The sequence below is a fragment of the Halichoerus grypus genome, chromosome 5 (genome assembly GCF_964656455.1).
Source record: "Halichoerus grypus chromosome 5, mHalGry1.hap1.1, whole genome shotgun sequence".
NCBI classification, from domain to species: Eukaryota; Metazoa; Chordata; class Mammalia; order Carnivora; family Phocidae; genus Halichoerus; species Halichoerus grypus.
Window position 1 is genome coordinate 116,548,645 of NC_135716.1, and position 144,179 is coordinate 116,692,823.

The following is a 144,179-nucleotide window of genomic DNA, read 5'->3' on the forward strand; positions in this document are numbered from 1 at the left end:
ATGGAGGGAAAAGGAGATAAAGGCCAGGTTATAAAGTGCTATGGGAGTCAGACCTGGGGGGGCGGGGAGGGCTGCTTGCCAGGAGGAGAAAGAGAAAGCAGTGAGAGGTCTGCATGGGGGGCCTCCAGAGCCACAGGAAGTGAAGGCAAGTCGGCAGGTCACGAAGTAGATACAAGTTATCTACTCCTGGGGGGTGTGCATCCCTCAGTGTGGACCCAGTCCAATGGAGCCTCTCCCAGGTGTGAGAAGGCACTCTGATGGGCTGGCTCACCCTCTTCAGTTGGACCAGCACTTTTGTGTTCCTTAAATTCCAAAGATGCCCCTCTTGGCCCTACCTACCCCACTCTCTATGTGTGCTTCCAGGACAGGTAGGACATATCACCTTGGCATCCCACTCACTTTATTTCTATAAATAAACATTTACAAGGCCTCCACCTTGAGCAAATGCTCAGGTGTTAGAGATGAATGAAATGCAGTCTAATTTCATGAGCTACGAGTTCCAACATCCGTCTGGAAGACCTTTGGATCCTCCCTGTCTCCTTCCCTTTTGGCTGTGAGTAAATTTAGGTTCATCAGGTGTTGGAAGAGTATGCGTCTCTTGACCAGCTCTGTTGCACATACTTTCTTTGCATTTTGCCAATTAATTTCCAGATTCCATAAGAAGAAACTGAGAGAGAACTACCAAATTCCAAAGGCTCTAAAATGACAAATCCAACATGCACCCAATATTTGTGTATTTCTAAGAAAGAAAAAAGTGCTCCTAATTATAGTTGTAAGATTTCATTGATTTTAAGATATATCTTGTCTTTAGAAATGCTAAATATTAAAGAGAAGGTATGTCTTAGAATAGATAAAATTTAGGAGGAAGCATCTACCATGGTTAGGGACTCAGAGAGACACTATTTATATTTTATCTCACTTAATCCCTACCTTCTGCAGGTAGAGATTAAATGACCAATCTCTGAATAACTAAGGCATATTCAGTTTTTTTTTCTATATTACTAATAGCTTGATCTCTTAATTTAAGTTTCTCCAAAAGAAGAGCCCAAGTCAAGCATTCAGATAGGGATCTAATTGTTTGGGAAGTGATTCCAAATAATTCCCTGAGAGAATATGGAAAGTGCACAGGGAGAAGGAAAGTCAATCTAGTGTGCATTATCAAAGTCACTGAGTTTGGCTACAGGGGCTGAACTCTGCAGGGACCATTGAGGCCTACAGAATGGCTTCCAGAATTGTCTATCCATCAAACAGGAGGTTGGGGCATCTGTCCAATGGCTCCCATTTCCCTTTGGCTGAAAGTTGCTTCCAGGGGCTTTAACCACTTTCTCTTCCTACAGAACCTGTGTGAGGGCTGAGTGGGCTCCTGGGTTTTTAGAGAAACTCTTGAAAGGGAAGAACAGAGGAAGGCAGGGGTACACTTGAGGTGAAACTGTCCTATGACAGCTGCAGCTGTGGCTTAGAGGATATGATGCTATGGAGGTACATTTCTATCACCTGCAACCTTAGAATAATCTTATAGTTTAGCATGAGACAATGGGCTGGGCTCCAGACTTTTAATCTTGGCACTATGTGGTTTTGGGCAGGACCCTTCACATCTCTGGGCCTCAGCTTTTTCCGCTGCTAGATGTGGGAGGTTGACCACACAAGTTTTGAGGGGTCCCTTAATCAATATTCTATCACTTGACCCCAACCTTCTATTTACTATGATTATACTTATTATGAATTTCAATATTGGCCACCTTAGTATCCATCTCTCTTTCTTAAATAGCTCATTGAAGGCCACCCAGATGGTGTGGAATGAGATAGGAATTTATATGCAGACTATATGTCTATACCAGACAACGCTGAATCAACATTAAAATACAGAACTCAAGTTACATTTTCCTCTTTCTTTAATCCATTAATTCATTCAATAAAATTGTATCGAGTACTTGCCATGCATCAGTCACCATGCTAGACCCTGGTGTACAGCAGCAAACGAAAAGACAAAGTCCCTGGCCTTTTGAAATTTACATTTTAATGGAGAAGGACCTATAACAAACAATTATACAATTAAGTACTGAGGGGAAGAGAAGTGCTATGAAGAAGAAAAAAATAGGCTAAGGAGATAGAAGTTGTTGAGGTACTATTTTCTATAGGATGAAGGCTAGCTGCCAGCATGGTCTTTATTGATGACCTTAATTGGTGTGGTAGATGTCTGCATGCCAACCCTTACAGCCTTTCTCTTTCCACAGTTGAAGACCCCTCCCCAGTCCTTCCTACCCCTATCCTCTATTTCTAGCTGGAGCCTCGTATGGCAGGTTATATTTTCCAAAGATGGCTGTAACAAGATCTCCTGCTCTATGTGCTCTTCTTATAATGTGACTTTTAAGCTCTCCCATCAAGTAGTGGATACTGTGCTCTTCCCTTTGAATCTGGGTGGGTTTATGACATTGGAATAAGTGATGTTATTAAAATTCTGAGGCTAAGTCATTGAAGGTAATGCAGCAAGCAGAGACTCAAACAGATATTTGCACACTCACGTTCATAACAGCATTATCTACAATATCCAAGAGGTGGTAGCATCCAAAGTTGTCTGTCAGTTAATAAACAGATCAACAGAATGCGGCATATACATACAATGGAATATTATTCAGCCTTAAAAAGAAAGGAAATTCTGACACATGCTACAACACGAATGCATCTTAAAGACATTATGCTAAGTGAAATAAGCCAATCACAAAGGACAACTCTTTATAATTCCACTTACATGGGGTTCCTAGAGTAGTCAAATTCATAGAAACAGAAAGTAGAATAGTGGTTGCCAGAGGCTAGGGAATGGGGAAAATAAGGAGTTGTTTAATGAGTGTGGAATTTCAGTTTTGCAAGATGATAATGTTCCAGAGACTGGTTACACAGCAACATGAATATATACTACTAAACTGTACACTCAAAAATGTTAAGAAGGAAAATTTTACGTTTTTTTTTTTTTTTAAGATTTTATTTGTTTATTTGACAGAGAGAGAAACAGCGAGAGAAGGAACACAAGCAGGGGGCGTGGGAGAGGGAGAAGCAGGCTTCCTGTGGAGCAGGGAGCACGATGTGGGGCTCGATCTCATGACCTGAGCCAAAGGCAGACGCTTAACCAACTGAGCCACCCAGGTGCCCCTACATGTTTTTTTAAACCACAACTAAAAATTATGTGATGTAGCCTCTGCCTTGCTTACTGGAAAACTTGCACTAGATTATTGAGCCACCATGGAAATGGTCTAACTTCTCTGAAGCCACCATACTGTGAGGAAGTCCAGACGTACCACATGAAGTGGCCCTTAGACATGAATAAAGAAAGATACCTGGCCAGTTCTGGCTTCTCTAGCCACCATCTGACTGCAACCTCATGAGAGGCCCTGAACCAGAACTGCCCAGCTAGGATCTTCCCAAATTGCTGACCTATAGGAACCTTGAAGGATAATAAATAATTGTTCTTTTATTTTGTTTTATTTTTTTAAAAAAGATTTTATTTACTTGAGAGAGAGAGAGAAAGCATGAGCAGGGGGGAGAGGCAGAGGGAGAAGCAGACTCCCCACTGAGCAGGGAGCCCAATGCAGGACTTGATCCTAGGACCCTGAGATCATGACCTGAGCTGGAGGCAGATGCCTAACCAACTGAGCCACCCAGGTGCCCCTAAATAATTGTTCTTTTAAGACACTAAATTTTGACATAATTTGTTACACAGCAATAACTAACTAGACATTTTGCTTCAATCTCTCAGGTCAATACTGACCATAGGCAGAAAGGAATTAAGTGGTTCTAGTCCACTGCTGTGCAATGTCTGATGGTTTGGCCATGTAGATTCAGAGCTCTTTGAAAGAAGGGCTCTATGTCCATCACTGTAGTAGTTATAGCTCTGTGCCCCAGCAAAGTGCTTGGTATACCTCATTCTATAAATATTTACTAAGTACTTACTACATGCTAGGGACTGTGCTAGAACTAAATGATGTGTAAGATATGCTCCTTGTTCTCATGTTAGTGTAATCTAGTGGAAAGACAAGCATTAAACAAACAAATTGTGGTAAGTTCAATGAAGGAAAAGAACCAGGTGTATTTAGAAAGAATTAACGGAGGGACATGGTTTAGATGGAGGAGAGTATCAGGGCAGGGTCTCTGAGAAAATAACATTTAAGTTGAGACTGGGAGGATGAGAAGGCAATAACCCTCTATTGAAAGAAACAGTGAAGAGTAATCCGGGCATAGGAGACAGCATTTGTGAAGGTTTTGAAGCCCAAAGAACTTGCTATATAGAATATGCCCAATACATGTGTGTTTGCCTGGGCCTGCTTAGAGCTGTAGGTGTGGTCCAGGTCTGCTCCACAAGTCTCTCATCCTGTTTGAACTAGTGCTAGCAGGGTAGGGTCTTCTCCTGGTGCTGGCAGAAGCCCAAGAAGGCAAGCCCAACCATGTAAACACATTACAAACTGCTGTTTATGTGCCTTCTGCATCCCATTGGACAAAGCAGGTCACATGACCAAGCCCAGCATCAGTGGGGTATCCAAGGAAGAGAGGGAAAGGGGTATACCCACTTTTTGGGACAATCCTCTACATCTGTCAAATACCCTGTATCCTCACTTATTATGACTATTGCCAGGGCCCCCTCTTTCCATCGACGCTAATAACTTTGTAGATTGTACAGACACCTACTAGACTGTTCTTCGTGCCACTTCCAGGTGGGTCATGCCCCCTCTCCTGGCCCCTCTAGCCATTTATGGTGCTTCATGCTAATGCCTTGTTTGATTTTCCATCCTCATCAGTCTGCCCCATTCTGCAGCATTTAACTGTCTGTACCAGCTGTATCCGGCTATGACAAGAAAATCTGATGAAAATGTAGGGTGCTGGCAAAAATCATTTCAAGTAGATAAATTAAAATAAAATCGCCTAGGCTGATTAAAACCCTGAAGAAGAATTGAATTGGAACAGGATAATAAAACTCACTTATCTTATAGAGATGCCATGAAAATTAGCTAGTCAGTATTCATGATTCGAACACACAAAAAAAATTGTTATTGATTTACATATAATGTCTTTGTTGTGTTTTCCAAAAGCCTCTTCAACTAATATATAATGAGATGGCAACACCAAATGTTAAGCTTAGGACGCATTCATCATGTCATCATGGCTTTTCTTTTTTCTTTTCTCTTTCCTTTTTTTTTTTTTGCCAATCAAAGAATACCATTAGCAGTGGCAAAGATAACAGCCCTCTCAGCAGTGGATGGAAAAAGCACAGAGAGCTGGCCCTGGACCTGGACATTTGAAAGAACTGCAGAGTAGATCGTAAAACACCATTGCATTCATAAAGTATGGTTCATTAGATTTTTGATGAAAAACTTCAAGAGGCATCTGTTTTCCCTTCTCTGTTCTCGCCCCACCCCCCATCACCATTAGAGACCATTTTGGAGTAAATTATGGCCTGTTCTCAGATTATTCCGGGCCCGCCTGGCTTGGCTGCTTTCTTTCTCCTGCCAACCAGCCTTCCTCCATCTCACAGCTTCTTAGCCCTAACCTCTGAGAGCACAGAAGCAGAAATAAAGGGACTCATGCCAATTCATTATGCTTCTTGTTGGTGGTGCTGGTCAGAGGTTTGCTGGGAAAGGAGACTGGAATTACGGCCCTCATTAACTGAAGCCAGGGAGGGTGGGCCGGGCGCTGCCAGTCAGCACAGTTTCGAGCGAAAACCTCCTTCCCTTCAAGCTTGTCTTAGCAATGTCTGTTGAGAAGGACCTTCCAGTGGGTACTGGCTTTTATCAGAGTGAAATGGTATCGTGCTGTGGTGATAATGGTTATAATTAGACGAAGACTTGTTCAGTAAGTGGGTGCCAGGCACTGTGCAGTTATTTCTGGTAAATTATCTCATTTAATCCCCACGAAGACCCCAGAGGTGAGAACTGCTTATTTTCCCGAGCAGTAGCCAACTTGCCCAAGACCATGACTCACAGCAGCAGGAGAAAGTGTGAAGAAAGGACAAACCTGTGCTCCAGTACATGCCTCTCCGTCATCTCTTACGGCTGTCCCACTGACGCCCTCCTGTTCCCGAGGCACGGAAGCTCGTGTGGACGGCACACTCTTCCCACCTTTGTGGAGGGATTCCTCAGGGCTCCCTTCCCGCCGCTCTCCACCTGCTTGCTTGTGTGATATCCCTGCGCACGTCATCGCAGCTGCCTGCGTGGTAGGGCCTCCGTGGGCTTTCTCCTCAACGCTCAGACAGCAAATAAAGCCCGCTGAGGTAATACAGCCCACTTGTTAGTCACACCGGTTTGGAATCCAGACTCCTGGGCTCCATTCCTGCTTCTATTGCTTATCCCCTCGGTGACTTTGGGAAGTCACTTAGTTTCTCTGTGCCTCAGTTTCTTGAGGCTAATAATCATACTTACTGTCTAGAACTGCCGTGAAGGTCAAATGCATGTAGGGTCAAGCACCTGGCAAATGCTCAATAAATACTAGCTATTATTATTTCCTACTACATACTTGTCACTGTCCTAGGACTAAAGAGGCATGAAAATCCCTGGGCTCAGTTGGATTTAGAGGTCCTCAGCAACCCCACATTGTTCTGGGCTGCTCTAACTATTAATACTATTTTAGGCACATTATAGGTTAATTGGATTTTGGTGCAGTGACTTGGGAGCCTTGTCACCATATATTACATATAAATGTGCTGAGTTTTGAGCAACCAACTTTCAAAAAACCCTGGAAAGCTCACTTACTGAGATGAGCTGATAGACTGGAGAAGAGGCACTCGCTTCCTACACTAACGAGGAGGCTAGGAAGGGTCCCTGATTGCTTTAAGAGAGGACCTTTCCCAACCTGCTGGAGGTACCAAAATGTTGAGCACCACAATGGGTTAAGAGACAAGAGGAAAGCAAAACCATTTCCTGGAATAGCACCCACTGGGCAGGACCCATCAAACCGTGGTTGAGTAGTATGTTTAGCTGCATTTGAGAAGCTGCACTCTATCTTGGCCAGAGAATAAGTGTCTTCTCCTATTCATTTTAAACATTGCTTAGGCTTAATGGCGTAATAGTTCATTGGGGGAACCCTTAGTGTAGAAATGAGAGCGAGGCTTTTGGAATTAGGGAGCCTTGGGTCAGATCCCAGGCTCTGCCACTCTATCACCTGGGTGATTTAAAAGCCTTTATTTCCCTTTTTGTAAAACAGAGATAAAAGTGGTACCCACCTCACAGATTGTTAGAATGAGATAATGGGTGTAAATCACTTTTAGCACAGTGCCTGGCATGCAGGAAGCACTTAAATCATTGTAGCTATTTTTTTTTTTTTTTTTTTATTTGAGAGAGAGAGTGAGAGAGAGAGAGAGCACAAGAGGGGGGAGCGGGAGAGGGAGAAGCAGACTCCCTGCTGAGCAGGGAGCCCGATGTGGGACTCGATCCCGGGACTCCAGGATCATGACCTGAGCCGAAGGCAGTCGCTTAACCAACTGAGCCACCCAGGTGCCCTCACTGTAGCTATTATTATTTCACTTTTTTCTTAAGTTGCAAGGTCTCTGTTGAGAGGACTTTGGGGAGAGAGGAAGCTGGGAAGCGGGTAGGGAAGACCAGCAAAGGAATCCTTGCCCACGAGCTGCTGGTCACTACGGTTCCTGTATCAGTGATGGGAAGCTAACACAAATGGAGCGAGTGATCACAGAGGGAGGGAGCTCTCCACCCCAGCCAGCGGGATTTCTGAGGTAGACACATGGCTGCTAAGGGCTTAGCAAGCTTCTGAGTCAGTACCAATATTTGTCCATTACTAATCTGAGGGGAATTTTTTGCATTATTGCATTAGAATGTATACACTATTGGTGGATATATGTTCTCTAATCTAGGAAAATATGGAGATGACCAGTGGCCTCCTCTAACAAGCGGTGAGCAGACAACTGTGCCATGCGCTCAGCAAGCCCCGAAGTGTGGCATTATCGGAGTAGAAGAGAAGTCGCTTTTCCAGCAAAGCAACACACAAAGTTGATACCACCCACTTAATAGTTGGCATACTAGTTGTTTTGCTATATTATAGTGAAGCAGATATGGGAAGCTATTTATAAAAATGACCATCTTCTGTTAAAACCAAAACCAAAGAATAAAATGAAAAACAGCCTTGAAAATTCCCTGAGAAGACAAAACCATTTTAGTTCTACAAGCAAAGCTTATTTTAGCTTACTTTGCAAGACAGACTTGACCTGGGTTATTTCTTGCTTATGCCTCTGAAAATCACAAACAAAATTTAAACTGCGTCCAAGCTTAATGAGAGGAAACCACTGGCCAATTCCCTATGATTTAAGGAAATTCTGATAGTATAACCAATCACTGTTAAGAAAGAAGTCCTTCTTTCTCACTGTATATGCTGCTTTATAATAATCTACGTCTCAGCCTCATCCCATTTTTTGGTTTGTGTGCTCCTGGTTTGCAAACTGCCTTTTTGTTGTGAGGGCACAATAAACTTTCACTAATTGCTACCTCAGTGATTTGTTGGTTTTACTCCTGTTATTTCTGAACTTTTGACACTTTCCACGATTTCCATATTGACCAATCATATTTTTAGTTGTTCCCTTTGCTACTTGCTTAGTATCTCTCTATTCGGGATCACTGCTGACAGTTTTCCACTTTCTTTTCGGTCATGCCTCCTCCACCTCCTCCTCCTCTCTCCTCCTATGAGGCATTCCTCTCCCCTGAGCTCCCTAGAGCTCCTGAGTCTCAGCAGCCCTCCTAGGCCAGCTGTCTGGGAGCTGGAGGGCTAGAGTTTGCAGAAACTGGGCTAGAAATTAGCCACAATGGGCATCATGTTGCGAGTGAGGGGAAAAGTGGAAATGGGCCAAGAAGGAAGACCTAGAGCACTGACTCCAGTGCCTGACGTGTGGGGAGGGGGCGGGGGGAAGGAATGGGGGCGGCGAGCCTCAGAGAGGGAGAGAGGAAGGAGGAGATACAGCTTACGGAATGTAGCGTCTGTAGACTCCAGGACCTTGAAGCCAGTGTAGCGGGTTCACGCTTACTGTCTCTATCGAAGCTTCAGTTTTCTCGTCTGCAGAGTGAGGACAGCAATCTCTATCTCACAGTGTTGTTTCGAGAATGAAATTAGAGGATGTGTGTAAAGGCACCTGTTTTTTTTCGTTTTTGTTTTTGTTTTTAATGGTGTGCTCTTGTCCTGCCAAATTGGGCATATAACCCTTTAGTGGAAACTAAGACTCTGGCTAGAAAGAATAATAAGGATTATATAAATTTGTTACCACACACCCTACCTTGATAGATTTGTTACAATTCATGTACATGTTGTGGGGGGGAGGGACAGAGGGAGAGGGAGAGAGAGGATCTCAAGCAGGCTCCACACCGAGCGCAGAGCCCCACATGGGGCTTGCTCTCAAGACCCTGAGATCATAACCTGAGCCGAAATCAAGAGTCAGATGCTTAACCAATTGAGCTACTACCCAGGCACCCCTGGAATAAACTCTTTTAACCCGTGGGCTCTTTCCCCTGTTCCTGGCAAGATAATATTCTGAGCGTTTTCACTTGCTCACCAAATTACACATTAGTAATGGCCTATTTAATTGATAGACTCAGTAAGATGGTATTACACACCAGCTTGATTTAATAGCTTAGAGTAATATTTTGGGGACTGTCATTACTCCTTTTTACTGTTTCTGCAGGACAGTCAGCTTTAAAGTGAAAGACCGAAAAGTAGTTTTAGTCCTTTTGCTTTATTTAAATAAGTGGTTCTCAAACATGTGCATCAGAATCACCTGGAGAGCTTGTTAAAACACAAGATGGCTAGATTTCACCCCCCAGAGATTCTTTGGACTGCACTTTGAGAACCCTTGATTTAAACCAAGGCTGATTTCTTTGCGCGTTCAGGTGTGGTGTTTAACGAACAATCCCCACTTGGCTTGATGAACTTTGTAGGTATTTATTTTATTTTATTTTATTTATTTATTTATTTATTTATTTATTTATTTTTGTAGGTATTTTTTTAGTTGGTTAAGCAGTAATTTATAGCTACTTCCTGTCAAGAACATTTTTTTTTCTGCCCCAAGAAGTTACTAGCCCAGGAGTAGTGCAGGAAATAAGGCATTGACCATTTTTGGAGACACGTCTTAAAAAAAAATTGTGTCTATGTTATACACTGATTAAGAACTTGGGCTTTGGGGTGGGAAGACAAGGAATGAGGCCCAGCTCTGCCACTATCTGGCTCTGTGCCTCTCTAAACTTTGTTTCCTTGTCTGTAAAATGGGGTCAAGAATACCTTCTTGCCAGGTTTAAAGAAGGCAATGTGTATAAACTCCTCAGTAAATGTTAGCAATATTTTTCAAAGCAATGTAAAAGCTCAATAATGCCCAACCAAGACTGTTAGTGCCACTGTTCACATTTGCTCATTAGAACCCTTTAGAAAGCCTGAGCATAAAGTGAGTCCTTTCCTTCTGAGGTGAAGGTTAGGCTCTGTCAGTCTGGGTGGAGAGGGATTTCCAAAGGAATCGCTCACAAGTTGTCATTCAGTCTTTTCTAGAAAATTCACACTAGTTTTGTTCTCTAAAATTAAATATAAATAAACCAGTCCCATTGATTACCTACCAATAGAACAATCTATTGTTTAATTGCTGTTTAAGGTAATTAATAATTTGGAGTTTAGCATCGGTTACTACTAAAACATGAACAAGTTTGCCTTGTTTAGAGTATCTTAGGACGCAAGAGCTAGAAGGATGATAGAGATCACCAGGCTCAATTCTTTCATCTTACAGATGAGAAACCTGTGGGTCTGCCAGGTTAAGTGAATAATTTGCCTGAAGGGTAAATAACCACAAATTTAATTTTTACTGGACTTGCTATCTAAATGCTCTCAGAAGGAATGGCTTATGATGAACTCTTCTAAAACCACAAGTATTTTAGTCTCTTGCAATATGTAATTGGTTTATATCCACATACCCTAAGTGGAAGGTAAATTCATTTAGTTTCTCAGGGCTGCATTATGAAACATTTATCTAGAGACATTCATCAGGAAGTTACATGGAATAAAGTTAGCCATTTTATGATCGCATCATTGAAATTGTTTCATATCCACAACATGCAATTGGCAACATATGCTTTCAAAAATTTCAGGTCAAAATACATGGGTGTATTCTACGATACAGAACATTGGAGCTTCAATGTCTCACTTTTCCATTCATATAAGTACACAGGACCGTTTTCCAAGAAAAATCTTGACTCTTCCTCCAGTTGCTCCTTTTTGCAGAGATAGACTGACTTTCTGTACTTTCAGTTGGTTAATTTTTGGTAGAAATAACTTCAACTCGCTTTCTACATGATTGGTTAACATATAGGGATTTGTACTCCATATTTTCATGAGAGAACTCCAAACGTTTAGCTGCCAAATTCTTATGAAAAGCTTGGTAATGAAAAATATATATGGAACTTTGCTTGAAGCGAGTGTAGTTCATTCATTACTTTAGAAATTCTGATAGTGATAACAATAATAGCGATAAGAAGAATAGAAATTGTTATTTACCATGTACCAATCACTGAGTCAAGTCTTCTCGTGCACTGTTTTATTTAATCCTCATTATCAGTGGTTCTCCAACTTTAGCATGCACCAAATCACCTGAGGGCTTGTTAAAACACAAATTGTTTCTGATTCAGTTGGAGTCTGAGAATTTGCATTTCTAATAAATTCCTAAGTGATACCGATGCTCCTGGTTTGGGGACCATGTTTTGCTTGCTACATACCTAGGACATAGGTATTTCAAACTTTACAGATGGAGAAACAGGAATTGAGGTTATGTAACCTGCTCTATTCACAGCTAACAATTGGTGGAGTTGGGACTTGAAAATTTGCTTCTTTAACCCCAAAGTCTACATATAGTCTTAATTTCTGTGCTAGGTGGTTTTGCAAGAAGACATACTGTCTGGGAAGAATAGTAATAGTAACATTTTATCACTTAGCAATAGGATAGGGATAGGACTCTATTGCTCCCAATACTGAGGTTCAAATCCAGGCACACTTCGGACATATTGCAGGTTTGGTTCCAGACCACTGTAATAAAGCAAATATTGCAATAAAGCAAGTTAAATGAATTTTTTGGTTTCCCAGTGCATATAAAAGTTATGTTTCCAGTATTACTGTAGTCTATTAAATGTGCAATAGCTTTATGTCTTAAAAAATGTACTTACCTTAATTAAAAAGTACTTTATTGCTAAAAAATTCAATAAGTCATAATCTTGTTGCTGGTAGAAGGTCTTGCCTTGATGTTGATGGCTGCTGACTGATCAGGGGGTGGTTGCTGAATATTGGGGTGATTGTGGTAATTTCTTAAAATTAGGCAACAATGAGTTTGCCACGTTGATTGACCCCCTCCTTTCAAGAACAACTTTTCTGTGGCATGCTGTGCTGCTTGATAGCATTTTACCACAGTAGAACTTGTTTCAAAATTAGAGTCAGTCCTCTTAAACCCTGCTGCTGCTTTATCATCTAAGTGTATGAAACGTTCAAAATCCTTTGTTGTCAACAATCTTCCCAGCACCTACACCAGGAATAGATTCCATGTTAGGAAACCACGGAGATGGTTCACTGCTCATCCCTATGAAGCAACTCCTCATTCATGAAGGTTTTTTTTTTAAGATTGTATTAATTTATTTATTTGAGAGAGAGAGAGAGAGAGAGAGAACAGGTAGGGGGAGCTGCAGGCAGAGGGAGAGGGAGAATCTTTTTTTTTTTTTTTTTTTAAGATTTTACTCATTTATTTGACACAGAGAGAGAGCACAAGTAGGGGGAGTGGGAGAGGTAGAAGCAGGCTCTCCGCTGAGCAGGGAGCCCTATGTGGGGCTCGATCCTAGGACCCTGGGATCATGACCTGAGCTGAAGGCAGACGCTAAACTGACGGACCCACCCAGGCACCGTCTTCCATGAAAGTTTGATCATAAAATTGCAGCCATTCAGTCACATCTTCAGGCTCCACTTCTAGTTCTAGTTCTCTTGCTGTTTCCACTGCATCTGTAGTTCCTGCCTCCACTAAAGTCCTGAACCTTTCCAAGTCATCCATGAGGATGGGAATCAACTTCTTCCAAACTGCTGTTCATGTTGATATAATGACCTCTTCCCATGAATCACGAATGTTCTTAATGGCATCTAGAATAGCGAATCCTTTCCAGAAGTTTTCCCAGATCCATCAGAGGGATCACTACCTGTGCCAGGGATAGCCTTATGAAATATATTTCTTAAGTGATAAGACTTGAAAGTCAAAATCACTCCTTGACCCATGGGCTGCAGAATGGATGTGTTAGCAGGCATCAAACAACATTCATCTCATTGTACATCGGCATCAGAGCTCTTGAATGACCAGGTGCATTGTCAGTGAGCAGAAATATTTTGAAAGGTATCTTTTTTTCTGAGCAGTAGGTCTCAACAGTGAGCTTAAAATATCCAGTAGACTCTGTTGTAAACAGATGTGCTGTCATCCAGGCTGTTGTTCCATTTCTAGAACATAGAGTAGATTTAGCATAATTCTTATGGGTCCTAGGATTTTTAGAATGATAAGTGAGCCTTGGCTTCAACTTAAAGTCACCAGCTGCAATAGCTCCTAACAACAGAGACAGCCAGTTCTTTGAACTCCAAAGCCAGGCATTGACCTCTCTCTCTTCTCTAGCTAAGAAAGTCCTAGATGGTGTCTTCTTCCAGTAGAAAGCTGTTGCACCTACATTGAAAGTCTGTTGTTGAGTGTAGCCACTGTCATGAATTCTCATAGCTAGATCTTCTGGAGAACTTGCTGCAACTTCTCCGTCAGCACTTGCTGTTTCACCTTGTGCTTTATGTTACAGAGAGAGCTTCTTCAACCTCAGGAACCAGCCTCAGGAACCAACCTCAGGAACCAACCTCTGCTACCTTCCAACTTTACTTTTTTAAAGCTTTTATTTATTTATTTGAGAGAGAGAGAGCGTGTGAGCACAAGCAGAGGGAGGGGCAGAGGGCGAGGGAGAAGCAGACACCCATTGAGTGTGGAGCCCCGACATGGGGCTCCATGTGGGGCTGCATCCCAGGACCCTGGGATCATGACCTGAGTCGAAGGCAGACGCTTAACTTCCTGAGCCACCCAGGCGCCCCAGCTTCCAACTTTTCTCCTGCAGCTTCCCTGCCTCTCTCAGCCTTCATAGAATTGAAGAGGGTTAGAGGGTTAGGGCCTTGCTCTGGATTAGGCTTTGACTTAAGGGAATGTTGTGGCTGGTTTGATCTTCCATCTAGACCACTACAATTTTCTCCATATTAGCAAGAAGGTTATTTTATTTTTTAACATTTATGTGTCCTCTGGGGTAGCACTTTTAATTTCCTTCAAGAACTTTTTCTTTGCATTCAAAACCTTGGCTAACTGCTTGGCACAAGAGGCCTAGCTTTAAGCCTACCTTGGATTTCAACATGCCTTCCTCGCTAAGCTTAATCATTTCTAGCTTTTGATTTAAAGTGAGGCTCTGCCTTTCACTTGAACACTTAGAGGCCCTTGTAGGGTTATTAAATGGTCTAATTTCAATCTGGGCTGTGTCTCAAGGAAATAGGGAGGCCTGAGGAGAGGGATAAGGACAGGGGAATGGCTTGTTTGTAGAGAAGTCAGAACAAACACAACATTTACTAATTAAGTTCCACATTTTATGTGAGTGCACTTTGTGGTGCTCCAAAACAATTATAACAGTAACATCAAAAGTCACTGATCACAAATTGACAGTTGCCAGAGGGGAGGGTGATAGTGGGACAAGCAAAATGGGTGAAGGGGAGTGAGAGATACAGGCTTCCAGTTATGGAATGAAGAAGTCACGGGAATAAAAGGCACAGCATAGAGAATAGAGTCCATGTTACTGGAATAGTGCTGTCTGGGGACAGACGGGAGCTACTCTTGCGGTGAGCACAGCATAACGTACAGACTTGTCACATCACTATGTTGGACACCTGAAATGAACAACATTGTGTGTCAACTATACTCAAATAAAAACATTTTATAAAAAGTAAAAAAAAGAACCACTGATTACATATCACCAAAACAAATATAATAATGATGAAAAGGTTTGAAATATTGCAAGACTTACCAAAATATGACACGGAGACAAGATGGGAGTAAATGCTGTTGGCACGGACAGACTTATTCAATGCAGGGTTGCCACAAAACTGTACTTTCTACAAAATGCAATACCTGCGAAGCATAATAAAGCAAAGTACAGCCAAAGAAGGTATGCCCGTAGACTGGTGAGCAGCCTCCCATCCCCAACCCCCTGGGGCCAAAGACTATGGGACGAAGAGGAGCCTTGGTTCTAGGTGGACACTGCAAAGTGTATAGTAGTGGAATTTGTCTTCACCAGCCATCCTCATCGGGCTTGTTCCTGAAAGAATTGTCTGTGTGTACAAACTGAAAGAACGCTTGAACTCGGGGAGCTTGCTTTGAGAGGCCCTCAGTTGAGGCTTATCATGCCCCTAGAGCTCTGATTTCCATCTCTGTCTGAGGGAGCAGTGAACCTGGCACGGGGGACTGTAGATAGCATTGAAGAAGGGGGTGGATTAGGGGTTAATGAGAAGCACAAGTGTTCCTGTCACCATGTGTTGCCGAGGTAGCGGGCCCCCATGAGTTGTAGAGGTGAGGGAAAAAGCTCTATCATGTAACAGCTAAGACTTTGCGTCATGAACAACTTTATTGCCTCCAATTAAATTAAATTAATTAAAACAGCATTCCCTACTCAGTTCTGTAGAATGTTACATCAGAGGCCAATGGTGACCTTCCAGTTTCACCAATTTATGGCCTGCTAGACCCCTGCAACACTGGCTGTGGCCACAGAGTTTTTGAGGCTGGAATAGGGGTGTGAGGTGGGTGGAGGGCCAAAGCTGTCCTGGAATGAGGCAGGAGGGAGGTCCCTGAATCCCTTCTGCCCCAGCACGTAGAAAGAACATTGATCTGTGGATATTCAGTGTCCCTAGAGATGGCTAGAACTAGGTAGGGATGGGGAATCCTTGACAAGGGAAGGCTCAGAGTCATTATATTTCAGGGTGTTAAATGAATCATTTTGTGCTCATTTATACTCCCAGGTTGATGAAAACTGTAATATAGCAGTCATGTTACATTTAATTCCTGAATCAGGGCTTTGGTGCTTGATGTTGTCTTTGGTGCCACGTCTTTGAGTGGCTTTCTGAGCACTAGTATATTTCTATCAGTGAATGGTCGATTTGAAGTTTTATCATGTTTCCTTTTTTTCTTTGGCTGCTAAAATCTGAGTCAGATTTGCCACTCAGGAATAGCTATTGAGCATAATCTATCACACACTTTTTTTTACTATTTAATCATTTTTCCTTCTTTTTTTTAATTTAAGGATTTATTTTATTTATTCTAGAGAGAGAGAAAAAGAGAAAGCATGAGTGGTGGGGGGAGGGGCAGAGGGAGAGAGAGCGAAATCTCAAGCAGACTCCATGCTGAGCAGGAGCCAGTCGCAGGGTTTGATCCCAGGACCCTGAGATCATGACCTGAGCTGAAATGAAGAGTCAGATGCTTGACCGACTGACTGAGCCACCCAGGCGCCCCTACTTAATCATTTTTCTTTTGTATGTTACTTTTCCCTATTATGTGGTATACATTCTCCTAGCCATCTAATCTTTCTGAAAGAAGGAAGAAGGAGCATGCACAGAAATAGAAAGAAAGGTAGGATGAAAAAGAGGTAGAGGAGAAGAGACAGGAAGGAAAGTTAACCCATTTTACAGAGAACATTTACGTGGAGAAGTTAATGACATCAATAGCCCAATCTTGACTTGAGATGACTAATCCTAAATTTAACTTCAAGTATAGATCTAACCAGCAAAAAAAAAGCCATTCTCTAACAAATTATGGTTTTGTAAAATACAAATTAGTGATGAGCATTGTTTAAAATGAACTAGAGGGGCACCTGGGTGGCTCAATCGGTTAAGTGCCTGCCTTCAGCTCAGGTCATGATCCCAGGATCCTGGGCTGGAGCCCCTCATCGGGCTCCCTGCTCAGCAGAGAGTCTGCTTCTCCCTCTTCCTCTGCCTTTCCCCGCTGCTTGTGCTCTCTCCCTCTCTCAAATAAATAAAAATAAAATAATAAAATAAAATAAAAATGAACTAGAGTCAACTGGAAATAATAATAATGATCGATTCTGGAATTTATTCTCAAAGAAAAGTAGACATGCATTTTCTAGGATATTGATGTGCAAAAGGAGCAATGCTTCTTAGGGCAAACACACATATAATAGCACTAAGTCTGAATCATTAGTACATCTTTTGTAGAAATTAGAATACTGGAAGCAGCTATAGGGATTGCTGAAACTCAGCTTCAGGTGTCTAGGAGTTAGGGGACACAGAATCCCTGTCCTTGAGCTCAGCTAGGTTAGCAAGTAATTGCAATTCAAAGCAATAAATGCCATAGTTGAGTTACACACACACACACACACACACACACACACACATATATATATATATATATATATATGGATAATTAATTCTGCCTGAGGGAGTCCAGAATATCTTTGTAGAGGAGGGAGCTTTTGAGCTTGCTCTTAACAAATGAGGGTCTTCAGGCAGGCTGAACAGAGGAAACCACACAGAAGGCAAGCAGCCATCGGAGTACGTGGTTGCCAGGGACTACCTACTGCTGCTCGAGTTTCAAACAATGTTACTAGAACATGGGACTAGGCAGAAACATCTGCACTGAACCCTGGTGCGTCAGGCTTCCAAAAAGTTGCTTACAATAATAGCCCATTTTCTTTGGCCTCATAATTATTTAATATCTGCTTTGTTCTCATAAACCTGAAGCCTCCTCTATAGGCTTCCTTCTTTACATCCCTCTTCAGTTCTCTTACTCCTCACTTTTTATTGGTTGAGTAGCTCCCAGTTATAATCAACAAACCAGAGGCTAATTTAAACTTCCTGGGGTTCATCCAAATGTGACGAGTTGGTTTCTGGGGCTTTGTCTGCTATGATTACTGTAGCTGTTAACCCTGAGACATCTATCTTTTGGAAATACTGCTGAGCAACTTTTATTTTTATTTTTTAAAGATTTTATTTATTTATTTGACAGAGAGAGAGAGACAGCGAGAGAGGGAACACAAGCAGGGGGAGTGGGAGAGGGAGAAGCAGGCTTCCCGCCGAGCAGGGAACCCGATGTGGGACTTGATCCCAGGACCCTGAGATCATGACCTGAGCCAAAGGCAGACGCTTCACGACTGAGCCACCCAGGCGCCCCACTGCTAAGCAACTTTTAGAGTTCAGATACACGTCTAAATAAATCTCTTTCATTAGAGATCAATTCTGATCTCCAGTTCTGGAGATGCTATTGGGATTTTGCTAATTGCCATTACCTTTACTGAGCTGAGCCTTCTGTGCCAGCTTCTCGCAGCCAAGTGTGGGCTAGTTTCAATTAGAAGGGGAGGTTTGGCATGGTTGGCATGTCCAGCTCAGTATTTTAGAATAATATGATTACCACTTTGATACATGGCCATAAAAGCACAGTAGTTGAAATCTATTATACACCTTGTCTGGGAGTCTTACCTTGTTAGATACTTGAATACCTGAGTGTGTGGAAAAATCAGGCAGCTTTTTAAAGAACCAGATTTTGTAGGTATAACAGGCTATACCAGGCAATATCCATTTATTTTTTTTATTTTTTACTTTTTTAAAAGATTTTATTTATTTGACAGAGAGAGACACAGCGAGAGAGGGAACACAAGCAGGGGGAGTGGGAGAGGGAGAAGAAGGCTTCCCGCCGAGCAGGGAGCCCGATGTGGGGCTCGATACCAGGACCCGGGGATCATGACCTGCGCAGAAGGCAGATAAGCTTAACAACTGAGCCACCCAGGCGCCCCAGGCAATATCCATTTATTATGACAGCTTCCAGGAAGATTTGGCAATGGCAGTGATATTTACTCCATAGAGGCTGATAACAGCAACTGCTCTAACACACTCAGCCAGAAATCCTAATAAATTATCTACTAGGTGCCAGCCACTTTGTCCATAACATGGTAATCCTTTCAATCCTACAAGGGAGGTTTGTATTATTCTCATTCTAGAGTTGAGCAAACAGGCTCAAAGAGGTTGACCGACAAAACCAGGAAACCAAGTGGGAGAGCCATGTTCTGCTTACCTTCCAAAGTTTCTATTTCCCCTCTGATGGCTATGCTCTCTAAAACCAAGAAGAAGTCTGCATCAGACTTACCACAAGATTCCAGTCTACTTAAGATTGTTCTCCTACCGTTCCAGCAAAAGTCAGAAATGTGATTGTGCTTCTGGGAGACTGAATTAAAGCAAGGAGCAAGCTAGTACTACAAACATTCCCAAAGGATAACAAAACACCTAAGAGAAGGTAAAACAGTAAATGTCATGTTGGAATAACTTAAGACTGATCTTGTTTTAATTTTGTAAGGTCTTTTTATCTTCCTCTTGCACTTTATTTTTAAACTGAAGGCCCTAAGAATGTATAGTTGGAAGTCCTTCAAAAGAAACATTTTTTTTTTTTTTAAATATACTACTGATAAAAGTGTAAATTGGTAAGTTTTCTAGGGGGCAAAGGGGCAGTAACAAAAGCTTTTAAAAACTGGCATATCCTCTCCACTAGCAATTCCATTTCCAAGTATTCATCTTAAGGAAGTATTAAGAACACACAAAAGATTTAGCAACATGATGTTCTTTAAAGCAGTTTATTAGTGAAAAATTGGAAACCTAAAAATCAACAATAGTTTAATAAAATGTGGCACATATGATGGAATACCATGCAGCCATTAAAAAGATGTAGAAATATATTTGACACGGCAGGATAGTTATGGTACTGTCAAGTGAAAAAAAGTTACAAAACAGTATGTACAGCTTGATTCCATTTAAAAAAATGTATAAATGCACAGAAGAGTTTGGAAGGCTATACACCTAAATAACAGTTCTCCCAGATGGTGGGATTATAGGTGATTTTTCTTTTAAACTAAATTTTCATTTTTTTCCTTTTTACCAACACATCAATGATTTGTATTATTAAAAAAGCATTAACAATTCTTAAAAAGTCCCCTGTGAAGTAGGAATGGAAGAGCTTAGCAACCTGAGGCACAGGGATGTAAACGTTAGTCTGAAACCTCTTTCATGGTTTGTCAGGGTGCTTTGATGTCAAATTGTCACTGTGTTAAGTGGAAATGTGCATGGTTGTAGTGCTTACCCTTCTTCAGACTACGGGTCCCAAGAAACCTTCCACAGCAACCGAGTCCTGGCATTCCAAGTACTATTTCCCTTGCTTATGCTAAGCATACCCTTATTCCATCACACGCACTTGTAATACAGCCCAGCAAGGCACCTCTACACTTGAGAGAGCAGTGCTGGGTGACAGTGAGGAAGGCAGGGAGAATTTCTCAAGTGATGTCAGATAGTCCCTGAAGGTGGAAGGCAAGTTTTTGTTGTTCTACTGAAGTGTTTCTCAAACTTGTAAAAACAGATGGCTGGGCGCTCCCCTCCCCCCTGAGTTTAATTCAGTAGATCTTGGATAAGCCTTAGGAATTGCATTTTCCCCCCTTTCATTTGACAAATATTTATTGAGTACATACAATGTGCTAGGTCTTGTACTAAGAGTTGGAAATTTCATTGTGATAAAAGAATTATAGCCTCTACCTCAGCGAGCCTACATTCTAGACTGACAGATACATACTAATCAAATAAATTATAAAACTATCTAATTATGACAGTGCTAGAATACAGTGAAGATCAGAAAACAGTTTTTGTCTTACTACATGGAAGAACTAAGACTAGTTCTACAGCCTCTTCAGGACAAAAAATTCAGCACATGTAAAGGTAGAAAGTACTTGGAAATATGAATTAGCATTTGAAACAAGTCCCTGGGTGATGCTGATTAATTGCCTGTCCTGGGGTCTCACAGAGAACCACTGCCCTACTGAATAGACTTTTTTTGTTTTAAAGATTTTATTTATTCATTTGAAACAGAGAGATAGAGCGAGAGCATGAGCAGGGGAGAGGCAGAGGGCAAGGGAGAAGCAGGCTCCCCGCCGAGTCAGGAGCCAGACGTGGGGCTCGATCCCGGGACCCCGGGATCATGACCTGAGCCGAAGGCAGATCCTTAACCATCTGAGCCACCCAGGCGCCCCCTGAATAGACTTTCTAATTAGGATAATGTAGGAGAAAGGGCACAACTCTCTCCTGCCCTTTTGAGGAGCCACTGCGTCATCCGGAGGAGTTGAGGCAAAGCTAGCTAGCTATTACGTGGCTCCTTACTCAGGCTTTAAGTGCTACATACTCAGCAACAGATTTCAAAATTTCAAGCATTTGGGGGGTAGGGAAGAGATTTTTTGAGGAATCCAGTCAACGCATGGAGGTAAGCTGGGCCTCTCTGGGTAAACAAAACTGTTACTCCCTGTCCTGTGCTCTGTCATCTTTCCCAGTGTATCTCCGAAATGCCCTCCCACACCAGCCCCTCCATTCACATTCTGTCCCTTTGCTCTGGTGGAGAACGGCAGACTATGAGGATGGACTCTCACCCACTGGCGACCCTAGACTCAGGTTTCTTAGTTCTCCTGTTACTCAGAATGAGGCACATTCCCACTTCTGGAACCTAACGTCTGACAATACGCATTTTTCTGACTAGCACCATAAAAAACAATTTAACACCATGACCTCTTAGGTTAGATTATTTTGAGAACAAATGTAGAGATAATCCAATCATTTTTGTCTGTAAAAGAGCCTACAATTATTTCCAAGTTTATTATTTCATTCATATGTGCATCCTTCACATGTTACTATACTTTTAGGTATAGTAACAGGGGCACAGAGCTTATTTAAATAATTTTAAATTGCACCATGAATTATTAGCCTTCCCAAGCTTTTCTTCCATGCCTAAGAACCTTTATGGGCTTTTACCTGAGTAAAAATTAAAACCATGACTTCATAAGTCAAAACCAAAATAAAAAACCCACAAAAACCAAAACCAAATCCCCCTCCCCCACAACAAAACCCCTTTAAAATAAAAAAGCAACAAACATAAGAACAAGTCCACATATTATGGTGGATATGTGGTAGACAAAGGCACAAGAAGCATTTGAACCTTAACATTATTGAAGGCTACTGCACATTACTGGGTTATTATAATCAACATTCATTTGATGGAAAACAGGAGGTTCTGATAAAAACTCATGCTGGCTGCAGTGAGGTTAAACCTAGTGGAGGACAGGGTTGATGAGTAGAATGGAGCGTGGATATAAAAGGTATCTCTGGTACACAGTCATAAACAAGGGCTACACTCTGGATTGGTCAGGAAGTTTACAGGGGCTAACAAAGGGAAACTGGTATTTATAGAATGTTTCTACTACGTGTCAAACCTTTCCCTAAAAATGACTTACCATACAAGTTAACATTTGCTATAGAATCCTCACAGTAACCTTAAGGTGGCATAATTATTATCCCTATTTTACTAATAATGAAACAACAGTTTATACAATGGAGTCCAAGCTCAAAGAGCACAGGATGTGAGGAAGACTGGATTTGAACCCGGGGCCATTTCACTCCAGTACCTGTACTTTTTCCCCCTTTACTACTCTACTTCCCATAAACCTAATTTATAGCTGCTGTTTGAGTTGACCTGGATTTTTTGTATGATCTTTTAAAATCTAAACCTGGACTCATGTCACACAAAAGATGGTACTCCAGGCTGCCTGTAGAACTTCCTTTCTGGGGAAATAAAAAGCTCACTCACTCACTTGGTGATATAGCTAACTAACCAGCTTGAACAGCTTTTGGGGTTAAGAGTATGGTGATTCACAGTGTGAATCAAAGTATCTTTGTACAATTATAAAACTGCCGAGGAATGTGTCTCAGCACAGAAATAAGAGGGTAACAACTACTGTTAAAGTTTGACTGTGAACTGAATTATTATCAACACGTTTACAAAGCTCTTAATTAGGAGCTCTTAAACACATTTTAAAATACCTTTTGTGTTAAGTGTTCATCATTTTTTAAAGTACCAAAAAATATTTCAATACATTAACATTCTTAGAAGAAATGAACTACACTTTTGCACTTCCTGTATAAGCCAGACTGAACTACTTTTATTGTCAGAATATGCTACATTCTCTTGGCTCCAGGCCTGGCACATAATTTTTCCCTCCGCCTGGAACACTTCCTCTCCAAACCATCTCCTACTCCCCAAATCCGAATTAGGTGACTCCCAAAGTTCCCAAACACAGTACCCTGTATTTCTTCTATCATGACATGGACTCTGTTATATGGCAACTGCTTATTTTTCTGTATTCTCCACTGGTCTTTAAGGTCTGCAGGGGGAAGGACTGTGCCATCTTGGGGATACAGATAATATCCCCAGTTATCAGCATAGTGCCTGGCCCTCAACAATGAATGAATAATGAATGAATGAATGAGAATGAATGCAGCAGTCCTAATATGGAAACAATCTGACTCACAGCAATGGTCCAAATAGCAATTTTCTGACTGCAAGTGTGGCACTAATAATTTCATGAGTGTGTTTCATAACCAGGGATCCTGATCAAGATAACCTAAGTTCATTAATAAATATTCAAAATTAGTAGGCTTAGAGTAACCAAAGATGTATTCTGTTTGTATACAATATTCCTCTTTGATGGGTGTAGTTGCACTAATCCATATTTTTGATAAGGATTTGTTGTTCTGTAAGAAGAAATTTTCTCTACTGAAGTATGTTCTTAACAGATCCGATTCTGATTATGCATTAAATTGTTCCAACTGAACAATCTTAAAAAAACACTGTTTAGCAAATTGAACTTGTTCCAGATGTTTTAGAACCTTAACTGAAAATATACCAGAGTAACATGGTAATGCTTTTCAAGGACTAGTTTTTCTTAAATTTAGAAGAAATCATTCAGTAGTGTTTAATAAAAACCCCAAAAGCCCCCAAAATAAACCACTGAGATATAGTATTGAAATAATTCAATTTCTGTTGGAAAACAAGGTAAACATGGTATAACTGCATTTCTGTTTATGGAAACATTCAGAAATATTATATCTTCCACAAGAGAGGCTTATATCTTAGAGCTCTTTTTAAACCAAAAGCTTAAAACAATTTTAATTTTATTCTTTGGCTATTAATTATACCTAATAAATGAGTCACTGATATCAATTCACAATAAATTTATTTTACATAAAAGAAAAAGCTTGCCAATAATGAAAAATTCAGTAGAAAACAGTTCTTCTGCTTTAAGTTGGAGCTCAAAAGTAGAAGCTGCTTATTAGTGAAACCTCAGTAGAAAGAGAATTTTGTAAGAAAACATTCTTGGCATGAAAGCACTAACATAAATTCTGTAATGAAACATTCACCATGCAATTTTATTGGCAGAAAGGCTGGTTTCTGATGGCTGGTATTTTCTTTTCAGTCTCCTAAGAACATTAACATGGAAGATACTTAAACCTGCTTTATTTAGAGTTAATTGTATATAAATACTGGTGTCATGATGGGTAATCTTTCCATAGTCCACCTATTTAATTGAGCAGTTCTAAGTAAGTAATTGGCACCCTGCCCTTCTGATTTCCCCTTTCCCCCATTAGCCAGTCTGAATCCATTCCAACGACACTGAACACAGTGATCACCTACAAAATAAAATATTTCCAGTTATTAACTATGTTACAAAATAAGCACATAGAAGAATAATCAGATTTATAATCTGTTTATTCATTACTAAAGTTCTTTAAACATTATCATCAACTTTGCTAAAAGATAAAGGATTTTATTAGAGGCAGTTTTAGAAATCTTCTAGTTACTTAGCAGTTAAAAGCTTTAAATATTTCTGTGATATTCTATTTTGTTAAAGAATAGTAATTTTTTAAATAAAATGTTAATATAACCATATTAAATATATGAAAGTATTCGTGATAAACTATTTCCAAATAAGTAATGAGGAATTTACAATTTATTATAATACTAGAAGGTATGTCAATCTATGATACAGGTTTTCTTATACCCATATCTTACTCACCTCATCTGCTAGAAGTGATAATTCACTACTGTTTGCAGCATCATAATCATACAGAACCCTGGCCTTCCTACTGCCACTGCACTCCTTAAGGTCAATGAGGTTGGTAGGAGAGGCGATTACTAGGCCACTTGTTGAAGTCAAGGCAGAAGAACCAATCACATTTGATGAAGCAGATGGTACGGGTGCCACAGAAGTTTGATTGTTGTTACAATAATTGGATGGAAAACTGTTGAAAAGAAAATGGCCAATTATCTATTTCCAAGTGACTAGAGCTTCTGAATACCACCACTTGGTGGCAGTGTTTACTTTCTACCAACTTCCACTTTGGCTAAAGATTTACAGCCGTCAGTAATATTTTAATGACAAAGGTTGCTATCTAACTTATGCCTCTTGGGCCAGTTATACTATAGAAAATTCAGGTGTTAAAAAAAAGAAATTCAGGTGTTTTTATAAGTCCTTGAAAGTTCTTTTCAAAGTTGTCTTCACAATTATAAAGTTAAGAAAAAGTTTTCCCTGAAAAAATGAGTTTATCCTTAAAACACTTCCAAAAAACCTTTACTAGTATGTTTTATTCATCTTTTCCTGCCTTTAAGAGTTGTTAAATAAAATATCAATGAAAAACTACTTCTACATTAGATACTATCACAAGAGTGAGGTTTTCTCAAGTTAATTCTTTGAGAAATATTTGAATAGCTAGCCAAACTTTCTTTTTTATAAAACTGATCCAATCACATTTTTCTATTTATTCAAATGACAAATATTTATGGGGTATCCACATGTCCAGAATCACTACCACAAGCTAAAGATACTAAGATGAAACAGTATCATTCCTTTATGGACATACAAACAGGTGAGGACATAGGCATTCAAAAAATATGTTTTGACTAGTAATTATCATAATGAAGCCTCAATGGGAGAATAGGGCAAATTTCACAAGTTCATTCTGTCTTGTATTTTTTAGGGGTAAAAATAAAAGTTTTATTAGAAATTAGTAAAATCTCTTTGGTGTGCTTATAAATATTTTAAAGATAATTAAAAATTTCAACTTATTTTAAAGCTACTGTTTCTCCAATACTAAGTGGAAAACAGCACAAACTGGCTGGCCTATATTCATTCTCACCAACCATTTCTAAGGCTGAAAATTTCCTATGAAAATTCATATTTAAATCTTAATAAATATAAAAGGCCTCATCTGGTAAGCTGAGTGAAATTCATCCCTCCATAAAATACAATTTCCTTCTTCTCCATATGACCACTGTGCCATCTGGAAATCACAGTCAGCCAGCAGCATAAACAAGAGTAGTTAAATTCTAGCAGTTCTCCCCTAACCTTTATACTCAGCTGATGAGTTGTTTCCTTCTGAACTGAGAAGAACAAGAACAATCAGGAAACATCTATGCTTTTATGATCATCTCTCCGCTTACTACAGATGAGCTGTCCACGCTTCTATGGCTAATTTCTTCACCTCTGCACAAGAATCTCACCTTCTTTTTCCTCTCAAGGATATCACACTAGCAAATCTTCCTTTTCTTTCCCATGCTATCGTATTTCTCCATGTACTGTATCATTCTCATCAGCTTATAAATTTCTCCTATCTTAAAAAACAAAAATCTGCTAGACACACTTTCTCCTCTGGCTGCTGCTTCATTCTTCTGTTCCTCTTTACACTAGAACCTTTGAAAGACTTATCTAAACTCACCATCACAGTCCCTCTCCTTTTGTTCTTTTACATTATAAACAAGCTTTTGCCTCCACTGTTCCACTAAAACTACTCTCGTCAAGGTCAGCAATGACTTCAGTGTTCTAAATCCAATGGTCTATTAACATTCCTCATTTCACCTGACCTATCTAGTGATCAGAGTGGATCCTCTCCCTCCACTTTCCTCTATCTTCTTCACCTGACTTCCAGGCCACACTCTTGGTTTACATCTTACCTCACTGTTCATTCCGTACCACTGCTTCCTTAAGCTCTCTATGTTGGGAGTGCTTCAGGGCTCAACCCTTAGCCCTCTTCTTTTCTCTACCTATACTTACAGTCTTTCATCTGGTATCAGATTTAAGTATCCTTGATAAGCTGACCACTCTCTAATTTCTACCTCTAATTTACCCCCCAAACTCCAGACCTGCATGTCCTACAACTGGGTATTCTCCACTTAGATGTCTGATAGACATTTCAAACTTCAAATGTCTACAACTGGGCTTCTGGCATAAAACTGGGGTGATATACTATCCCAACCTGCCCCTCTTGTGGCATTCCCTATTTTAATTAACTACAGCTCCATTCTTTCAGTTGTTCAGTCCAAACACCTGCAGTAAATCTGGACTCCTCTAAGCCCCATATAAATGATGTCTGTCAGCAAATCCTGTTGGTTCTACCTTTAAAATACACCCAGGGTTTGACCGCTTCTACCACAATCACCCTGATCCAAGCCACCATCATCTCCTGACTGGATTATTGGCTAAATTATTGCAATCAGTTCTGAACAGGTCTGTTAGCCTCCACCCATGCCCCCTCACATTTACCTTTAACAGAGGAGCAAGAATGATCCTGTCAAAGGCTAATCGAATTGTATCACTCCTCAGGGCAAAACCCTCCAAAGACTCCTTATCTCTGAGTAAAGGCCAAAGCCCTCTGTGTCCCAGCTTCCTGTTTCCTCAATTCATCTCCAGCCAAGCCCTCCTTACTGCCGCCTGAACATCACAGCTATGTTCCTGCTGCAGGGCTTTTCTACTTACGGTACACTCCCCTGGAGCATTGTCTCTCAGTTGCCGGCCTACCTGCTTTGCTTCCTCTCATCTTTCAAGTCTGTCTTCCCTAACTAGTGTAAACCTCTACTCCTAACCAAGGTACTTCCCTGCTTATTTTTCTCCATAGCATTTATCACCTTCTAATATACTATGTAATTTACATATTGATTTTCTACTTCGCTCTGCCCCCAAATAAAATGTAGGTTCAGTGAAGACATGGATTTGGTCTGTTTTGTTTACACTGTATCCTTCATGCCTGGAATAGTGCATTTTTAAAAATTAAAGCAAATATTTCTCTGGTGGATAACAGGGTTCTAAGGACAAAAAACCCTAATTTCTAATTGAGGTTTTACTCTAAAGTTAGGAACACCTTTCCTAGCATCTTTTCCTCAGTGAACTCACTTTCCCCAATATATACATTTCTGAAGATTAAAAAAAAAAAAAAGCTCTTGTTCCCCACATATGTGTGGTTTTTAAAGTCTCTAATCATGGAATGTTACTTTCAAATTTACTAGTATAATTAGCCCTTGTTTACCAATGAGGTCTACCTATGTCAATTTTGGGGAATTAATGGTAAAAAGAAAAACAAACAAAAAAACCCCAACCAAACAACAACAAAACCCTGAAAGACCATTTTCACCTTCTAAGAACTTTTATTGATACATTTTAAAAACTACAGACTTCCTGCCACTGTAGCTTGATATATTAAAACCTTCTAATTATTTAAAAATGAAATACACTTACTAATCTTGTGACTAGTGCTTCTGTTTCCTCATCTGTAAAATGTGGGTCCTATTAGGACCCTCACCGGTGTGAGGGCTATCACATTATATATGAGGTGTCTAGAGGAGTGCCTGGGGACAACTGGAGCCCTTCCTAAGGGACTGCTCTTATTCAGTTACTATTACTACTACCATCACTCTATTATAACCATTAACATTACAACCTGGTTCTACTCTTCAGAAATAGCTTCTGAATTAGTCTGGAATTGGATGATTTATCCAGTTCTGCATTTGAATATTTCTATATACTCTCTTAAAAAGCATAGCTTGTAACATTAAAGACCTAAAATTCCTCCCACTCTCTATCATTGGTCCTTACCAGTAATCTAATTCTTTGAGGGCAGAGAGATAAGCTAGACTTTCTTCCCTAGAACAATAGTACCCATTTCACTCTGTAATGTTTGAGCTTATCCAAAAGTGCAATAACTAGCATTTTGTTTGAATGGCAGAGTTCCAAGCATTTGTGTGGCTTTAAGCAGAATGCAAGTATGAATGGTAACAACAGCAATCCCTTTACTGCACTCCCAGAGTATCAGGACAAAGTGAAAAGGAAGTACTAAGGCTTCCTGGGCTTAAAATAGTTGTAATGATGTGGGGATAAAGTGGCATTCTGCTTTCAGATATGAATACCATTAACAAAACTTCAAATATACAGAAGTATAAATCTTCTATAAATCTTATTGGAATAACCAGTGGTATCAGGCTACAATTCATCTTTAAGATCTAAAATTCGTTTTGTGGATGTGCCTAATTTTGTTCTAGGTCTAGTTTTAAAGGATTAAATGCAGAAAAGAACACCAAAGTGATTTTTAAGAAAACTTATTCCTTGAAAATAACTTCTCTTAATATTTCTCCTTCAACTCTTACATATCACTCCCTTGGCTTTAATGGCTCTTCGCTATATAAATCTCCAACTCCTTATCACTACTTACTTTACAAGGCATTGGTGACATGACCCTGTTTACTCTTGTAGCCGTATCTACAATTCCATTCTTAAACACTATGTATGCTCCAACCAGAACAAACTACTGTCAGTTCCCTGAATTGCCACTCTCTCTTTTCTCTGGCCTTTTCATATACATGTTCTTCCTTTGTCTGGAATATTCATCCCTGCTCCTTTCTTCATCTAGATTATTCCCCCTAAAATAATTTCATCTGTGAAACTTTGCCAGACCCACCTGAGTCACAGTTAGAGGTCCTTCACAGAAATCTGCACTTCTACCTTTCCACTTACCACCTGGCCTATCTGCCAATGGCCTTTAATTCTACCTAGACTTTAAATATCTAGGTATTTCTACCTAGACCTAGCAGAGACCATGTTTGTCCTATACATCATTTTATTTCTAGTGTCACCTTAGAATGTGAGCTCTGTAAGGGTAAGCAATTTGCCTTTCTGTTTGCTGATATAATTCCAGAGTACGGAACAGTGCCTGGTATATGACAGGTATTCAATAAACATTTGATGAATGAATGACAGCTATGCACATTTTGTGCTACCAATATTTTAACGTATATTAAAATATGATTTTTAATAATTACATTATGGGCCTGAGGTCTTATAGAATATTCTAAAACTTTTTTTTTTTTAAAACAGTGAACAAGTAATGAGTAAGTATAAATGAGCTTATCTCTAAGGGCAAATAAGTGTCAATGTAATCCTTCTCAACTAACTGGAAGGTATTTTAAGAGAGAAGCGAACTTCAAACACTTTTAAGTTTTCTTTATATAGCACTAAAAAAGTATTCACTTAAATTATGTTCTCATCCCTGTTAAGTTCTTGGGTGCTAGGAGAGCTCACAATGTTTTTGCTACCTCACGAGTCTGACACTTTCCTAAAAAAAAAAAAAAAAAAAAAAAAAATCTGATTTTAAGCAAGCTAATAAAAGTCTTTAATCCTTCTAATCTTCATCTCTATTATTAGTTCATATGCAAAAATGTGAATTTCCTCTCTTATCAAGAGTTTCAGGTGTGAAAAGGAAATTACAACCTTCCCAGTTGTTTCTGGAGGTCTAACATGTACTGGTAACATTGTGCATAGTAAGTCATCTGGGCTTCCACAAAGTCATTCAGGCAACGGAGATGATGGGCCTGTAAAGGAAAGTTACAGTTACTTCTTAGCTCTATAATCTACTTAAAAGTGCTAAATTCCAAGGGGCAACAGACCACAACATGTACTCAGGGAGAATCACCAGTATCTAGCATTCTACTACAAGGCTTACCAAGGCTGACCTCGGTTAATAGTGTAAGAACAAACTATGTAGCCAACAAAAACCAACAGATGGCTTTGATGATGGTGGGAGATCTAGGTGATGAGGTGTAAACAAAAATTTAAAATATTTCTTCATATATCTTGGCAAGGGCCATAATTTAAATTTCCTTGATAAATGACTGAAAAAGTTTTGAAGTTCAGTTTTCCCCCTCAAAGTCCCTTAGGACCATCAAAGTCTTCTGTTTCAAATGAATTTCCAGTGAATGAACACTCACATGTGTACTGCTGATTCCCTCTAGCAGAAGTCTTGTAATCTCTGCTTGACGATCAAATTCACTTTGAGTTATTCTCAATTCCTGTTCAGACTTAAATTGGAACATAGTTTTAGAATTTTATTAGAGGACTTAGCCCATTTTATGTACATTTGTTAAGATAGTTTAAAAATCCCCCAAGTAAACCCCAAATGAGAAGCTGCCAAGTCCCTGATTCTGCTTTGTGTTTAAACTGTTCCCTGTTTTCTACACCTTAGCTTTTCTACATTACCCAATTCCTTACCAGTACTTCACTCAGAAGAATCTATTAATGTCAAAGCTTAATGGCATACACATAAAAGCCTACAAACAGTACTATGGGACAATCAATATACTGTCATAACATTTTAAGAATATTGGTTTATATGTATAAAATAATATTTCAAAAAATTCTCCCGCGTGGCTCAGATGGTAAGCGTCTGCCTTCAGCTCAGGTCACGATCCCAGCATAACCCCACATTGGGCTCCTGGCACAGCAGGGCGCCTGCTTCTCCCCGTGCTCATGCTCTCTCTCTCTCTGTATCTCTCTGTCTCAAATAAATAAAATCCTTAAAAAAAATTGTTAAAAAAATTCTCAATTATTACTATAGCTACTTTACTTTGAAGTTAAAGACAGTCTTTAATCTCAAATGAACAAACTTCAGAGTGAAGCCATAGGATTTTAACCTCTTCTGTTTAGTTACCAAACATATTATTTGTTTCTAGGTACATAGTTCTTAGCTTCTTTCAAAGAACTTTATTGCATAAATGACTTTTTTTTTTTTCAGTTTTCTTTCCAAACTTTGCATTTCCAAACTTAAGCATCACTACTATATACAAGATATGCTAGGGTTTTTCTGCAAGTTATGGGGGACCTTTAATCAGTAGTGTGCTGGTAAACTGGCTGGGAGTGGGGTGAATGAGTTTTAATGTGCTGATTTTCATGGTACAAATACTCCAACCACAGCTCATTTCAAGCTACCAAGGTGAAGTCATTGACCTCAGAGCCGGAAAAAGGTGTATATAATAGCACACCACTACTACTAGCTTCAGCCCTCTGATATAGGTTCAGTGCTGGGACAAAATAGTTCACTAAAAAATTAACAGGACCTAAAAATAGTAAATACTGGCAAAAAACATCTTAAACCTTTAGCCAGAGTTGGTTGGTAGTAAGTGAGGAAGAGAAAAATAAAATCTCACAGCTCATGCAAAACAGTTAGCTTATCCCACACTAGGAATCATCATTGGTGATAATACCATTAATAATGCTATCTTCTACTACCTCTCCAGAATAAATAGCCCCCCCATCCAAGTAATTCGAATATTTCCAAGACTGTAGTAAGTATAAAAATTAGGTCTAAACTTTTTCCTTGCACACCCCATCTCCCTCTCCTTCACTTTTTGGTGGCAACAGTTAACCTAGTGAACCAGTCAAAAAGGAAGTAGCAGCAAAATACATCATCAGTTGCTTTAGTCATTCTCATCCCACTGGCAATAGAGGTGATTAGAAGTGACCACTAGATTGGATTTATGGAAATAAGTTTGAATTACTCAATAATTCAAGAGTTAAAATTAAATTTTACTTGACTGAAATCAGAATGCATGGTGCTTTGATAATAGGGCTGAAGTAAGCTTCATCCAGAAGCTAGTATTAAGTAGGAAATCAAGTCCCAGGAGAAGAAAAGAATCAATGATCCTAAGTGTTAAGGAAAACCAATTACTTCAGTGTTATATTTGCATTATTTACTCTTCTGCTTGGTTGACTACAGAAAAGTTTTGATTAGAAGTATCCATAGTAAATCAAAAATAAATAAACTTTAAAAGTAAACAAGACTAGTTCCACGTGGGTCTCTATGAAAGTACAATTTGATTTAATGGCCTGTAGGAGAAATGGCAGAAAAGCCTTCTATTTGGCAATATTTCTGTATAAGGTATAAGCAAGTGAACTAGGTAACATATTAAGTAACTGGGAAGTTTGAGCATGAAGTGGAAAAAGTTATAAAATGATCTCAGAAAGTATAAGGGGTCAGTCTTCCATGTTTGGGCAAAATATAAATTATGAAGAAAGGCACCATATTACAAAGCCTAGGAAGTCATTCTTTGCACAATTAGGCTTTGTGTTTAGAAAAGGTAAATGACAGAAGTAAATGAATCTCACTTCCTGAACAAGTTTCAGTGTATGCCTGGGGTGGCTGTAGTCAAATCTCCCAAACCATCTCTACTTCTGACACACGTAACGATCATAATTAATCTGAGAGGCAGAGGTAACTGAAATAGGTTTGGCATAGTCAATTTACTAGGAAGAGAATGATCCATATTAGAAAGATAGATAAAAAGGGTGAATTTAAAGGGTTTTTATTCTGTCCTCCAGAAGACCTCATTCCCTGACTTAATTTTACAGTTAAGACATAAAGTTCTAGGGAAGAGACTTTCTCCTGCCAGAGTATATGACAGCATAACTTGGGTTAGGGAAGCAAGAATTGTTTTAAGATGTAACTTGGAAAAAGGGCAAGAATTTGTTGATCTGTGATATCAGGTCTGGGTACCTGTAAGCTAGAAATTTTGGTCAGGCTTTTGAGGCATTTGCTGTGACAATCTTGTTCTGTCACTTATTTTTTCTATAGGCTTAAATCTTAAAATATTTGAGGAATATGAAGTTTTAAAATTATACATATTTTAAATTATAAAAATGGCAGAAGTGAGAAGTACAGAAGAAAAAAAATCTTCCCAAATCCATTTTGATATATTAAGTTTTACTTACACACCCCGCCCCACACACACAATGTAAATATTTGTTTTATGAGTTTCTTTCCATCATATCACATATTTCCCTAACTTACAGAGACTGCAGAATCAGAAATTTTTTGGTGTATCTGTATGCTAACCAGAGTGGAAGAGACCCTGGTTTTATTGTTCAACCTATATTCTCTTCCACGTTACTCTATCCTCTTCAAGCTAGAGGTTCAGGAAAAAAATCAGAGGCGAAGGGAGACCTGTAACTAAGTTGATAAATGGATTCCACAAAGGGGGATGAAGAGTGGGTGTCAACAATTTCACACTGGATTTCCAATTCAAAGAATCAAAACCCTCATAACCTATACATGGAACAGACCTTATAGGCAACAATCCCACAAAGTCAGAAAATAAAAAGTTAACGTTTGAAAAAAAAAAAAAAAGAAGAAAAAGTCAGGGGCCACAATTACCACCTGCCCTCAATCTTCAGCCTGTCCTCATCTGCAGGTCAAATTTTGGTAGGCCTGAACATGAGGAGTAAATAAAAAATGCTTCTGAAGACCTCAAATACTGAAACAAATCTAAAGTCATAATTTATTCCTTAAATTCTTGCTTGACTATTTTATTTCCCATCCTAGAAAAGATTAGGAATGGTAACATGGAAAGAGGGACTACTAGTAGCAGTCATATGGACAGCTTTTAAAAGTGACAGTCTGACACTGAGGGAGGAGACAACATACTTCAAAAACAAACAACGGATCTAATTGTTACACGGTACAATAATGTACATTCATACCCTAACTGTAAGTAAAATTAAACATATGTTATCCTGTATTTAATGGAGCAGTAAAATACTATTTTACAAATATTTTCAACTAAAGTGACAGAAGACTTAGCTCTGGTTACTGGAGAGAACAAGCTTCAGCTATCTACAAAATTCATTTGTGTGACATATGATATATTCAGTTACTGAATATACAAGACATGGTGTAAACGGTAGTTTATATAACTGTCATGTAAGTAAACCAAGTATTTAAACTGTCTTCTGGCAAGATTACTACTTAACATAACATTGTATCAGAATGTGTGCAAAGCACATCTCTGTAACATTGTTGCACTGCCTTATGGAGCTACTTCTAGCCAAACAGATCTGAGCTTTCTATAATAATTTTCAGATTTTGTAAGATATAGTAACAAAGACTATGACTGGCCCCATGGCTGCTGTCCAATAAATATTTACTGAATGAATAACAATTAAATTGTTTCATAATTCTATAGTTTAATAATTTACTTACTTTTGTCACTTCCTCTGCCCAAATCTAGCCAGCATTAAAAATTAGAGAAAAATATAGAGCATGAAAGAAAGTTGGAATTTAACATTTTCTACAACTTAGTATAGAAAAATGTAATTATAGTAACTAAATCAGTACAGCTTAATATACTGTGAAAGTATGCCTTCATATGGATCAATAGTATTAATTTTTGAATCTTATACTAATTTTATAAGTTACTAAGTAATAGTTTTCTAAAACTGGGAGTAAGTTGTAGTTCTCTCATCTGTAAAATGAAAGGTTTGGACTAAACATTTCCTAATTTCTCATTTAGGTCTAAAATTCTAGAATTTTAGGAAACTAAAATAAAGCAAGGATAAATAGACATTGATATAGCCACTGGTGGGGCACAATAAACTTGAGATGTAATGAATTTAAAATGACCAGAGTTAAACACATCTTATTTTAAGTAGATGACATCAGTAGCAAAACAGATGCCTAATAAGTGAAATAAAGTCTTGCTAATTGTTTAGGATATCCTTACCTAAAATAAAACCTATGATTTATATGCGAAGTTACCAATGACTGAAATAGTCTCACACATTTTCATTCACCTACAGATAGGACAATGGAAATAAATGAATGCATTCTCTTGCTATCTAAGGAAAGCCCTAATTTAGCCAGGGCTTCAAAAATTACAGTAGTTTAGAACAACAAAAATGCATTTTAAATACTCCGTACATAAACTTTCCCATTACATGAATTTTTTTGCCCCTTTTAGCTCAATGCTAATGGAATAAAGGCAGTCAGTTACCTGTGAATTTATTATTAACTGTACTGCAGATTCCATACTACTTCTATGGAAATAATGTATCTAGGAATATGATGCCAAACACCACATCTATAAATTTTTATTGGCTAATGTTTATGAGTTTTTGGGCTATATTCAGATTTTACAAATTTCTATTTTGTTAAAAATTAAAAATTGCTAACATCTCAAAACTCAAATCCTCAAATCAAGCTCAACATATATATTGGGTACTACAGAACAATTTTCACTCCTGATTCTTGCCCAAAGCTATCACTATTCTGTAACTTTCTTAAGTAAATTAGTACTGGATAGGGAATGGGCCTGGCTACTACAGAAATATGGGGGGGTGAGTGTGTCTTGGCATGAAACTGCGTAAGAAATTAATTCTATGTTGAGTTTGGGTGAAAATTAAGGTAAATATCAAAAATACTGAAAAACAAAGTAAGTTTGTAAACTACACTTTTCTCTAAGTTAAGTAAATTTTGTTAATTTTCTTTGCCAAAAGTGAAAATACAAAGTGCCAGTTAAATTAATGTCTTTTACTAGGTATAAAAGGCACTATATATTTATATATAAATTCATATTCTAAAATATGAATTTGGCATAGCTAATATATTTGGCAATTAGAACACAAAATTTCTATTCTTCAAGTTCCAGTATTACTTCAGCTAGTATTCCCTGTATTTTTTGTTGGACTAATGAATTCATGGCTTTGACTACTTTAGACTTTTACAGCAGATAATAGCAAGAGAAGGCACTTTACTCAAGATGTAGAAAACACAGTAGGCCAACAAACCTTCAGCCATTTTACATGCAGGAAGTTGAGCATGTAAGAGAAATTTACCATATTGTTATCTCCTTCAAGGCGAGCTGAGTTTAGTTGCTTAAGTGCATAGGTAAGAGACAAAGAACACATTATACCAATGAACACAGTGAAACAATTACTTCTTCACAATAAAGGACACACAAACAAGTATTAAGAGAGCTGATAAAATGGTTTTCTACTTGAAAAGACATCTATGTTGTTCTACAGAATTTCACATAGTGGTGCCTATTCAACTTTTCCAAAAGATTCAGATTTTTAAAGACAAAAAACATGGTTGATGCTTGATTTTAAATTAGAATCATTTAGGAAAAACACATCACTTTAAAAACTGCCAGTTACCTACAATTTTTATTAAATTTTCACCTATGAAAGCCCTTCTGCCTACCCACAAGTTTCCTATTCAAAGATCATTTCTAATTTATGAATGTATGATGCCTTCAACCATGTTCTCTTTCAGTCATCCTCAGCCAGGTCTTGGCATACCCTGAAGAAATATGAAAGGTATGTCAATCCTTATATTTTTAATAAGCTTTAAATTCTCATATGTGTACATTAAGGTTAAGTTACATGATGGTGCTCAGTTTACAGATTAAAGATTTAGACATATGTGGAAATGCTTAAGTGGGCAGAGGGACATTCACAATACTGTGTTATTGAAGTTGTATTTTCCACATTTGTTATACCCAAAACTGAGGTTTAAACCTCTAAATATTAGAGAGCTTTGAAACTAGATGATTTTTTTCTTCCCATTAACAGAAGTCCGGAATAATTTAAAAAAAATTATGTAAGACCAAAGCTGGGTTAATTTAAATGCAGAAATTTTACTTGTCTTTGCTTCTTTGACAAGTTTTATACTATTTTCAAAATTGTGTTTTTGTTCATTGTGAAACATTCAAGTAGGTTTTCTTTCTGTTCAATTGGTGTATTTTTGAGAAATGCCTTTGATGTTGCTTTACCATTTTTCAACATGCTAACTAATAAAATACAAGTTAATAAAGTAGCAATATTGGATACAGGCATAAATATTTTACTGACTTGGCTAAGTCATCAAAAAGTTCAATCTAGTATACTAGATTGTGAACTGAGGGCAGTAGAGATTTTGCATTATTTATCTCTGAATTCCTCAGCAAAGCGCCTTGTACAAAATAAGCATTCAATAAATATAGACTTTAAAAAGAGGTAACAAGAAACGAGTAAATGAATTATTAAAAAAAAAAAAAAAAGTGCTGATATGCACAGGTCCCAAACCTTACTTGCAGAGAAATAACTACTCACAAAACAATCCATGGAAATTTATAAAGTGAATTCAAAGAAATTCTGGGATTAGAGTCAACTAGGAACGAGGAAATGTGTCAAAGAAAAAAAAAGCAAACACAAACTCCTAGTGGTTTCTATTTTTCTGTATTCTTCAAGTAAACAGAAAAGAAATACAGAAAAAAAAAAAACCCCACCAAAGATCACAGAATAATAGGCATGCCTTAAGGCTTTATGTAATAATAAACTAAGAGGACTTCTCCCTTCTAAAGTATTTCAGACTTACTACTATAAAGTTTGAAGAAAAACGAGTTGGTTATCTAGGGGAAAAGAACACAACTATAATCAGGAAATGTGAATTTCTACCTAAACTAATATTTTAAATATTTGGCTATAGTTAACTTCGTTTTATGCAATATATAAATTCTAGAAAAGCTGTGTATAAATGAAATTGTTCAATCAAGTCATTTGTGTAATTTTTCATTTTTATTTTAAATGTAAATTCTCATGGAAAAAATCTGTCCTCAACAATACTCAGCACAGAAAAACTGTCAAGATCTTTTCCGGATATATCAAAAGGAAACATCTTTCAAAATTTGTCTACTATTATATTTAGTTCTTACACATTTTAATAGCAATGGTAAAATAATTTAGAATAACCAAAGGACCTTATACAGTGTTAAATCTCTAAGTTTTCTGGAACTTTTCCAGATAAAAAAGATTATCATTATTCTGTAATAATGCTTATGAAAGAAAGTTTTGTACTGACATTTGATGACAGTATTCTCATTCCACAATCATTATTGGGCACATACAGGCATTTTGAATGAAGAGATTTTGACTCATTTCCAAATGATCCTTATTTATCTTAACATTTTTTTCCTGATTATGAAATTAGTATCTTAAAAATCAATTCAGGGGCGCCTGGGCGGCTCAGTTAAGCGTCTGCCTTCGGCTCAGGTCATGATCCCGGGGTCCTGGGATCGAGCCCCGCATCGGGCTCCCTGCTCAGCAGGGAGTCTGCTTCTCCCTCTCCCACTCCCCCTGCTTGTGTTCCCTCTCTCACTGTGTCTCTCTCTGTCAAATAAATAAATAAAATCTTTAAAAAAAAAATCAATTTATATTTTACCACATAAATCTATTATTAGCAACTAGAAACTAATCCTAATTTAGAATCTCTTGTCACCTATAGTGTTCATTTTGAAGTTCTGATTCTGTGAAAAGCCTGTTTTGGGAAGTTAGTGTGTTCTTGATGATGACATCATGATAAATCCTGAGGTGAAATAGCCAGAGAATTTGGATTTAATGTCTTGTCAAAGCAAGCTCTTCTTCAGCAGTAACTAATACAGACTCTCCAAAAGGGGAACTGTTTAGAAGAAAATATTTCTAGAAGAAATTTATTCTGCTCATATAAAGTGTTGGGGTACTTTCACAAGACATCACTGTTTAATCCCAATTTTACCAGTTTTAAATTTCACTATAAAACAAGTCTCAACCTCTTCTTTCCCCAAACAAGGGAGCCACAGTTGTCTTCCACCAGCACTGTGGCCTATGTTCCTTAAGGCAATGATTCTTCATAATGACAGTGGTAGTGAGTTGGGAACAGAAGGCAGGGGGAATGTCATGCTTCTTGACAAAACATATCCCTTAGTATAAATTAAGAATTAACCTGTTAGCCTCCTCTAATAAATTCAGACTTGTTTATATTATACTATCTGATTAATGTCTTCCAACTTTGGAATGGAAATATAAGCAGTATAAATAATAGATTAAATAAGCTTATAAATAAAACCTTTTAAGAAACTTATAAATACATGTGTATGAATCATTAAATTACTATATTTAATATTTAACCAACTCCATTTAAAATGAAGACTATTCTGAGGTTGATTTTATGAAAAATATACCAGAACTTATGTATCCAAATGGGTTTCCTCCCCTTCAAAATAGTCACCTGGGCATCCATGCTGCAACTGTTTGAATGGTTTTGGAATTATTCTTGGTGACGCCTTTAGTCAGTTTGACTCACATGTGGAAAGGATGTCAAGTTTAATTTTTAGGTCACACATCAGCAATCTCAAACTTGACTTATTCTCATCTTAATTACTATCTGTTTTTCTATTTCAAATATAATAAACCTATCTCCAAAAGGATATTTGCCATCATCACTGAGGATATTTAAAGAACATGACAGAACTTTAGGAGCTCTTATAATTTTTATTTTTTAGCAACAGCTGTATCACTGAAATAATACTGCCTGTTGATATGACTACTGTGCACTGATTTGGATGCATTAAGTTCTGATAAGTTTGTTTAAACACAAAAACAATACCCTAAAGTCATATTCTACTCTTAGTAATAGACTGTAGCTTGCATGGTATAGGAGTAAAATATTTTACAAATTTTAGATTTATCAACCTAAGATTTTTTCTATGCAAAAAAACACTACTTACTGACGCTCTAGTTTCTGCAGCTTTTGCCTTTTTTAGTCTGGTTTTTGCAGCATCCAAATCCAGCCTTTTATTTTGTAATAGTTTCCTTTCTTTCTATAAAAATAGAAAAGAAAAAAAATAAAGGCTAAAGATGCTAAAATCCAGTAAGAGCATACACATTTAAAGTACCAGTCTCCATTAAATACATGAATCATCTGATAAACAAAGATCAATGATTACAAAATTGGCTATGAAGTAACACTTGACTCCTTTTTCTTATGGTTTTCAATTTTAAAATAATGGAGACATTCTAGATGCTGGGGAAATCTGGGAAAGATGGCAGGTGATGGCGGAAACAAAGAAATGCATATTTTAATATTTTGCGGTTTTGCCATCTAGGGAATGTTTTGCTCTATCATCTTGGCTGTCACAACTGGGGGGTGGGGAGATGTTACTAGGTAGAAACCAGGATGCTGCTAAATATCCTACAATGCAGTACAGCTTCTACAACAAAGAACTATTCTACCGAAAATGTCAGTAATGCCCAGGTTGATAAACTGTTTCAAACAGATTATCTAGGAAGTGCCAAGGTAAAGGAGGTATGGGCCTAGGTCAAAGTTCCTTGACACCCTAAGTGATCTACCTCAACGACTGGGCAGGCTCACTTAATGTGCCAGAGCACTGAAAGCAACTCTATTACTACAAAAGGAAATTTCAAATTTATAGAATAATGAATAAACATTAGTATGGTATCTTAGAATTCCTCATGGGAACTTCACCATAACAGGTAAGTTTATAAAAATTCACTGCTTGCTTTATTAATTCGCAGACAGATTTCATATATCACATTTCATCCTACTGACAATCTAATATTTTTTAAATTGTATTTTAAATTGTGGTTTTTCCTTTGTCTCAGGCAAAATACTTTTTACCCAGAGACAAATTCATTGTACACATACTGAGTTTCTAGAATATTTTATAGTAAGAAATCTGCAAATTAAAGTTTAAAGTAGTATTTACAATAAAGAACAATCTTGCAAAAATCTTAGGCAAAAAAAATCCACCTAGATCTTCACTCTCCATTGCTTAAAAAAAAACCTAAAAAATAATACTAGGCTTGGGAAAGTTACATTTATTTCTTCAGCAATAAAACACAGCTGAATGTCAGAAAATAAAATCAGCAATAACAAGACTTCTAGGGATGCAAACAACAGAAAGTTGAACAGCCAGAAATACAGTAATTAGGTTTTTGGCTCCCAGTTTAAATGAATAGCTAACATGGCTATACTCTGGAGGTATTTTGTGCTATATTTTTATAATCATTCCAGGAATTTCTCTACAAATTTTAGTGCTGGTAATGAACAACAATTGATGTAATCTCAATAACACTGCAGGGACACAAAAATGGAAGTTCTTTATTTTGGTTAGCTTTGTGTTCTGCTGAATATGTACCTAGCTAGATTATTTAAATTTTCTAATCTGCTACATCTACACAGTCCGTAAGAGGGCAAATTATTCATTAAAAAGTGTAATTATATATATAAATTATTTTACTAAAAAAAAGGGAACATTTTCCAACTCACAGCAATTGTTTTGTAATCTCCTTCTATAAAGTTTCTTAAAGGAGTGAGAAAATTTAAAGCTGATGTTTGAATCAGCTCTCTGTCTGCTGTTCCAATTCGTTTTTGTGTTTCTCCACATTTAATAAGGGCATTACCTGCAAAGGAAAAAAGTGTTTTTTTTTTTTTACCATCTTCTGGTAATGTCAGAAAATAAAATCAGCAATCTGATCTGCTTTAAAGTTAGTTGTCACTTGTTTACTTAAAAAATCAAAGAGAATTAGCTGTCATTAGTTTTATTTTAAAAGTAAATTTAAGATTATAAATATCTAATGAAAATGACAGGTTCAAGAAGTCCTTATCATATCACAGTTAACTGTACCAATTCAACCAATGGAACAAAAGAGGATAAATACACTAAAAAGTATTTATGATCACAGCTCAAACAGTGGAGATATGTTTAGAAAAACATAATGCTTAAAATATTTTCATAAGTAGATCAAGACAAAATTTGTCTACTATTTCTATATTATGCATGGGCCTCAAGTATCTTTAAATAATAATTGTATATTTGTATCTTAAGTCAAAGAAAAATCCATGTTTTGCAACACATATACCTTAATGTTTAAATAGGACAAGCTCAGTGGAAAACAGAGCAAAAAGAAAGGGAACCACAAGACCAAGGTTCTACTTCGAGTTCTACCTCTAATCTTCAATTCTGTGGATCTTAAATCCTCCATGTTAGGATGAGACTAGATTTGCTTGGCAAGGAAGATAATATAACATAGTCGTTAAGAGCTCCATGTCTGGATACAGACCTCTCTTTGAGTTACTAGCTATATGATCATAGATGAATTATGTAATCTCTCTAAGACTCAGTTTCCTTGTCTTCAAAATGGAGATAATAGAATTTATAAGTAGGCTGTAAGTGAAGACTTATGGAAATAATACATTTATTGTGTATGTTTAGCCCAATGCCTGAAATACTCAATTGTTAGTTATTATCAATTATAATTAAATAGATTCACAAAGCCCAATTCCAATAATCAAGGTACAGTCAATAGAACTACTACAGGTGAAAACAGATTAAGCATATTAAAAAAGGAAAAAATTTAGAAGGCTTTTGAATGTTTGTGCCCCACTAGGCCTTCAGCTTGGTGAAGGAAAGGGCGAGGTGTCCTTCATGTACCTTTATGACCTCCAGCATCTAACTGCTTCTGGCACAAGCAGGCACAAAAAATCTGTTTAATGTGTAAAATTTTTCTAAAATTAATAGTTAAAATTTAGAAATAAAACTATAGAAATTTTAATCATTTTCAGACTTCTCAAAGAAGTACCTTTTGAAGACCACAATGTAAGTTTCAGTTGTACATCTAACAGTCAATGGATTAACGCCATTCATTATACAGTATTTAGGTTATTTCCTTCTGACATAAAGGTAACTATTAAAACTTTAAGTTCAGGGGTGTCTGGGTGGCTCAGGCATTAAGCGTCTGCCTTCGGCTCAGGTCATGATCCCAGGGTCCTGGGATCGAGCCCCGCATCGGGCTCCCTGCTCGGTGGGAAGCCTGCTTCTCCCTCTCCCACTCCCCCTCCTTGTGTTCCCTCTCTTGCTGTGTCTCTGTAAAATAAATTAATAAAATCTTTAAAACAAAAAAACAAAAAAACAAAAAACTTTAAGTTCATTTTGTTCCAGAGTTTACGAACTATTTTATAAATCAGTACTATACATAGAAAATCATTTAATTTACCTACATTTCACACTCACATAAGGACCAATTTCCTGCAGAAGTCTTAATAAAGAGAATTATTTGCCATGAACAATAGGAAAAGAAGCTATAGAAATCTGAAATAGTCTTATATTCGGAGAAAATTAGATTTGGGGGATAATGAGCTTCAGAGTTATACACTGAAAAAGTCAGTACAGCAACTAAAAAAGCTGGCATAACTATAAAACATGATTATAGAAAATCTGAACTAGCTGAGGAAAATAGAATGAAATGTAATCCAAACATCCAAAGATAACCACTGTTAACATTTTTGTGGTAGTGACATTATTGTGTAATGAAAGCATTAGTGGTGTGTTCAAACACTATGTGCCAGGCATTTTATTACAAAAATAAATAAGCCCTCAAGAAAGCTTAAAAAAAATCATCTAGGGGAGACATATAAACAAAAATTACAATATATCAAAAGAAGTACTATAACGGAGGTTGCAAGATTCAATGGGAGCACAACTGAAGAATTCATTTAACTTTTAGATCTAAAATGATAAATGTGAATTCTCAAAATATATACTTAAATATATTAAGTTGAACCATTCATATTTACTGGTCATCTCTATTTCTTACTTTATCCAAAACTTAAACATAAAAAATTTGAAGTTAAAATTGATTCTACTAATATTAGGTAGATGTTAATGATGTCTCTAAGTAGTAAAAATCTAAAAGTAAAGCTAGTTTTTAGCAGATCTTTTTGCCTTTTGCTTACCATAAGCTGTTCCTGGGCCAAACTCAGTCCCTGCATCAATCATATATTGTCCCAAAAGTTCTGGGTTGTTTATACGACTTGGAGCTTTTCTATCCAGTTTCTCATAAACAAATTCTTCTATCCTGGCATCTAGGAGAAAGGTTTAAAATTATCAATGATTTCAAAAAAGCACAACTATTTAAAAAATTGTTTTTTTTCCCTACTACCCGTTTATCATCCTGTAAAATAAGATGAAGTTGGCATGCTTTTAAGTACATATCTTAATACATAATTATTAATTTTTATGTTAGAATATTATATAGCTCTATGAAACTTATACTTTAGAAATCTGTTAAAATATTTTGGCACAAAAATATTTACTTAAAGTGAAACTATCATATGATGAGATTCTAAAAGCACTGGTATTCACTTAATATCTAATGACGTTGCCTTTGCCCCATTCATAAATCTGATTTTTAACCTTAAATATATGTTCAATTTCAAAACCAGGGATTTCCAGCTATGAAAAACTGGATATAAAGTACCAATTAGAACCAAAGAGTCACATACTTTTAATACCTTTATCATACTTTTTTTTTTTTTAAGATTTTATTTGACAGAGAGAGACACAGCGAGAGAGGGAACACAAGCAGGGGGAGTGGGAGAGGGAGAAGCAGGCTTCCCGCAGATCAGGGAGCCAGACGTTGGGCTGGATCCCAGGACCCTGGGATCATGACCTGAGAGAAGGCAGACGCTTAACGACTGAGCCACTCAGGCGCCCCCCTTTATCGTACTTTTGTGTGCTCACATGGTCTCTCTCTTTCCTAGAGTCTAAATATAGGCATGGAAATTAAGGAATAGAACCACCTAGGTTTGGACCAGTCACAGCAGAGATCAGCAATATGATGTCTTGGCTTAATTTTATTGAATTTTGTTTAAAATACAAGATATACAGATACCTCTCAGCATGTATTCACTCAAAAGATTTCGTTAAAATATGAGACAGGTTAAAAGAAACAGTAGAATGCTAGTATACATGGAAAGGAAAAAAAATAATCAGTAAAATCTGAATAAATGCCTGGTTAGTGCAATATACAAAATATTCACACTTACACGGCTGCCTAATAGGTATGTGAGAGACAAATGAGAAAAAGATCAGTTTCCAGAAACAATGATTAACTATAAATCAAATTTATAGTCTAAAGAGAAGCTAAAAAAAAAAAAAAGGTTCCTTCTAAGCATCTCAGATAATTACTCTACAAGTGGAAGTTTCACACAGTGCACTGGAAACTTAAAAAGTGAACTGAACCAGTAACAGAAACACTTGAGGAGTCAGCATAAGCATTGATTATAATACATAAAATAGGCTATTGGAATAATACTCATTTATGTGGTAGACTCTGGAGCAGCATCAGAAGTTTTTAAGCAGGACTTTTAAAACCTTTAAATTAGTTCAAACCAAAAAGAGTCAGTTCAAAACACAACCATTTAAAAGATGTTAACTACATTTCAGAATTTCATTATCTGACTATGAGAGTGATTCTTAGCTTTGGTGCATTTCCATCTATTTGGTCAAAAGTTTAAAGTTGAATCCTATGTTGACTTCGTTCAGTTAATAAACATTTGGCATACTTTAAGTAAATGTTCATTTCAATAGGGCAGCAATAGACCATAATAAAATCTTAAAAGAATATGTGGGCAATACTGCTATAATGCAATATATATTTTTGAAAAACCCTAGGTTCCAGAAAATCATACTGTAAAAATTACAGGGCTTACAGGAAAAAGAGGTTTGGGTCTGACCACTCATAATCTGTGTAACTTTATAATCAGAGCACAAACAAAAAAATCCAATTTTGTTTACTACTTTAGACTTAAAACACTAACTAAAATTGTATTATATGAGCCATTGTAACTTTATACTAACGAAATTCCCGTTTATCAGTTGTGTATGAGTTTGCCATTCAGAAAAACATGTAGAACAGACTACTTACATGAAGAACTCTGGATAGAGCAAGGAACATAAGGAAAAATGTCTACTACTTTTTTAAGGTGCCCTGGTATATAATTTAAGTAGTCTTAAATGAGTAAGAAATACCACATAGTGCCCAAAGACAACAGGCCTCACTCAAAGTGTAAAAGGCCTATTTCAAAAGGTTACCATGATGGTACAGAATTACTAATGTTTTGTATAGTGCTTCAGGTTCATGGAATAGCAACAAAGTTTAAAGCCTGGAACTTAAGTTAGTATCTAAAAGTGAGCTTATGGCATTTCACAACATGGTCACAACACTGGGGAAAATGGGAAGGAAAGCATTTGCTGCTGCCTTTGTTCTTCAGTTTTGACGTGTAAAGCTCAGGGTGAAAAGACTGGGTGTTGATGCACCAGATTCTAGTTCAATTTCCACTTCTAATTAGCTATTCTACACTGTATAAAATGCTAACTTGTGATTTGCAATTAATAATTGTGCACCTTATTTGATAAATTACTGAGATGGGTGATCTGAAAAACCTTATAGTTGTCTAAAAATCAAATGGAATAATTTATGTAAAAATATCAAACAACATAAACATAAATAATTGGTAACTATGTAAGTTTCCATATAATTTTCCCTTAATTATTTGGGGACAATTTTCCTATTTTCACAGCCCTTCCTAACTCTTAAAATTAAAAGCTACTCCTGGGGCGCCAGGCTGGCTCAGTCCATTAAGTGCTGACTCTTGACTTTGGCTCAGGTCATGATCTCAGTTTTGTGAGATCGAGCTCCACGTTGGGTTCCACACTGAGCTTAGGATTCTCTCTCTCCCTCACCTTCAAGGAGTCGGGGGGAGGGGGCACTTGTATGTTCTCTTTCTCTCTCTCAAAAACAAAATTTACTCCCTGAAATTATCAAAAGGATTCTACAAAGGCATGGAAAACACAATTAATCAATTTGTTAGAGGGTACACAAAGAAGTGTTTATCATCCTCTTCTTCACCAAAAGCGCGCACGCGCACACACACACAAAACCCATACACCTGAAAGCCACAAACCAAAAACTGTTTTCCAATAGCCATCAAAACCTTTTTTTTTTTTTTACATCAAAAAAACCTACTAATGGTATCTTTTAATCAGATTAGTCAATAAGGTAGACAAAGGTAAAAAGTTTCTTACTTGGATTTGGCTGCAATAACACTTCAGTTTGTTTCATTATTTTTTCTGTCCATATTTTGGTACATTCAGCTTTGCTAAGAAGGTTCTCTAAGTGAGCATCCAGTTCTGTCTTCTCCGCCTGGCCAAGCTTTTCTTCTGTGAACTGTTATTAATTATAAAAAAAATTAAACATACCTCAAATACATTTTAGGAACCTATATCAATAATTAAAAACTCAAACCCAGACAATCCCGAACATACAAATAATTGTAAACCATTGCCTTGAATGTTTTTGCTCCTATGGCAATTTATCCATACCTCTTTTGTGGCACTTATGCTGACCTTCTCTCTCTTTTTTTTTTTTTTAAAGATTTTATTTATTTATTTGAGAGAGCGAGAATGAGAGAGAGAGAGAGAGAGCACATGAGGGGGGAAGGGTCAGAGGGAGAAGCAGACTCCCTGCTGAGCAGGGAGCCCGACGTGAGACTCGATCCCGGGACTCCAGGATCATGACCTGAGTTGAAGGCAGTCGCTTAACCAACTGAGCCCCCCAGGCGCCCCTATGCTGACCTTCTCTTAAGGTTATATCCTTAGTTCTGCTAAAATGGAGTGAACTCTACAGAGAATCTATATACTGCCTGGTATATAAAGTATATAAATATTTCTTACATCTAAAGGTAAGATAGTATAGTGATAAGGAGTAAGAACTTTGAGTAGGTTGGTGCTGAATTCAAATCCTGACAGCACTGCTTAATTTTGTGACCTGAACAGGCTTTTGAATATTTTCTTCTTAGGTATCTTCTATTATTAAAGGGAGATGATACATAACATACAGTACTTGGAGAATTAATTAAGAGTACGTATGCAAATCACTTTGTTCAGTGCCTGGTAATTATTATTTTGAATTTAAAAAAGGGCTGCTTATGTTTAATGTGGCTTTGTATTAATGGCACTTTAATCACACCTAGTTAGATAGGCTCTTATGGGATGTTCTGGGAAACCATCATTTGTTTCTTCAGGGTATGTTCCAACAATTGATTTATAGACTAACTTTTGGAACATATACTATTCCTACTATGGAGGAGCATTTTTTAAAGATCATAATATGTAGTTAAATATACTCAGCATATCAATTTTTATGACCTTGAGTGTGTTGGTTTTTGAGGAAAGGCAGCAATGCCCATACAAGAACAAAGAGGTAAAAAGTTTTCCATGTAGATTTTATGGAAACTTTTGAAGACTTTTAAATACTAGAAGTGATGACTCAGGCTGTTTATCATGTATATTTTTCCTCTAGAATATGTGGCTTTCTCCCATCATAACAGAGGCGTATCACTAGCACTAATTCTTTTTTTTTTTTTTTAAAGATTTTATTTATTTATTTGAGAGAGAGAGAATGAGAGACAGAGAGCATGAGAGGGAGGAGGGTCAGAGGGAGAAGCAGACTCCCTGCTGAGCACGGAGCCCGATGCGGGACTCGATCCTGGGACTCCAGGATCATGACCTGAGCCGAAGGCAGTCGCTTAACCAACTGAGCCACCCAGGCGCCCTCACTAGCACTAATTCTATACTCATTAGTTATGACTCATTTCTGGCTAACAGAATATAATGTTTACCTTGCTTTTTTCTTCCCTTTCATTTCTTAAAATATCTTCTGCTGCTCCATTTTTCTGAGTTTTATTATCTGTTTCTTTTAGCATCCTTCTTATTGGTCTAATACTTTCTGTTGATTATCAGTTAACAATTTTAGCTAAAAAGTCCTCTAGAATGTTAGTCTTAAGAGTCTGGTTACAACCCCCCATTGAAGGTCTTGTTCAGGGGCTAGAAATAAATGCTTCAATAGCTTTTGTAAAGCCTTAGGTCTTTTTGAGGGAGACTGGCCTGTAGCCAAGCCCTCACCCAGTGGGTGGAATGGGGAATAGCACTTCCAAAGCTACTGCCTAAGACCACAGTCTTGCAGTGTACTGTAACTGAGGATGGGAATAGGAGATGCATTAGGCAAAAGATCAAAACCCTGATGCCAAGGTCAGTTGGGTAACTACTGCAATTTCAGTTTTGAGAGAGAACTGTGGTATTCTCTATAGATCCCTGAAAATTTGAGGCTATCGACCTCTAAAGAGGGATAGATTAGAATTTCACATGTTCAAAGTCTACCTCTAATGGTTAAATAGATTCTCTCTCAGGTAAAGCAACCAATAAAAGGGAAAGAAAATGGGGAATATACCCATGTGAACATCACCTATAAAGGATGATCTACCAGTAGAGAAAAATTCTTAACTTAGCACCTTAATAAGAAAGTATATTTGTTTGTTTATTTGAGCTCTACTTATGTGAAGAGTATTTGTTTATTTGATTCACTCCTTGAACACATATTTATTAAGCACCTTCATATGTGCCAGGCACTATTCTAAGCACAAGGGTTTCAGCAGCCAGAAAAAACAGGTTTCTGCTCTTAGGAAGCTCCCATTTTAATGGGGCAGACAACAAACAATAATTTGATAATAAGAATGTAAAGATAAAAAGACAGTGGACAGAGGACTGAGTAGGTGGTCCTATTATTTCTTGAGTGAGTGACTGAACATTTAACTGAATGAATTAATGAATTTGAGTACAGAGGAAGGAAGAATTCAATCTGCAGGGAGAGGGGAAAACAGGAGAATCAGGGAAGGCTTCAAGGGGAGAGGGATATGCAACCTGGGCCTGGAAGGGGGGAAGAGGAGTTTTCAGTGTGAGATGTGGGTGGTTAGAAAAACAGCTTCTCTGAGCAGGTAACAATTGACCTGAGAGCAAACGATAAGAAATGAGGGATTTCTAAGGGAAGGGTAGAGAGTCCTCTGATGATTTATCTTCCAGTTGCATTTCTAGAAGATTCATTAGCACCACCTTTATACATGTTAATTTTTTATAGAACTCCTTATATTTAACAACCAAGAACAGATTAAAACAATAATCCATAGACTCATAATTTAAAAATCAGTATTTAGTAGGTCAGTTTTTGTGCAAGGCACTCTGCTAAGAACTAGAAGACATGGTTGCTGTTACAGGAGAGCTAAATGAAAACTATTATCTAAACAATATAAACTTACAGGCCTATTTTCTTCAGTACATAAAATTATGTTAAACTTTATCTAACAGTGGCTGGGTGATGGACACTGGGGAGGGTATGTACTACGGTGAGCACTGTGAATTGGTGTAAGACTGATGGAATCACAAACCTGTACCCCTGAAACAAATAATACATTATATGTTAATAAAAAAATTAAAAAAAAAAACTTTAACAGATGTTTTAGAAACATTGGAATTAGAGGTACAGGCTAGAAATTACTTAAAAATGTCTATAAATAGCAATTTATAAACAGTAGTTTATCAGTAAGTTTATCTAACACAAGTTAGGTTTCAGGGCAAGTTTTCTCCCAATAATATTTCGGCAAGTTAACTAGAAAGTTAATTATTTGGAAAATAAAATATTTCAAACTTCAGGTCAGAAGGCCCATTTGCTTAATTATTTAATTACTTTCTCTATGACTCTCATTATACTACCTTATAGTATCTTTCATTAAATACTTTGCTTTTTAGTGAAAAGACAGAATGTATAACAGCGCCAAGCTCAGTATTTGCAACATGTCATTTTTTAGGAGTCTGAGCAAGAAATAAAATAAAGTGACTTATAATATAAGATCCCATAAACACTGTAAGGAGGTTTTTAGTATTTTAGTTCAGAAGGGCAAAAAACAAAACCCAAAAATATAAAGAATGCTTAAGAATGAGTGAGATAAAGTCTGATTATAGAAAACCAGTTTAGAAAACAGCAGTTCTGTAGGAAAGCCCACGTGAGCAGTGTATTAAGTACCAGTAATAAAGTCTGATATTTACTTGCATTTTCTGAGAGTAAAAACAGTTGCTATTCTTTTACTCTACCTAATTCTGTGCTTTGAATTCCAATATGTTATATATGGTCTTGTTTTATCCTTTGTTTTTAACGTTTTCTTTTCTCAATAAGATGATTTATAAGAACTTTTTTTTTAAACTTCTGTATTTTTAACAGTGTCAGGGCGTAGCATAAATTAGAAAATGCCATATAAGCTGTGCATTTTATATCAAACACTCCAAAAAACCCCCTTTATAATATGTAGGTAAGAATCAAAACTTTATTGATGAACATTTTGCCTAAGGTGTCAGTGTCGTGTTTCAATTTCACATGTTTATTAAAATCATAGTCTCATTCCACTATAAGACTTCCAGTAAATACTTGCTGATTTCAAGAAATTAATATTTTCTATTACCATTATACAAATATATTTCAGTTCTTCCTTGCCCCTGTGTCTTTGTTCACAGCACTCTGGTCAGATGGATCTTATAGCCCACCTCAGCTTCCTACATGTATTCAGTAATTATCAAATTAAGGATAACTTTAATCCTATCTGGAATGAACAAAAAAGGTGGGGGGTACAAAAAAACACTGCTAACGTTATCATATATTTAAGTTGAAATTATACATTTAAATTTTATTAAATACATAACTGTAAAAGACATAGTATCTCCCATGATTTTATTGTGGGGGTTTAAGGATTTTTTTCCATCATTAATCAGAAGGTATAACACATTAAGTTAACAATACAGTACCATTTAATACATACATTTTTCTCTAATACATTTTAACAAAGCATCTACTATACAATATGATGAGTTATATCAACTAGATTTAGGTTTAAATTGTTAATCAAAATACTTATGGGGTATATATTTTCTTCCATTATATGTGAGATGTAGAAGCAGCACATGACATGGTTCTTGCCATCAAGGATTTTATGGTCTTAAGAAACATAAAATGATAATAATGATATGCTTCTGAGAAAGACAAAAGATCTTCTCCTTCTTTAAAAAATTAAAAATCCTTCTCTTAAATACCAAAAATTTAAAATTTTACTCTTAAAACTTTTAGTTTTCAACATCTTTAAGTCCAAAATCATTAGTTTGTAGTCTCCTTTTTTTTTTTTTTAAAGGAGAGAGAGCACAAGCAGAGGGAGAAGCAGACTCCCCGCTGAGCAAGGAGCCCAATGTGGGACTCGATCCCAGGACCCTGAGATCATGACCTGAGCCGAAGGCAGTCGCTTAACCAACTGAGCCACCCAGGAGTCCCTAGTTTGTAGTCTCCTAACAGCTGTTAAAAACTATAGTTGATTTTAAGCATTTTAATGAATGTTTAGTAGTTTTAATAAAAATCTTTGTGAAAACAACCTATAATGAAAGTCAGAATGTCACAGAAATCAAAATCCAATGTTCTCCACGAGATAATTTGATGTACAGTTCTTTCATAATTATTTCCTTAGTAATACAGTAAAATGACAAGGGAACAGAAAGCTTAATCCCCTCTTTATATATTTTCTCTAAACACTGCTTTAAGGAAAGGACTGTCTTTGAGTCAGCCACATTACGCCAGGCACTGTGATCTTTTCTTTATTACAGGATAGGCATATAGCCTACAGTATAAAACATGGAGCCTAGATTCTATACCATGCTTTACCACAAAGAGAAAAGGATAACAAGTAAAGAGGCTTTGTGATGAAAGACATCTATTTAGTATGAACTCTCATCATCAATTCTTTGGGTGAAGTAATATTTTAAAAGTTATCTAAACTTCTTGGGGGAAAAAATGTATAACACAAATTCTGATTATAATGTGTTAGTAAACTGTAAAGTAGATACTTCTCAACTTATTCTCAATTTTGGCTGCTCTTTGGAATTACCTGGGGAGTTTTCAAAAACAATGATGCCAAATCCAACCCCAAAGATTCTACTTTAACCAAACTGGGGTGTAGCCTGTAAAGATTCCTCAGGTAATTTTAAGTGCAGCTAAGACTGAGAACTACTGTTCTAAGCTCGTAGATGATTATTTTAACATCAGGTTAACAAACCATCTTCTATCTAGTAGTTTACTAAATTAACATCAATAACACCAAAGGATATGAAGTTTTGGGTAACAGTAAATATGCAAAGTTTTTACGTAATGAGAAAATGTATGGACTTTGAATGTGACATGTTTTGTTTATTAGAATTTGAGAGACATGGTAAAGTTGTTACAGTTTAAATTCCATAAAGGAAACAGGATTTCAAAAGGGCTTGGACCAATGTTTGGACAAGTTGGAATTCCATCCAGATAGGATCTAACAGGAGTTAGTTGAGGGCAGCAGCATATTCATCTTTACCTCTCCAGCTTAGACACACCATTTTTTGCTAAATAAAATCAGAGATGAAAGCCAAGCTTGCAACTAAATATTAAAGACTTTCCCCCCCCTCAGAAAACAGCTGGCATTCATGAAGTTCATAGTATAACTTCAGTAGTTAGGTTCAAAGGAAATGTTAGAAAATTAAAACGAAACTCCTAAGTAATTAAAGTTGAAATTTTTTTTTGGAAAGCATATGGTCTTATTTTAAAGATGGTGAGCAAAGTTTTGCTTCAGTATCAATTCTGAAGTAAAAATGTGTCCACTTGAAACATTTATCAAATGAAGTAACAGAATAGTACTTCAAAAAATGGATATTTACTACAAAGAAAAAATAATTACGACAAAATGGGGCTAGACTATGAAGTCTTTGAGGGCAGCAACTAGGTCTCATTCATCTTTGTACTTCAGTGCCAAGCACCTAGGATGGTACTCAATAAATACAGATTGAATTAAACAGTTTAATATTTTAGACTGGCATTAGTCAACTTCAAGTTCAGCAGATATAATGTTAGAAAAATACTAATAAAAAGAACAAAATTATTTAACATGCTAAATGATTCAAAGAGTAAACTTTGCATATGGATACCCTGCCTGGTTGAAATGATATAAAAAATTTAAAAGAACAATGTTGGATACTGTGAGAGGGGAATAAGAAACAGAGTTGATACAAACTTTATAATAAAGATGGGAAAGCCATAGAGAAACAGAATTTTATAGCTCCGAGGGACCTTACATAACAGTTCATTAGAAGAAAAATGCCACATGATCGTACAGAATTGAAAAATGCCACAGGAGTTCACTTCAAGCTCTTGTGGTCTGAGGTGGACTTTAAGTTTTATCTCGAAGGGAAGGAAAGACTACACAAAGAGGGAGGGGGTAGAGGACATTCATGATGAGTTTAACTGTATGAACAAAAAAGTCTACAGTTAGAAAAGTACAAGGTATTTTGGAAATTAAAAAATAATTTGATAGCAATACAGTGTTTATATATGAGTGAGAGAAAAGACAAGGCTGGAAAGGGGTATGTAATGCTCAACTAAGGAGTCTGGACCAAAAAGACAGATACTAAGAATAAATGTCTTTTAAGACAGTATTAAAGTAACAATTTATGGAGGACAAATTACCTGATACTTTTGTATTCTATTATTTTGAGGGAGTTAAGAATAATAAAAGCACCCAAACAGACTGTTAAGGAATGAATATATCTATTCATCATATATTTTTACCTCAACGTTCTTTCAAAGTTGTAAGGCAGATAAACAGATTTTATGAGTGAGAATAGAGTGATGAAACCCATTTGTATGTTTAACAGTTTTTCTTTTTTAAAACAGGGAGTGTTTACTTGTTAACATAATAACATAAAAATTTTTAAGTAAAATGAAAAAAGATATGGCAGTTGGCCACCCAAAGAATGGTCTATTCCTTAAGGTATAATTTGATTTGAATAGAAATTATTATTTAGAAATGTGAAAGCTAAATTCCATTCCTACTGTTCTTATTGCTTATAATGAGTAACTGGCATAGTTCTTACCCTATTCTTAGCATGAAACTTGGCACTTGACACTATACTGATGTCAATGCAATTTAGCCTGGGAATTCAGTTATTGACTAAATACTAAAATGACAAAGCAATGTTTTTGTTGAAAATTACCAAACAACATTCCAAATTTCACGTGTTACATTTTGGAATTATTTTTTTTCCTTACATAATGAAAAAACAAAACAAAACAACAGTACTGTGCAAAATGTCAAAACATTCAAAAGTATGATAGTATAATGAAACTCAGCTTCGTAACTGTCAACATTTCGTCAATGTTTCAACTACTCCCCTTTTCTCTCTTCTGGAATATTTTAAAGCAATCCTCAGACATGATATAGTTTATACATAAATATTTCGGAATCTATTTCTAACAGATACAGACTTAATATAAAAAGACATACTGAAGTCTGTTCCTCCTGAAATTTTTCCCTTCTTCAGTAAATGGCTCAAGCCAAAACCTTACAGCCATCCGTAACTCATCTTTCCTCCTTCCTACCCTAGAGCCAATCTGGGAAGCAATACTGAATAGATTCTGAACCTTCCCTGCTATCACTTTCACCTAAGTTATATCACTTTTTGCCTATCCTATGGCTACAGCTCCCTAACTGATGTCCTTAGTACCCCAGAACCTCAGTCTTTGCACTTGTTCCTTCTGCCTAAATTGCTTTTCCTCCAAAAAATTGGAACTGTCACTTCCTTGAGGTCTTTTGGAATTTGATCCTATTGGAAAGGCTTGCCATGATCATTATGTCTATACAACATGGCAAAAACTGCCACCCCCACCATTTACTTATTACCTCTGGCCTTTTTCTCCATCACCTGATGTATTTACTGTTAGATTATAAGCTCCAGGAGGGCAGATGTTTTGTTAATTTATTCACTGCTGTATCACCAGTGTCCAAAACAGTGTAAGGCAGACATGGAGTAGGCATGAAAGTATTTAATACTGAAAATTATTTGATAGCTCAAGAGATTAGGACAGACTTTAAAAACTAAAGAATCTGAAACAATGAGTAATTAAAATTCATCTAGGGTACTCTTTTGAGAACTTTGCTAGATTTTTTATATCAAGTCTATTGACAATTTAAATCAAATTCTAGTACATGTGTCTGTCCTATTTAAGCACTGTGGATTATGTACCTGAAAACATACCTGTCTTTAAAAGTGTCATTATAATGTCAAATCTCCACTCAGCAAACAAAATCATTGGGAATCAGCAATAAAACACCAAAGGCCTCTTTTCAGTTAACATTAAGTCTCACAAATCAAATTCATTTCAGACCTTCAAGCACTCATTCTTCTTGCTCCCCATCTTTGAGCTATTAAAAGTAGGTTAATTTAAATCAAGAAATTATTTTAACCATACAGCTCAATGTCTTTACAATATAGCTTATATTTTCATGGAGAATAGGGAGATGAGGGTTAAGGCAGCTAGCTTATTACTCACTATGCAGATTACTATGAGAATCAAGACCTAGAAGGAATGTCCCATGCCGTAAGTGCTATCTGCTTAAGTATTATTGAAATGCTCAGACTGTAGTACCAGATGATCTTTAAGGTCTCTCTAGCCTGTAACATTCTGTTACTCCATATCTACAATGCCTACCCTGGAAGAGAGAAGCAGCTTGCAATGAGTAGTAGTAGATCAGACAGCACTTGGCTATTTACTAGCCATGCCAGTTAATCAAGTTTCTTAACCTCTCTAAGGCTACTTCCTTATATATGAAAGGAGTTAATAATATCTATCTGGCAAAATTACAGAAAGGATAGTAGGTAATCTGTCAAATGCCTTGCAAATGTTTGACGGCTTTTTCACAATATAGGCAGCTATTACCTTGCTCTAGTTCTACCATGCTTTTGCCAAGAGCAGTGCAACGTAAGATCAACTATACCAATAAAATTGCGGTAAAGGAGACAAGTATAGTAGTAAAGGCAGGACAACTGATTTACATTTCAGTATCAGTTTGGTATGCATATTAGAAAACTATTTTTGTTTTCTCTTTACAAAAGAGAATGTTGTTGCTACTGTGACTATGCCATTAACACCAGATTGTTTATAACTCATGTTGTGGTGAAATTTACATCTGTTCATAGCTTTAACTGAGTTGGCATAATGTGGGTGATGACTGTGGAAAACTGTCCAAGTTCCCTAGACTGATACTTCTTTGTGGAATGCCGCGAGAGAGCTAAATTTCCCCCTTAAAGTGTATTTGAAACACAAAACTCTGACAACAGGCAAAACAGGAGTCTCCCCCTCCCCCCTCTCCAAGCCCTACTGCCGGTGCTTCCCATTTTGAGAATGAGTGGGAACCCCCCAACTCCAGGCTTCCCAAGGCCTTGGCGGAGTAAGGACGCCAACTGGTGATCTCCATTTCACCCGCGGACTGCCTAAGCCCAGCGACCGTCCTTTCAGGGAGAGAGAGAGAGGGCTGGAAGGAACTGTGTTGGCAGCTCTTTGGGTTCAGGGGCAGGAAAAGGAAACTTCCTTCTTGGACTCCGCGGGGAGAGTGAGGGAGACGAAAGGAAAGGGTGGGGGTGGTGCAAGAAAGGTCTGTGTCTCGGTTACCGCGCGGGACTCGCAGGGCCCTCGCCCGCCCCAGGAGGGCGGCCACACCAGCACCGTCGTCGTGGGGCCAGAAAGGAGGGCGGTGCTGTGTCTCGGCCCGGAGCCGAACTCGAGATGTCCTTCAGGGGCCGGGGAAGCTCCCGGCAGCGTCCCCACCCCGCCTCGCTTCCGGGGAAGCGGCGGTTGAACGGGAGGTGGGCAGAAAACGGCCGCCGGACCCGGAGGGGCACCAGGCCGCGCCCATCAGCCAGGCCTCCGGCCGCAGGCCTGCCAGCCAGTCGGTGAGGCCGGGTGCGGAGAGCGCCGCCGCCTCGGGCAGCCCCTCCTTGGCCCTCTCGGGCGCCGCCGGCCCTCCCCCCCACGCCCCACCGCGGTACCTGCACTGCACGACTGAGGAAGGTTCCCGCGTCGGCCGCCAGCTTCTTCACGTTGAAGTCCATGATGTTCATCCTGGGCGGCAGCCGGGCGGAGCTGCCGGCTGACCTAGCGGGGAGGCGCCGCGGCCGGGCTGGGGCGCCGGGCGAGAGTGGCGGGGGCAGACGTGGTAGGTGGAGGGAGGCGGCGCCAGCTCCGCCGCCGCAGCTGTCGTTTCCGTGAAGGGGAAGCGAGAGGGTGGGGCGAAGGGAGAGAACGAGCGCTTCGGGGCGGGCCGCGCGCCCAGGCGGCGGCGGCGGCGGCGGCGGCGGCGGCCGAGACGCAGGGCCTGCTCCGCCGGGAGTGGGGCGTTAGCGTCGGCACTAGCCGCGGTGGGCGTGTCGGACACTGACCGACTGGTAATCCGCCGTGTGGGGCGGGGTCTCGGACGGAGGAAGCCGGCGCGGGCCGCGGGGTGGAGCCTTTTCAGAGGTTATTGCGGGAACAGCGACCCCTTCTGGATCGCCGCGGCGCAGTCGCTGGGCGCGCCGGAAGCTCGGCCAGCCGCCCAGGAGGGAGGGTCACGTTACCCCCGAGAAGGGAGTCTCGGGGTCGTAGAGCTGCTGTAGGTTTGCATTTAAGCCCCTGAAAACTAAAAGCAGAGACAACCCAAATTCCCCTTTTTTTTTAAGAGAAAATTTGAAAATTGTAGTATAGAAGTACACTATCTGTGAAATTAGAACCAACAGCTCCCTGTCATCTTGTAGCACAAGCGCCCCGCTTATCCCGGACGCCTGGTGGCACTCGGCGAACGTTTGCTATTAGAATAGGGTTGAACTTATAGTTCCCACCGAGTCTGTTGTTCATTCAGCATTACTGAGAATCTTCTGTGTACCAGGACTGAATCAGGTGCTGAGATACCATGCTGAACAAGACTGTCCCTGGCCTCAAGGAGCTCTCAGTTCGGTTACTTGACAACCTTCGGGGACATCTCCACACCCACCTCAAGCTCTGTTAACTATTTGCTGCTGAAGGGACTTTGTGACTGTTTTAAGGCAGCAGGCCCACGCTGGATTACGGGAGGAACATGAGATGCCTACTGTGTGCAAAGTGCGGTGACGGGGGACACAAAGTGCCAGGTGGAGGACGCAAAGAAGTATAAAATGGTGAGTGAGATAGAATAACTCTTAACCCTTAACATTCAGCCTGGGGAATTTTAATAAATGAGAATATGATGTGAAATCTGTTCAAGAGCCCATGATTCCAAGTAACTTTCTTTTTTTTTTAAAGATTTTATTTATTTGACAGAGAGAGACACAGCGAGAGAGGGAACACAAGCAGGGGGAGTGGGAGAGGGAGAAGCAGGCCTCCCGCGGAGCAGGGAGCCCGATGCGGGGCTCGATCCCAGGACCCTGGGATCATGATCATGACCTGAGCCGAAGGCAGACGCTCAACGACTGAGCCACCCAGGCGCCCCTTCCAAGTAACTTTCTAAGCATCTTTCTTTCATGATGCCAACCTATGCTTGAATTACGTTAAAACAGGAGATAGCACAGAGGGAGAGACAGTATTTCAAGAATAAGAAAACACTCCATGTTATTTTTTGTCACTGTGTCCTTTCGTTACATTAGGGCTGGGAAAATGCAGGCCCAGCAGGCAATGAAATGAGCTCATGTTTGTGCTTTAATGTTTTACTGAAGCGGTCACAGAAGCAGTAGCTGTTGTTAAAGGCTGAAAGATTAGTTCCTAAAGACAAAAAGAATAGCAGATACGTATAAATGTTTGTGTTCTTTTATTTTTTTGTGGTGGTGACAGAAACAACCACTTCTTTCTAAGGTAACTCCAAAAGAATGAGTCTCCAAGACCAAAACTACTCCGTGTATCTTTCACCTCAACCTGTTTTCCCAGAAATATGAAAAAAGGAAATATGTAATCAGGAATCTTGTTTTTCATTTATTGTCCATTTTAGATTTTTATGTGGAAAAGCACTTTCTCTCTTTCTGGACATCTGTCTTCACAATAAGTGTATTTGCTGTAATCTATGTTCATTCCATTTTAGGATCACAAAACTGTGTCCACCATTAATAGAAAAAACTCTGAATCCTCTTCCTCAAACATGTAGATCTTCCTAACTCGAAAAAAAAAAAAACTTCACTTCTAACTTGTTGAGCACTTTAGAGCTGTAATACTGTTTCTCTTGTTTCACTGACAAAATCATAAGACTGGTGTATTGCCTCTATTCTCTTACTATCCATTTCCTGCCTGTTTCAATGCAGTTGACTTCCATTGCTATAACTACACCTAAATAGCATTCTTGAGATTGCCAGTTATCTTCTTGATAAACTCATTGGCTTTTTCTCAGACTTCCACAGGACTCTATTCTCCGCCTTCCCAATGATGCACCCCTTTATAGGCCCTTATTATTTCCTGGTTTGCCCTCTACCTCCTGGACTTGTCCATTCTATTCTGCTGGCACTTCTGATGGCTTTACTGTAGGTATTCCTTAAGTTCAATGTTTAGCACTTTTTTTTAGTTCTCTTTTCTTTGATTAGTTTCTTAATCATGACTTCAATTATACCACTTCATTCTTTCATGCATTGATTCAGTAAATATTTTTTGGACATCTACTGTGTGCCACATGGTAATATTCTTGTGGCTGGCAGGCAACAAGACAGAACAGCCCTTGCTCTCATGGGATTTTATAACTAATCTGGTAAGACAGAAGTTGAATAAGTAAAGTGTGATGAAATGCCAAGGAGGAATCCAGAGTGCTTTTAAATGTTCGTTTCCAGCCTGTACCTAGTAACCTGAATTCTAATTTGGAGGTTTGGTCTTCCTGTAAGCGTTCTAGATCACCTTTTAATGCCTTCTTTTTCTGTCCCCTATACTAACTTCTTATTCCAATACAAAGTATTATGAAAGCAATATTTTTAAGATCATACAAAGTGCTGAATACCTGAAATCTTCCCCCAAATTTTTAGCTTAAAAAAAATAAAACCTTTATAAAAATGGTTTTGTAGGTAGTATGATATGCATTTTAATTTTTTTTTGCTGGTGGCTGACAAGGTGTTCATTACCTCATGTCTAGACCAATGACATCTAAAGTGGTGGAATATGTACTTCATTGGGGTATGCAATATGACCCACTGGAGTGCAGAAAAAATATTATAAGTTTGGTTTGTATTTTATCTAACAAATAGGAAAAATTTGTTTCATTAATTTTTTCAAAAATATGGATTGACCCTGGTGTCCTTACTTTGCACTTTAACATTTAGACACATGCCACAGATAGTAAATGAGGTATCCTAAGGGAAGAATGGGAATTTCACAACTTGCAAGAGTTGAAATTAGTAATTTCCTTTAATTATTTGCATCAGCATGTGGTAACATAATACAGTGTGGCTGGTTAAGTGTATTTATAGATGATATTATCGATCCAGTTTTAACTAAATAAACCTCCACAAAAATGGGCAAGTAGCCTAAAGAGTTTTCCCCACCCTCTTATACTGTTGGTGGGAATGCAAACTGGTGCAGCCAGTCTGGAAAATAGTATGGAGGTTCCTCAAAAAGTTAAAAATAAAACTACCCTATGACCCAGCAACTGCACTACTAGGTATTTATCCAAAGGATTCAAAACTACAGATTCAAAGGGGTACATGCACCCTGAATTTTTGGGAAGATTTTATTTGAGGGGGGAGAGAGAGAGAGAGAGCGAGCATGGCGCACCAGTGCTAAGGGCAGAAGGGGACGGAGAGGGACAAGCAGACTCCACACTGAGCACTGAGCCTGATGCAGGGCTTGGTCTCATAACCCTGAGATCATGACCTGAGCTGAAACCAAGAGCCGGTTGCCCAACCAGCTGAGCCACCGAGGTGCCCCCACCCTGATGTTTATAGCAGCATTATCAATAATAACTAAACTGTAGGAAGAGCCCAGATGTCCCATCAACTGATGAATGGATGAAGAAGATGTGATATATATATACATACACACAGTGGAATATTACGCAGCCTTCATAAAGAATGAAATCTTGGGGCACCTGGGTGGCTCAGTCGTTAAGCGTCTGCCTTCGACTCAGGTCATGATCCCAGGGTCCTGGGATTGAGCCCCACATCGGGCTCCCTGCTCCGTGGGAAGCCTGCTTCTCCCTCTCCCACTCCCCCTGCTTGTGTTCCCTCTCTCTCTGTCTCTCTGTGTCAAATAAATAAAATCTTTAAAAAAAAAAAGAATGAAATCTTGCCATTTGCAGTGATGCGGGTGGAGCTAGAGTGTATTATGCTAAGCTAAGTAAGTCAGTCAGAGAAAGACAAATGCCATATGTGGAATTTAAGAAACAAAACAGATGAACATATGGGAAGAAAAAAAAAAGTGGGAAGCAAACCACAAGAGTCTCTTAATGATGGAGAACAAACTGAGGGTTGATGGAGGGAGGTGGGTGGAGGATGGGCTAAATGGGTGATGGGGATTAAGGAGGGCACTTGTTATGATGAACACTGGGTTTTATATGTAAGTGATGAATCACTAAATTCTATTCCTGAAACCAATATTACACTATATATTACCTAACTAGACTTTAAATAAAAATTTGAAAAGGGAAAGAATTTCCCCAAAGAAACCATCATTACAGGTAAGTAAACAAGAAATGCCCAGAGTCGAATATATCAGGAAAGCTGTTGAAATATGGATTAAAAGATGATTAAGGGGCTCCTGGGTGGCTCAGTTGGTTAAGCGACTGCCTTCGGCTCAGGTCATGATCCTGGAGTCCCGGGATCGAGTCCCACATCAGGCTCCCTGCTCAGCGGGGAGTCTGCTTCTCCCTCTGACTCTCCTCCCTCTTATGCTCTCTGTCTCTCATTCTCTCTCTCTCAAATAAATAAATAAAATCTTTAAAAAAAAAAAAGATGATTAAAACTTGGTTCCAACTTTCAAGGAACTCATAATCTAGTGGGAGAAACAGATTTGTAAAGTAAAACACAATGTGAAAACTATAACCATACAAGTTTGTATGTAAGATTGGGCAAGAGGGGCACCTGGGTGGCTTAGTTGGTTGAGCATGAGATTCACGGTTTTGGCTCAGGTCATGATCTCAGGGGCGTGAGATCAAGTCCTGCCCTGTGTCAGGCTCCGCGCTCAGCGGGGAGTTTGCTTGGAATTCTCTCTCCCTCTGCCCCTCCCCCCTCCACTTCCGTGTGCGCGCGCTCTCTCTCTCTCTCTCTCTCTCTCTCTTAAATAAATAAATAAATCTTAAAAAAATTAAGAAAAAGATGGGGGAGAGTGAGAGGAACGGGGTATTAGCTAACAGGATAATAGAGGTGATAATTAAGATTTCTGGCTGGGTTTTCATTGAATTCATCTGGAAGATTGAAGTTTGAGGGTGAGGAGAGATGATCAGACTTTTAATTTAGAACATTTTTGGGTAGTGTGGATAATGAACTGGGGAAGGGCAAAGACAGATAGGAAGACCAATTAAGATTCTGTTGCCATAACTCACCCTGTACTCTGCTATCTTGATATTTTAAATTTAGAAATCTCATTTTGACCAAAATTCCCTCATTTGATCTCTCATTCCTTTGCTCATTTAGTGTGTTCTTACTATCATCAAAGCCTGCAGGCCCATGCCTCATTATTGTTCTTCCGATTTTTAACTCTCACCAGCACTCTCAGTTCCCTCTATCCTTCTGACCCATCAACCTACATTCCCAAATGAATGTTTTCTCTGTTCATGCTCTCAAACTGCCAAGCATTTTTAGGGAAAATGACACAACCTTGTAGATGGATGCTACTACCAATGCATGATTGCCGATTTCCATTGAACCTTTATAATTGCTTAGAAGTGCTTTTACTTCTTCCTAATGAACTCCTCCTCGTACTTCTGCAGACCCTACTGTATAACTTTGCCACTTCCTTTAAGATGCCTGCTTTATTCTCATATGTCCTTATTCTCAGCCTTTGATACTTTTTCTTAACAGAGAAACTATAAAAAAAACTCTCATCAAGCTATTTGGCAGGAGTTCCTTCAATCAAATTCTCATATTTCCACCTTTTGTCCTTTCCACCCACCCTGCACACCCATCGTTATTGCCAAATGCTTCAAAGGAAGAGGTATCCCAGGTGTTCTCTTCTGAGTCAAGGAACTGCTCGCTTAATCTTGGCTGTGCATTGGCATCACCCGGAAAGTTTAAGCAACCACTGATGTCTCAACCCCACCCCCAGAGTGTGGACCAGGCATTGGGATGTTTAGAAGCTCCTCCAGGTGATTCTAATGTGTGCCCTAGGTTGAGAATGAACCCATCATCCTCTGAAAACTTTCTCCCCGGTCTCTAGCCTATGCTTATAGGCAGATTCCCTTTCTCTCTTTTTTTTAAAAAATATTTTATTTATTTATTTATTCATGAGAGACAGAGAGAGAGAGGGAGAGGGAGAAGCAGGCTTCCCGTGGAGCAGGGAGCCTGATGTGGGACTTGATCCCAGGACGCTGGGATCGTGACCTGAGCTAAAGGCAGACACTTAATGGCTGAACCACCCAGGTGCCCCAGATTCCCTTTCTCTTACTGGATTGGGTCCCTCAAGGGCAGCAGCCATTTCTTATGCATTCTTATAGTTTTATGGTCTACATTCCTGGCAACATAGTGGATTCTCAATTTGTTAAATGAATGAAGTAATCAAATCAAGATGTATACAGTTCTTTTGTGGCCCCTCCTCTCCAATCTAAATGTCCAACTACAGATTGAATATTTCCAGTGCTGAGCCTGTTTAGTTTGCTTTTCTTTTGTTTCTTTTTTTAAAGATTTTATTTATTTATTTAAGAGACAGAGTGAGCGAGAGAGAGAGAGAAAGAGCACACGAGCAGGGGCAGAGGGAGAGGGAAAAGCAGGCTCCCCTGGTGAGCAGGGGGCCCACATGGGGCTCCATCCCAGGATCCCGGGATCATGACCTGAGCCGAAGGCAGTCTCTTAGCCGACTGAGCCACCCAGGTGTCCCTAGTTTGCTTTTCTTAAAAGTTGGTTTTCTTCTTGGGTTTCCTGTAATGGTAAATTGAATTATATGCACCAAATCACCTAAGCTAAAAATCTGAGTCCCCTGTGATTATTTACTCTTATTTCTCACACGCAATTGATCAAGTCCTGACAATTTTTTCGCTGAACTATTTCTCATCTTCATCTTCCTTTTTTTTTTTAAATTGAGGTATAATTGACATACCACATTATATTAGTTTCAAGTGTACAACATAATGATTCACTATGTTGAATCAGTTACAAAAATTTTTTTTCTTGTGACAACTTTTAAGAACTATTCTCTTTGCAACTTTCAAATATACAATATAGTATTTTTAACTATAGTCACCATGTTGTACATTACATCCCCATTAATTATTTATTTTATAACTTGAAGTTTGTATCTTTTGGCCCCTTTCACCTGTTTCTTCCCCCGAGCTCCCTATGGCAACCACCAATCAGTTCTCTGTATCTGTGAACTTGGGTTTGTAGTTATTATTGTTGTTTTAGATTTCACAGATAAGTGATATCATATGGTATTTGTCTTTCTCTGTCTATTTCAATTAGCATACTAAGTCCACCCATGTTTTCACAAATAGCAAGATTTTATTCTCTTTATGGCTGAATAATGCTCCACTGTGTATATGTTTACATGTACCACATATCATATTTTCTTTATCCATTCATCCATTGATGGACACTTAGGTTATTTCCATATCTTGGCTCTTGTAAATAATACTATAATGAAGGAATATGGGGGTGCAGAAATCTTTTTGAGTTAGTGCTTTCAGTTTTTTTAGGTAAATGCCCAGGAGTGGAATTGCTGTATCACATAAAGTTCTTTTTTTAATTTTTGGAGAATCTCCATACTGTTTTCCAGGTAGCTGCACCAATTTACATTTGCACCATCAGTGCATAATGATTCTCTTTTCTCCATATCCTTGCCAACACTTATTTCCTGACTTTTGAAAATAGCATTCTAGGGGCGCCTGGGTGGCTCAGTCGTTAAGCGTCTGCCTTCGGCTCAGGTCGTGATCCCAGGGTCTTGGGATAGAGCCCCGCATCAGGCTCCCTGCTCCGTGGGAAGCCTGCTTCTCCCTCTCCCACTCCCCCTGCTTGTGTTCTCTCTCTCGCTGTGTCTCTCTCTGTCAAATAAATAAATAAAATCTTAAAAAAAAAAAAAAAAGAAAATAGCCATTCTAACAGGTGTGAAGTGGTGGTTTTGGTTTGCATTTCCCTGATGATTAATGATGTTGAGCATATTTTCATGTACCTGTTGGCCATCCGAATATTTTCTTTGGAAAAATGTCTCCTCAGATCTTCTGCCCACTTTTTAATTGGATTTTTTTTTGCTATTGAATTGTATGACTTCTTTATGTATTTTGGATTTTAACCCCTTATCAGACATATGACTTGCAAATATTTTCTCCCATTCAGTAGGTTGCCTTTACATTTTGTTGATGTTTTCCTTGCTATGTAGAAGCTTTTTAAGTTTGATATAGTCCCACTTGTTTATTTTTGCTTTTGTTGCTTTTGGTGTCAGGTTAAAAAAAATCATCACCAAGATCTGTGTCAAGGAGTTTACTGCCTATGTTTTCTTCTGGGAGTTTTATGGTTTCAGGTCTTATATATAAGTCTTTAATCCATTTGAGTTAATTTTTGTGTGTGGTGTAATATAGCGGTCGTTTCATTCTATTGCATGTGGCTGTCCAATTTTACTATCACCATTTATTGAAAAGACTATCCTTTCCCCATTGTTCTTGGCTTCTTTGTCATAAATTAATAGAACATATATGTGTGGGTTTATTTCTAAGCTGTCTATTCTGTTCTATTGATCTATGTGTTTGTTTTTTGACAGTACTATATTGTTTTGATTACTATAGCTTTGTAATATAGTTTGAAATCAGCATTGCCTCCAGCTTTGTTCTTCCTTATCAAGATTGCTTTGACTATTCTTTTTGTAATTGATTTTTAGTTTCATATCATTGTGTTCAGAAAAGATACTTGATATAATTTCAGTCTTCATAAACTTATTAAGACTTATTTTTTGGCCCAATATATGATCCATCCTGGAGAATGTTCCATGTCTACTTGAGAAGAATTTGTGTTCTGTTGTTTTTGGGTGGAATGTTCTATATAAATCTGTTAAGTTCATCTAGTCTAATGTGTCATTTAAGGCCAATATTTCTTATTGATTTTCTGTCTGGATTATCTATCCACTGATGTAAATGGGGTAATAAAGTCCCCAACTATATTGTATTGCTGTCTATTTCTCCTTTTAGGTCTATTTGTATTTGCTTTATATATTTAGGTGCGCCTATACTGGATGCATGAATATTTATAAATATTAAATTCTTTTGTTGGATTGACCCCTTTGTCATTATGTAATGCCCTTTGTCTCCTATTATAGTCTTTATTTTAAAATCTAGTTTGTCTGATATAAATATAGCTATCCCAGTTTGTTTGTTTGTTTGTTTGTTTTTTGGTTTTCATTTGCATAGAATCCCTTTTCATCCTTTCACTTCCAGTCTGTATGTGTCCTTACATTGGAAGTCTTTTGTAGGCAGCATAAAAAATGGGTCTTGTTTTCTTACCATTTAGCAATTCTATGTCTTGTAGTTGGAGAATTTACTCCATTTACATTTAAAGTAATTATTGATAGTTACGTACTTAAGACATTTTGTTAATTGTTTTTGGGCTGTTTTGTAGTTCCCTTCTGTTCCTTTTTTCTTCTTTTGCTCTCTTACTCGTAGTTTGATGATATGCTTAGATTCCTTTATCTTTTGTGTATCTACTATAGGATTTTCCTTTGTGGTTACATGAGGCTTACATATAACAACCTCTATCTATAGCAGTCTATTTTAAGTTGATAACAGCTTAAGTTTGATTGCATTCTAAAGTTCTACATTTTTACTGTACTCCCCTATCCCCTTGTTTTATGTATTTGATGTCACATTTTACATCCTCTTATCCTGTGTATACCTTAACTCATTATTATAGTTATAGTTATTTTTACTTTTTTCTTTTTATAAGTGTTTAATCCATTACCTTTACCATATATTTACCTTTCCTGTGAGATGTAGTCTTTCATACGTTTTCTTGTTACTAATTAGCACCTTTTCTTTTCAGCTTGAAGAAGTCCATCTGCCATTTTATGTAAAGCCAGTTTAGTGATGATGTACTTTTTAAGCTTTTGCTTGTCTAGAAAACTCTTTATCTGTTCTTCAGTTCTGAATGATAACTGTTCATGTATTCATGGTTGGAAGTTTTTTTCTTTCAGTACTTTGAATCATGCCACTCCCTTCTGGCCTGCAAAGTTTTTAACAACAACAACAAAAATCTGCTTGTAGTTATATGGGGGAGTCCTCTTGTACATAACAAGTTGTTTTTCTCTTGTGGCTTTTAAGATTCTCTCTTTGTGTTTGACTTTTGACATTTTAATTATAATGTCTTTTAGTGTGGGTCTCCTTGGATTTATCTTATTTGGGACTTTCTGGGCTTCCTGGATCTGGATATCTGGTTAGTTCTCCAGGTTAAAGAAGTTTTCAGGCATTATTTCTTCAAATAATTTTTCACCCCTTTCTCTCTCTTTTCTCTTTCTGGAATCCCTATAATGAGTATTCTAGTCTGTTTAATGTTGTTCCATAAGTCCCATAAGCTATCTTCCTTTCTTTTTTTTTTTTTTCATTATATTTTCTTTTTGCTGTTCTGGTTGGATGAAGTCCATGGTCCTGTCTTCAGACTAACTGAACCTTTTTCTTCCTTCATCTAACCTGCTGTTGAACCCCTCTAGCCTATTTTTCAGTTCAGTTATTGTAGTCTTAAGCTCTGTGACTTTCGTTTGGTACTTTCTTATATTTTCTTTTTTTAAAAAATATTTTATTTATTTATTTGACAGAGAGAGAGACAGCGAGAGAGGGAACACAAGCAGGGGGAGTGGGAGAGGGAGAAGCAGGCTTCCCGCCGAGCAGGGAGCCTGATGTGGGGCTCGATCCCAGGACCCTGGGACCATGACCTGAGCTGAAGGCAGCCGCTTAACTGACTGAGCCACCCAGGCGCACTGGTACTTTCTTATATTTTCTATCTCTTTGTTGAAGTTCTCACTGTGTTCATTCATTCTTCTCCCAAGTTTGGTGAGCATCTTTATGACCATTCCTTTGAACTCTTTATCAGATAAATCATTTACCCCTGCTTCATTAAGGTTTTTTCTGAAATTTTATCTTGTTCTTTTGTTTGGAATATATTCTTCTGTTAATTCAGCCAGGCCATCTGGAGGTGTCCTCTGGGCATTAGTCACAAAAATTGGCGCTCCTGACAAGTATATAAGGTTTTTTTCTGGGAGATGCTGGCAAGCTGTAGCAAGGTAGAGGGAGAGTGCAAAGATGGCATCCATTGGCTTAGTTCCATGAGAATAGCTCCATAGGCCCCTAGGTGTGTGCCACACCTAAAGCCTGTCCTTCAGGCTGAAACTCCAGGATAAGCAAATAAACCTCTTTCATAGAAGGACTGGGGATGTGCTTCAGTCTGTTGAATGTGCAGTGCCTTGGGGGTGGTATCCTGCCAAGAACTATCTCTCTGATTATTACAGCCCCATGAGGCCCAGGAATGCAAGCTCCCTTGGGCTCCAGAGCCAGGCAATCAAGGAGCATCCCCTGGTTGGTAGCTGCAGAAATCAGGGCACCGGACATGTGTAAAAACTACCTTTTGGGAGTTACTGGTGTGCTAGTGTATGGCAGGGTAGTGTGAAGATGGTGCTCATTAGCTCTAGCAAGGGAGAGAAAGAATGTAAAGATGGTACCCACTAGAAAGAGAAAAAAGAAAGAGATTGTGCCTGGCTAGAGCAAGGCAGTGGGAGAGTGTGACAATGATGTCCACCATTCTCTGTCCTCAGAGAGGGTTTTAGCAAGCTCTTATGTGTATGTGTCAAATTAGATGTCTGCCCCTCAGGCTAATGCTTTCATATAAGCAGGTGAGCTGCTTTCACATAAAGTCTGAGTGCTATCAGCTGCTTCTGAGCTGGGCTCTGGGGTGGGTGAGTCCAAGCATGTGAGCCCTTTGAGAGCCATTTCTTAGATTGCTACAGTCTTGTGGTATGAACCCCATTGGTTTTCAAAGCTACATGTTTTGGGGGCTCATCTCTCAGGTGCAGATCTTAAAAGTTGAGATGTCGGATATGGGTTCAAACCTTTTGCTCCTCAAGGACAAGCTCCAGGTTTTAAATTTCCTTCTAGAGTATAGGTCTCCACACTTCAGGAGAGGTTTATGGTAATTTATGGCAAGATTGTGTCCAAGTCTCTTTTACCTGCTTTGTTGTGGCTTTTTTCTTGTTTCCCCAATGTGTAGTTGTTGCTCAGCCAGCCTTTTTAAGTTTTTTTCAGAGGAAATTATTCCATAAATAGCTATAGATTTGGTATGTCTGGGGGAAGAGGTGAGTTAAGAATCTTCTTACATCACCATATTGAACTGGGACCCATCTTCTTATTTTTTAAAAATAATTGTTTTATATTGAAACAATTTCAGACCAACAAAAAAATTGCAAGAATAGTACAAAAATTTTCTGTATATCCTTTGCCAGAAAGCTCTTTCAAGTTTTGCCAGTTATTCCAATAATATCTTTATAGCAAAAACACCCAAGCCACGATCAGGTGTTGCACCCAGTTGTCATGGTGCTCCATCCTCCTTGAATCTGGATCAGTTCATCTTTTTTTTTTTTTTTTTTTTTTTTGACACTGTATCCCTACCTCTTTCTTTCTGAAGAGTTAATCACTGTTCTTAAGTTGGCTTGATTACTATTGATTGTGTTTTGTATTTTCACTGATTATATTTGAAACTGTAAATGATACTAGTTTATATTTTAAACTACATAAATGGTATACAGACGCATCCTTTTGTGAAACTGTAAATGATACTAGTTTATATTTTAAACTACATAAATGGTATACAGATGCATTCTGTTCTTTGTCATGTCTGTTGACTCACTGCTTGTAGGCTGATGATTCCTTTTCTGTCTTGAAAAAATGAATTCGTTTTTAGTGTTTTTTTTTTTTTTTTTAAATGTTGCTTCTATCACAGATTCTTATGGTTATCACTGGCCAGAGACCAATTTTTATGTGAATTTTTTTCTGGACTTAGAGGTTCCGAGATTATTTAGATATTGTAAATTTGAAAACCTAACCAGCTGGAGCACAAATCATGATTACAAATACTCTTGGGAGACCATTTTTCCCCTATTTTCAGAGTTCATGCCATGACAGAAAAGGTTCCTTGTCCTCTTGGTGTGCTAAGGGGTGAATTTTGTCCAATTTACCTTTTCACTGAGGGTACAGAACTTACCAGAGTTTAATTTATGTATGTAGGGAGAGAGTATGAGGAAGGGTTTGTAGTTTCCAATTTCTGCTTTCAGCAAGGGGCTCAAAATCTTATCTTTGGTTACTACATGGGTTTAAATATTCCAGCACTTTCCTCACCCAACCCCTCCCTCCTCAAGACAGGGTCATATTGTGTGCTCCAGGCTCTGGTGTTCCTTCTTTATATCTGCCACTTAAGTATTTCCACGTATTTTTTCTAAGCTCAAGCATGTATTAAAGATATTTTTTTGTATCTCACCCAGCAAGTGTAGTGGAAGAGTTTTCACGTTATCTAGTATGCTGGTATTAGTTAGAGATTGATTGTGATCAGCTCAGTTAACAGAAACCTGGGTACAGTGATTTACCCAAATAGGGATTTATTTTATCACTTACTAAGAAGCTCAGGGGTAGGCAGCTTTTTGTGTTTCTATTTTGCTGTTCTTAGCGTGTAGCTTTCATCCTCTTTTCACAAGATGGCTTCTGTATTTCTGGGCATTACATATATCTTCAAGGCAGAAAAAAGGAAGAAAGGTGAGGCAGAAGGTACTTGCCAACTGAGGCCGTTTTTGTTTTTTTTTAATCAAGAAAATACCTTTTTCACAAGCCCCCATCTAGTAAACTTTAATTTACATGTCATTGGCCAGACCTGGGTCATTTGGTTCCTTGTTGCAATGTGTCCTGTTTAAAAATACTAATATTTAACAAAGCACATTATTATCCTGAACAAAACAGCAGTGCTCTTGGCAAGAAAGAAGGTGAGAATAGTTATAGAACAATTATCAATATTGGCCATGCTACTAAAGGGCAAGAACTGAAAGTCTCCTGTGCTCTTTCTACTACACTGCAACTTCCTTTCAGTTTTTAGAATTATAAACACAGTCAGCAACAAAACTTGCAGATCTCAGTGCAAAATGAAAGTATGAAGCCCCTTGTTGAAGGAGCAGAAGGAAAGTGCCATTAAAAGGTACTAAAACAAGAAACTTTTTCCGTTCTTCTGTGGTCTCTTTCTCAACTTTCATAGTGTTTTTTGTTTTTTATTTGCTATTTAATGTCATTCTGAACAAAGAAAAACTAAAAATTTAAGTTTTTAGCATGAATTTACCATACATTTTCATATTTACAATGCCAGTTTAAAAATGCAAATAGAGCATTTAACATGTATGCATAATTATCAAAATGACACAATTTGTATTTCATAGTCTGTACATACATTTGTATTTCATTCTTACCAAAATAGTGGGAATGCTGCACAAATCTAATTCAATTTCTGAAATTTTGTTTCTTGATATATGCACATTCTACCATTATTCTCTACCTTTGGCTTCCTGGTGAGTGAGGAAAGACTGAAAGGAAGAGGAACTATGGATTGCCCTTTCCTTCTGTCATCCTTTGCAGTACCTTCAGTGGTTGGCAGCTTCCATGCACACTTGCCTTGTACTCTGGTTGGTCAGTTGGAATTTTTTCTTCATGGAGTACTGAGAATACTGTGTGAGTAGGGCAGCAAGGACCTGCAGTGGACATGTGTATCTGAAAGTATTGATATGGAAAGATCTCCAAGGTGTATTTAAAAAAAAAAAAGAAAAGCAAGGTGCACAACAACTTATGAGTCCTTTTGTGTAAATAGAAAAGGAATGTGTATGCTATTTTTATATAAGTACATTGTATATGCGTAACTTTTTAAGTAAAAACAATGTAAAGAGACTAGTGGTTATCTTTGGGGGGAAGGTACAGTAGGGTAAGGAGTGAGAAGGGTTTGAGGTTTTCATTTTTCATTTTGTATCTTTACTGCTTGGATTTTCAATCTGTGCGTGTGTGTGTGTGTGTGTGTGTGTGTATGTATAACATTTCATAATTTTATTTTTTGGATTTTAGAGTAGAAATTTTATTGATTTAATAAATATGATTCCTACTCATTAGAAATATTCAATAGCAGGGGCACCTGGGTGTCTCAGTCAGTTAAGTGTCTGCCTTTGGCTCAGGTCATGATCCCAGGGTCCTGGGATCGAGCCCCACATTGGGTTCCCTGCTCAGCGGGAAGTTTGCTTCTCCCTCTCCCTTTGCCCCTCCCCACCCTACTCATGCTCTCTCTGTCTTGCTCTCTCTCTCTCTCTCAAATAAATAAAATTTTTTAAAAAATGAGTAGCTAAACCTTATTTATTTCTTCTACATGAGAGATATTAGATCCTTAAAGATCCCTCTTGGAGTTATTAGAGTCATTTTGTGTGAGTTTTTTTCCTTCTTTTTAAAAAACTATTTGTTTCAGCCTTAGATATTGTCTGTTAAATTATTATATTAAAGGTGAGATAATGGGAACGCACTTTTTTTTTTTTTACTTTTCCTTTGTTGCCCTACAACCTTAGATAGCTTTATTATTTTTACTTTCAGTCAGGAGTTAAGCAGAGAGTCAGCATTAATGTCCAGTATTATTGGAGGTTGTAGGAAAACAAATACCCTCATACACTGTTGGAGGAAGTATTCACTGATAAAGACATTTGAAATGATAATTTGCATATTTCTCAAAATTTACAATATATAAGCTCTTTGACTCAGAAATTCTATTTATAGGAGTCTATCCAAAGACATGTTTATACAAAGATAAGCATACAAATATTATTTTGTAATACTGTTTTCTTCCCCAAATTTTTATTTAAATTCTAGTTAGTTAACATATAGTGTAATATTGGTTTCAGGAGTAGAATTTAGTGATTCATCATTTACATGTAACACCCAGTGCTCATCATAACAAGTGCCCTCCTTAATACCCATCACCCATTTAGCCCATCCCGCACCTCCCTTCCTCCATCAACCCTGTTTGTTCTAGATACTTAAGAGTATCTTATGGTTTGCTTCCCTCTCTCTCTCTTTTTTTCCCTCCTTCTCCTATGGTTATCTGTCTTGTTTCCTAAATTCTACATATGAGTGAAATCACATGGTATTTGTCTTTCTCTGACTGACTTATTTCACTTAGCATGATGCAGTACTGTTTTTAATACTAAAAAGTTGGAAACAACTTAAATGTTAATCTGTAATGAAATGGTTTTATGACTTGTAATGTATTCATAATATGAAATACTATACAGTTGTTAAAAGAATCATGGAGACAAATGTACTAAAATGGAAAAAATCTCTGAGCTATATCCTTAAGGGGAAAAAGCAAGTCATATAACATACCTACAGTGTGATTCCATTTATTTATTCATACACCTACATAGGTACAGAATGGTACACATAGAAAAAGAGACAAAGAGTGGGAAGGGCCTGGAAAGATAAAGGGGTAGTTTCACATTTAATCTTATATACTTAAAAACTGCTCTAGTGTTTTCCAACAGAAATGTATACATTGTATAAAAGATAGGGAGGGAAAAAAAGAAAGAAAAACCCCAGAATTCCAGTCTCTTCTCAAGAATTTACTATGCTAGGGGTGCCTGGGTGGCTCAGTCGTTAAGCGTCTGCCTTTGGCTCAGGTCATGATCCCAGGGTCCTGGGATCAAGCCCCACATTGGGCTCCCTGCTCCATGGGAAGCCTGCTTCTTCCTTTCTCACTCCCCCTGCTTGTGTTGCCTCTCTCTCTGTGTCTCTCTCTGTCAAATAAATAAATCTTTAACCAAAAAAAAGAATTTATTATGTGAGAACAAGAAATCTAGTTAATTTTGTCGGTATTTCATGTTTAAGAATTAATATAATTAAATCTGCATTACATTTCAAATGAAATATTTTGATGCAATCCACATGGCCATAGATATTAGTCAACAAGTCAAAACTTTCCCTCACCTCAAAATGACACAATTTCTTTCCTACTATGTTTAGGATCTTGGAATAATTTAGCTCACCACACCCTTTAATCCTGAAAAAAAGAGTTAGGTTACTAGCAATGTTACTTTCTTTCAAAGCATTTGTAGAAATATCTTGTGCTTTATGCCCATGTTTTCACTGGGAGGACTGAATACTTATTCCACTATAAAATAAGGCCTAATTATAATTTGATTTTGTACTTTAGTGATATTTCTTTGTGACTTGGGATGAAGATAAAAAAGGAAGAGTAAAATAACAAGTTGGCCCACATTATTGTAATTTAGGTTAATATGACTCATACTAATAAGCTTCCTGTCCTTAAAGGTACATATCAGTTATTAACTGATGCTTTGAGGTATGGGAGGAAGGAGACACTATTATCAAAGTGGTATAAGTTTAAATTCTTAAGCTCTCAAGGAAAATTTCGAAAGGACCCACTTACCTGTTGCTTACCAATCAGATCAACTAGGAAACACCTATTACGAGCAACCCCTATGATAAATTCAATGTATACCAACCAATAAAAGATTGTCCCTTCTGTCAAAGGACAGCCACACATATGATATTATGGAAAGTCAAATATAAGAAAGTCTAGCTTTGAAGGCATTCACGTGGTCGGTGGAGTTATGGATACTCAGAAGTCTTGCTAGGAAGTACAGAACATGGTCCTTGTGCTCTGGGAGCATATAATCTGGTTTTATTCACATGCAAAGAAAACCTACATTGTGAGGCTGTGTATTGCCAAGTATTAATTGAGAAGAACAGAGAAGTGCTATGGAAAGTCACAGAAGGATCACATTATTACTTCACTATACATAAAGTAGTCAGGTAAACTTCAGAGCATGAGACATGAGATATCTAATAATGTCTGGAAGGCAATTAGAAATATGTGATTAGGGACGCCTGGGTGGCTCAGTCGGTTAAGTGTCTGCCTTCGGCTCAGGTCATGATCCCAGGGTCCTGGGATAGAGTCCTGCACAGGACTCCTTGCTCAGCAGGAAGTCTGCTTGTCCCTCAGCCTGCCGCCCTTCCCTCTGCTTGTGTGTGCTCTCTCTCTCTTTCTCTGACCAAAAAAAAAGAAAAAAAAAAAAAGGAAAGAAAAGAAAAGAAAAAAGAAATACTAAAAAAAAAAAGAAATATGTAATTAAAGCTTGGGAAAGAACATTGGGTTAAAGATACAGACTCTAGAGTCATCTGCATAGATGTAATAGATAAGGTTTCCATCCAGAGATATACAGAGTGAGAAGGAATATTAAAACCTAAAGAAAATGGTAAGAGTGTGTGAAAATAAGGACAGATTAAAAAAAAAATAGAACATCCAGAAATTTAAAATACATTTAAAATAAAAATTTTATGAACTGATTAATAACTGATTAGATACAGATGAAGAGATATTAGTAGATGGAAGATAGTTCTTAGGAAATTATACAGAAGGCAGCATGGAGAAATAGGGAATGAAAACTATGAATTAAGAAAGCTGAGGAGAGAGTGAGGAAGTTATTATCCAACAAAATTTCCAGAAAGCAAGATAAAAAGGAGAGAGACAAATTTGATGAAATAATGGTTGATAATTTCCCAGAATTGATTAAATAATGTCTCAAAGTCAATAATCAGGAGTCTCAAGCTGAATAAATAAGTACACCCTAGGCATGTTGCAGTGAAATTGTAGTGCAGCAAAGACAAAACATAGAAAGGAATCATATAAAAGGCAGATTACCTATGAAAAAATGACTATTAGATTAGCAACAGAGCAGCAACAAATTTCCCAAGGACAATAGTGGAAGCCAGAATTTAATTAAACAGTATCTTTATTTTTTTGTTTTTTGTTTTTTTGTTTTTGTTTTTATATTTTATTAAACAGTATCTTCAAAGAGCTGAGGAAAAACCAATAAACTTAGAATTTAATATGCAACTAAACCATCACCTAAGAGTGCCAAATAATGGCACTTCTCAGACAAAGACTGAGAAAATTTACCTCTCCCAGACTGTCACTGAAAGACTAAAATAGTCATGTCAATGCTATACACTGTTTAAAGATGTGCTCATATATATTGTGTACATATAATACATGTGCAGTACAGTAAGTGGTGAAAGCATAAAAACAAGAACAGGAATGAGAAACATCTAGATCAAAATAGTGATTATTGGGGTGCCTGGGTGGGTCAGCATCTGCCTTTGGCTCAGGTCATGATCCCGGGGTCCTGGGATCCAGCCCTGAATCAGGCTCTCTGCTCAGCAGGGAGCCTGCTTCTCCCACTTCCTCTGCCCTTCCTTACCCCCCACCACGCCTTGTGCTCTCTTCTGCACACTCTCACTCTCTCAAATAAATAAATAAAATCTTTGGAAAAAAAAAATAGTAATTATCTGTTGGAGAAGGGAAAAGAATTGGAGTTTCACTTGTATTTCTTAAGCTAGTATATATGTGGGCATTCATTATATTATTATTTTTTGTGGTTTTTAAGAGAGAGAGAAAGCTAGAGAGCTTGAGTGGGGGAGGGGCAAAGGGAGAGGGAGACAGAGAATCTTGTGCTCAGCAGTGTGGAGCCCAATGTGGGACTCAGTCTCTCGATCCTGAGATCATGACCTGAGCTGAAATCAAGAGTTGGACGCTTAACTGACTGAGCCACCTGGGCACCCCTCATTTTATTACTTTTAAGACTTTTTTTTTTTTCTATTTGAAATATATTTAAAAAGGCAGGAAAGAGTTTTAAGAAAGAGAATGATCTACAATATCAAATATCGCACCAGAAAATGAGACCAGGAAATTCCACAGTTTTGTATTCTAAAAGGCCACTGAATATGCTCCAAAGACTTGTTTTCCTAGAGAAGGGAGGATGGAGACATCCTTTCCAGCCTGCCTACATCAGCTCCTACACTTTTCGCCTTCTCTCCTGTTAAAATAGAAGAGATGTCCTTCTGCCCACTGAAGATCAGTCCTTTCTCTGTGTGTTCTGGATCCCACCTCTCCCACCTTTTGAAGACTCATATGTTTATCCCTTGTCTTTCCTATTATTTTTGTTCTCTCTCTTTCTACAAGTTCCCTACCAGCATTTAAACATGTTTAAGTCTCTCCTATTTTTAAACTCCTCCCAAATTGCCACAAAACCAAATACTGCCTCTATTCACTCTCACAACATTATTCCAACCACTGCCCTTATTTATCACCTTCCCATGTCGGCCAAACATCTTAAAAGAATTACCTCCAGCTAGTGTCTCAATGTCTGTTCCTCCCATTTACCTCTGAAACCTCTCTAAATGTAGCTCCTCCCCACCTACCCAACAAAAATTACTCTCCTAAAGGTCATCAGTGATTTCTCTGTCTTGTTCTTTTACCATTACTTGGTATTCTGCACCACTTCCTTCTCATTCACCATCATAATAAATTCAGTATTTAGTGAGTATTTACCATATTCCAGGCACTGTGTTAAGTACTTTGTGTGCATTATTTGCCTCTTCAAACCTCTCTTCCTTTGGCTTCCATGACATAATACTCCTCTGATTTTCTTTCTACTTCTCAAGTAGGTACTCTTCAGTTTCTTTGCTCATCTTCATCTCTCTGGCCTTTAATAAATGAAGTTCTTCGAAGGCATCATCCTTATTCCTCTACTCTTCTCACTTTATACAACAGATAATTGCCTCCATTCATATACATCAATCTATACAGAGATGACTCCCAATTTTATTTTCATTTCATCCGTTAATATTTCAACATGTAAATCTTTAAAAGATAATCACTCTTTTTTTTTTTTTTTTTTTGGTAAAACATAACCATGAAACCATTATTGTACCTAAAACAAAACTAACTGTAATTCCTTAATATTAGCAAATACCCGGGGGAGGGGAGTGGGGGGATGGGTTAGCCTGGTGATGGGTATTAAAGAGGGCACGTATTGAATGGAGCACTGGGTGTTATATGCAAACAATGAATCATGGAACATTACATCAAAAACTAATGATGTAATGTATGGTGATTAACATAACATAATAAAATAAAATTTAAAAAAAGAATGTGTAGGTAGAAATTTATTTAAAAAATACTAAGTAGCCCTTCTTAGCCACTCACATTTTAACACTTTCTAGTCTAAGTTCCCTCTATGTTTCAGAATAGGGCCTGGCTGAGCATAGAGTAAGTCCTCAGTAAATGTCAGGTGAATAAATTGTTGCGAGTGATTAAAAAAAAAAAAAAAATTAGCAAATACCCAGTCAGTGAGCAACTTTCCAAGTTTCTTAGAAATATCATAAAATTTTCTATTTTTTAAAAATTCAGGTTCTAATCGAGATTTTCTCTTCAGTGGTTTCTTAATATTCTCAGAATAAAGAAGAAAATCTGTAACCTGTCCTACAGATTCTACATGATTTTTTTTTTTTCCTGGCTTATCTAGTCAGCCAGATCAATAGTATCAAATCTGGAAATCTAAAATGTTGTTTCACATTCAGTGTCTTGAGTTGACATACAGCTGATAATATTAAGTCAAAAAGGGAACTGAAACCCTCTTGGTGAAATGTGCATCTTTTGGAGTTTGTTTTGACCAAAAGGAGGGAGTTGAGAAATACTGATGGGGGAAGTGATGCAGGCCTAGCTTATCTAAGGCAAATGCAAGGGCCTTAGTAGACATTATCCTCGGACAGCCTGCCACGTGTGCTCCACAGCAAACTCCCAGGGTTTGGGGGAAATCGAACACAACTGAAACTCTTTTCTGTGTTACCCTTGGATAGTCTTCACAAGCACAGACTGCCTAGACTGGCCTCTTGCTGCTAGCTAATTAGTTTACCTCTAAAGATGTGCAAACAAGACTTGGTCTTCCTAAACTGTCTGAGTTTTGTTTTGTTTTGTTTTTTCCTCATAAATACAGTTCTTTGTTTTTCCTTGACAACAATCAAATGACTGTCACCCTCTATGTGAAAGATTTTGTTTGCAGACAAATAAATGTCTCTGAGTTATTCTTTGGTAATAAAGGCTTGGTCTTACTCTCAAATCTGTTCTTTCTTCACTCTTTCTCACCTCAGTTGTTCCAGATGAAAATATGGAGTATTTTAAGTGATTTCTTGTCCCTCAACCCTAGCTCCTTTCCAGTTTCCAATTTATCACCCAGATCTGAATCTACTTTCAAAATACATCTTGATAGCAACCACTGTAGACTGAGCCCAAATCATCTATCATTTGGACTATTGAAATTCTCTCCCAATTGGTTCTAATTGTTCTTTCTACATTCACATTCATTTCCTTCCATTTCATTTCCCCATTGGAGCCAGAGTGTTTTGTGTGGTTTTTTTTTAAAGATTTTATTTATTTATTTATTTTTGAGAGAGAGCAAGAGAGAGCACAAGTGGGGGGCGGGTGAGGAAGAGGGAGAGGGAAAAGCAGACTCCCTGCTGAGCATGGAGCTTGATGCAGGGCTCGATGCAGGGCTCGATCCCAGGTCCCTGAGATCATGACCTGAGCTGCAGGCAGACACTTAACTGGCTGAGCACCCAGGCATTCCGCCAGTGTGTTTTTTAAAAACCTTATTACTTATCACATATTTCTCCCTGCTTAAATACTTCAGATGGCTTCCATTATATATGATAAAATGATAAATCATGAATCCTTAACCAGGCCTACTCTTTCACAAGGCCTGCTTGATTTGGCCTCCATAGACCTTTCTTAGTTGATCTGGTACTGTGTGTTTCCCTTACAACTATAGTCACACTGCCCTTCTTTCAATTCTTTTGGCAGCAAATATTTTCCTACCTCAGGACCTTGACACATGCTATTCTTTCTGTCTTAAATCCCCATTGCTACTTTAGAAGTTGGCTTACATATCACTTCCTCAAAGGAGGCCTTTCCTAAACTTCCTACTAAGTTAAGGATTCTCTTCTAAAGTCCTTCATTGCTCTAAACACAATTTATGATTTTAATAATTTATATAATGATTTAATAGCTTATTCCTTACTAGTCTATGGACTCCAAAAGGACAAGGATCGTTTCAATTTTTAAAAAATTCTGTATAATAAGTGCCTAGCATGTAGCAGGCACTAAATACTTATTTTGAACAAATGAATGAGATAAGATACCAGACAGCATTTAGTACAGTGCCTGACAATAAGGCAATGCTCAAGTTGATTTTCCTTTTTTTTTTTTTAAAGATTTTATTTATTTATTTGACAGAGAGAGACACAGCGAGAGAGGGAACACAAGCAGGCGGAGTGGGAGAGGGAGAAGCAGGCTTCCCGTGGAGCAGGGAGCCCAATGCAGGCTCGATCCCAGGACCCTGAGATCATGACCTGAGCCGAAGGCGGATGCCTAATGACTGAGCCACCCAGGTGCCCCTTCCTTTTTTATTTGAAATATTTACATCACATATTGGTCTTTAATGGAGTATTATTAGTTTTTTTTTTCAAGTTATATATTTTAAATCTTTTGGATGGCTACAATCATTCCACTAGATGTCAGACTAGCCTAAAAAATTAATTGCTATAAAATTAAAGTACTATGTATGCTTCCAATGTTCAGTTGAGCTGTTAGATGATTCCCATGTTTTTAATTTAATGAAGAGAGAGAATGTTTTTGTAGATACCTTTGAAATTGAGATTGTTAATGCTCCATGGTTGTATATTGAGTACCAAGAATGTAATTCTCCTATGCTGTAGAAGGTTATAGAGATTTTGGGTTCTTTATCTAAGGATTGAACTCTATCAGTAATAAAATATTTATAAAATATAATAATAAGATAAGTTATTTTTATAATATTTATTTAGCACTAACTACATGCCAGATGCTTTGATAAATGCTTATATGTTTTATCTCATTTAATCTCAATTAATTAACAAATTAGGTCAGTAACTAAAAGTATCTCAGTTAATAAAACCAATCCTGTGATATAAAAAGTATTATCAATGCCATTTCAAGAACTTGAGTTTGAAGAGGTTAAGCAGCTGTTCTTAAAAACTCTAAGAATGGCATAATATATCATCATTACTTGTTTATAAAAATAAGTGTCTATAGAAATAAAGATATTTTAACAATAGGTACTTGCCAACATTCATTGCCACTTAGAACTCAAGATTAGTTTACGTGACAGATAAATAAATGATGTTGTTTAGTGGAAGAGATTAGGATTAGAAAGAGATTACAGAGTGGAAAGAGCATAGATTTGGAATTAGACAGACCTTGGTTTGCATCTCAGTATTAACATTTAGTTTTAGTCTGGTCTTGGGCAGATTATTTCATATCTTTGAACCTTAGTTCCCCTATCAGTTAAGTGGGGATATAATATAATGCCTGCCTTACAGTGCTAAAGTAAAGTTTAAATAGGAAAGTATATGAAAGCTCCTACTATTTGCCGTGTAGTAAGTTATAGTTAAATAAATTATAATTTTTATTACTTTTGGTATAAATGTCTCAATCTGAGAATAATAGATATTAATTTTGTGGATACTATGAGTAAAAAAATCCCTCATATTTTGGTCAATGTAGATGAATGTAGCAATGTCTAGTAAAATAGCAATATCAAAGTAATACCCGAATGACTTAAAATTTATTAATAATTTACATGCAAAGATTAATTATTTAACTTTCAAAATTATTGAGAATAATTTCCATTGAGCAGTAAGAATTAAGATTGTATATTTTGTAGGGGTGCTGGGTGGCTCAGTCAGCCAGCTGATTCTTGGTTTCAGTTCAGGTCATGATCTCAGGGTTGTGGGATTGAGCCCTGTGTTGGGCTCCATGCTTAATGGGGAGTCTCTCTCTCTCTCTCCCTCTGTTCCTACCCCCCTCATGTGTGTGCTCTCTTTCTCAAATATATGACTAAATCTTTTTTAAAAAAGATGTATATCTTGTAGTTAGTCAACATTTTTCAAGTACATTTAGTGGTTGGGTATGATAATAAAAGAGGTAGAGAGAGAAATGAGATTCACTATTTTTTATCCATGTTTATTACTACTTACCATTTGTTAATACTAATTTATTACTCCTTAGATTTCTCATTAATAGCCTACCAAATCATCTTTCCATTTCAGTCTCCTTTACACAAGTTTGAAAGATGAATACTCCTAAAAGTACAGCTCAAACCATATCATAACTTGCTCAAGCACCTGCAGTTTCTATTGCCTACCAAAGAAAATATACACTAATCTTGGTTAGAGTTATGTTGTAGACTGTTTCCCTCATTTTTACTGTATGGTATGTCCTCGTATCCAGAGCTAGATCAAGGTATGTGGGCACACAAACTACTGTCCTTAATTCAACTTTATATTTTAAAAATATTCATAAATTTATTTCATGGGGCTGGAGTGAAATAGATTTTTCTTTTACACTTTAAGAAAATTTTAAAATTCAGGAAAATACAAAGAACAGTATAACAATACTTTTATTCCTCTGATATAGAATTAAACTTTGTAATTTTTTTTATCATATCTTAGATTTTTCTTAAAAGGGTTTCTAAATTGTAACTGTTTAAGCTTAAGCCTTAGGGAACTAAACCAACACCCCCAGTTCAGTTCACCTTTCTAATTCTGCTGAAGCTTCCTCTATGAAGAGTTCAATGTATCTTCTGCCTAAACAATTTTTAAAATACTTTTACTTATCTATGCTTACCAACAAATATAGTATATGTTGTGTGGTATTAATTTATGTACGTGATACCATATTGTACCTATCATTTGTAACTTTCCTTAATATATATTTGAAATCTCTTAAATATAGATTGGAAATAGATATTTTTTTTAGCTGTTATATAGACCCATCTCATGAATACACCACATATTAATTGTCTAGTCTCCACCGCTGGACACTTAGATTGTTTCCTGTTTTCACTGTTAAAAACCATGCTGTAGTGAATGTCTTCATGTATCTTGGAACACAAATATAAGAGTTTCTTTAGGGTATCTCCTGTAAGTGTGTACATATTTTTTTTACTTTACCAAATACAGCCAGATTGCTGTCAGCAGAAAGTCTTTATTTCCTCCCATTTTCATCAAAAAATATTATTGGGTGGAAATAGTATTGTTTTTTTTAAAAATCTGTACTTCTCTAATTACTTTCCGGATTCACACTCTTTTCTTAAGGTGGTTGGCCTTTTAATTTGCCTTCTCTATGAATTGACTGTTCATATCCTTTGCCCATACTTTGTTGTTGTTGAATTGTTGATATTTTCCCTGACCCCCTTTTTTTGAGCCTGAAATATCTGCTTCCTAATATCATAAACTTTGGTGCCTTTAAGTTGTTTTTTTCATTAAGCTATCTTAAATTTATATGTAATCAAAATTCAAAGAACTAAACTTTTTTTTTTTAACATTTTATTTATTTATTTGTCAGAGAGAGAGAGAGAGAGCACAAGCAGGGGGAGTGGCAGGCAGAAGAAGAGGGAGAAGCAGGTTTCCCGCTGAGCAGGGAGCCCGATGCGGGACTTGATCCCAGGACCCTGGGATCATGTCCTGAGCCGAAGGCAGATGCTCAACCAACTTGAGCCACCCAGGCGCCCAGAACTAAACTCTTAATATTGAATATTTTCATACATGGATGTGATGTGTTTCTTCATTTGTTCAGATCTTTAAAAATTTTCTTTAGTAAAGTTTTATAGTTTTCTACGAAACAGGCTTCTGCATTTTTGGTTAGATTTTTTTCCTTAGGTATTTTATAGTTTTGTTCATATTGTGAATGAGAATTTAAAAATTACTATTTCTAATTTATTTGCTTAAAATAGGAACATTATTGAATTTCATACATTGAATTCTCATATTCATATAGTTTTGGTTGCATCTCTCAGGATTTTCTATGAAGAAGATTATGGTTTTCCAATAATGACATTTTGTTGCTTGTGGTACTCATAGTAATCATTATATTGTCTTTTTACATTGGTTAGTGTCTCTAGCATAATACTGACTAGGTACAATGCTAGCACGTGTCTTCGTACATTCCTGATGTTAATGGGAATGCTTCTTATGTTTCCTAAAAATCATGATGCTTGGTATAGAATTGTCTAGATACTTGTTGACGTTCCTTTCAGAAACCAGTTCTTTGTTCTTCAAGTTTTTTTTTTTTATTATGTTATCTTAATCACCATACAGTACATCATTAGTTTTTGATGTAGTGTTCCATGATTCATTATTTGCATATAACACCTAGTGCTCATTACAACACATGCCCTCTTTAATATCCATCAGCAGGCTACCCCCTCTCCCTACCCCTCTCCTCTCTGAAACCCTCAGATTGTTTCCTGGAGTCCATAGTCTGTCATGGTTCATCTCCCCCTTTGATTCCCCCCCTTCAGTTTTCCCTTCCTTCCCCTAATGTTCTCCATGCTATTCCTTATGTACCACATATGAGTGAAACCATGTGACAATTGTCTTTCTCTGCTTGACTTATTTCACTTAGCATAATCCCCTCCAGTTCCATCCATGTCGATGCAAATGGTGGATATCCATCTTTCCTGATGGTTGAGTAATATTCCATTGTATATATGAACCACATCTTCTTTATCCATTCATCTATTGAAGGGCATCTTGGCTCCTTCCACAGTTTGGCTATTGTGGACATTGCTGCTATGAACATTGGGGTGCATGTGACCCTTCTTTTCACTACATTTGTATCTTTGGGGTACATACCCAGTAGTGCAATTGCTGGGTCATAGGGGGTAGCTCTCTTTTTAACTTTTTGATGAACCTCCATGCTGTTTTCCAAAGTGGCTGTACCACCTTCCATTCCCACCAACAGTGTAAGAGGGATCACCTTCCTCCACATCCTCGCCAACATTTGTTGTTTCCTGCCTTGTTAATTTTTGCCATTCTAACTGGTGTAACGTGGTATCTCAGTGTGGTTTTGATTTGAATTTCCCTGATGGCTAATGATGTTGAACATTTTTTCATGTGTCTATTAGCCATTTGTATATCTTCTTTGGAGAAGTGTCTGTTCATGTCTTCTGCCCATTTTTTGACTCGATTATTTGTTTTTTGGGTGTTGAGTTTGAGAAGTTCTTTATAGATCTTGGATACCAGCCCTTTATCTGTAATGTCATTTGCAAATATCTTCTCCCATTCTGTGGGTTGCCTCTTATTTTTGTTGACTGTTTCCTTTGCTATGCAGCTTTTTATCTTGATGAAGTCCCACAAGTTCATTTTTGCTTTTGTTTCCCTTGCCTTTGGAGAGGTGTCATGAAAGAATTTGCTGTGGCCAATGTCGAAGAGGTTACTGCCTATGTTCTCCTCTAGGATTTTGATGGATTCGTGTCTCACATTGATGTCTTTCATCCATTTTGAGTTTATCTTTGTGTATGGTATAAGAGAATGGTCGAGTTTCATTCTTCTGTATATAGCTGTCCAATTTTCCCAGCACCATTTATTGAAGAGACTGTCTTTTTTCCATTGGATGTTTTTTCCTGATTTTCAAAGATTAGTTGACCATAGAGTTGAGGGTCCATTTATGGTGACTCTATTCTGTTCCACTGGTCTATGTGTCTGTTTTTGTGCCAAAACCATGCTGTCTTGGTGATCACAGCTTTGTAATATAGCATGAAATCAGGCAACATGATGCCCCCAGCTTTGTTTTTCTTTTTCAACATTTCCTTGGCAATTCGGGGTCTTTTCTGGTTTCATACAAATTTTAGGATTGTTTGTTCCAGCTCTTTGAAAAATGCCAATGGTATATTAGTAGGGATGGCATTGAAAGTGTAGATTGCTCTGGGCAGCATAGACATTTTAACAATGTTTATTCTTCCAATCCATGAGCATGGAATGTTTTTCCATCTTTTTGTGTCTTCCTCAATTTCTTTCATAAGTGTTCTGTAGTTTCTAGAGTATAGATCCTTTACCTCTTTGGTTAGGTTTATTCCTAGGTATCTTATGGTTTTTGGTGCTATTGTAAGTGGAATCGATTCCCTAATTTCTCTTACTACAGTTACATTGTTAGTGTATAGAAAAGTAACTGATTTCTGTGCATTGATTTTATATCCTGCCACATTACTGAATTGCTATATGAGTTCTAGTAATTTGGGGGTGGGGTCTTGGGTTTTCCACATAAAGTATCATGTCATCTGTGAAGAGAGAGAGTTTGACTTCTTTTTTGCCAATTTGAATACCTTTTATTTCTTTTTGTTGTCTGATTGCTGATGCTAGGACTTCTAGTACTATGTTGAACAATAGTGACGAGAGTGGGCATCCTTGTCGTGTTCCTGGGAAAAGCTCTTAGCTTTTCCCCATTGAGAATGATATTCTCTGTGAGCTTTTTATAGATGTTTTTTATGAAATTGAGGAATGTTCTCTCTATCCCTAAACTCTGAAGAGTTTTTTTTTTTTTTTTTTTTTTTTTTTAAAGATTTTTATTTATTTGAGAGAGAGAGAACACATGAGAGGGGACAGGGTCAGAGGGCGAAGCAGACTCCCTGCTGAGCAGGAAGCCTGATGCGGGACTCGATCCAGGGACTCCAGGATCATGACCTGAGCCGAAGGCAGCCGCTCAACCAACTGAGCCACCCAGGCGCCCAACTCTGAAGAGTTTTAATCAGGAAAGGATGCTGTATTTTGTCAAATGCTTTTTCAGCATCAATTGAGAGGATCATATGGTTCTTGTCTTTTCTTTTATTAATGTAGTGTATCATATTGATTGATCTGTGAATGTTGAACCACCCTTGCATCCCAGGAATAAATCTCACCTGGTCATGATGGATAATCCTTTTAATGTACTCTTGGATCCTATTGCCTAGGATCTTGTTGTGTATTTTGGCATCCATGTTCATCAGGGATATTGGTCTGTAATTCTCCTTTTTGATGGGGTCTTTGCCTGGTTTGGGGATGAAGGTAATGCTGGCCTCATAGAACGAGTTTGGAAATTTTCCTTCTATTTTTTGAAACAGCTTCAGAAGAATAGGTGTTATATCTTCTTTAAATGTTTGGTAGAATTCCCCTGGGAATCCATCTAGCCCTGGACTTGTTTTTTGGGAGGTTTTTGATTACTGCTTCAATTTCGTTAACTGGTTTTTGGTCTGTTCAGATTGTAAATTTCTTCCTGTTTCAGTCATGGTAGTTTATAAGTTTCTAGGATGGCATCCATTTCTTCCAGGTTACATAATTTATTGGCATATAGTTGCTGAGAATAATTTCTAATAATTGTTTCTATTTCCTTGGTGTTAGTCGTGATCTCTTCCCTTTCATTCATAATTTTATTAATTTGCGTCCTTTCTCTTTTCTTTTGGATAAGTCTGCCCAGAGCTTTATCGATCTTATTAATTCTTTCAAAGAACCAGCTTCTAGTTTTGTTGATCTGCTCTAATGTTTTTCTGATTTCTATTTCATTGATCTCTGCTCTAATCTTTATTATTTCTCTTCTCCTGCTTGGTTTATGTTTTATTTGCTGTTCTTTCTCCAGTTCCTTTAAGTGTAAGGTTAGCTTGTCCATTCGGGACTTTTCTATTTTTTTGAGAGAGGCTTGGATGACTATGTATTTCCCCCTTAGGACCACCTTTGCAGTATCCCATAGGTTTTGGACCGATGTGTTTTCATTCTCACTGGTTTCGATGAATTGTGTAACTTCTTCTTTAATTTCCTGGTTGACCCAAACATTCTTTAGCAGGATGGTTTTTAACTTCCAAGTGTTTGAATTCCTTCCAAATTTTTTGTGATTGAGTTCCAGTTTCAAAGCATTGTGGTCTGAAAATATTCAGGGAATAATCTCAGTCTTTTGGTATCAATTGAGAGCTGATTTGTGACCCAGTATTGGTCTATTCTGGAGCAAGTTCCATGTGCATTCTAGAAGAATGACTATTCTGTTGTTTTAGGGTGGAATGTTCTGTATATATCTCTGAAGTCCATCTGGTTCAGTGTGTCATTCAAAGCTCTTGTTTCTTTGTTGATCTTCTGCTTAGATGATCTGTCTATTGCTGAGAGTGGGGTGTTGAGGTCTCCTCCTATTAAAGTATTATTATCAATATGATTCTTTTTCTTTTGGTTAACAGTTGGCTTATGTGGTTGGCTGCTTCCAGGTTGGGGGCATAGATATTTACAATTGTTAGATCTTCTTGTTGGATAGACCCTTTAAGTATGATATAGTGTCCCTCTGCATCTTTTACTACAGTCTTTAGCTTAAAATCTAATTTGTCTGAGATGAGAGTTGCTACCCCAGCTTGAGGTCTTTTGGCATGAAAAATGGTCCTCCATCACCTCACTTTCAGTCTGGATGTATCTTTAGGTTCCAAATGAGTCTCTTTTGGACAGCATATGGATGGTTCATGTCTTTTTATCCAGTCTGCAATCCTGTGCTGTTTCATGGGAGCGTTTAGCTGTTCACGTTGAGAGTGACTGATTTTAGTGCCATCATGTTGCCTGTGAAGTCCCTGTTTCTATAGAATGTCTCTGTAAATTTCTGGTCTATATTACTGTTGGGGTCTTTCTTCTTTTATAGAATCTCCCTTAATATTTCTTGCAGGACCAGCTTGGTGGTCATATATTCTTTCAGTTTCTGCCGGTCCTAGAAGCTCCTCGTCTCTCCATCCATTCTTTATGACAGCCTTGTGGATAAAGTATCCTTGGCTGCATGTTCTTCTCATTTAGTACCCTGAATATGTCTTGCCAGCCCTTTCTGGCTTGCCAGGTCTCTGTGGACAGGTCTGACATTATTCTGATGTTCCTCCCTCTGTATGTAAGAAATCTCTTCCGCCTAGCTGCTTTCAGGATTGCTTCCTTGGTTCTAAGATTTGCAAGTTTTACTATTATATGTCGGGCCATTGGTCTGTTCTCATGGATCTTGGGAGGGGTCCTCTCTGCCTCTTGGACATGAATGCTTGTTTCCTTTCCCAGATTAGGGAACTTCTCAGCTACAGTTTGCTCAAATATATCTTCTAGTCCTCTCTCTCCACCCACTCAGGGATCCCAATAATTCTGACATTGAAACGTTTCATGGCATCATTAATCTCTCTCAGTCTGATCTCTTGGGCTTTTAGCTGTTTATCCCAAGCCTCCTCAGCTTCCTTCTTTTCTATCATCTTATCTTCTAGCCCACTAATTCATTCTTCTGCCTCATTTACCCTGGCTGTCAGGGTATCCAGTTTAAACTTCATCTCATTCATAGCATTTTTAAGTTTGGTCTGATTAGATCTCATTTTTGCCCTTAGAGATTTTATATTATCACTAATATTTTTCTGAAGCCTAGATATCAACTTCATGATTGCTACTCTGAAGTTTATCTCTGACATCTTGCTTATATCCATATCCATTAGGTCTGTGGCAGAGGTCATAGTCTCTGATTCTTTTCTTTGTTGGGGGTTCCTCTTCTTAGTCATTCTGTTGAGGGGTGGTTGAGGGAATGTACAGAGTCCAAAGTATTAACCACGACCCAAGCAAGATGCACCTGTCTTTATAGGGACTCTAGGGTTGTCGTCCCCTTGTTCTTCCAGCCTGTCTTCTGGGGGAGGGGCCTGCCGTGCTGTTACTCATGCAACCCTGCTTGGCAGAGTTGTCCTGCCCCCTGTGGGGGGGCTGGGTGGGCTCAGTAGAAATCGGTTTTTTGAGCTTTTGTTCTCTGGCAGCTTTCTGCGTCTCTTCTAAGAATCAGAGCAGAAAGGACTGCACCCAAACCTCTGACCCAGAGCAGAGAAATCTTAGTCTGCTCTTCACTGAGCTCTCCAGGACACACAGTCTCCGTTTCTGTCTGCGCTGCTAAAAACCGTAGCCTCCCACAGTAATGTGGGCCCACAGCAATTCTCCCAGAGGTCGATCCCAGGGCTGGAGCATGTCTCTGCCCTTTGTGCTTCTAAAACCATGAGCCGCCCCAGTTCCCACGGTGCACCCGCAGCTCCTGGATTCTGTCTGGGGGCTGCACTAAAGTCCTTTCCCCACCACTACCAGTTTGCGAGTCTCCAAGTTTTTCTTTTTTAAGAATCATGAAGAGGTGGTGGAATATATCAAATGCCTTTTCTGCATCTATGGAGATAGTCAGAATTTTTCTTCCTTTAATCCATTAATGTGGTGAGTTGCTTTGATAGGGTTTCTTTTTTGTTATTATTATGAGCTTTACTTTTTTATTATTGTTAGTTTCTTCATTTCATTTGGAACTCAAGCATAGAATTCAATTAATAATTCTTCTTAATTGAGGATACCCTATCATCATTGGTGGATGGCTCCTCCATTGTATCATTTTACTTATTTTTATTTCACTATCCACAACCCTATTCCATTTCTCTTACCCTGAAAGCCTTTTGCTTTAAGGTGTTTATAATATATCCTGATAAAATAAAATGTTATTTTTTGTGTACATCTTTGTGTTAATTTATAAAAATGGTATTGTCTTATAGATCGTACTTTGTTTTGACTCTTTTCACTCAACACTATATGTTTAAGATCTATTTTGTTGCTGTGTATGCATCTACTATATTATTTCTAAGTGTAGTATAGTATTTCAGGTTCTGTATCCATTGCATGTATTTATCTATTCTTCTAGGGATGGACACCTAAAGTAACTTTCAACTTTCTGTAACCACAAAATAATACTGTGGTAAATATCCTCATGTAAGTTGCCTTTTGATTTGTGTGCTAGTTTTTTTGATGTTTATACCCAGGTGTGTGATTGTTGAAACATGGGATAATGTGTATATGGAATTCATTAAGTACCATCAGATTATTTTCCATAATACTGCTTCAGTTACACTCCTTCAGTAGAGGATGAGAAATCTTATTTCCTTACTTTCTTACCTACAACTGGTGTTATCTGATTTTTAATATTTATTAATCTGATGGATGTTAAGGTGTCTCTCAATATTGTTACAGTTGGTATTTCTCTGATTCTACTGCATTTCTCTGATTGCTACACTTATTTGTCATTGAACTTTCTTTAAATGATTTGCTTACTTACGTCCTCTGCCTATTTTTCTATTGAGGTTTCCTGTCTTTTTGTTATTCATTTGCAGCTGTTCCTATACATGCCATGTATTGAGCTAGTTTTCCTAACACTATCTGGAAAGTAGTTGCAGTGTGACCTTACTTTTCTGATGGCTCTAAAAAGAATTGTTGATTTTCAGTTATTTAGCTTTTTTCTTTTTGTGAGGATGGGATGATGACCCCTAAGCTCTTTACATGTGAGACCAGTGCTGTTGATTTTTATAAATTGACCTTGTGTCTGGTAACTTTGCAGAACTTTCCTACTAGTTTTAATTATTTGTTAATCCTATTAGATTTTCTATGTCACCTACAGATAATTCCAGTTTTATATATGTTTCTTTCCAATTATTGTATTTTCTATTCTGTTTTTTTTTTTTCCTTTCTGCATAGGAATCTTTCCTAACTGACTACTAAAGTTCTATGAATCTTTCTTAGTATAGTGGCCATATAGATAAGAACAAGTTATCTCCTGACCCTTTGAGACTTTCATAGTTAACAAAAATTTTTTAATCATTTATGGACTCTTAAGTGATTTATTTTCTTAGGAATTTAGAATTTTCCCTCTCTGGTGTCTAATTTCATATCCATACTTGAAGATGTAATGCCTCTTTTTATATTTAAACGATCAGGATTTAGACATTAAGGTTCACAGTGTCAGGTTAGTAAAGTTTCAAAGGTTTCATTTTTAATGAAGAATGGTTGAATTATAATATACTTTTATGCATGTATCAAGATGATAATTTTTCTTTTTAATATATTAATGTGATGAATTGTGTTAATTTTCTAATATTAAATCACCTTTGGATCCTTGGTATAAATTCAATTTGGTTATAACACATTTTTTTTTTAAAAATTTAAATTCATTTTATTTATTTTTATTATATCTTATTATTTTTTATATATTCTTCTGGATTTGGTTTGCTAATGTTTTGTGGTTTTTTTCCCCTGACTTTTCCAGATATATCACAGTGCTTCCTCCTTTCAGACAGTCAAGGAGTTTTAAAAATCTTTATGCCTATAAACAAAGGATTTTCTTCTAATATAACAGTCACTCTTTGTCTTTCTTAGAAAAAAAATCACACTATTGCTATATTAACTGAATTTACATTTTATTAGAGAGTTACAAATTTGATTGACATAATACAGTTAAGTTTCTGAAAGGCTTTGTGTTGATTCAGATCACCATTATTAAGTGGTTAGTTTTCATTATATCAAGTCCTCACAATACCATGTGCACATCATACTTTGTGGATATTCTTGATGTCGCAGGCCAAATTTGGATTTCTTTGAAGGTATGAAAATATTTATTGATTTTTTTCTTTTTTTCCCTCTATGCTGTGCTTTTTATTCCTGTGACTTTACTCCATACCTGGAAGCCTATACCTCCCACTCCCCTTTATCCATTTTGCCCATCCCTCCCACTCCCCTACATTCATTAATTTGTTTAATAAATATCTATTGGATATCCACTATGTGTCAAGTACTATTCTAGAAGCTGAGGATACAGCAATGAAAAAAAAAAAAAGCCCTGCCCTGATGGGGCATCATGGTGATGATAATCTTAGGACCTTATAATGTCTCAGAATATAAATAGGACTTTATTGTGATGTTTCACAATACATACAAAAAAACATTCTTGCTATCTAATAGTCATTTCATACCTAGGGTCAAAACTTTGGTATACCACTGTCAATCAATAATAAAAAACAAATTTGACATCCTTACTGTTTTAGACCTTTCTCGTTGAAAAATTATCTTTATTGTCCATTTTGATTATAGTTTATATAAACATGAAGTATTCATTCATAAGCAAGAATGAAACCTAAATAATTCTACCATAAAATTATGTTTGTTGTGGATATATAAATATTTTTCAAATGGCTTGGCTGAATTCTGATTTTGTTAATATACCAAATGAATTTGTAGTACACTCTGAAAATGTTTCTTGAAATACCTTCAAGTACAAATATGCATTTTCTTTTTTTATTGAGTTAATAAATGGATTTTTCAAAGATAGGAAATAGTATATTCATTTTGATTTACATTTAGCAACTAATTAGTTTATTAATTAGTATTAATGAACTCAAGTAGTTAGGAAATTTACAACTTTGTACATTTACTAAGAGTTTTGTTATAGACAAGTATAGCAAGTTAAATTCTAAATAAATGTTAATCAAGTATTATATATTGAATATTATTTCTAATACACTTCCTAGTTTAAAATATAGATAAAATCACAGCTAGTCCCAAAATTGCCAAACTGGTTGTAAAAATGTTGGTACCCAGAGCAGAGACACTGGATTCCTGTGGAGGAATAAACTTGGTTGCTTGTGCAATGTTAGAAACCTCTGAGGTGAGATTAGCTTCATGGATGGCTTGAATTGCAATATAGAATTTGGTGCCATTTTCTATTTTAAAAGGTTCTGGTTTAAATTCAAAATTTTCTATTGAGCCAGCCTCCTTAGGTATCAGACTAGTAGTGTTCACTAAAACAGCATTGTCAAAATCTTCTTGGAGATCTAGGAAACACTTATTCTTATAATGTAGCTGTTGGCTGAAAAACAATAGATACTTCATGTATATTAAAATCACTAGGATGCCTTATTACCACCATATTTTCTTACACTTAGGGGCCCATCAGAAATGTACACTAGGATTTGGACATGGAAATCATAGATGTGGGTTTTATATGGTTATTCCATCTTCATTCTTTTAAGAACAAATATGTGAGCGGTTTTTAATCTAGTTATCTAACCAAAAAATTAATTCAAAATCTTATAGTACTAAATAATGAAATGTAGATTTTAAAAAAAAGATTTTATTTATTTGAGAGAGAGAATGAGAGAGAGAGAGAGCACGAGAGGGGGAGGGTCAGAGGGAGATGCAGACTCCCTGCTCAGCAGGGAGCGCGAAGCGGGACTCGATCCCGGGCCTCCAGGATCATGACCTGAGCCGAAGGCAGTTGCCCTGAAATCTAGATTTTTTTAAAGAAATAGAAATCTAAAGATCTGAATCTACTTTTAGAACAAGGAACACAATAACATTCAAGTATAGGAAAGATATTCAGTACCCCACAACTGTATTATTTCTCATTAAGCTGAGAGGGAGTAATAGGAGAGGGGAGTGGGAGATCAGTAGAGTGGGAGACAGGGATAAGGATAAAGGGAAAAGGAAGCAGAGAGGCTAGGATGTGTACTAATTAAAATGTGCTTAAGAGCTTAGGCAGACTTTGATTAGTACCTTAATTCTACACTTTCTAGCTGTGTAACAAAGAAAAATATATTTCACCTTTTTTACCTTCAGTTTTCTTATCTATAAAATGGAGATTCAGTCATTCAATTCATTCAACAAATATTTATTGAATGCCTACTACTTGAGTGGTGAGAATTATATATGATAATGCATGAAAAGTGTTTAGCAGAATGTCTGGGACCTAAATGTTTGAAATATTAGTTATTATTATAACTTTGTCAAGAAAAGAAGGGAAGATGCTGACATAATTTTTTTATTCCAGAATTCTTTTGGGAGATCTACCAGAGCTATCAATATAAAAATATGTTCTTTTTTTTTTTTTTTAAAGATTTTATTTATTTATTTGACAGAGAGAGAGACAGCGAGAGAGGGAACACAAACAGGGGGAGTGGGAGAGGGAGAAGCAGGCTCCCCGCTGAGCAGGGAGCCCGATGCGGGGCTCGATCCCAGGACCCTGGGACCATGACCTGAGCCGAAGGCAGATGCTTAATGACTGAGCCACCCAGGCGCCCCTATAAAAATATATTCTCACATTCTGAAATGCCATGAATAAAACATCAAATGTCTTTTTTTGAAGTGAAGACTATTTTTTCATGAAATGTTGAAAGTGTTTTAAGTGTGTGGTAAATAACTTCGATTTAGTGATTTTAAAAAAAATTCTGACCCTCTGCCTTAACATTCTAGTTTCTTAATAATAGGCCATATCAATCCGTTTTACTACTCTTCACACACACCCTGCATTCCATTTAGGTGGTTCTATCTATCTATCTATCTATCTATCTATCTATCTATCTATCTATCATCTAGCTTTTATTTTAATTTAGATATTTTATTGTGAAATTTTGCTTTTTTGACCTTGATCATATTATTTGGTTCCTTCTCTCCCTGTCTGACTCCCTGTATGTGCCTCCCTCTCCCTATTTATGCAAGTTGTACTTATTCTTCAAGGCCCAACAGGAAGTCCAACATCTTCATGAAGACTTGTTTTCATATTTTATCCACCCTGATGACTCTCTGCCACGAACTCCTATTGCATGGAATGGAGTTTTCTAGATTATTTTATGGAAGTTCAATTTATCTTTCCAATTAGATCATATTCTTTGTCTTAGGACAAATGGTATGTCTTATATTCCTTTTGTATCAACTAGAGTATCTGGCACTGTGTTGGGTTTGTATTTGACCTCATTACTTGTTGACCAACAATATAGGTATTAAGTTGATGCCCCAAGTGATAGAATTATAGAATTATAAAATATTAGAATATAGAATTATATATACTTGTTTAATACTTTAATACTAGGTCACCTAGTAATTCTTATATTTGACAGGTATGGAAATTGGGTCCCTGAGAATTTAAGAACTTCATTGGATATTATATAGTTATTCATTTATTCTTTGAGATACTGCTACTACGTTCTTTTGCAATGCTTGATGGTAACATTTGATAGCAACTACAACCTCTTCTTATTTGTCACAAGGAAAGAGAGATTAGATTCCACCTAATTTTAGGCATTTATGGTTAAACATAGTGAAGTTCTTATCTCCCAGGGTCCAGATAATAATGCAATCTTTCTTCTTCTTTTGGTTCCTACAATCAGCATGAGGGCATTTATTATGAACCCAATCTTGAACTAAAGGCACCATCTTGACTGAATTGAATTCAGAATTAAAAATTTGGTCAGGTAATTTTATCTGTGGCTTTTTCAGTGGAGGTTTTTTTTTTTTTTATTATTCTGCTATATCTTTACGGATCATAGCATGAAAAAATAATGTATTTCAAAAGTTGTCATGATAAGAGTTTTCAACATTGAAGTGCAAAAGAGCTCTTTGTGGGTATTCTGTTTTCTTTGGTTTTAGAATGATTTTTTCCTTATATAATATGATAAAAAGAAATACAGCTTTGAAAAATGCTATATAGGAAATGAAAGATTAAAAAGCATCTTTTCTTTTGAGAGTATACAGTGAGAGGTTTTTTGTAACCCAGGAGAAAGAATACTGAACATGGGGCTTTTCAGCTCTGACAACCTCTGAGAAATTGTATATATTGATATTGTATATTGCTTTCATTTTCCCACCTTTAAGGGAAAATAGCAAGATTGGCTTTATCGCAAAAGAATCTACTAGTCTAGCACAATATTGGAATATGATAGGCATTCAATAAATACTAGTTAAATTCAGTTTAAAATATAGATAAAAGTGACTCAACTTTCTAGAATGAGGACAATTTATTATAAGGAACTTCGAACGAATGAGGTATTTCAGCCTTGTACTTTATTCAGACTCCATGGCCAAATTATTTATAAGTAGTGTTATTTATAAGTAGGACATTAGACAATTCCTAGCAAATGAAAGCCAAAGGGATTTCTTTTATATATTTTAAAACATAATATGAAACTTACTTTTCCTTTATCAAGGACATTGCCAGGGGCAGTCCATGAAAGTTGAATGTGATCTTTAACCTTAGCCTCAAGGTCTGTGATTTTGCCAGGTGGGAACACATGAGTATGACTACCAGCAGGAGGAGCTCCTGATACAGTAAATGACCCTCCAGAGGTTAGTCGGCTGAAGTCTTCTACTTTAGCTTCTGACATGTGTATCTTTGACTTTAGGCCCTGGGTGGGTTCAGTATAATTTTACCTACAAAGAAAGTAATTTTGTGACTTTTCATAATGCTATGTCTATTCTTTATCTTGTAATTTCATTTTGCAGCTATAGAGGGGTTAATATTGATTGTAGACATTGAAAAAGTAACAGCTTTTAGTGAAAAAAAGCTTGTTTTATTGGTGTCATTTTAAAATTGATGAGACATTATGCAATGTTAGAACTATCTCTTAACATACCTGTCTTTATTACTTAACTGTAAATTCTTTGAGGACAAGGATGGTGTCTTATTTTTTTAGCTACAGCATCTAGCACAATGCCTGCCACATAGGAAGGTGCTCAGTAATTTTTTTTTTTTTTTTAGGATTTTATTTATTCATTTGACAGAGAGAGAGAGCACACAAGCAGGGGGAGTGGCAGGCAGAGGGAGAGGGAGAAGTAGGCTCCCCACGGAGCAGGGAGCCCAATGTGGAGCTTGATCCCAGGACCTATGACCTGAGCCGAAGGCAGACGCTTAACGACTGAGCCACCCAGGCGCCCCGCTATGGTTTCATTTTAAAAGTAATTAAGAGATATTTATAACTTTGAATGTGACTTAACATAATCTGTTCAGCAATAAACTCTGTGGTCAAAATATCCATAGATATATATCAAGATATATTAAGAAAAACATACAAACCAATATGTTCAAACATTAAGACACATTCCCAAGATATAATACTATCATATTTTAGAAGTGAATAGACATATATAAGAATTTTGTTTATTATAATAATAGCAGTCCTTTCTTGAGTACTTATCTTACATAATTCTCATAATTAAATGAGATAGGTACTGTTATTTTCCACATTCCCTTAGTTGAGTAAACAGACTTTCTGAGTTGATAACTTACCCAAGGTCATTTAGCTAATAAATAATAGAGCCAGAATCCCAGGTTTGCCTGAGATCCCAGGTTTGGCTGCCACATACATCCTCCAAGCCTGCGTGCCTCCTTGAACCAATATGCTTTGTAAAAAATAGACTCCACGAGAAAGCTAAGAGATAGCATTAATTAGTGGCCTGGAAAAGGGTAATGATCTCTACTTTTTTTAGCTGAAGCAATGGGAGGGTCAGTGAATGAAAGCAGTTTTCTGTTTTTGTGACTTAAAAAATGACAATAAATAGGCTTAAACAGGTTGGAAGAAATTCAAATGCATACCGTAAGGCAGGTTAATATAGTGCTGAAAAGTTGCTCTCAATATTTTATTTCACAATTTTTATTTCATTAAACTTCCACCTGTGTGTCTTGGGTTTGGTACTATCCTGCCTGAGGAACTATCCTTGTGATTTTTTTTTTTTTTTTTAAGATTTTATTTATTTATTTGACAGAGAGAGAGCGAGAGAGGGAACACAAGCAGGGGGAGTGGGAGAGGGAGAAGCAGGCTTCCCACTGAGCAGGGAGCCGGATGCGGGGCTCAATCCCAGGACCCTGGGATCATGACCTGAGCCGAAGGCAGACGCTTAACAACTGAGCCACCCAGGCGCCCTATCCTTGTGATTTTTAACTGTCAATTTAATTGATGAACTCGGGTTTTCTTTATAGCCTGGCAACAGTGATAGTTTCCCTCTTCCACAGCCCCCTCAACAGCATTATTGTTTACTGATAGTCGTTCAGACGGTGGGAGTGATAAAGAAATGGTGAGCTCCTCAAGAAAATTGCAGTGATAATGTGCACGCTGGAGTTTTCTTCCCTTGCTTAACCATTCACCAATGCAACTCAGTACCTCAAGAGTACATTGGTGGAATAACCACACTCAGAGAGGCTACCCAGCTGTAAGCAACAGACAGTAGGGGAGTCTTTTAAAAAATATACCATTTAGATAAGGGACCTATGAACTCATGACCCTGTTCAAAGATAGTGGGGTAAAAATAAAAGCAATGGTAAATGGCAAATGATATTTAGAAAAGTATTTTTATTTTACCTGGAATCCTGCTCTGAGACCACTGCAAATTGAAGTTCCACCACCAGCTTCTTGAAGCAGGTTTGCAGTGATCTTTTCGTAAGCATTATTACCAATTATTTCTGTTAGGTAGTTTTGGGTTGTAGCAAAACGTTCAAATGTGACCATCCCAACCAAAGATCCCTTTTCAATAATTAGAAGCAAGTATAGTTCTGCTGCTTGATTCATTCGAAAGAGATAAGATAAAGATATCTGAACAATTCCCGAGTCTCCTCAAATCTTGACAGATTGGTGAAAGACAAAGTTGTTCATGGGCCAGAGATCTTGATAGTATTGGTTACTGTATTTTAGAGTTTGACCCCCTTTATTTTATTAAAAGAAATAATATTAAAGAAAAAATGGAAAAATCAGTCATGTTATACTTAGTAAAGCCTTAAAAATCTATGCCTTTTTATTTAACAGTTTTATATTCAGGAATTTCTGCTAAGAAAATAATTTAAAAATGCGTACAAAAATGTTCATTGCAGCATAATTTTTATAACACGTTGAAAACTCTAAAATGTCCAATGACAGGAGGCTGACTAAATTATGGTATGTGCATATGATATAATCATTAAAAATTATATCATGAAATCGTTTTTTCCATAGGGAGTGTTTCAGGTATGGTAAGTAAAAAAATCATATTATAAAATATTATACAAAATATAATCACATTTTTGAGGAGGAAAAACAAATACACAAACAGAAAAAAGACTGGAATGACATATGCTCAATGGTGGAATTATGGATAAATTTTTTTTGTTCAGTTATAGTATTTCTAGTTTGTTAGAACTCAAAGTTAAAGAATAAACATAATGCATCATCCAATCATCTTAATATAACAATTATTTTTATTTTAGTGTATTATCTCTTAGTACTTGTCCATGTAGAATCATTGTACTAAAAGTTATTAGAGTAATAAATATATATTTTAGGTAGCTTAATAGAATTAAACCTAAGATTAAATTATATTTCTAGTAGCTTAACTACTTAATTTAAGAGAGCTGACAAATAAATGTCTTACCGAACTCATGCTTCCAGATTTATCAAGTACCAAACAGACTACTCACTCTTTGGACTTCAGCAATGAAAATGTAGGATGAGGTGGTGGATCTGTTCCTTTCATGGGAGATACATTCCAAAAATCATCAGAGTCCATAACTACATCCCATGTGCTTCTGCTACTATGCATTTTGTTTTATAGGTTTGGAGCTTCTGTATTATGAGTTTTTGCTGTACAAAATTCAGTTACCTGGAAAAAAATCAATTAGAAAACACTATTACAATAATTGGTAAGCGTTACTTTCCTTTCCAAATATGCAGCTGGCTGCCACATACATCCTCCAGAGATTTTATCTCCTGACAATTAAAAATTATTTCATAATCTAACAATCTCACATCCATTTTGCATACCTCAGTAGAGAGGAAGCAAGGTGAAACCATCACTGGAAAGTTTTTTTGTTGATTCTTTTAGGTATAGGGAGATCATAGATCATGGCAGGTGGGGGAAGCGTGTGGCTGGTACAACTGCTTAACTTAACTTCTTATTTTCCCTTCTGGACTTTGGGTGACTCAAGCTTGAATTAAGTTTAGTAGAAAAGGGACTGGATTTGCAATAATTTCTAGCTGCCCTTTAAAAGTGGGATAAAGAAAATGACCTTCTTTAATTGCCGAAGTGTTTTCTATATCTTTATAGTTGACCAAAAAACTTGAGAACAGATATTTTATTTATTTATTTATAAGATTTTATTTATTTATTTGAGAGAGAGCACAAGTGGGGTGGAGGGGCAGAGGGAGAAGGAGAAGCAGACTTCCTGCTGAGCAGGGAGCAGAGGGCTCAATTCCGCAGCAGGCTCAATCATGACCTGAGCCGAAGGCAGATGCTTAACCTACTGAGCCGCCCAGGCGCCCGGAGAACAGATATTTTAACAAGCTGGATTAATTTTGGCTCTAGTGAGCTCTGACATAAAATAATACTACTGAGAAAGTAATGAAAATGTAGGGAGAAAATGAGGAAATCTGATTGCCGCTCTTTCAGTTGCAAATGGTGAGTTGTAGCCAGCAATTCTGCCAAATGATGTTTCCTTACTGTAGAATCTGTGAAAATTCTCCAAGTTTTGAAAACTTAGTAACTTGGAAAAATGTTCCCATAAACTAATGCAGCATTCAAGAAGGAATTCATCTTGCAGTAAGCCTCAGCTTATTAGAAATATTTTTTAAAGATTTATTTATTTGAGAGAGAGAGAGAACTAGGTGAGGGGCAGAGGGAGAGGGAGAGAGAGAATCCTCAAGCAGACTCCCTGCTGGGCACAAAGCTGACCTGGGGCTCAATCCCAGGACTCTGAGATCATGACCTAAACCGAAATCAAGAGTTGGATGCTTAACCGACTGAGCCACCCAGGCACCCTGAGAAATATTTTTATAAGTGGCATTGCATGTTTAAAAATGCCCTCCCAATATAGAGTTTCCAGATGTAAGCTCAAATTTAGAACTAAATTATTAAATTTGAATACCTTTTATTTAAGTTTTAAGATTTTGTTTTCCTTCTAATATGGATGATTGACAATGACTTCAGAACTATTGACATATCCCAGAAGGAGTTCATTGCATGGGAGAAAAATACAGTTTCATTCAAAGTGCTGATATGAAATGCCCATCAAATCTGGTCCCTCTTCCCCTGCCACTGCCACTGCCTTTATTCAGAGACTTCAGGTCTCTGATCTGCCTATTGCTGTAGCCTTCTGGCTAATCTCTCTGCCTCCTGTCATCTCACTCCATTTTCCTCCTCACTGTTAGTACAGTTATCTTCCTGAAAGAAGTAAGCTGATCATATCACCAATCTGAAGCTGTTAAGATAAAATCCAAATACCTTAGCTTTGTAGGTTCCAGTTTGTTCTTTCAATCTTGTTTCCTTCTCCTTGCTTTCACCATCCTCTGCTGATACCACACTGAGTTTTTTCCTGTTCTTAGAGTATGCTAGAAATCTTCACAAGGGTCTTTGCTAACCCAAATGGGAGAAGAGACAGGAAATCTTGTGCAAATTAGAAAAAGGTGACCTGTTCTCAAGTTTTCTTTTCTTTTCTTTTCTTTTTTACTGCTATTTACCTGAAAATTGTTCTAATAAATATTAAAATTTTTAGTGACCATGATGCAGATAATTTGGGCAGTGCTCAACTTGTACAATCATGCATGGCATTCCTGCACTTTTCCCTACTCTTTGCTTTTATAAACTGTTTTTTGTTTTTTTGTTTTTACTTAAAATTGCCCTTCCTATTCCTGCTTTGGCAAGTTCATACTCATTCCTTTTCAAATACAATTTTTTTCATCTCTTTAGAAACAATTTTCTGACCTCCAGGTGGAGATGTTTGCTGTACTTCCCTAGCACTTGGTTTATATCGCTTCGTACTTTATATTCATATATATATTTTGTTATTTCTCTACCTTTCTCACTAAACTGAGTCTGTCAAGAACAGTTATCTTTAATTATTTCTGTATTTCCAGCTCCTAACACAGTGCTGGGCATGAAGTGGAAATAATGAAGTTGAAGGGAAGGAAATCATGGAATTGAACATTCGGTGTTTCAGGTCATATCTCTCTTGGGTGAGCTGATGCCCGGGGTACAGATGCTATGCAATTTATTTAATCTGTGTTATGATAATTAGAAGTTGGTGTTATTTTGGATAAGATGTTCAGTATTTATCTCTGAGACATGGCTTATATAATTAGTTCCATCCATATTTCAGCTATATGATCTTCTTCATTATTATTCGTCTCTCAGGTAGGCAGCATGAGTTATTTCCTGAAAGATGCTTTTGGGATTTATAGCTTGGTATAGACAGTACATATTCCAATTATCCTCTCGTATCACATGATCTGATCCCTACTTGGATGCTGAATTCTGACAGCAGCTTAAAGTGAACTTTCTTGACTCGTATTTCAACTATTTCTAGAAGGGACTTTTTTTAGACTAGAAAACAACTTCTACTTAAATATCTAATTAGGTTCTTTTAAGAGTTTTAGCAAATAGTAAGTTTATATTTTGATTCAAGTTCTTCATCACTAATGCCCTGGGCTCTAAAACAATTTTAAATTTTATTGGAAATAATAAGCCTTTACAAACCTCTACCCAAAGAAGTATTGTTGCTAGTGATTTGGTATATGGAATATTGCTTCTTTTAAATAAGTTAGTCTTACTATCTAGAGGTAGTATACTTTATTTCGATTAGTTTTTGATAACTTTCATATTTAAAAATCTTTTTTACATGCTTAGAAACCTTCATTAGGTAACTACAATATGTTTACATTAATTAAGATTGGACTTATCCAGGGAAAGAGACAATTGACTATTATCCAAATATTTTATAAATTTTAAAAACTAAAACTTTATTTTGTACTCACTTGTGCTAAGCACTGTGATCATGCTTTATTCATTCTACCTCTTGTGAACCTAATAACAATAACCTGTGAAGTATTATAATTCCCATTTATGAGACGAGAGAACTAAATCTCAGATTTAGCAGTTTGCTTGTAATGACACAGTTTGAAAATGACAGACTGGGTTTTGATATCAAGTCTTTCTGATTCCAAGGCACCTGTTCTTATCCACTCAAATTTATATGTTGAAACCAGATATTTCAGGTCAAACATTAGCTTTAAAACTTGAATTATTGTGTTATTATTTTATAATTGATCAGACTGGTAATTGTGAACTTTTCCCTTAAGTTTGTTGTGTAGAAACAGAGCCATGTACGTTTGAACAGTATCACTTTGCAATAGCTTGATGTACTTTAGTGTAAAGGTACTAGAAAATCTAGAGTGTCAGTACTTTTCCAAAGCTATGGAATGAATTACTTTGGAAAAGTAGAATGACTAACACTTAGAAGAGCGAATTAAAAGTAAGGTTGTAGTTTTAGAACTATACAAATCCACAGAAGTCAAATGAGGGAAGGGATGTTGTAAGAAATTATGTGACATCAGTGAAAAGGGTACAGTTCTACTTCTGAAGAAAAGAAACCGGTTTATAAAAAAAAGTGGAATAATTTCCAGACAACCCTGACACAGGCTGGAGAAAATGGTCTTTAGTTAATTGCCTGAGTAATCTCCTTCATTTCTTTTGGTATACATAATTTCATAGTAGAAAATACAGCTTCCCTAATTAATTTTTCCTGAAGTGTTCCTCTGTGAAACTAGAAAAAGATGGTACTTACAGAATCGAGACTTTGCATGAACATTATGGAGTCCCTTGCAGTCTGGGATTTTTCTGGGATAAATGTACACTTTGCTGCATACAGCCCTGTCTGTGAGTCACGCCTGCATGGCCTTGTTATACAGCTGTTTCCCTGACATTCCTTGAAAACCACATTAATGCCAGTAATATGAGTTGAACATCTATGATGAAAGAATTAAATTACTTTTATATATGAAGACCAGAAATCATGAGAAAAGACTAGCATCTACAATGTTTCCCTTAACGATAATTGCTACAGATCATGGACAAACATTCCATTTTGATAGAAGTAGTCACAGTGTCCTGCCTCTATTTACAATTGATGTCAATAAGAACAATCATGCCAGTTTATAGTTATTAACATTCATTGCCCACTAATGTAGTCAATAAATCTATTATCCCTGTGACCTTGAACTAAAGATAATTCCTAAGCTATAGGGATGTTGTAAAGATGAAATGAGTTAAGAGATGCAGAGGAGTTGCTTCCTAGTGGGGATGAGAGAGTCAACATAATGCTAAAAACCCTCTTAAATTTCTATGTATGTGATACAAACACATACACACATATTGCTATGTAGTTACAAACATATATACACATATGCGTGTATACCATACATACAAAACCATGTGTGGTTTTGTGTTTATAGCATTTTGCAATTTACATTTTGAAAACCACCGAGCTAGATTGAAGGAGAAAATAAAAATAAACATTGCATGGAAATGCTTGTGCATTCGAACGAACTGTTTAGTCTTTATGATAAGTAAGATAATTGTCAAGTCCCAGGCAGGGGATGGGGGGGTGGAGTCTGGGTAAAAGATTCTAAAGAGTTCCTATTTATCTGTAGGATTTACTTTTATTCTGCATTAATATCAAGTGTCAGGATATTAATCCACTTAGATAAATTTTTTTGTATTGCAAGGATTAAAGGAGATGGTGAGTCATATATTCCAAGAGGGTTAGCTCTGGGGTAAGCCTGAAAATGAAACTTACACTGCCTCAAACAAAGTGCCTGGCACACAGTAGGAGTTCATTAAACGTTATTTTAGATAATTGTTTTTACTAATATATCTCTTTTTATGACTGGTAAGAAAACTTACTCATATTCCATTGATTTATCAAAAAATTGTTATTTGATACATTCTTTGTTGTTACTATACTCTGTGCCAGGCCCAAGTCTAGGGGAATAAAAAAAAAAGTCAGTCCTTGAGGATCTTAAAGTCTAGTGTGGAAAATAAAATTACATAGACCACTACTGCTCTGTGTGAGACAAGGCCATGTGTATTGCTTTGGGGACATTCTCACATTTAACACCAAATGGAGGGAGAGGAAAAGGACACTTGGGGAACAAACGTTTAAACTGAGTCTCGAAGAATGAACAAGCATTGTTTGGATAAGGGAGGTGATGCAGGTAGGAGTTGCATGAGGTGAGAACCCTATCTGCATGAGACTCCATGCAGCTCAGTAGGGATAAAGCAAACAACATGAAAGACATGGGGAGAGGCATGTTTCTCTCACAGCTCTTTTCTCTAATATGTTTTTTATCCCAAAGACTTGTTTCCAATTACATTGATTTCTATTGTTCTTTAATACTCTTTAAATACTCCATATTTAAATATCTCATCTATTTATTAATAGGACCTGTCTAAATCCACCCAGAATTATATTTATATTTAAGGAATATAATAATAATAAAATATTTATATTTCAAAAAATCATGTACTCACTTATCCTTATGAAAAATACTTTTTTAAGCTCAAGATAAAATGAAGAATAAAATATATTTAACATGAAGCTCTAGTAGTTTAATTGGTTTCATGAAACAGATTCACCTTAAAGAGTTATGACTCAATAGACATTGGGGAGGGTGTGTGCTATGGTGAGAATTGTGAATTGTGTAGGACTGATGAATCACAGACCTGTACCTCTGAAACAAATAATACATTATATGTCAAAAAAAGAAAAAAAAAAGAAGATAGTAGGAAGGGAAAAATGAAGGGGGGGCAATCGGAGGGGGAGATGAACCATGAGAGACCATGGACTCTGAGAAACAAACTGAGGGTTTTAGAGGGGCGGGGGGTGGGAGGATGGGTTAGCGCTGTGATGGGTATTAAGGAGGGCACGTATTGAATGGAGCACTGGTGTTATACGCAAACAATGAATCATGGAACACTACATCAAAAACTAATGATGTAATGAATGGTGACTAAGAGAGAAAAAAAGAGTTATGAATCAAATGGAATAAAGGAAAATAAATAAATAAAATGAAATAAAGGATATGATAGGAACTTGAACTCCAGTTCTCAGGTATCTTAAGGTTTAGGCTACAGCTCTTTCCTTTTTCCTCTGACAATAGCATATTTTAGTACAGTCCCCATGAATACCGAAATGAATCCCAATTCCTGATTGATCTTGATACCAAGGTAGAATCCCCAGAAATATTTGGACATATACACAGTGGGGCAGGTTAGATATTACAATTAACTGTATGAGCGTTCAACCACTGAGATAATTTTTTTTTCCTAGTATAGAAAATTTAAAAATAATAAGTGAAAAGTTTTGAAAACAAATTTGTTCAATAAATGATAACTTGTTGCTTCAGTAGTGTTCTGTCTGGAAACATAGAATGGCCAGTCCACATTATACTCATCAAATATGCCCCATCGGAGGTGGGCCCACTCATGGACAAACACTCTGCCTATGAGAGAATATTGCCACTTATAAATTTATATTTACAATATTTTAATACAGTGTCCATGTATTTTATGTTTCCCTGCCCCAGATCCTTAGCTTAACTGAGTCAAAGAACTTTAGAAATTGATAACTTTCGTTAGTTCAAAAATGTTGAAATGGGTTAGTATTTATTACTTATTTTTTCAATTTGTTATTCTTATTATTTTTTATTAAACACACACAAAGAAATATAATTTTGTTGAAATGACTACTATATTTCTAGATAAAGATGTTAATCAGTACTTATTTCTCTTTTTAAAAAATCTTTAAAAATACCATTAATCACAGTGTCATATTTGTTTCCAATGGAAATAAAAATGGAAGTATAAAATAGATAACCCTACCTCGGGACCAATAGATACGCAAATTATTAATCAACAAGAAGTTTGGAGTAAAATGTATATATTGTCCTTTTTCCCCACATTGTCCATATTAAAGTGTATAGGGATCATCTCCATATTTTAGGTAAGGATTGGCAACTATGACATCTGCCTAAAAAGCAGAAGAATAAGCAAAAACATCACAAGAGTGATAGAAACAAGGATTTCTTTTATCTAAATTAAGACAAGTAATATTAGTAATTTAATTACTAAAGCAGTGGCTAGGAATTGCTAAAAAATTATGAGTATTAAGTTTTAGGAAGCACAGGAAAAAATAAGTGTAGGAGCTAGATAAAATACCCTACCTGGTCATATGATTCTTGTTTTGGCATTAAGTACTCAGATTTTGACTTCCAGGTCATTGGAATTAAAATGCTTACATTCCTGGGGCGCCTGGGTGGCTCAGTCGTTAAGTGTCTGCCTTCTGCTCAGGTCATGATCCCAGGATCCTGGGATTGAGCCCCTATCGGGCTCCCTGCTTGGCGGGAAGCCTGCTTCTCCCTCTCCCACTCTCCCTGCTTGTGTTCCTTCTCTCACTGTGTCTCTCTCTGTCAAATAAGTAAATAAAATCTTTAAAAAAAAAATGCTTATATTCCTGAAATAAACTCTTCATTTGGTGGCATGAAATAGGTAAGTTGAAGCTTCAGTTACCATTTCCTGACAAAATATGGTAACAATTTCATAATGAAATGATCATGAAAGTGTATATAAGAACAAGAAAAAGCAAATCTAAGCTCCCTTTCCCCAAATATTTTGGCAAAGCCTAACTGAAAAATAAGTTGAATTTTACTCTATCTCTTTAGTCTGTAAACTTTTCATTTTCACATGCCCAGAAATCAACTTTTATTTTTTACCTATCCAGACCTGCATTCAGTATTATGGACTGGAGAGGGGAATGAGTTCTGGGTGAGATATAAAGGTGATTAAGACTGGGAGCTTGTTGGCAAGTTGCTTATTTAATTAAACAGAGGTGTTGATAATTGGGTTGAGAGTTTAAAGTTTTGTAGATTTTATACTTTTTAATTGAAAAAAAAAACCACTTTGCTAGATTTGAGTTACTTTTTCATATGGAGTGTGTTCATAAAAGGCAAAGTTTTACCAAGCAGTAAGGAAAATAAAAATGTATAGGTCTCATTGGCTTCACATTCCAGTTTTACCAGTTATTTTAAGACTGTACGAATCATTAGCTTCTCTCATTTATGCAACAAGGGTAATAATTTACCTCATAGGGTTATTGAGAGGATCAAACAAGATCGTATATATTAAAATGCTATATATAAAGTGTTTTTATTATACTGACTAACCCAAATAAAATTAAGAAGTAAATCAACTTCAAAAATATGGAGTATTTTCTTTAAAATCAAATACATCAGAGTTTGTTGATTTTTCAGAGTTGAACAAGTATGAACAACTGAAAAAATGTCTAATGAAGATCTAGGGCTTAAGTGTAGGTTAGCTATTTCAACATTATAAAAATAACTTTACAAAAGTAAAATTTTAAAAGAATTCTCCAGTAGGGCTAAGGTCTTTCTGTTAGCTTAGTAAGTTGAAGAAATACTGTAGTTTGGCCTTTTAATAATTTATTAGGGGCATGACTAATACTACTAATATATGAGAAATCATAGTTAAACTAAGCAGATGTTAATGTTGACAATTTAGATACATATTACATAAATGATGAATATTGTCAAAGCGGTTTTGGAAAGTTGTAACTCTGTGAGAGCATATGTATGTGCCTTGGCAACATGGATGGAAAATACTTATTGGAATAAAAATAAGTGTGTAATAAAAATTTCTCTCTTACCTTTATGTTTTGAATGAGTTTTTCATCTTCTTGTACCTTAGGGTTAATTGCAATGACAATGCCATCATATCCATTGTTATTCAAATTTACCATTGAGCTTTTCACTCCAGGCAAGAGATGTAGAGCTAGGAACAGAATAACATACAGATTGCGCACCATTATTGTACATTACAATAAACCTGTGGAAATGCAAGGAGAGTATTTATGTATCTCCTTAACTCAGGAATTTGAATCTAGATCAAAATATTTGCATAAATCTAACATGAATTACTAAAATATTTTGATGAACTTCCTTATCTCACCTCCTTATCCTAAAGATTTAAGTTGTTAAATAGCAATAGGGATTATGCTGAACATATTTATCATACTTTCTAAGACAGTTGAGGTCTTAAGTACTCATTGAGTTGAGTAATTCTTTAGATTGTGTAGTTGTCATCCTCATCATGGTGGTTAGTCATGGTGATCATCATCAAGAGATTGTCCAATCCTGGGATCTTTTCATAGAAAAGCACTTTATGGAAGGATGAGGAACTGAAATAAAAAGCACCAGGAAAGAGCAGATGAAAAAGGTGTGTTTAAAAAACAAAACAAAAAACAATTGAAGGAACTGGAGTGGGAGTGGCAATGAATTAGGGTCAAAGACTTCCTTTAGGTGGGAGTGATATAAGCACAATGGTCAGGGTAAACTATGGATCAAGAAGAAAATGGGCTTTTTTTTTTTAAATTTTTTTTATTGTTATGTTAATCCCTGTACATTACATCATTAGTTTTAGATATAGTGTTCCATGATTCATTGTTTGTGCTTAACACCCAGTGCTCCATGCAGAACGTGCCCTCCTGAAAATGGGTTTTTTGATTACCTTCTGTGATAACTACTTGTGTATTTCAGTTTTCAAATAACATTGAATGCTGTAAGTCTTATATAACTTGAAAACTTAATATGCTTTTAAAACATTTAAAAAAAATTTTTGTATTTTTATTTATTTAAGAGAGAGAGCATGAGTGGGGGGGCAGATAGGCAGAGTAAGAAGCAGACTCTCCGATAAGCAGGGAGCCCGACATAGAGCCCGATCCCAGGACCCTGAGATCATGACCTGAGCTGAAGGCAGACGCTTAACTGACTGAGCCACCCAGGTGAAAACTTAATATGCTTTAATTGAGATTTCTTTTTTGGACTGAACACAAATCTGCCAATGTCCCTTAGCTTAAAATAGTTGTACACATAGCATTGTGAGCTGGCTTTGGAGTCAGATGAATCTAAAGCTGACCCTTGCCTTGGTCACTAACAGTCACATGATTCTTTTTTTTTTTTTTTTTTTTTAAGATTTTATTTATTTATTTGACACAGAGAGAGAGAGCACAAGCAGGCAGAGTGGCAGGCAGAGGGAGAGGGAGAAGCAGGCTTCCTGCGGAGCTGGGAGCCCGACGTGGGGCTCGATCCCAGGACCCCAGGATCATGACCTGAGCCGAAGGTAGCCGCTTAACCGACTGAGCCACCCAGGCGCCCCGACAGTCACATGATTCTTAATAAGAGGTGTATGGCTCTTTGGGAAGCACTTCATACAAGACTCCTGGCACCTAATGAGCACTCACTAAATATTATCCATTATTATTAAACATTATATATTATTTTATGAATACAAAGCTTGTTATAAATTTTTTCCAATTATATTCTATATTTTCACTGGCTTCTTTTGTAAGACTTTAAATATAGTCTTCCAGCGTTTAACTGGGGAATAGTGTCTCTGAGCCTATCCCAAAAAGACTAGAATAGGAACTGTCAGAAGTGAAACTCTTAGCTCATTGTAATGTTTTTTGACTATCTTCATTTATTGATAATATTCTTTACTTTTAGTCCAGCTTAGGTGTGTTCTCACCCATAAAATCTCAAATTATCCACATTAAAAATAATCTTTCTTTCTTTTGTACTCATTTGAATCACTTATTACATATAAACTGTATTGCATTTGTTTTTATTAATATACATAGTGTACCTCCCCTACCTTCCACTATATATGTAAATTCCTTGGAGGAAAGAGATTTATTTATTTAGTTAGTTAGTTAGTTGAACCTCTCTCACTCTGAATTCTCTAAACTGTAAAATGCAGACAATAATAGCTATCTGGAAGGAATGTTTGGAGGTTAAATGAAATAACGTGTGTGAAAGCACTTAGGTGTACAAGTGCCTAGTATATAGTAGGCCCTCAGTTAATATTCCTTGATTTTCATTATCCCTTTTAATTTATATGAAAAAAAAATACATACATGAGTGCTCCTATGTGCCAGGTTTAGTGCTCTGCTCTTTAAAGACTACAGAAATGAGTAAAACACAAGCACTATGTCCAGAAAACTTGCAGACTCATTAGCATGAATTAGATTAGAATAAAAAAGAACTGAAATACAAGGTAGAAAAGTTCTATAAGAGGGATACAAATACAGTGTTAGGGAGCCAAAAGTTGGGGAATAGATTTAATATGATGAAGGGAAATCAGAAAAGGCTTCAGGAAACTAAGGCATGGAGAAGTTTATTACTTAGCTCTAGATCACACTTTCAGGAAGGAGCAAATTTGGAATTTGAACTCCGGTCATCCAGTTTCAGAATCTATGTTTTTAAAGTATATATGACTTTTACTACTTCTCAAAAGGGTAAGTCAATGAGTATCAACCTTGAAAATTATTGTGAAAGTAGTTTTGTTGTTTCTATTATACACTAGTAGTTGACAGTAGAAGATTCAAGAGAATGTGAATTGCTATGATTAATTTGTATGAATCAATAGATTTTTTTTAATCTTGTTTCAATTTTAGATTAAATAATGGAATCTTCTTTTGGCTGTTATGAAAACTTAGAGTTACTAATTCAGAGATTTATGAACTATCTCAGCCCATTTAACCATTCATGCTCCAGTACATTCTTAGATGTCCCAGTTAATCCCTATAGAAATTATGCTGGAATTAACCAACTGTTACACAAATTTGAAGTTGAAGAATACAGTCAATTCGCAGCTTAAATTCTATGTAGATACTCCCGCAGAATTTTCTTTTTTAGCTCCTCTTTTTCTTTGCTTCTTCTTTCATATCATCACTTTTAGAACATCATTCTATTTGCTACTGATACTCATGCTCAGCATTTATGGATATTTTCTTCATTCTTTTAATTTATTAATCTGTTCATTCATTTATTCATTTATTCAACAACCTTAATCCACATTTACTCATTCATTCATTTATTCAGCAAACTTAATGTGTCAGGCACTCTGCTAGGCGGGGCTATATAAGATTGAGTTATGATCCCTATTATCTTCAAGATGTTTCTGATTTGTGGAGCTTCTGGACACTAGTAATTAATTTGATTGATTTTTTTCATTGCTCTTCCTACAATATTGAACATTATTTCAATTTAGGGAATACTTTGATTATTATGCAATTTATTATTGTTATTTTTTTAAATTTTATTTTATTATGTTAGTCACCATACATTACATCATTAGTTTTTGATGTAGTGTGCCATGATTCATTGTTTGCGTATAACACCCAGTGCTCCATTCAGTACGTGCCCTCTTTAATACCCATCACCAGTCTAACCCACCCCCCTCCCCTCTAGAACCCTCAGTTTGTTTCTCAGAGTCCATAGTCTCTCATGGTTCGTCTCCCCCTTCGATTCCCCCCCTTCATTTTTCCCTTCCTACTATCTTCTTTTTTTTTTTTTTTTTTTAACATATATTATTTGTTTCAGAGGTACAGGTCTGTGATTCAACAGTCTTACACAATTCACAGCGCTCACCATAGCACATACCCCTCCCCAATATCTATCACCCAGCCACCCCATCCCTCCCACCCCCCACCACTCCAGCAACCCTCAGTTTGTTTCCTGAGATTAAGAATTCCTCATATCAGTGAGATCATATGATATTTGTCTTTCTCTGATTGACTTATTTTGCTTAGCATAATACCCTCTAGTTCCATCCACGTCGTTGCAAATGGCAAGATTTCAGTTTTTTTGATGGCTGCATTATTATTGTTATTTTGTATTTAGCATTATCATAAGTCAACTTTGTTAACTCCTACATTGCTATAGCACACCCTGTAAGTTGCCTCGATATCCATTTACCCCTTCCTCCTTGCTAATAGAATTTCAGTTTTGTTCAGCTATCTTCAGCTCTCATGTGGCTGAAATAAAGGTCACTCCCATCTCAAGCTCAATGTAAATTCAGATTGATCTAAGTCCATGGTTCTCAAGTGTGGTTTACAGACCCCTGAATATCTCCAAGACCCTTTCAGAGGATCTGAATGGTCAAACTCTTTTGATGATGATAGTAAGAAGTTATTTCTACTTTTTAATGTGTTCACATTTAATGGTGATGCAAAACATATAGAGGATAAGACTGTTGGAACCTTAGCACAAATACAAGCAGTGAGACTAAACTATACTTATAGTCATTTGAGTTCTTCACTTCCATGCACTTGTAGCATAAAACAGTGGGGGGACCTGGGTGGCTCAGTCGGTTGGGCATTTGACTCTTGATTTCAGCTAGGGTCATGATCTTGGGGTCGTGAGGCTCTGTGCTCAGTGGGGAGTCTGCTTGGGATTCTCTCTTTCCCTCTTCCTCTGCCCCTGACCCCACAAAATAAAAATGAAAATAAATAAAACAATGTCTGTTTTACTTAAGAATGGAATTGATGAAGCAGTGAAAATGAACTTTATTAAAATCTCTAATCCTGAATACACATCTTTTTTATATTCTTTGTGATGAAATAACACTTCTGCTGCATAGCAAAGTATGATATTTGTACTTGAGAAAAACCACCTGGTCAGAAGGCACATGCAGAACTAGTCCCTTTCACAAGAACCCTTTTTACTTGAAAAAAAAGTACTAATGAACTATGGTTTTTCAGACTTAGATATTTTGCAGATTTTTTTTTCCAAAAATGTCACCATAGAGGAAGACAACTAACAGTATTTATTGCCAATGATAAAGTTTGAGCTTTTAAAAATTAGAATTTTGGAAACCTTGTGTTATTGCAAATTTGACCACTTTTCAGTACTTAAGGACTTATCTGATGAAGTTGGTGGTGGTATTAATTAATGTGAGTTTTTGATGTTGTATAACAAAATATATCAACATTTGGAAAATTTGCATATCTCAGTGAACCAGTATTTTTCAAATTAACAGTGTATGATATTAAAAAATTATGCAAGGCTAATGCCATTCAAAATATATACGAACTGATATTTATTTTGCGGAGAATCAATTTATTTATTTGCTTTGTGATATATCTAAATCAGTGGATGTTTAAAAATACTTATTTCTAAAATTTCAGTAAAACCAATATCACTTAAAATTTAATTACCAATTAATAAATATTTTATTTTAGTGCTATCTTTTCTTCATTAAAATACTCAAAAAATATTAATAAATAGTAAACAGTTTCTAAGAAGCCACACTTGGCTGGCATTTTAATCATTCATTCCTTAACGGCCAGGAAACAATATTTTTTGTTATATTTGTGGATATACTTATGGATGACATGAGGAGCAGTTTAAAAAATTTGAAAGAAGAGGAAAACCAAGGGAAGGATACAGTATTGAGCTATTGAATCATTTCTTCATAGTCATTTATCAGGAATTGATATTTGCTGTTTCCCTGAAATGAACTCATTTGGATAGTGTGAAATGTATACACAAACACATATAAACACATACAGTAAAGTATTGTAGGCATGATGAGTTAGGAAGACAATTTATGGTATAGGAAAATAAGCATCTTGAAAATTAAATATTTTGTAAAGCATTATGATTAAACTCCTTTTGGAAAAATTTAATCAAGTGGCAAGTTGGGAATATTTTAAAGTTTTATAGGCAGCCAGGAGTCCGGTGTTTGAAGTCTATATATACTATTAGTTTACTCTGTACGAACTATTTCAACTTGTATAGCCTCTACTTCCTCATTTATAGCATAAATTAACATCTACCTCTAAGAGTTTCCATGGAAATTGAATGAGATCATATAAGTACTATTAGTTATATACAAAATGCGATTCAAATAGGAAGTATTATTATTTAGGATATTCAGTGGGGTTCCCAATACCACAAGTCTATTCCATAAAGTAGGTCTAAGAAGTCAGGGATAGCTCTTGGTCAATGAAGAGACCTCATTGTTGAGAGGTCATGTGGTCTGAGTAGTTTTTGACGTAGTAGTGATACATTTGTGCTGGAACACGTTATTTTCTGATATCTACTCAAATAATAATTTAATTATCCATGCTTAACAGATATTTTACCTGAGTTTAAGGCCCAAAGTGTCCAGCCATAGAACAAAATGTTCTCTGTATAAGTCAATTGTTCCGTATACAAATAAATCATGCAGAAGCAGTCTTCCTTGTGGTGGGCCTTAACCAGCTGAGCTAACTGGCTGGGCTCAAGACCATCAGACAGTTCCCTTGCCATTTTTTCTCCTCTAATAGTTTGGAAGCTATATGCTCTATTTCTATTTGTTCTAGAAATTTTAACATGCATGTTTGTCTTAAACTCTAAAGTTAACAAAATAATCTTTTGTTCCAGTTAAACAAGGACCTTAGAAAACTTGAATTTCAATTTATATTATCATTTTTATATATCTTAATTCCACATATTTAAACCACAAGGCTTTATTTTTGTTTACAAATAATCAGTGTTTGTTTATATTTACTCACATTCTTGGCTAACTTTGCTCTTTATTTCTTTTTATCTCTCAGATCTTCTAACTAGGGTTATTTCCTTACCCCTAGGTATAGTCTTAGTAATGACCTTTCTCTCAATTCTTATTTCTCTCAAATATCCTTACTTTTTACTCATTCTTAAAAATATGCTTCCTGTGTATAGAATTCCAGCTTGACAATTCTCTCTGCTTAATGAAAACAAATGTTCAACTTACTTCTGGCTTCCATTGTTGCTGTTGAGAAGTCATCTGTCAGTCTAATTGTTATTTTTGAGAGCATTCTACTGTCTGTTGTTCTGCCACTTTCACTGTAATGTGATTAGGATTAGACTTTTTTTTATTATCTTGCCTCGGATTTTTGGAGTTGGGTTCTTCAATATTTGGATTGGTTCTTTAATCAGTTCAATACATTTAACATTCATTATTTTTTTTCATCTTGTTTCTGCTTCTTCTCCCTCTACTCCCCTTCTGGAGAGGCCTAAATGTGTTTTAGCACTCCTCACTCTATCTTCTATGTCTGTTAACCTCTCAAAATCCCCATTCTTTTGTCTCTCTGAGCTGCTCACCTGGATATTTTCTTCTAATTAACTTCCAGGCCAAAACTTTTGTGTATTGTTTAAAACTGTTTAAATCTGTTTGTTGAAATTTTAAAATTTTATTACAATTAAAAAATTATTTATAGGCTTACTCTTTGGTACTTAAAAACAACTGCTTGTGGGCCACTGGGTGGCTCAGTCGGTTAAGCATCTGCCTTCAGCTCAGGTCATGATCCTGGGGTCCTGGGATGGAGCCCCACATCGGGCTCCCTGCTCAGTGGGGAGTCTGCTTCTCCCTCTCCCTCTCCCCCCTGGTCATGCTCTCTCTCTCTCTCCCCCCTCTCTCAAATAAATAAATAAAATCTTTAAAAAAAATCTGCTTGCTTTTGTTCATGTATTTTAAGTCTCCCTTTTATTTCTTTAAACTTAAAAAAATACTTTAAACATTCTTAGTCTATATTCTGTGTCTACTAATTCCAAAAGTTATATATGTATGTACTTATATATTTACAAATGTATGTACTAAAGTTTTTATTGAAATATAGTTGACATGCAATATTACATTAGTTTTGGGAGTAAAACAGTAATTTAACATTTATATGCATTATAAGCATTACTGAATTCTTACTAGTTACCATAAATGTAGTTACTATCACCATAAAAGGTTATTACAATATTATTAACTATATTCCCTATGCTGTAATTTTCATCTCTGTGAATTATTTATTTTATAACTGGAAGTTTTAACATATGCATTATAAACATCACTGAATTCTTAGTAGTTACCATAAATGTAGTTACTATCACCATAAAAAGTTATTACAATATTATTAACTATATTCCCTATGCTGTAATTTTCATCTCTGTGAATTATTTATTTTATAACTGAAAGTTTGTACTTCTTGATCCCCATTACCTATTTTGCTCATTCCTCTACCTATCCTCCCTCTGGGAACCACCAGTTTTTTCCCTATATTTCTGAATCTTTTCCAGTTTTCGTTTGTTTGTTTGTTCATTTGTTTTGTTTTTAGATTCCACAATTACTGAAATCATATGGTATTTGTCTCATTCTGACTTATTTCATTTAGTATAATACCTTGTAGGTCCATCCATGTTGTTGCAAATGGCAAAATTTCATTATTTTTAATGACTGAATAATATTTCATTGTATGTGTGTGCATATATGTGTGTGTGTATCACATCTTCTTTATCCATTCATTTATCAATGGACATTTAGGTTGCTTCCATATCTTGCCTATTGTAAATAATGCCACAATAAACATAGGAATGCATGTATCTTTTTGAATTAGAGTTTTTGTTTTCTTTGGGTAAGTATACAGAAGTGGAATTACTGGATCATATGGTATTTCTATTTTTATTTTTCTTGGAATCTCTATACTATTTTCCACAGTGATTTCGCTAATTTACATTCCCACCAACAGTGCATTAAAGTTCCCCATTCTTGACATCCTCACCATCCACTTGTTACTTCTTGTCTTTTGATTCTAGCCATTCTGACAAGTTTGAGATGACATCTCATGGTGGTTTTGATTTGCGCTTCCCTGATGATTAATGCTGTTGAGCATTTTTGTGTTTCTGTTGGTCATCTGTATGTCTTCTTTGGAAAAATGTCTATTGGGTCTTCTACTCATTTTTTTAATAAGATTGTCTTTTTGATGTTCAGTTTTATATATTCTTTGTATATTTTAGATGTGAACCTCTTACTGGATATGTCATTTGCATTTATCTTCTCCCATTCATTCAGTTTCCTTTTTGTGTTGTTGATGGTCTCCTTGCTGTGCAAAAACTTTTTATTCTAGTGTTGTCCCAATAGTTTATTTTTGCCTTTGATTCCTTTGCCTGAGGAAACATGGCTAGAAAAATGTTGCTGAGGCCAATACCAAAGAGATTACTGCCTGTGTGTTCTTCTAGAATTTTTATGACTTCAGCTCTCACATTTAAATCTTTAATCCATTTTGAGTTTATTTTTAATGTATGGTGTGAGAGAGTAGTCTAGTCTCATTCTTCTGCATGTAGCTGTCTGTCCAGTTTCCCCAACACTATTATTGAAGAGACTGTCTTCTTCCCATTGTATATTCTTGCCTCTTTTGTCAGAGATTGATTGGCCATATAAACATGGGTTTATTTCTGGGCTCTTTATTCTGTTCTATTGATCCATGTGTCTATTTTTTTGTGCCATACTATTTTGATTACTATAGCTTTGTAGTATAGTTTGAAATCTGGGATTGTGATACCTCCAGCTTCATTCTTCTTTCTCAAGGTTGCTTTGGCTAATCAGTCTTTTGTGGTTTCATGCAAATTTTAGGATTATTTGTTCTAATTCTGTGAAAAATACTATTGGAATTTTAATAGGGATGACATTGAATCTGTACATCATTTTGGATATTATGGACATTTTGACACTATTGATTCTCCCAGTCCACGAGCAGGGTATATCTTCCCATTTATTTGTGTTTTCTTCAATTTCTTTTATTAATGTCTTATAGTTTACAGAGTACAGGTCTTTCACTTTCTTGGTTAAATTCGTTCTTACTTATTTTTTGATGCAGTTGTAAATGGAATTGTTTTCTTATCTTTCTGCTAGTTTTTTTTTTAAAAGATTTTGTTTATTTAGTTGACAGAGAGAGTGAGAGAGCACAAGCAGGGGGAGGGGCAGAGGGAGAGGGAGAAGCAGACTCCCCGCTGAGTGGGGAGACTGATGTGGGGCTCCATCCCAAGACCCTGAGATCATGACCTGAGCTAAAAGCAGATGTTTAATCAACTGAGCCATGCAGGCACCCCTCTACTAGTTCATTATTAATGTTTAGAAACACAACAGATTTCTGTATATTAATTTTGTATTCTGCAACTTTACTGAATTTGTTTATTAGTACTAATAGAACCACTCTTTGGTGGAGTCTTTTTTTTTGGTAGAGTCTTTAGGGTTTTCTACATATAAAATCATATCATCTGCAACTAGTGACAGTTTTACTTCTTCCTTGCCAATTTGAATGCCTTTTATTTCTTTTTCTTCCCTGCTATGGCTAGGACTTCCAGTACTATGTTGAATAAAATTGGAGAGTGTTAATCTTTGTTTTGTTCCTGATCTTAGAGGAAAATCTTTCAGCTTTTCACCGTTGAGTATATTGTTAGTTATGGGTTTGTCTATGAAGCCTTTATTATGTTGAGGTATGTTTCCTCTATACACACTTCGTCAAGAGTTTTTATAATGAATGGATGTTGAATTTTATCAAATGCTTTCTCTATCTGTTGAGATGATCATATTATTTTTCTCCTTCCAATGACAGAAGCCAAAGTTTTCTTCTTGGGAATGGGAAGGAATGGGAAAAGTTATAGATAGGATATTATATAACATAAATATTTAAAACAACCCTCCTTGACCTGATTTTATGTCCTCATACAAGAGAAGATACATAAAATAACCAGTTCATTCTTCCCTTGTCTCATTCAATAGTTAATTACTGAGGATTTATTATGAGCCAGGTCCAGTTACAGTTCATGATGTGAGCAAAACCAACAGGTCACTGTTCTTATGGAACTTATATTCCATTGGGGAAGATAAACAATAAACATTCTAATGTTCCACTGAACATTAAAATATATCAACTAGTGTTAAAAGCTATACAGAGAATTTTGTAATGAAAGATGATGGTGACAAAGTTGTTGCTTAAGATTAGGTTGACAGAGAAGGCCTAGGTATAGAGATATTTAAACAGAGATGTGAAAAGAAGGAGTCAGCAATGAAAAATCAGGATTTTCAAAGAACAGAAATGACTTCTGGATTTGAATTCAGGCAGCTGGGTGGAGAAGTTATTGCTATTTATGTAGAAGTACAGGAAGAGTGACAAGCTGACTGCAGAGTAGGGAGGGACTGTATTTCTCAAGTGTGAAATAAGTTTTTAGTTGCTTTTGAATGAGTCTGGCCTTGATATCTTTAAAATAGATTTAAAGGACTAAAGTAAAGCCCTGAACAATAAACATGGTTACAGAAGGGATTAGTATTGGAGGATTAGGCAGAAGTAAATTCATATAAAATTTGAATCAACCTAAATAGAGGCTGAAGGCTAGTTGGAAGATTACTTAAGAGGAAATGTTAAATCAAGATTTTTTATTGCAGTAACAATAAGGATATAGTTCAAGATAGTTTTTCCTTGTTAGTTGGGTGACTCAACATTCCTGTCTAAGGGTATAATATTGTCTTCCTATGGCTTAAGCCCATACAATAAGGTTGCTACCGGTTTCCCTTAGTGGTCTTTTTGTTAGCTCTGGGATGGATTTATTACAACTGGTAGTCTGGAGAAGACAAATTCTGTGCTTTCATTTTTTTATTTTTTATTTTTTTTAGAGAAAGAGAGAGCAAGCCTGCGTGGGGGGAGGTGAGGAGGGCAGAGGGAAAGGGAGAGAGAGAATCCTAAGCAGGCTGCATGCTCAGCACAGAGCCCGATGCAGGGCTCAATCTCATAACCCTGAGATCATGACCTGTGCCGATATCAAGAATTCAATGCTTAACCGACTGGGCTGCCCAGGTGACTCTGTGCTTTTATTTATTGAGCATGGTGATAGTCATTGGGGATATAATGGTGATAAGAGATTGTCTCCTGCCCTCAAGAAGCTCACCTTCTGGAGGGAAATAGGGACAAATAAAGTGTCAATTAAAACACAGGGGTTAAGTGTTATGCCGAGGGTGAGGATGAGGTGATATGAGAGAACTGAACCCAATCAGAAGGGGGATTGGAGAAGTTAGGGACTGCTTCCAGGGGAGTGACACCGAGTCTAAGACTCAAAGCATGGGCATGAGTTATCCTTGTGACTGCAGGATGTGGAAGTGGAGAGGTGGTGGAGAGGGGACTTTCCAGGAGAATGAAAAGCACTTCACAGCCTGGGGTTGATAGATCCTGCAATATATAAAGGGTAGATGGAACCCAGTATATACAGTGTGAAAAGGTGTGAGACCTGAGATGGGAGTGGTAATCTGGAGGTGGAACATGGAAAGCATTCAGTCATATCATGGGGCTTGAACGTCATAAAGTGCAAAGGAGAGTGACAGGATCATATTTGTACTTCAGACTAAAGACTCTGATCGTAGGGTGAAGAATGGTTGGAAACAGGGCCACATTGCTAGCACATATGTCTTGTGTGAATTAGAAAACAACTTATATGAATTAGAAAAATGTGCTCTCGGCAGACAAATGATCAAACAGTGCTCCCTCAACCTTGATCTTGGGAGCTGAGTTTGGACTGTATTTTGTCCCTGTTTTCCTTACTACCAACATGACTGGATGCTTTTGGCTAGGACAAAATGGAAAAGGGTTATGTAGGAATCCAGGTGACAGATGCTGGGGGAATGAACTAAGGGATAGAGACAGGTGGCTGGCTTTTTGAGATATTCAGAATTGACAGGACTTCGTGACAGGTTGGATATGAAGGGTAAAAAAAGGGAGTGGGAAAGTTTCTGTATTTGTATGTTCATTTGCATATTCAGCACTTTACCCTTCCCTCTCTCCTCTTTTATTCCTTCTCCCCAGGATACAGTTCTGTTCTCCAGAGAGCTCACAGTATAGTTGAGGGGGCTAAAGGAGTGCTTCTGTCAGATACGTAATCAAGTAAATGCATTTGGGGGTTAGAATACTATATGAAGAGTGGAGAGTACGACACAAAAGGAGTGGTCCATTCTCCTTGAGAGTTGGGAAGGCAGCCAGGAGAGGCAGTAGGACTGGAATTTTATTTATTTATTTATGTATTTATTTATTTTATTAACATTACATAATGCCATAATAATGTATTATTTGTTTCAGGTGTACAGGTCTGTGATCCATCAGTCTTACATAATTCGCATCACTCACCATAGCACATACCCTCTGCAATGTCCATCACCCAGCCACCCCATCCCTCCCACCCCCCTCCACTCCAGCAACTGAGATTAAGAGTCTCTTATGGTTTGTCTCCCTCTCTGGTTTCATCTTGTTTCGTTTTTCCCTCCCTTCCCCTATGATCCTCTCTCTTGTTTCTCAATTCCACATATCAGTGAGATCATATGATATTTGTCTTTCTCTGATTGACTTATTTCGCTTAGCATAATACCCTCTAGTTCCATCCACATCTTTGCAAATGGCAAGATTTCATTTTTTTGATGGCTGCATAATATTCCATTGTATATATATACCACGTCTTCTTTATCCATTCATCTGTTGATGGACATCTAGGCTCTTTCCATAGTTTGGCTATTGTGGACATTGTTGCTATAAACATTGGGGTGCATGTGCCCCTTCGGATCACTATATTTGTATCTTTGGGGTAAATATCCAGTAGGACTGGAATTTTAAAAGAGGAGCATGTGGGGGTGCCTTGGGTGGCTCAGTCGGTTAAGCATCTGCCTTTGGCTCGGGTCATATCCCAGGATCCTGGGATCGAGCCCTGCATCTGGCTCCCTGTTCAGTGGGGAGCCTGCTTCTCCCTCTCCCTCTGCCTGCTGCTCCCACTGCTTGTTCTCTCTCTCTCTCTGTCAAATAAATAAATAAAATTAAAAAAAAAAAAAAAGGGCATGTGGCCAGGAGACTTTCGATGGCGGGGTTAGAAGTGGAGAAGGATAAGGGGACCATGATGGCCTTGACAAAGACCCAGAAATGTAAAACAGTGTGGACTTTTGGGAAAACTAATAGTCTTCACTTGATTGAAGCTATGAGACCAATGGGTATGGTACAATAAGAGATAGGGAAGTAGAGTCAATGGCCAAATGATTGGGGCCTAGTATTCATTAACTTGACAAATATTGTGGTACCTTTGTGCTAGGTGCTTGGCAAAAGTGATGTATAAACAGGCATAGTCTCTGCTTTCATGGTATTTAAACTTTATTGTGAAAGCAGTTCAGGAGCTAGTATACTCTTTCTCTGGTTACTTTGGGGGCAGAATGGTAGATGTGCTGAGTGGGTAGACTAAAGACAGAGAGATCAGGTAGGGAGCATCTTTATCCAGGAGATGATGATGGGTGCTGAACTGAAGCTGCCTCACTGAAGGTGATGCTGGGAGAGATTAAGGTTAAGGAGATGTCACTGATAAGACTCGTTGACTAATTGGATATAAAGTGTGAGGAAACTGGAGGATCACAGGATGGTCTCCTGGTCTCTGATTTGAATGACTGGGCGGTAAGATATTTTTCTCTCATTGAGATAAGAAATTTAGAAGGAGGTATAGGTGAAGAAAATAAACTCAGCTTTATAGAATTATTTTGCTTCCTGACCAAAATATATAAATTTATATCCAAATAATTCTCTAAACTACCCACATTCTCCAGATTGGCTCAAAATTATGTGTGTATGTGTGTTTCTGTGTGTGTGTGTGTGTGTGTGTGTGTGTTTGTGATGTTCATGGTGATGGCACAGAGGGTGGTGGTGGAACAGGAAGCTCAAAAGGACTTTTCTCAATAGTACTCTTCCCTGACATTAGACTCTCTGGAATCTGGAAAGCAATGATTTCCTCTGTGAAGGAAGCTGGCTGATTAAGTTTCTAAATACATTTGAGACATCATGCCTATTTAGAGAAAAGCAAAAGATTTTCATAGTCATTAGTTCCAAGCTTAGCCAGAGCTTCAAATTATGGAATAAGTGATGGCTCTAGGTTCATATCATCAAACTCCTACTTTTCAGTTTCTCACATACCTCTAAAACAATTTTATGTAAAAGACACTCCCTTATTTCTTGACAACCATGTGACAACAAATAGCAGGACACACAATGTGAGGTACTTTGCTTATATTCCTCATGGGGTCAAACCCATCAGGAACTAACGTGCTGGTCATCACATAAATTATTAAAGAAAGCAGGGTCCTGGGATCATAAGTGAAATAATTAACTTGTAACAAATATTATTTGAACAGGTGTTTTATTAAAATGTTATGGGTGCTAAGGCTTTAAGACAACTTCCTGGTTCGTGTAGCAATATAAAGTTATTTACAAAGAATACTTATTTTTTCATATGTCCACTTTAAAGGTAGGATTACCACATGAGGATATTGAGACTGTGCTTTGTGAAACTCCAGCAGTGCCATTCATGTAAGGTCTGATTCGGATGCATCCCTTTAGAGTTGTGTATGTGGTGGTCCTAGATAAGGTTTAGGATTCTATGGAAACAGAAGACAGAAACTGAAGGACATGGTACCAGTCCAAAAGAAGAAGCCATGCTGGGCACCAGAAGTTAAGGGCTGACTGGAGATGAAGACAAAGACTTGCCAAGAAGTCCAGCATGGAGAATGACTGGACTTTTACCTGCAGAAGGAAGAATGGATGGGGAGGTAAACACAAGTGCTTTTTACAAGAGGGAATAAAGTGGAAAGATAGTAGGAGTTTAATGTCTAGGGAATGGGTCTGTATATCAGTTGGTTTGTTACCATAAATTTGTTCAGCGATATTGTTGAATGTGATCAATTATTTGCAAAATCCGTTTATTGAGCAGGATTAACTCATTGGGATATAAACATGAAAAAATGATGTTTTCCAGTAGCAATAATGAGCAGTGTTCTATTGAGGTCCCCTATCTCTTTGGGTAGCAAATTCTCTTACTGACATCATAGCCCAATTCCATTAGTATTGTCAATTTTGGTGATTCAAACAGTTCTAGTTTTATGGTTAATACCCAAATCCTGTTCGTATTAAGACTTGTATCTTTTATTTGAGCTGCAGCTTTTTTCTTTCTCTTCCTCTAACTCAGACTTGTCTTTAGTGACTTGAAATAGTGGGAGAAGGGGGTATATGGCCTCAGTCTCAATTAGCTCCTTCTCCCTTTTCCTAGGAACATTCTATGTGAGTCTTGGGGAGGAGGAATAGGAGAGGCCAGTGACTTGAGCTCTCCTGGTGAAACCTGTGGTTTCAGATGTCACTCAGAGTGGTGGGCGCTCAAAACCTGGTCTCTACCAGGTTCTTAGGTGGGTTGTGTAAGGTTCTTCTCTCTACAGAATTTCTTGGCATGGGAGATCCCAAGTAAATTAAACCCAGTCATCTTCTATAGTTCCCCTTAGTCAGTAAGAAACCACATTCTTTAATGTATCAAACATGCATGATATCCTTAATGCATGCAGGAGATTCCATTGGCAGACCTCTCTTTTCTACCTTCTTTTTCTTGCCCATTTCTTTAGTCTTAGCAGTATCTAGAACTCTGCTCATCTAGTGGTTCAGCAATATTGGTATGAGAGAATTACCATCTCTTAATTTATGTGGCTTCCTGAGATTTACCACTAACAGACCAACCCCCCTTTTCTCCTAGTTCTCTTCTTATACTGGGGAATGGTTAGGGTAGTGGGATTGGTGAGTAGTGATAGCAGTGTTCAGCTGACCCAGGACCTCTCCCTTACTGTAAGGAGAATGTGGCTGGCAATATTCTAAGCTTGAAATGTGGGATACCTAGATTATCTCATTCTTGGAATCTGGGAACACTTTTTGTTCTCAGATTTGGGCCTTCATGATTGATTTCAGGAAAATGGAATCTGGGTGAGTACTAAATTTTATCCTGTTTCAATAGGAAAGGTCCCATACTGAGGGCAGAAACCAGAGTGCTCCTGGGAAATCTGAATATGAATGGAGGATCAGATGTGTGAATGGGTGAGGATTTTATTTGTGATGGACTTGATGAATCTCATTCAGTAACTTAATGGTGCTTCAGGCCACTTTGAAAACATGTAATTATTTATATTTTGTGATTTTTCTAATATTGGGCTTTCCTGCTAAACTGTAACCTCCATGAGGACTGAGTGTCTTTTTCATTCACCACTTTTCCACAGTACCTACTGCAGAATGATGGCAAATAGTAGGAACCTCATAAACTGACTGACTGTTGGACAGGTGGCTCTCAGTTCTAGGATCCCTGAGTTTGGGATACAGCAATACAAACCTTCTTAACATAAAGCTGCCATAAATTGGGCACTAACTATGTGCAGGAATGGGGCAAATCACCTCCGATTTTCTAATGGGATTCACACAGCACTTGGAGGTGGGTACTAGTACCTGATTTTTACAGAAGAGAAAACTAAGGCTTAACCATAGTTCAATTCTATACCAAAGTCTGTCTCCAAAGATTTAAAATTAAAAATTTTTTTTATCAATTTACATATACGAAGCTTAAAATATCAAATATTTCTATAGTACTTATAATAAAATATAGCACTTCCTTGTTCCACAAATCAAACCTCTCTTAGCCACACATTACCTCTTCTAATTTCTACTCCTTCTCTATGCTTTATTTCACAGTCAAGATTCTTGAAAGGATTATGTATACATACTTTCCCTGTTTACTTACAACTCATTCTTTCTTTACCACAATTGCCCTTATATGTAGGTCATTTGTAATTTGTGTTGTTATGCTTAATGACTACCTCTGTGCTTCTGTGTTCTGTATTCAGTGCCACCAATGTGGAGTGACCACCAGGTCACAGGAGCTCATAGCCTTCTGCTTGCTGTCTTTTGAGATTATTTACTTTAAGATTTAATTCATTTAATTTAGTCATATCTATGATTATTTTGTAGTTATGTGTATATTTATTATTTGTAAATTATTTATTTTTAGTCTGGGGGAGGTTCCACACACCTCCATACAAGGAAATTCCTTGCTGTTCCACAATTCGTCACTGTTGCATTCTTCCATATTTGATGTGGCCTTTCTGAGGCAATTTGGAGAAACTAGACTACATTTCCCAGAGACCGCATGATTTTGGGTGAGAGTTGGTCAAAAGAGACATTCACTTGAAATTTGGAAGGCAGAAGTAAAGCAGCAGCCATACATGTCTGAAGGTGAGGCAGTAAGAGGCAGTAAGAAAGAGATGGGCTGGCATCCTCCAACTCTTCTTCCTGAATGCTGGCCTGGCCTTGCTGACTATAATGATGCCAGGACCACCACAAGACGCTCAGCAACAAACCCACAGATGTGGTAGCTATGCCGAGGCAACAGTTTTCTATATGAGCCTCATTCACAGTCCTACTCCATCCAGTTCTTGGTCTTGCTGAGCTCCCAACATCTAACAGCAAAAACCAACTCCAGTGCTTCAGGAAGGCTTGACAGTAACTTTTTTTTTTTCTGGATCCTCCAACTCCTTTCTTCAGGTTTTTACTTCCTCAGCTTAACTCCTTTAATAAATTCCCTACTCTGTAATATTCATAGTGGTTCTGTTTCCCTGATGGAACTCTAATACCATTATTGTTTCAGTTATCTATTACTGTGGACCAAACTATCCCAAAGCTTAGTGGCTTGAAACAACCATTTTACTATTTTCATGATTCTCTGGGTTGACTGGGCTAAGCTAGGTGGCTCTTCTGCGGGTCTTACTTGAAGTTTGGTGACTATAAATGGAATCATGTAGAGGTTTGACTCCTGTAGTGCTATGGACTGAACCATTTGAAAACTCAGTGGCTTAAAACAACAACCATTTTATTTTCTCCATGTCTTTTTGTTGAGTGGGTTTAAAAGGGAGTTTCCTTTGTTGGTCATGCTTAGAATCTGGTGATCGCAAATTGAATCGTCTTGAGGCTTGACTGGGAAGTAGAGATTTTGGCCTCTTTCTTTCTCCATATAGTCTCAGAACTTCTTTAGTGGTCTCTTCATCACCGTAGCTGAAGTTTGTATATGGAAGCTCAGGGTTCTCAAGAACACACAAGTGGAAGCTTTCGTCATTTCTGCTATATTCTGTTAGTTAAAGCAAGTCATTGGGACAGCCAAGATTCAATGTAGGAGGTGACTACCCAAGTCCATGTTGTGGTATGATGATGATAATAATAATAACAATAATAATAATAGTAATAGGAGATAATAAATAGTGATAATAATAGGAATTGGGGATCTTTAGAAATCATTTTGGAGACTAAGTACATACTTTTCTGTTTGGCCTACAGTAGGCCTGGCTCACTTCACTGTTACTTTGAGCTGTGCTCTTCCTAGACCCATTTTATGCTGGTGTCACAGTACATGTTCATCTGGCACTGTGTTTGGGTCCCACCATATATACATGCTTTATTAGATCATTCTGACCTGGAACACCAGCCACCACAAGTAGTATGAATAAGAGCATCAGAAGGTATTTCCCTCAGTCCTGGTTGAGCAGCTGTGATTGTGAATGTATACCACCCCTCAGTATTTAGCTTGTGACACTGTCCACTGCCTGCTTCTAGGGACAGCAGACAGTTGGGTGGCTGCTGTGTAAGCCTTTCTTCCATTCAGGAATCCTGCAATCATTTGATTCTCTGAGGTTGGTACAGCGGTTGTCCTCCTCCACTTAGGGCTGCCTCTTTTCCTTTACGAGGACAATTTAGATTTATTTTCTGTAGCTAGATTCCCTGTGAGAGGTGATGGCCCTGAGGTTCCTTTTCCAAACCTGGTAGGTTTTTTTGGTGATTAACTGGATCAACTATTAGACTATGAATGATGCCATGTGGCCATAATAGAAAGCCCATGCAGAGATCCCATATTATATATACTATCACCAGTTTATTCTAGACTACATCCAGGAATGGCTTCAAGGGCATGAGACCTGTGCATTTGCACAGAGAATAGGTCTCATTCAATGCTTTGCCATTGCCATCTTGAAATTTTTTAAATTTTTGAACAGGGATCTCTCATTTTCTCTTTTGCATTTGGCCCCTTGAATTATATAGCCTGTACTGACTATAACAATGTAACCATTCAGTTGTTTGTCTGATTCTTACTAATTCAACAATTAGCTACTGAGGCAGATCTGGGAATTAAAATAGGGTCTGACCTGGAAGTCTGACCTGAGAGCCCACTACTGAGACCTACCTGAGCATACCTATTGTACTGGAGCATCAGGGAGAATAATAACCTGGTTGGTGGGCTTTGTTTCTAGAGCAGTAGGGTGGGTAGAAAGGACATAGGGAATGTCTGGCTGTCATGTATTATTTCTGTTGCCAACAGAATTTTAGGCTTTTATTCCCTGCTTGGTAAAAGGCCAGGTGTCTTATACTTAACCCTTTCCTACATTTTCTCCATAAAGCATGTAACTGTGGTTTTCTACTGTGCTGAAAAGAATTTCTGTGCAAGAGGGTAGGTGCTTTATGTCCCATTTTGTTTGTATCATTATGGTCTCTGGCAGGTCTGGCCATGGCCTACAATGTGAACCTGCTCTTCCCAAGCTACATTCTCCCTTTAATTGATTTAATTTAATTGATTTCATTTATTACTATGGTTGTGACTTTTAGGCTATAATTTTGAGTAATAATTAAAATACTATATTTTAAATTTTTTAGTTTTCTGTATCTGAAAGCAAGGGCAATAGATAGTAGCTTCAGTAATTCTTTCCTATAATAAAAGAAAAAGTACACAGGTAGGAATGGCTTTTTAAGTGAAAAGGGATATATATATATATATATATATATATATATATATATATATATATAATTATATTGACCTGAAATAAGGAAAAACTGTGGTTTGACAGATAGTTACTGATTTTTGCTAGTATCTTCCGTGTCAATGAATTATAGTAAATATGAACTTATTCATGTTGTATATATTAGTATATAAGTGGAGACTTTAGGTGAAAGCAATAATATCAATTTATACTTAAAAGTACCAAGACCAAATTCATTTTTTCTCACATTTATTTGCTCTCTTACACTTGTATTTTGACTACTGAAATAGATAATTTTAATTTCTTGGTGGAATTTGAATTATCATTCTAGAAAACTTTTATATCAGATAATCAACATGAATATCAGGTATCAATATAAAAAAATCTTTATTCATATCATTCTTTATGACAAATAACAAATAAAAAGTTTGGACTTTAATATTCACTTAGCAATTTTCCAAGTACCCCTGGATATTTATATTTAATCAAAGTATCCCTTCTAGAACTCTTAAAATTATTTTTATGAATTCATGGTCACACAGAATGAATTTAAAAATTGAGAAATATTCTTCAGTTTGTTGTTGATGTTTTTTAAAATCCTGTTTTAGGTCTTCTTGAATTTTTTTTCTTGTGTAAGATACAAATGGTGGCACTTAAAATAATACTAACAATTGCCACAGATCCAACCACTAACAATACCAAAGAAGAAATGCTAATTCCGGAATTAGGATGACTTTCATCAGGATCAGGTTCTGCTTGAGGAATAAACAAAGCTACTTGTGCAATGTTGGATAGTTTTGATGTCAAATTGCTTTTATCCACACTTTGAATGGCAATAAATATGTGAGTTGTATTTTCTTCTGAGATATTTCCTGGTTTAAATGCAAAGGTTTCTTTGGAATTGGCCTCATTTGGTAACAGATCAGTAGTGTTTACTTGGAGAGCATTATCAAAATTGTCTCTTAGATCCAGGATACTTCCACTTATTCTTATGATATACCGTTCAGCTAAGAAAAAAAATTACATATAGCTTAGAAACCGGAGAGTATCATGTTAAATTTCTTTTTATCCATTCCCCTCAAAAATGTTTAGTTATGCAAAGCTTATACTCATAGCCAAAGCCTTACTAATTTTTCAATGAAAGCTTAATTCTGATTTTTAAATTGCTAAATGCTATGTTCTTTGTTTGAAAAGTGGGACCAGTTTATAATGTATCATGTTTGATTGATTTGAAAATATCAGATTATAAAATTAATCCTTCACTGAGAAGTCAATTAAAAATTGTTCCCCTCCCATCTACCCTTATACCCTTGCTTTTGCAGTGAGCACCTTTCACTTAATCAACACTACATGTCACTTCATCCTTACCTTTTCCAACATCAAAATTATCTCCTGGTGCTGTCCATGTCAGACTGATCTCATCCCCATCAGGTGTGGCCTCAAGGTCTGTGATTTGGCTTGGTGGATACAGGTCAGGCAAGGGAAGTTTCGAAATATTTGAAATCACAAATGCACCTCCAGATGCTGTTCTGGTGAAACTCTCCAAGGTTGTTTGAGTATCCTCATCAATTTCGGCTCTTGGTGGATTTCCTTCAATTTTTCCTGTATTAAAAATTTGCTGTATTTAAGGAGCAAGTCTATACTAGTATTTTTAGAACTCAATGACTTGAATTCCTCATTCTACATCTCCCTGCTCCTCCCCTTTTTTCCTATGTATATACACAGTCACATTTTACTAAGTTTGGTGACAAAGTCATAAGCATCCAATTGGTGGCAGAATTTTTTCTTTAGCATCCTGACCAGGATATTGCAGGATAGAATCGGATAACAATCACTTTGGAATTAAGGCTGCACTGAATGGGAATAATGTTATATAATTCAATATATGCCCTTTAAAAAAAGAATTGCTTTATTTCTCAAATTATCTCCAAGCTAAGAATAAACCTGGGGAACGTTTTACTGTTTCCCTTTACACCACTTGTGCCAGGCTTCTCCCTTCCTCCCTGCTACAAGTGCTACAGAATAATACTTCAAGTTATATTCCACTTGCCAACAGGGAAGCCCTAAAAGTCACAAGGTAAGGGACAAGCTGAAGGAAAGCTAACAAAGAATGCATTCTTAATCCTAATCGTCATCTTACTCTATACGTTTTTTTTGCTTTTGACAATAAAAACATTGAAAATAAATACTTACTCATTTAGGTATCTTTGTAAACGGAATCAGGTATCTATGTAACCTGAAAAATAAATTCTGCCACAAGCTTGTACTTAGGTACATAACACATTAACCTGTTTTCTTTATCTTGAGTTAGAAATTTGATATATTGTTGTTGATGTTGGTTTGGTGCTCCAAACTAATATAATAATGGCTGACATTTATTGAGTGCTTACTAAATGCCAGACACTATACCAAAGCTTAGGTTATTTTGGAGGCAAACACAGTATGACTGAGAACTTCATTTCAGAAATGGGAAAAGCTGTACTTTGAGTTGTAAAATGTTTGAAGCTTTAATCATGAACTCAAAATTATTCAAGCCAGATATCAGGTATCATTACTCACCATCCACTACCCATCCTGGTATATGTGCGGCTCTATTCAGTGGATGCCTTAAGTATCGTGTGGCCACGTTTGCCCCTCTGTGAGCCCGTACTTTTAAGCTATATCTGCCATTTTCTGAATAAGCTATAAAATATCTGGAGTACACCCCATCATTCTTGAAAGAATCGGCACCTTGTTATAAAAATGAAGGCATAAAGTATTATTGTAAAGAAAAAGAAAAATTAATGCACTTTCTAAGCCAAGCATATGGACTTTATAAGCACATCCCCTCAATCAGGCTATTTTGTGGTTGACCCATTGGGGAATATTTCCATTATGCTCTACTAACCAGTATCTTGTTGAATTGATATAACCTTGTGTTACATATATGCATATATATAAATCATATGCTTATGTATGTATAGTAAATACCTTCACTTTATCAGCTTCTATGAAGATTATTATAGTACTTTTCTTACCATAGTTTAGCCAGATGGTTTTCTGGCAGCTCTTACTTATTCTAAACACATAATTATCTCATCTCCTGTTCAAATCAAAAAGATCCCCACTAAAGAAAAAGTATCTTTGCATAGGATTTAATTCTTACCGTAGTCACCTAAAAATGACTTATTTTGACTTCTCTTCAACTACTCTTTTTTTGTTGTTGTTTTGTTTTTGTATCCTCATCTCTTGCTCTATGATCCATTAACTCCCTGGTCTGGCAGTGGAAAACCCCCATTTATTATTAGAATAAACATTTAGGGGAGCTCAGGAATATTGTATCATAAGTATATTTCTTGATATCACCAGTACTAGAGTCATTCATTAAATTGCAAACACATTTCTCAGGGGGTTTAACACTCTAAGACAGCAGTTCTTGAAATGAGGTCCTTGGACAAGCACCACCTGCATGCCTCTTGATCATATTAGGAATGCAAATTACTTAGATCTTCGAGGGAAGGGCGTAGCATTCTGTTTTATAACGAGCCCTTCAGGTGATTCCTTGCATGCTAAAGTTTGAGAACCCCTGCTCCAAGTCATTGTTTATCACCAACACTTTCTTAGGTAAAGACATACCAGTAGCCATCTGGTAAAACCTTGAGAAATGAAACAAGATGCAGGTTAAGTTTTAATGTAGCATGGAAGGGGTTGGGAAAAGGGGAAAAGTCAGGAAATAGTCAAGGAAAATATTATACCAGATGATGGCACTGAGGTACACCAAAGAACAATTTTACCTTCTAAATTTTTCACAGGGCATACTCTAGTTGATGATAAGATTATAAATTGACTGAATTAATTATGTTGCAAAACATACTGATAGAAAATTTTGACAACTTAGAAGGTTATCAATACGGTAATTTCCTTGCTCACTGCCCTCTCAAAAGAAGGATCAGTTCCCAGAACAATTGAGAGTCTGGGAAAAAGGTACTATTTACCCATACAGACCAGGGAGACAGAGCATGGCCAACTCTGTGTCTTGTTTTCTGCCATTCAGACCTGGTATCTGATGCTCTAGTCATGTCTCCATCTGTTTTGGCCGTTCTACCTGCCCTTGGGCCTCAGTTCCCAAGACTACATGTTGCACTTTTTTCCAGCTGTTGGGAATTACTCTTACCTGTTCCCTCCTTCTCTGCTAGGGGCTCAAGTTCTATCACTTAACCCCATCTGCTTGCTTGTGCTTCACTAACTCTGGCTAGACTTTCTTAATGATTTGCGCCTAAGAAACACTTGTTTGGAATTCTTGATGCTGTTCTCAACTTCCTGAATGAGACCTTCCTGACTGGTAACAGACATTGGTTGTCCAGATGACAAAATAATAATGACAGTAAATAACATTTATTGAGTGCTTACTATGTGCAGGACACTTGCTAAGAACTTCATAAGTTTTATATGGACAGAATTTCCTGGTGGTCCTGCTGTTCATCCATAATTTGCATCAGTTCTTCTGGTGTCTGTCCTACTGCCCCACACTGCTGCAGGGACCCATAACATATCCTGAGTTATGAAATTCCAGGCTTATTCATAAAAAACTGAGTTACCTGCACCATTATCCAAAAGTTCCAAAACTTCCATTTTTCCATTATTTGATTCAATGAAAGCAGTCACATTGGCTCCAAGAATTGGTACATATCCTTGTAGAACTTCTGCATAAACAATCATTGGGCTGGGAAAACTGTTTGTGTCTTTATTCATTTTAGCATTCACTGTGATTGGAGGCACAGAAGAATTGGCTGCCTGAGAATTTACTGTGATAGTTAATGTTTCTGGGTATGCTTTGGCTTGAAGACTGTAAGTCCAAGCACCCACCTAAAAATTCAATGGAAATATAGTAAGTATCCAAGATCAAGCTTTTCTGTATTTTCACTATCCAACTCTAAAATAAATTTTATAAGTATGTTACAGAATATACAGGGTTTTGAGAGTTTTGAGGGTAAAAGGAGGAGAACTGAGGCAGCTTAGACAGGGCATCCTGGCTATTGTCATGCATGATGTCCAAAGGTTGGGAAATCTCAGCTGGGAAAAATAAGTTTGGGAAAGTTTGCCTTGGTCTTGGCCTTATTCTTTAACCTCGAAGTCCACAGATTCTATGATCTGGTAGTGCTAATAAGGAATGACTGTATAGCTATCTAAACACCAACTTGCACAGATTCTCCCTTCATTGCCTCTTTAAAGTTATTTTTAGCCTACCTAATTTTTTTCCCTTCTCTTTCTCCTAATGTATACATTCTTTCTTCCTTTTCCTGCCACCATAATTTTGGGGACCACATAGGCATAGAAAGTATATTCTATCTTATTATAATTTTGAAGATGATACAAATATTGACACCTACAGTTGTGATAGTGAGCAATGTATTTTCAGCTACAAAGCAAATGTGGGAGAAAGTGTAAAAGCTAATTGCTTACCTTTGCAGTTCCTGGAATATTGAGATAGGCCATTTGGGAAACTGCATCCATTGTGAAATTTCTCATTGGTGTTCCATTGGGATCCCAGAGAGAGATAACAGGAGCCTGTCCACTCCATGTGATGAGAAAGAATGTGTCCTTTCCCACAGTGCTATCAATTATTACAGTGCCATTCATCCAGGGATTATTGTTGAGTGTTAATCCCTTACTTTCAAGCTGTTTAAATATATTTTAAAAATTAATGACTGGAGAAGAGAGCAATTTTATGCTGTTTTCATTTTTCATGCAGTTTTTAATTTCTGGCCTAAGAACAAGCTTATATAGGGTATCCTACCTTAGGCTTGTGATCTCTCTGAAAGCTGATTGGGATGTGACAGTCAGATAGTGTGGAAATACAGAGTCTCAGGAAAGGATACAGTATAATAAAAGCATCAAAGCAAGAGAATGGGTTTTATAGTTGGAGATATGACCCTATTTTTTTTTTTTCCATTGTCTTGGCAAACATCCACCCAAGTCTTTAGCAATAAAGAGTGCTACAGCCTCAGAGAAGAATTAACTATAGGGTGTGTGTGTGTGTGTGTGTGTGTGTGTGTTTGTGTGTGTGTGTGTGTGTGTGTGTGTTTGTGTGTGTGTGTGTTACCCTCAGTTTATCCATCTAAATGATGAACTAAAAAAAAAAATACTTACTGCTGGTGGCTAGAGTATTGGAGTAGGGACACAGTAAAAAGGGACCTCAAGAGAGAAAATCAGGACTAGCAAATGATGAGACAAGCAAACATGGATATTTTCCTGATGTGAAATCTTGAAATAATTTTCACACATGAATAGAGTGAGTAGCACCAGACAGTAAACATATCTCATGAGTGGAAATGGGGCAAACTGTGAAGATTGGAATCCTGAAAAGAGATGTGAAAGATAGGATGTTCTCTGAGAGGACCTTCAAAGAAAGTTTTTCAAGTCTTTGTGGGTAGCTCTTTGTCCAGGAAAGCCAAGTTTATCCACTGACCAAGAAAGTACTTTCTATAAGTATGTCATTTCAGGGATGATGGGAAATCTCATTTCTATTCTAAACCAGTCTTAAACCAAAAATACTTTCACACCAGTGCTGATAGAAGGGAGTGAATTCTACCACTAAGACATCATTGCAATGACAAAAATCTCAGTCCTATGTTAAGTGGACATGTCTTTGAGTGGACCAAATATTATCAAGTTAAATCTGAATGTGAGTGACTTTTTCACGTACCCCATCAGGAAAGTCTAAGTTGGAAGGCTTTGGCTACATAGTAGTACTAGGGGAAAATAACTGAGTAAAGAGTGAATGAAATGCAGCCTTTTCTCTGTATTCTAGCTGCCACCATCCAAATTCAGGTTCCCATCTACTCAGATTATTGCCATGTACCTCTAACTATTCTCACTGTTCTCTCCCAAGACCTATACATCATGTACACAAATCCAGGTTAACCTTTCAAAAATTAGTTTTCTTTTTGTTATTTCTCTACTTAAGAACCTATAGGCATTTCAAGTGAGGGGGACAGAACTTTCTGCTCTTTCCACATCATTTAGAAAGCCATTCTTGAAACTTTGAGCCTATCCTGCATGCATGTGTCTCCTTTCTGGATGATTTCCCACATTCTGCTCTCTTATTTTAAAACTCCTTTGGAATATTCCATTTTAATGTCCCACCATCCACTCAAAACCCAAGGTTAAAATAGAGCAGAAAATAATATCCTCAAAATCACTTCACCTTCTTTACGTCAATTTTATCATCATTTTCTCAGTCATCCAGATTGGAACCTTCAGAAATGAACTTTATTCTCCTTCAGTTTATTCTCCATACACTGCCAAACTAGATCTCAGATGAATTTTTAAACTGTTTTCAAGGTGAAGCTACAAACCCAACTTCCAAACCAATCTGCACATATTGTCTTAACTCTGAATCCTATACCTTCTTGCTCTTCATTGTTGGAGAATAGAAGACAATAGGTTTGTTTAGGTGATCATGGCAAGTTGTAATGTGGACAGTGACTTGATGAACTGGAAGATGAAATGACATGATACACACTTGGTGGGAATGGGTATTGACAGAAACAATTTTGTAAAAAATACTTTTAAGGAAACAGGCTGTGTTGACATTTTACATGGGATGTGAATGAAGAATGAAGAAGGAAGTTTTCAAAATTTTTGAATCTAAATATAAAATGGTATTGTTGAAACACAAATGAGAAAAGAAGTAGAGTTCAGAAGAGAGATGAATAAAATAAAAAGTCAGTGAAAAAAGTAGTTGAAGAGGTAAGATAAGCCCTAAACTTGTAGATATACAATGATTATTCACTGTCTTTTTTTCTGATAAATTATTTCCAAGATATACTGTTTCCATTTCCAAACTGGGTTCTTGAGTGCATTCATCTAATTTAAGTCTATTTCACAGCAGTGAAGGGTGGGGGAAATCTTGGAAGTGTGAGATATTTTTATGCATTCATAGAAAAATGAAAGCTACATTATGAGACAAAGTCTATTTTTGGCAGAAAATTTAACATTATTGAGTTTTGATGTTATCCCTTAACCAAACTCTGTGGGAAAGAAAAAAAAAATATCGATTTTACTACTTAATTTAGTCATATCTAAAGAATGATTTCTATTTCATACTGAAATCTTAATTTTAATTAAAAATTTACTTTGAGAAAAATATAGGACTCAAAACTTATAACAACTGATTTATTTTTTGGTTATGGCTAAATGTAAACACAAAGACCTGAAGAGTGGTAACTCTGACCTGAAGAGGCTGTTGGGAAAGATCAGTGTTTCCCGATGCAAGGGCCCCGAAAGCATCAATGAGGCCGTTGTTCTGGGCTTCATCAGAAGAAAAAAAATGGTTTCCTCCTAAAATGGAAATACATTAAGTAGGTTGCTCGCTAGAAAATACATACCTATCACATTTTAGTGATTAATAAGGTAACAGGGTATACAAAATCATAGTTTCAGTATATATTATTAAAATAGAACAAAGTCAGGTATGTGTAAAGATTAACACTGAACAATGAGCCTGGGTGGCTCAGTCGTTAAGCATCTGCCTTCGGCTCAGGTCATGATCCTGGGGTCCTGGAATCGAGCCCCGCATCGGGCTCCCTGCTCGGCGGGGGGCCTGCTTCTCCCTCTCCCACTCCCCCTGCTTGTGTTCCCTCTCTCACTGTGTCTTTCTCTGTCAAATAAATAAAATCTTCAAAAAAAAAAAACTGTCATAACTAGGAAACATAAGTGGTCTTTATATCTCACTTGTAGAAATATTCCTCGCTGAAATCCGTGAAAAAATCACAGAATATGAAAGAAGATGTTACAATTCCATGTATTAGAGCCCACAGACTGCGTAGCTCTTTAGGGTAATTATTCACTTTTAAGATACAGTTATGATAATTCTGGCCTTCAGATTTTTCAGCCAAAGCGGGTCAGAATCAGTTCAGAAAGGTTAAAGAACTGTCATATTGAGGTATCCTGACAATAACTGGCAATGGGAAGATAGAAAGGCAGTAAGCAATAGAGCCAAATTGAGATGGACACTTGGGACAGAAATAAATTTTATAACGGCCATAAAAGTACTTTGAAATGATGGGAGTTTGTGCAACTAAGCATTGAAAAGCAAGTATATATTTGGTAGCATTAGAAGTCAACCCAATACAATAATTAATATTCATAATGTTATGAATTTTGTTTATTCTACTACATTTAAGAAGGCACTGAAAACATGTGGTCCATTTTCACTATGTCTCTATACCTAAGATAGCATCTACCCTGTAGTTTATCTAGAAGTTTTGTTGTTATTTAGATTTATTCAGCCTGAGCCTCTGTTAATCCCATCTGCCCCCACCTCCAACCCCATAGCCTATGCTCTGGTTTCATGGATTTCCCACTATCTCTCCATGTGCCTTGCATTGTCATCCAACATGATTTTTTTGTTCATAACCTGATCATCTTCTCTCACCCCTCCTTTCTCCAGAAAAAGTAAACACCTTGTTCAAGGCCCAGCTCAGAAGTCACCTCATCTCTCATGCCTTCTTTCTCTGACTCTATATAACCCTGGGAGAATTAATGGTTCCTCTGCTCACATAGTGCTTTATTTCTATATATTTCTCCTATCATGGAGGGATGTCATCTGATTATGCTATTTGATTAGTCGTTTTATTTGTCTCTCCAGCCAGCTGGACTGTGAGCACCTTGAGAACAGAGATCAGGTCTGGTTTGACCCCAGTTCCAAGGTCCTGGAACAGCACCTGCAGGGCAAGAGCTTGAGAGAAATTGTTGTGAGCCTTTATACTTATGCACTGCTTTCAAAGGACTTATATATATGGGTCATATTTCACCTGTTATAGCACTCATCTCTATGACGGCCTGATCAGCAGATGGTCCCAAAGCAATCAAATGAATGATAGCCCCACTTTGTTTCACTTCATCAATGCAATTCTTTGCAGAGTTATCCTCCCCGTCGGTCAGCAAGACAATTTCAGATCCATCTATTTGAGGGTATACTTCTCTAATTACCTGCAGATACAATCAGAACATAATTATTGGTGTTCCTAGATCAAAAGACTTACAGGATACTAGAAAAAATGTACAGAGAAAATGAAAGTGTGCAGAAAAGAAGAGATAGCATCTTTTAAAATAATAGAATCTGCAATCAACAACTTTTTTTTTTTAAATTTTCTGTCTATCTGCTGCAGGGAATGTTTGCTCAAATGAAGTTACGTAGGTGCAGGGCTATGAAAAATTCTACTTGGGTTAAATGACAATGACATTTCAGTCTGAGTACTCAGGTCAACTAGACACCAAAAATATAACTGCAGAATGTGGCATTAAATATTTTTTTAAAAAGAACAAACTACATTTGCAGTATGGTTTTCACCTGAAATGCTGATCTAATTCCAGCACAGATGGAAGTTCCTCCATTAGCTGCTGTAGGTAAGCTCTCCAAGAGGTTGTTTCTTTCCTTGCTGCTTATTATTTGGATTAGATTACTTTTAATGTTGGCAGTACTATCAAAGTGCACCATCCCCACCCAGGATCCATTTTCAATGGTCTGCAGCAGGAAATGTTTTGCTGCTTGATTCATTCGATTTAGGCGATTAGAACCCTGAATAAAAAAAGGTAAAGAAAAACAACCAAAGGGTTTTTAATTGGAAAACAATAGCAGATCACATAAAATGAGTCAATAACATTTGTTGTTAATTTTTTACCAATAGCAATTAGTGTTATTAAAGAAAGCAATTTTCTTCCAGTTGATAAAATTGAAAAATATAGTTATGTGTATTATGGAATTACATACGGTATAGTAAAGAACATAGGCTTTAATTAGAGCTGATTCTTGGCTGCTAAGCACCCAAATTAGAGGTGGAGGATAAGGTGGGGGTTGGGTTGGAATTGGGGGGTGATGACTCACATCTTAGAGACTGCCTAATAACTCCTGGGATCCTCTGTTCCAGTTGTGTCAAGATGAAACCGCTCCCCAGATCCCACAGTATTAAATCAGACTATCATGGACTCCATCTAGAGACTGAAATCTCCCCATCCACTTGGGGACTTCCCAGAAGATGAAACTTACTCAAGCTGCAGTTACATTCTAAGAGGCCCAGTACCTACCTCCCCCATTTCCTCTTCTGCTCCTAACCTCTCCTCACCACTTCCCTACCAATGGATTGAATGGAATTGATTGGAATTAAGTATCAAAGAACTCATTAAAACTCACATCCGTCTTTCCTAGATGAATGCCCAGGACGTAAGTCTTTTCATACATTTGTCTTTTCCAGTCCCTTATCACCAACTGATCTGTGGTACCCTCCCCGCCAACACAATCCAAATTTCCCTCTGGACTACCTAGAACCAAGTCATAGTGAAAAACTGCTCTTACGTCTCCATCTTTGAGGGCTCTCTCTCTACCACTTTGTTTTACCTTTAAACTTAGCTCTACCTGTATCTTGTCTGTCTTGTCCAAAGGAGGTTGCTCATCTTTTCCCAATAAGGAGCTTCATCTCTCGCCAGCAACACTTCCTAGGACACTTCCATGTATAGGTTTCTAGCATTCTGATGCTCTTTCTGAAACTCTACTATTGTGGATTATTTCATTCAGCTGTGTCATCTTCTGTGCTTTTCAGTAACAACCCAGGCCCCTTTTGTTGAAGACATTTTTCTTGATCTTTAGCATGCTCTGTTCTGCCTCAAATATGCCATCCTTCTGGGTGCCTTATCACATTATATTCGCTCATTTGTAGTCCATTTCCACAATTATTTATTCAGTGCTTATACATGATAAACCCTGTTCCAGGCAGAAGGGATGCAAAGATGAATAAAACACTGCTTCAAGTCCTAGAGGAGCTCCCGGTCTAGTGGGAGAGAAATGTGTAATTTCAATATAATATATAGTAGTAGAGGTTTGCACAGGTCGTTGTGGGAGACCGGCAGAAGGACCATTAGTCCAGCCTAGAAGCCCAGCCCATCTCATCCGGGAGGAAATGGGTACCTCTACCAAATTTGAAGAATATGTATGAGTTAACCAGGTAATGGGGAAGAGAGAGAAAATTTTCAACTGTGAACTCTTTAAGGATATGAGTTCTATTCCTAGAGCCTGGCACAATGCCTTCCATTCACTGAATGATAGAAGAAATGAATGGCTGAATCTGACTGTATCTTCATTATAGTGATGCTTTTTGCCTGTGTCTTTGAATATAAAGAGGTCATTTATATAGATGATACAAATAAGGCAAAGCCACATTAACAGTTCTCCTGGTTGATCTTGTTCCTTGACTTGGAATGGAGTTCAGAGGCCCTAATCCACTCTCTCCTCATGTCTGTTAAGTGTTTCCAGTAGAAAGCATGTCCATGTTAAAAGTCTTTAGTTCTGATCCTGAGGTTTTACTAAAGAGTCTAGGGCACCTGGGTGGCTCAGTTGGTTGAGCGACTGCCTTCGGCTCAGGTCATGATCCTGGAGTCCCGGGATCGAGTCCTGCATCAGGCTCCCTGCTCAGCGGGGAGTCTGCTTCTCCCTCTGACCCTCCCCCCTCTCATGCTCTCTCTGTCTCATTCTCTCTCTCAAATAAATAAATAAAATCTTTATAAAAAAAAAAAAGAAATGGAAACATTATAAAAAAAATAAAGAGTCTAAAAGTGCCCCTCAATAAACTCTCCATTTTCTGGAGTTGGATCTTGGGTTAGGTCTTTTTAACTCTATTGCCACACTTCTTTCATTAAAATATTCACTGCCCCTCTTGAGGTCATGATCATAGGAGGTGATAGTACTTATGCCACCATGCAATTTAGAACAAGCATGTAGTGTTCAGAATATTCTTAGCTACTCAGTCACTTCTGTGTCCTTACATCCAGGAAAAATGGGCCCAGAAACTTACACTCATGCTTCCAGACTTATCAAGAACTAAGCACACAATTCTTTCTCTGATCTTCAGCAATGAGAAGACAGGTGGAGGGGGTGGTGCCACCAAAGATGTTGTATTTTTAAAATCCTCAGAATTGGTGATCACCTCCCATGTACTTCTGGAATTGCACATTTTGTTTTGTAGGCTTGGAGCTTCTCTGTTATGGTTTTCTTTATTACAGAATTCAACAACCTGAAAGGTTAATAAAGTGAAAAAAACTTTTTATATACAATGCATTTAAAATTCAACAACAAATCTGAAAAACAAAAGATCTGCTTGGCAAATATGTCATTTATTTAATGAAATAGGATTCATTGAGGAATCATATAATAGTAACATAGATTTAGAATAATTGTAATAATAGCTAACACTAGCTAGCTAACAATAGTTGTGCTTACCATATGCCAGTTAATATTTAAAGAACTCTATTATTAATATGTCTAATCTCTCAGGTAACCTGCCCAGATATTTTATAAACATGATAACATGTCTTTTGAATATAAATATATGCTGTTAAATTACAGTTGGCATACTTACAGAATTAATACCTTGCATAAACATTATGGATGCCTTTTCAGTTTGATCTTTATC

The 144,179-nt window shown here is 37.0% G+C and overlaps 2 protein-coding genes, 1 long non-coding RNA gene and 1 pseudogene across 8 annotated transcripts in view; all 4 read right to left on the reverse strand.

Annotated features, from left to right (window-relative positions):
• Positions 1-14,623: 14,623 nt before the first annotated feature.
• On the reverse strand, positions 14,624-15,519 carry LOC118523613 (uncharacterized). The gene is made up of 2 exons (XR_004911203.2): positions 15,072-15,519; positions 14,624-14,934 (listed from the first exon to the last, which is right to left on the reverse strand). It is a non-coding gene; the product is annotated as an uncharacterized LOC118523613 (long non-coding RNA).
• An 8,604-nt stretch (positions 15,520-24,123) lies between these two features.
• Positions 24,124-58,537, reverse strand: SH3GLB1 (SH3 domain containing GRB2 like, endophilin B1). 6 transcript variants are annotated; one of them, XM_036073287.2, is made up of 11 exons: positions 58,208-58,537; positions 47,519-47,660; positions 44,386-44,514; positions 41,920-42,053; positions 40,358-40,450; positions 36,669-36,707; positions 35,038-35,061; positions 30,995-31,084; positions 30,498-30,598; positions 24,981-25,206; positions 24,124-24,594 (listed from the first exon to the last, which is right to left on the reverse strand). In XM_036073287.2, the coding sequence occupies exons 1-11, from the start codon at positions 58,277-58,279 to the stop codon at positions 24,487-24,489; spliced, it is 1,158 nt and encodes a 385-aa protein (XP_035929180.2). In that variant the 5' UTR covers positions 58,280-58,537; the 3' UTR covers positions 24,124-24,486. The 6 variants fall into 6 exon arrangements, with proteins under 6 accessions (XP_035929180.2, XP_035929178.2, XP_035929179.2 ...); XM_036073285.2 differs by having other exon boundaries at positions 36,621-36,707; XM_036073286.2 differs by lacking the exon at positions 35,038-35,061 and having other exon boundaries at positions 36,621-36,707.
• Positions 58,538-94,380: 35,843 nt separating this feature from the next.
• Positions 94,381-110,296, reverse strand: LOC144381797 (calcium-activated chloride channel regulator 1-like; annotated as a pseudogene).
• Positions 110,297-131,322: 21,026 nt separating this feature from the next.
• CLCA4 (chloride channel accessory 4) overlaps positions 131,323-144,179 on the reverse strand; it is a 22,369-nt gene continuing 9,512 nt past the window's right edge. The window contains exons 5-14 of the mRNA XM_036095978.2: positions 144,126-144,179; positions 143,562-143,780; positions 141,068-141,295; positions 140,529-140,706; positions 138,947-139,053; positions 136,174-136,389; positions 135,309-135,576; positions 133,291-133,461; positions 132,100-132,333; positions 131,323-131,738 (exon numbers count right to left, since the gene is read on the reverse strand). The exon at positions 144,126-144,179 is cut by the window's right edge and continues 124 nt beyond it. Coding sequence (XP_035951871.2) covers positions 131,323-131,738; positions 132,100-132,333; positions 133,291-133,461; positions 135,309-135,576; positions 136,174-136,389; positions 138,947-139,053; positions 140,529-140,706; positions 141,068-141,295; positions 143,562-143,780; positions 144,126-144,179 — 2,091 coding nt within the window. The remainder of the gene's footprint in view (positions 131,739-132,099; positions 132,334-133,290; positions 133,462-135,308; positions 135,577-136,173; positions 136,390-138,946; positions 139,054-140,528; positions 140,707-141,067; positions 141,296-143,561; positions 143,781-144,125) is intronic.

Coding starts and splice junctions, on each gene's coding strand:
- SH3GLB1 (XM_036073285.2), bottom strand. CDS start 58,279: ATGAACATCATGGACTTCAACGTGAAGAAGCTGGCGGCCGACGCGGGA. Junction 40,451..41,919: donor GAGATTACAAAACAATTGCT/GTGAGTTGGAAA, acceptor CTATTTTTATAG/AAAGAAAGGAAACTATTACA. Junction 36,708..40,357: donor CTGCAGAAACTAGAGCGTCA/GTAAGTAGTGTT, acceptor TATGCACTTAAG/CAACTAAACTCAGCTCGCCT.